General features: G+C 53.2%; 2 protein-coding genes across 7 annotated transcripts; one reads left to right on the forward strand and one right to left on the reverse strand.

The window, feature by feature from the left end:
* Positions 1–8001: 8001 nt before the first annotated feature.
* TDRP (testis development related protein) lies at positions 8002–63916 on the forward strand. 3 transcript variants are annotated; one of them, XM_062198867.1, is made up of 4 exons: positions 8002–8247; positions 41419–41559; positions 44669–44772; positions 61530–63916. In XM_062198867.1, the coding sequence occupies exons 1-4, from the start codon at positions 8143–8145 to the stop codon at positions 61630–61632; spliced, it is 453 nt and encodes a 150-aa protein (XP_062054851.1). In that variant the 5' UTR covers positions 8002–8142; the 3' UTR covers positions 61633–63916. The 3 variants fall into 3 exon arrangements, with proteins under 3 accessions (XP_062054851.1, XP_062054849.1, XP_062054850.1); XM_062198865.1 differs by lacking the exon at positions 61530–63916 and adding an exon at positions 45777–47875; XM_062198866.1 differs by lacking the exons at positions 41419–41559; positions 61530–63916 and adding an exon at positions 45777–47875.
* A 734-nt stretch (positions 63917–64650) lies between these two features.
* On the reverse strand, positions 64651–102596 carry FBXO25 (F-box protein 25). 4 transcript variants are annotated; one of them, XM_062198863.1, is made up of 10 exons: positions 102546–102596; positions 97329–97466; positions 89623–89726; positions 88303–88352; positions 85255–85347; positions 78181–78274; positions 77080–77264; positions 69080–69262; positions 67861–68004; positions 64651–64738 (listed from the first exon to the last, which is right to left on the reverse strand). In XM_062198863.1, the coding sequence occupies exons 2-10, from the start codon at positions 97460–97462 to the stop codon at positions 64712–64714; spliced, it is 1014 nt and encodes a 337-aa protein (XP_062054847.1). In that variant the 5' UTR covers positions 97463–97466; positions 102546–102596; the 3' UTR covers positions 64651–64711. The 4 variants fall into 4 exon arrangements, with proteins under 4 accessions (XP_062054847.1, XP_062054844.1, XP_062054845.1 ...); XM_062198860.1 differs by having other exon boundaries at positions 64712–64801; XM_062198861.1 differs by lacking the exon at positions 102546–102596 and adding an exon at positions 102457–102539 and having other exon boundaries at positions 64712–64801.
* Between the last annotated feature and the right edge of the window lie 38855 nt (positions 102597–141451).

Genomic DNA, 141451 nt, shown 5'->3' on the forward strand with positions numbered 1-141451 from the left:
CAACACAGGCTGAAGGGAGCCATGTCAGAGCAACACCGATTCTGCTAAGACTGGTGGGAGGACACATGTCAAGCTCACGGTGATGCTCGGGTGGGAGAGCGGTGAAGCCACCTACAGCCTGTGGGGACGGCACCCCAGAGGAGTCAGACGAGACAACGCACAGCAGTGTGTGAGGAGAGAGTGCCCGTGCTTGGGCCGTGGACACCGGGCACTGAAGCAGAGCCCACTGTCTGTTCCAAGGGCACCAACGAGGTTGCGCCCAGGCCAGCTGCACACTGGCGGTGCCTCCCCAAGATTCCCACAGGTCAGATCAGATCCCGAAGCATGTCCTCCAGGAGCTGGACGGGAAACATGGAACGTGGCTTTCCCAGCGCCACCCTGAGGACAAGGGTTCCAAGAGGGGGAGGAGGTGGCCCCGTCAGAGCAGCCGTCACGGTGTCCTTCAGGGACGCCTGCCTGCGATGTGTGTCTGTGGCGCGTGTCGGTCATCTTTTCTTACAACAGCAAAGCCCCAGGGGAAATGGATGTGAGAAAGGGTCAGCTTGCAGCTGGGGGCAGCCCCACTGGGCTGGCCTCTGAGAAGGGCAGTGGACGGCAGAGCAGAGCCCACGGAGGGGCTCACACGGGCCCAGCTGGGCCTGGGTCACGACCTTCTCTGGGCAACCCCCAGTGGACGAATTGGGGCTCACCCATGACGCTGCACGGGGCTTCTATGTCTCTAGTACATCCCCCCAACACAGAGCTCTCCACCCTCCCAGAACCACTGGACCACTATGGGGCTGGAAACCCTGCAGCACCCGGGCAGGCGGGAGCGCCAGGGGCCAGGGCTGCAGGCACCTCCTCCACCACCACTGCTCCCCGCACCCACTGCCTTCCCAGCCTTCAGCTCAGAAAGCAGCCAAGGCCACACGCCCAGGACTGTAGCTCTTCAGGGGTGGACACCCCGGATGCACAGCACGCTACAGCGTCTCAGCCTGACGGAGCTTGTGTTGAGAAAGGAAGTTTGCATTGTTCATTTCCACCTTGTTCTATTTTTCCATTAACTATTTAGTTTGTAAATTTGGTGCAGTGAGAGATTAACAGTAGCTAATAATACAATGAAATAATAATATTCAAATGAAATTATTCAAAACTTATGCATTGTTTGCCTTCAGATTTCCATTTAATAATATTTTCAGATATATTTATATATTATTGCATTATCATCTCTGGCAACTGGAACCTTGAGCAGTGGAACCACGGCTGAGGGGATGACTGTTTGTCTGTCACATAGCTTTCTAACTTGAAGACATACAGAAAACTAGCAGACAACACAAGCTTACTACGAATATATGGGTGACTGCTGGCGATACTTAGGGTGTATATTCCTTTAAATATGGCAATGTGAGCTTTATATATTCATTGTCATTACATATGCATTTGGAAATTGTCGCATCATAGTAGGGGTTTTTTGTTTTTTGTTTTTTTTGACAGGCAGAGTGGATAGTGAGAGAGAGAGACAGAGAGAAAGGTCTTCCTTTTTGCCGCGGGTTCACCCTCCAATGGCCGCAGCGGCCGGCGCATCGTGCTGATCCGAAGGCAGGAGCCAGGTGCTTCTCCTGGTCTCCCATGCAGGTGCAGGGCCCAAGGACTTGGGCCATCCTCCACTGCCTTCCCGGGCCATAGCAGAGAGCTGGCCTGGAAGAGGGGCAACCGGGATAGAATCTGGCGCCCCAACAGGGACTAGAACCCAGTGTGCCGGCACCGTAAGGCAGAGGATTAGCCTGTTAAGCCACAGCGCCAGCTATAGTAGAGTTTTTACATGAAAAATTAGAGCAATATTAGGAAAAAAAAATCACATTTAAATTTGTTGTGAATTCCCTATCTATGCAATGTGCAAATTGGTTGTACTTTGTAGAATACCAAATTTCTTAGAAATTCAAAATGGTAAATGCTTTTTAAACACATTTCTATGTATATTAAATAACTATTAAACTTATATGATTATATATAATTATGAGGCTTGTTTACAATGGGGTGTTTATATATATAAAATAGGGACCGGCACTGTGCTGTGGCAGGTAAAGCTGCCACCTGCAGTGCTGGCATCCCACATGGGTGCCGGTTCATGTCCCAGCTGCTCCACTTCTGATCCAGCTCTCTGCTATGGTCTGGGAAAGTAGTAGGAGTCCTTGGGCCTCTGCTCCAGTGGGGGAGAACCAGAAAGAAGCTCCTGGCTCCTGGCTTTGGACAGGCACAGCTCTGGCCATTGCTGCCAGTTGGGGAGTGAACCAGCAGATGGAAGATCTGTCTCTGTTTGCCTCTGCCTTTCTAACTTTGCCTTTCAAACAAATAAATAAATCTTAAAAAAAATCATTCACATGTATGCACACAGCTCTATAAAAATATACAGTTTGTTTATATGTATTATTCACACATAACTCTGTAATAGTGTGTATATATACACTATCACACACAGCTGTACAATACACAGTGTGTTCATGTATATTATCGCTCACACACACACAGCTCTGTATTACAGTGTGCATATATATACTATCACTCACACATAGCTATATAATACAAAGTTTTTACATACACTATCACACACACAGAGCTCTGTAATACACAGTGTTTATTTAACTATCACACACACAGTATACAGAGCTGTATATAGAATGTTTATATATACACTATGACACACACACAGCTCTGTATACACAGTGTTTATGTATACACTATCACACACACACAGCTCTGTATACACAGTGGTTATGTATACACTATCACACACACACTCTGTATACTCAGTGTTTATGTATACACTATCACACACACACTGCTCTGTAATACACAATGTTTATATATACACTATCACACACACACAGCTCTGTATACACAGTGGTTATGTATACACTATCACACACACACTCTGTATACTCAGTGTTTATGTATACACTATCACACACACACTGCTCTGTAATACACAATGTTTATATATACACTATCACACACACACTGCTCTGTATACACAGTGGTTATGTATACACTATCACACACACACAGCTCTGTATACACAGTGTTTATGTATACACTATCACACACACACTGCTCTGTATACACAGTGTTTATGTATACACTATCACACACACACAGCTCTGTATACACAGTGGTTATGTATACACTATCACACACACACTGCTCTGTAATACACAGTGTTTATGTATACACTATCACACACACACAGCTCTGTATACACAGTGGTTATGTATACACTATCACACACACACTCTGTATACTCAGTGTTTATGTATACACTATCACACACACACAGCTCTGTAATACACAATGTTTATATATACACTATCACACACACACAGCTCTGTATACACAGTATTTATGTATACACTATCACACACACACAGCTCTGTATACACAGTGTTTATGTATACACTATCACACACAGCTCTGTATACACAGTGTTTATGTATACACTATCACACACACACAGCTCTGTATACACAGTGTTTATGTATACACTATCACACACACAGCTCTGTATACACAGTGTTTATGTATACACTATCACACACACAGCTCTGTATACCCAGTGTTTTATATATACACTATCACATACACACTGCTCTGTATACACAGTGTTTATACACACTATGTCACACACACACAGCTCTGTAATACACAGTGTTTATATATACACTATCACACACACTGTTCTGTATACACAGTGTTTACACAGCGTGTCACACACACACAGCTCTGTATACACAATGTTTATATATACACTTTCTCACACACACACACAGCTGTGCAATACAGAGTGTTCTTTGGCCAGTCTCCCCAAGCCTACTCTCCACAGAGAACCAACATTACAGTTTGGGACAAACCATGTTCCGTTCTTCCATCAATTGCAGGTTGCATTTTTCTCTAAGTAGAGCCAGGACTGCAATCTAGGTCAATGCATGCAAAATTCTGTGTTCTTTCCAGTAAGTGAGATAACACACAGATTCACCAAATACCAGGGAGTCCATGGTGACCTCAGTCAACACCGGCTGTGGCTTCTGTCCTCACTTCCATATCATGGCTCAGTGGAGAGAATCTACTGACCATCAGTGACCGGCTAGGCGGCAGAACCTGTATGGCCAGGTGCGGAGAGGGCGGCTGTCCAGGGTGTTCCTGCCCTCAGTGCTGAGGGAGTTCAGGCCAGAATGGGTGCAGAATGGTCCAAAAGGGCGCTTTTTCAGATAGGGTGAATTGCCAGGCCTCAGGCGGGCACCATGGCTGCCAGAGGAAGAAGAAATAGCACAGAGACCTGTTTGCTCCTGACTGGGTGGGGCACCCCAGGGCCCCACAGGGTTTCAAGCCCCCATTGGACCAGGCCTGCAGGTGGGGGGCCCGCCTGGTCCTAACTTCCAAATCTGCACCTGAATAAAGCTGTCTTGGCTTTTAACCTGCCCTGGTCCTGTTGCTCTTAAAGTTTAGGGTTACCTCAGCTCTCTGATACGTGATCGCTCCCTGGACAGTGACGAGAACCCTCTGGGGACCAGGGCAGGTGCAGTTCTGGAGGGCGCCCCAGGGAAGGGCCTCACTCGCTGGACTCGGGCTGCAGAGTCGGGGAGGCCTGGCGGAACCCGCTGCCCCCTTCACAGGCAGCCTCCACTCACTGGCTTCGCTGTGTCCCGAGGCCGCTACAAAGGGTTCCTCGTGGAACTCGAACCCTCCTGTCCTCTAACCCTAACTGCCAGAGTAAACTCACAGAGCTGAGCCTCGTGCTGGCGCCGGCGCTTGTCACCGGGCAGAGGCAGGCTCTGCCGGGCGTGGGGGTGTTCCTGTGTCCCCTCAGCCAGGAAGACAGTCCACGCTGTAATTAGCTTCCTGGGCTGGATCTTGTTTTTGTTTTTAAAGACTTATTTATTTATGTGAAAGGATTACAGGGAGAGAGAAGGTGGGGGTGGGGGGGAGATCTTTCATCTGCTGTGGCTTCAATGGCCAGGGCTGGGTCAGGCCTCATCCAACAGCCAGGAGCTTCACCCGAGTCTCTTGTGTGGGTGCAGGGGCCTAAGGACTTGGGCCATCTTCACTTGTCTTTTCCAGGCCACTAGCAGAGAGCTCGATCAGAAGTGGAGCAACCAGGACACAAACTGGCACCCATACAGGATGCCGGTGTCACAGGCAGTGGCTTCACCCACTATGCCACAGCGCTGGCCCCCAGCTGGGTCTCTAACCATGACTTTCTAGATGCAGAAGTGGACTCATACTGACAGAGCTGTACTTTTGTAACTCTGGGTTGTGCAAAGTGCCCTTAGGAACTTAGCTGTGGAAGAATTCCAGGAAAGCCTGCAGGTGGCCCAGGTCGGCTGCTCCTCTCTCCTCTCTCCCTGGCCCTCTCTCCCCCCAGGGTGTTCAGGCCTGGCGAGCCTTGTCCTCCTCCTGATGGCCCTGGGCGGGCAGCAGCTTGCATTCCAGCCACAGTGGAGATCTTGGTGGGGTTGTGGGGAAGAGGGCAGAGAGACTGTGAGGAAGCCCCCGCTACCCCTCTTTTCCTCTGTGGTGTCTTGGGAGGGGCATCTGGTTTCTGGCTTTGTTGTTTGACCCCTGCCTATGGGTTTGACTTTTCTGCAGGTTGCTGCTGATAGCATGTCTGTTTGCATCCCATGTGACAAATCACCAGGCCCTTGCCCTCCAATCCCTGGAGTTTTCCTGGCCTGGAAATGGTACACAAGGGGCTGGCACCACGGTGCCATGGATGCAGCTAATGCTTGCCTCGTTTGAGACATGGCTGCTCCATCTGGGGAATGAATCAGCGGACGGAAGATCTCGATCTCTGACTCTCCATCTCTGTAATTCTGCCTTTCAAACAAATGAAATAATCATGAAACACACACTGTCCATCGGCACGCATATGCTCTCCATTTCGTCGGTGGAGTCGTCTCTGGCAGGCCCCCTTCGGGTTTCTGAGATGTTCAAGGTTCATGCCTGTTGGGTGCAGGAGTCACTGGGGGAGGGCACGGGCATGTCTGAACCTTTTGCCTCTGATTCCTGCTTCCGCCCGGGGAACCTGAGGGGGGTTGGCGTGATGGCTGCCACACTGCCTTGGTTTCCAGATGGCTGGTTGATGATTAATCTGTGGCTCCTGCCGCTTGGTTCTCGGACTGTTCCTGGACCCTCACCATAGCCTGCTGTGCACACCTGAGTCCACCGTGCCTTCCCACGCCTCGGGTGCCCTTGGGATACCCACTGCCCCCTCTCAGAGACACCGCAGAGCCCCCTTTCCCTGGGGAAGTATCACTGCTGTTCACTCTGGAAAGCCCAGAAGGGCTTGGAGAGTTTTTACAGAGCCCAGTGTTCTGGATTTCTAGATGCATGTGGATCTAGAATTGGTGATGCAGCCACGTGCCAGCTGGGAAGGTGCACAGCAGCCCTCGAGGCCACCAGCTCCAGGCAGCCTTCGAGGGCCCCCCCTCCACCCCCCGTCCAGGCCCTCCTGCCAGATGGCAGCAGGGCAGTCTGTGCATCTTACTGCTCGCTCCTGACTGTGCCGGGAGGCAGGAGTCCTCTGTGCTCTGGCTGCTGGGTGAGAGTCGGGACGGGTGCCTGGTGCTCACACACTCATTTCCATTCTGGAAAATACTCTCTGGGCAGCTGGGGTGGGCTGGGGCCACCTCGCTCCCTGTGAGTGAGATGGGGACCTGCCTTTGCCAGGGCAGACGCGTCCAGCGCCTGTGCACTGCACACTGCCCACCAGCCGCACCTTACTTGTGGCTACTCTCTGCCTGCATCTGAACACAGGACCTGCCCCCACCCAGTCTGGGACCCTGCCTCCTGTCCTCTGCCACCCTAGGAACTTCCTGCACACGCACAGCACCCCCCCCTTTCCCTGCCTCTGGTTTGTTTGGACACCCACTGTCCATCTGTCTGTCATCCATCCATCTATCCATGTGTACATCTACATATCCATCTGTCCATCCACCTCTCCGTCCGTCTGTCCAGTGGTCCATCTATCCATCTTCCATCTCTGTCCACCCATTTGTCTGTTTATTTGTGAGTCCATCCATCCATTCCTCTGCCCACCGTCCATCCATCTATCCATCCACCCATCGTCCATCTACCCATCCATCCAGCTCTATCCACCTGTTCGTCCATCTTTCTATCCATCTATCCGACCATCTGTCCATGTATCCATTCCTCTTTACACCCTTCCATCTTTCTGTCCGTCTGCCTATCTCTGCCCATCTGCTATGCGTCTGTCCATCTTTCCCCCTGTCTGTCCACCCATCCACCCAAACACCCTCCCACCACCGAGGCTGAGTCCAGGCCTTGGAGCCGCTGGCCCGGACCCCTCACCTGCCGCCCCACATGCCCAGGCCCTACACAGGCCGCGGGGTGGGAGCTCGGCCTTCTGGCCACGCCTCGCGGGGCCGCTCCGGCCACACCCCCACGCCCGGGGCCGCCCCCGCGCCCCAGGGGCCGCCGCAGGGCCGGGCATGCGCACTGAGCGGCTCCGGGACCGGAGGCGTTGCCATGGTAGCCAGGCGCCCGTGGCCACGCCCACCAGGCGGGGCGAGGTGGGGATGAGGGGTTCCTGGGGAGAGGCTACCGTGAGGCCTCCGGTCCTGAGGGCTGCGAGGGGCGGGGGGTCGCTCCGGAAAGGGGGCGGGTACTCCCTGGGTCACGGCGGGCGGGGCGGGGCGGGGCGGACCTGGTTCTGCAGAGGGGGAGGGCCGCGCGGGGGGCTGGAGAGAGGGGGTCTGGTCCGGGTGAGGAGCTGGGCCTGGCCGGGGGTGGGGCCGAGCCTGGTTGGGGGTCGGGCCTGGTCCGGGTGAGGGGCTGGGCCTGGCCGGGGGTGGGGCCGAGCCTGGTTGGGGGTCGGGCCTGGTCCGGGTGAGGGGCTGGGCCTGGTTGGGGGTCGGGCCTGGTCCGGGTGAGGGGCGGAGCCTGGTTGGGGGTCGGGCCTGGTCCGGGTGAGGGGCGGAGCCTGGTTGGGGGTGAGGGGCCGGCCGGGGGTGGGGCCTGGTGAGGGGTCAGGTGGGCGGGGCCGGCCGGGGAGAGGCGGCCCCGCCCAGCCGACTGGGCCCGCATCCCGCAGGAGCCGCAGCGCAGAGGAGCGCGGACGCGGGGACGCGCGGACGCCGGCGCTGCCCGAGCATGTGGAAGCTGAGCCGGGGTCGGGTGCTGCTGGACGAGCCCCCAGAGGAGGAGGACGGCCTGCCCGAGCTGCCGCCGCCCGCACTGGCCGCCGCCCCCGCGCAGGTGAGGGGCGGGCGCGGGGGGGGGTCCGGTCGGGTGAGGGGCACGCAGTGCGGGGCCGGGCAGGTGAGGGGCGCGCGGGTGGAGTCCGCGCAGGTGAGGGGGTGCTGGGGGTTCCGGGCAGGTGAGGGGGCGCTGGGGGTTCTGGTCAGGTGAGGGGCGCGCGGGTGGAGTCCGGTCAGGTGAAGGGGCGCTGGGGGGAGGGGCCGGGCAGGTGAGGGGGCTCTGGGGGTTCTGGTCAGGTGAGGGGCGCGCGGGTGGAGTCCGGTCAGGTGAGGGGGTGCTGGGGGTTCCGGGCAGGTGAGGGGGCGCTGGGGGTTCTGGTCAGGTGAGGGGCGCGCGGGTGGAGTCCGGTCAGGTGAAGGGGCGCTGGGGGGAGGGGCCGGGCAGGTGAGGGGCGCGCTGGGGGGGTCCGGACAGGTGAGGGGTGCGCGAGAGGGGGCCGGACAGGTGAGGGGGGCGCGCAGGCGGGTTGTTGGGGCGGCCGGCAGAGCGCAGGTGAGGCCACTCGGGCCGGAGGGCAGGGCGGGCGAGGGCGCAGGTGAGGTCAAGCTCCCGAGCGCAGGCTGAGTCCTTGACCCCGGGCAGCAGCGGGCTCCCCGCGGGTCTGTGCTCTCGGGGATGCGTGCCCTGGCTGCGCGCACCCCGACCCCCGCAGGGGAGTCCGGGACGGCGCGGTGAGGCGTGGAGCGGCGAAGCCCTCCTCCGCGGTCCCAGCGTTTCCTCCTGAGCCTCGGCTTTCGGGGGAGAAGCCCGGGCCCTCTGCGGAGAGCTGAGCGCCGGCCAGGTGCGGCCGGGCGTGGAATGGCCACAGCTTCTACCCCGGGGGCCCAAGTGGGCCCGTGCGCGCCGCCTCTTTCCCGGGCTGCCCCTTTTCACCTGCGCTGAAACGGAGGCCCCAGAGCCGTGCGAGGGTCCTGAGGTTTGCGGGTGCTGACGTCGGAGTCCGGCCGCACCCTGCCCCCAGCACTGTGGCGTCCCAGGCGGGGCCCCCTGGCTGCAGCCTCTTGTGCGGAGCCGGTGTTCCGGGTGCTGCCAGCTCGCGCGGGGCGCGGTCACCACCTGAACCTGCAGCCCTGGGTCGTGTGTGCAGCGTCCCCTGCGTTCTTCAGTCTCCTGTTTAGGGTCGTGCAGAGGCTGCGCCCCAGCTGTGGCAGGTGGAGGAGCCTGCAGCACCCTGTGGGGCCCTGCAGGCCCGGCCCGGGAAGTTGCCAGCAGAGGCCTCCATCAGAGCCACCTGCCCTAAGCTGTGATTGTAAAGTATTTCCAGCACGGAGGGAGTGGGAGACCCGTGCCCCTCCCCCAGCTCCTATGTAAGTGGCATCCCTCAGTCTCTGTTGACACAACTGTCAGCTATTTTTTGAAGATTCATTTTATTTGTTTGAAAGGCAAAAGGAGAGAGAGAGAGAGAGAGAGAGAGAGAAACTGTCCACTGGTTCACTCCCCAGATGGCTGCAGTGGTGGAGCCTGGAACTCCCATGAGTCTTCATGTGGGTGCAGGGGCCCAAGGACTTGGGCCATCTTCTTCTTCCTTCCCAGGCCATAGCAGAGAGCTGGATCGGAAGAGGAGCAGCCAAGACTTGAAGCGGCGCCTGTATGGGATGTGGGCACTGCAGGCAGAGGCTTAGCGCACTACACCACAGTGCCGGCCCCTGCTGCACTTCTGATCCAGCTCCCTGCTAATGGCCTGGGAAAGCAATGGAAGATGGCCCAAGAGCTTGGGCCCCTGAGCCCACACAGGAGACTCCGATGAAGCTCCCGGCTTCAGCCTGGCCCAGCACTGGCCATCGCAGCCATCTGGGGAGAGAACCAGCAGGTGGAAGATCTCTGTCTGTCTCTCCCTCTCTGTAACTCTTCCTAAATAAATAAATAAATCTGAAAAAGAAGGAAGTTGCAGACGGCCTTTGAGTGCAGGCGCCTGCGGGGTGCTTTGTGTCCCCGAGGGTGCGGCTGGATTTGCTGGCCATCTCTGTCCCCGTCCCTCTCCTGCCCCACTGTCAGGTTTGTTTTCCTGTGCTTGTAGTGGCTCTCTGTAACAACCTCTGTCACAGGCGCCTTGCCAGCTTCTCCTGGCAGAGTCTCCCGCTCGGGTGGCCTGTGTCTGAACAGTCGCCGCCTAGGCCCTCTCGGGTGGCCTGAGACTGAGTGGTCGCCACCCAGGCCCTCTTGGGTAGCCTGCGTCTGAGCAGTGCCTGATGTGTTGAAAGACACCGTGACACTTAGTCATGCTCTTAGTTTCTTCATGAGAGCTGATTTGTTTCTCAGAGCTAACTTCTGGAATTAGATTTTAACATTCAGGACAAGTCTACCATGAAAGGGGGAGAGGGGAGAGGGAGAGAGAGCGCCAGTGCCAGTGCGTCTGTCTGTCTGGGGAGTCACTCCTGAACCTGCCTGCAGCAGCCATCACCTGCTGCCTCCTAGGTGTTAGCAGGGAGCTGGATCTGAGGGCGTTGGCAGGACTGTGTCCCAGGCACACTGACACAGAATGTGGCTGTCCCCAGCAGTGGCGGAGAAAGCAGCCCACAGCTGGGTGCCCACTGTGCCACGTCTTGCTGTCTTCTAAGGAGGAACTGGCTCCTTGGGGTTCAGGGCCGCCCTCAGGAGACGAGGGGTAAGGCTGTGGAGTGGGATCGTGAGCTCACGCCCATCTGGCGTGAAGGCACAGCACTTGAGCAGAGAGCTCCTCTCATGAGTCTGATGGTTGCTGAAAGCAAAACCCAGTGCCGATGGCGAAGTGCTGCTCACTGCTGCTCATGTGTTAGGCTCTCGCCTGTCCCCTTGCCATTGGGGACGCTGTGTGTCATGTGTGTGCATGTGCCGTGTGCACCATGAGTATGTGTCATGTGTGCATGTGTTGTATGTCGTGTGTGTACCTCTGGTGTGTGTGTGCACGTGTTGTGTGTGCAAGTCATGCGTGTCATCTGTTGTGTGTGCAAGTCATGTGTCATCTGTGTACGGTGTGCCATGTACACACGTTGTGTATACGTCACATGCATGTATCATGTGCATGTCACATATGTGTCATGTGTATGCAAAGTGTGTCTCATGTGTGCCTTGTACGCATGTGTGTTGTGTGTGCATGTTGTGTGAGTGCTGTGTGTGCTTCTGCATGTCATGTGTGCATGTGTGTTGTGTGTGTGTCATCTGTGTGTGTCTCCTGTGCCTCTCCTGTGTTTGCACACTGGCTTCTGCTTTCGCATCCCCCACGTGGGGCCTAGAATTGTTCCTCTGTGAGGTGCTTCCTGTCTGAGCTTGGCCAGCTGAGGAGAAAAGATGGGTTTTGAGACCGCATGGCGTCCGTGCTGTTTCGTGGACGCACCAAAGGCTGTTGAGCTGGGCCTCTCCTCACGGGCCCTGGGGTTGTCCAGCCGTTTCCTCTGCCCTCCGTGTTCTGTGCAGACAGCGGGAGGGGCGGCACACTGACCGTGTGGACGGGTCGTCAGCCGGGCACCAGCCTCAGAGTATGGCCTTGAGCTGTTGGCCTGTGTTCCTGCTGAGAGGCTGGGACGTGTTCTCGGGGGCTTGCGGAAACAAGGAAGGAAGGAAGGAACTCGAGGACTATTTCAGGTGTTTTAAAGTCAGACTTGGTGCAGGGCAGGGTCCAGGGCGTGACCGTCCACGCTGGCCCCTGCTCTGTGCTCCCGAGTGCAGAAAACCAGTGTGCCACGTCCTGGCCTGCGTGATGGATGGTGCACAGGAAGAGCTGGGCCTCCGGACAGAGCGAGGCCTTTGTGCCTCCATCCTGTCTCCTACCCCCCCACCCCCGCCTCCAGAGCGGACATTCCGCTACTGTTCTCATTACTTCCCTCAAAAATAGAAGCCAGGGTACACGCTTACGCAGAAAGTGACGGTCGGACTTGGTTCCTGGAGCCAGCCTTGTGGAGGAGAGAGGCCTCTGGTCTCTTCCTCGTGCTTAGGGTCCTCAGCCCGGGCCTCCCCACGCCCCCTGCAGCCCCCACCACCTCATGCACCATCCCATTGGGGCAGGAGCAGGAGCAGGGACGCATTCTGTTTCCAAGGCTGGTCTCCCGGGGTGACCTTCAGGGGCTCGCATCTCTGGTTCTATTCCAGACCACGGCTGTGGCGTCAGGGGGGCGCCTGCAGGTAGAGGGGCAGCAGCGGGTGGGAGCCGTCTTTCCTCCGGTGTCTCGTGTGGTGCTTGAGGAAGGCTACCCCCAATGGGGAAGGTGGTGCCTTAGTGTGGCTCAGCCGTCTGTCACCATGTTATTGACTGTAGGATACAGCCATGGTCAGGCATCGGTGTGCTTCCATGGAAGTGCCTGGGCCTTGGTTTCTGCTGGCCTTGCTTGGCACAGCTGGCCCAGCCAGGCTTTGGGAGGGGAGAGCAGCCTGGCGCCCCTGGTGCCGCTGCAGCCCTGACTCTGGTCAGTGCCACTGCTTGCCGTGGGAGGGGACGAGTCACGAGGCAGGAGGGCAGCCGGGTGAGGCCTCGAGGTGATGGGTGGTCAGCGCCTTTGCCTGCCTAGCCCAGTCTTCACAGAAATCCTGCTGAGTTGGTTTGGTGAGAATCCTCTGACGCTGACCTGTGTCCCAGCCACTGACCTGCCTGTGGCAATATTGTGCTGGGCTTCTGGAGGAGCCTGGCTGTGGGCCCTCCCCCACCCCCTTGTGACTCCGCTGGGAGATGGGTTTAAAAAGTCTGCCAGCCCCCCCCCCGACACATAACAATGCAACACATGACACACATGCACACACGAGACATGCACATGACACATGTACACACAACATGCAAACACAACACGCACCCAGATGACATGCACACAGATGACACACTCACACACACAGCGTTTGCCAGCCCAGAACATTCCCCATGGAGCTTGGAGGGGAAGCAAGGGTCGGACTGTGGCCGAGCATCTCACAGGCACAGGTTGTCGCGGGATCACATGTGGTCATCCTGGCTGGAAGAGGAGTGGCATGTGGAGGGCCCTTCTTGTGGGCCAGGACAGAGTGACGGATAAAGCCAAGCCCCCTCCCCCGGCTTCCGCATGGCTATGTGGTGAGCGGCTCCGTCAGAGCTCTGGTCGGCTGCTTTACCCCCTGGGCCCTGGTGATGGCTGACGTCCCTGTGACGTGTGCGTAGAGTGCACCTGTCTCTCTGAGGTCTGGTCGACGACAGGTGAGAAAGGACTTGATCTGTGTCAGTGCGGGGCCCCTGGGCCCAGGCTGAGGCCTGCAGGTGCTCATTGGGCAGGCAGAGGAGGCCCAGGGGCCCAGGCTCCGCGTCACCTGGCGACAACCCCTGTGCTGGTGTGTGACATGTGGCTGAAGGGCCTGTGGCCACACCTGGGAGAGCAAGTGGCTCTGCAGCCGTGGCAGGTCTGGTTTGTGGCTACATTCAGATTTGTGGCTGGAGACACTACTCCTTTGTACCATGGTCTTCGAGACGCGCGTCACAGCCGAAGCAGATACTGAGTGAGCTCGGTCAAATCTGGGTGGTGAGTTCTGAGGAAAGGGACTGCAAGAGAGCAGGTGTGGGGCCTCTTCCCTCTGTCCAGCACACTGGGTGTGAGGCCTCCTCCCTCTGTCCTGCACACTGGGTGTGAGGCCTCCTCCCTCTGCAGCACACTGGGTGTGAGGCCTCCTTCCTCTGCAGCACACTGGATGTGAGGCCTCCTTCCTCTGTCCAGCTCTCTTGGTGCGGGGCCTCCTCCCTCTGTCCTGCACACAGGGTGTGAGGCCTCTTCCCTTTGTCCTGCACACTGGGTGTGAGGCCTCCTCCCTCTGTCCTGCACACTGGGTGTGAGGCCTCTTCCCTCTGTCCTGCACACTGGGTGTGAGGCCTCCTCCCTCTGTCTAGCTCCCTGGGTGTGAGGCCTCCTCCCTCTGTCTAGCTCCCTGGGTGTGAGGCCTCCTCCCTCTGTCTAGCTCTCTGGTGTGAGGCGTCCTCCCTCTGTTCAGCTCCCTGGGTGTGAGGCCTCCTCCCTCTGTCCAGCTCCCTGGATATGAAGCCTCCTCCCTCTGTCCAGCTCCCTGGGTGTGAGGCCTCCTCCCTCTGTCCAGCCCTCTGGGTGCAGGGCCTCCTCCCTCTGTCCAGCTCCCTGGGTATGAGGCCTCTTCCCTCTGTCCTGCACACTGGGTGTGAGGCCTCCTCCCTCTGTCCAGCTCTCTGGTGTGAGGCCTCCTCCCTCTGTCTAGCTCTCTGGTGTGAGGCGTCCTCCCTCTGTCCAGCTCCCTGGGTGTGAGGCCTCCTCCCTCTGTCCAGCTCTCTGGTGTGAGGCCTCCTCCCTCTGTCCAGCTCTCTGGTGTGAGGCCTCCTCCCTCTGTCCAGCTCTCTGGTGTGAGGCCTCCTCCCTCTGTCCAGCTCTCTGGTGTGAGGCCTCCTCCCTCTGTCTAGCTCTCTGGTGTGAGGCGTCCTCCCTCTGTCCAGCTCTCTGGGTGCGGGGCCTCCTCCCTCTGTCCAGCTCCCTGGGCCTAAGGAAGGTTGGGGAGCCCGGACAGGACAGCAGTGGACGTGTCATGGGTCATGCAGGGTTTCTAGGAGCTGTGCTGGAACGTCCACAGAGTTTAAGGTGGAACTGGTGATGTGACCTGCGTGGGGGAGCTCGCTGGGGCGTGCTCCGTGTGTGCCACCATCATGTTCCTGTGCTTGCGGGATCTTCCTCCGCAGTGCTTGGCCAGCGTTGGCTGGTGTGAGTTTGCAGTTGAGGAAGCAGACCGGTCCATCCCAGTTGCTCTGCGCACCGTGAGACGTTTCCCAGTGGCAGGAATTAGGGGTGCACTTGGACCCGGTGTGGGATGCCGTGTTCCGTGTCCCTGGTCCCCAGTTGCAGTCCCAGCTCTTCTGTGCCTCCAGCTTCCTGCCCGTGCACACCCTGGAGGGTGGCAGTGAGGGCTGACGTGGCCGGGTCCCTGGCACCCACCTGGTGCACCCACAGTTAAGTGACTGGCTTCAGCCTGGCCCGTCCTGGGCATTTGTGGAGTGAAAAACGTGTGCTGGGACATCTCTGTCTGTCTGTCCCCGCCTCTCACAAGACAGAAATAACACAAATATGAGAGTTTTCCAATAAACAAAATTGAGTATTTGTTTTTAAATTGAAAAATAACAGTTCAGTCCCACTGGCCCTGTTTCAGGTCTCCAGTGCCTTCTCCAGCCAAAGCGCAGAGCCCTAGAATCTCTCCCAGATCCTGAGCCCCTGGAGGAGTGGGCTGCGGGGATTCCAAGGCCATGCCATGTGCTGCTGTCGTGGCCGGTGAGGGCCTGGCGTGCTGCTGTGTCCTGCTCACCTGGAGTGTCAGCGTTAGACGCTGAAGTGAATTTAAGAAGAATGGCTGAGTCACCTGGGCGGTCCTCACTGGAGCTGCAGGTGCATGACCCAGAGTTGCTCCTCTTCCTCAGTCTGTGTCAGACCCTGTGGGTTCTACGTGTCACTCAGGCTGAACCCTGGCTCGCTGGGCTGGGGCCGGGGCTCCAACCTGTGCCTGTGAGGTGGGGCCCACAGTGAGGGGGAGGTCACAGCATTGCCCTCTGGTGGAATGGGGCCTGTGTTGGGGGCTCCAGGGGACCCACACTCCCACAGGAGCCGCCGTGCACAGTGGTCGTGGGTCTTGCTGTCTGCGCCGTGTGGAGCTGGGTGTGTCGGTGCTGTGCATCTGCTTTGGCTGTTTCTCACCTTGGCTTTGAGGGACTGCAGCCACTGCTAACACCAGGAAACAGCTTGGGTGTGGGCAGGGGGCTGGACAGCAGCGCGTGCAGGGCCCAGGGGGAGGCCCTGGACCAAGGTGGAGGAGGGGCCCCAGGGGTTCAAGATGTTAGCAGATGTTTACTGAAGAAAGTGAGCTGCAGTTTAGCTTTATAATCTTGTGGATGGGAGGCAATCTTTGCAAATGCTGCCTCAGTTCCAGCCTTGGAGACTGCGTGGAGCCCTTCTGACTGCTTCCTGTCTGCACAGTGGATGAAGGGTTTACCCAGCAGTTACTTTTGTATGACAGTGTTGTTTGAGAGGAAGAGCGGCTACCCCCACAGTCCACTGGCTCCCTCCCCAGCAGCCTGTAGGGGTGGTCCTGCTGCCTCCCGGGATCTGCGTTGTCAGGAAGTTAGAGTCTGGCTGGAGCCCAGGAGCTCAGCCGGTGTCTTGGGCACAAGATCGCGTGCCTGCCCTGAGCCGCTGCTGGTGACTGGCTGTGTGTTGGCTGGGGGGTGGCCGTGCAGCCAATGACCCTGCTGTGTGCTGAGAGCATGCTGTGGCAGACCCTCACTAGGGGTCTCCATTACTTGGGGGATCTGGATTTGCAGATTCAGCTACTTGCTTACCATTTAGGTACAGTCCTCCTGTGCTCTCACTGGAGAGCTGAGCCCTGGCCAGCTGCACTGAGCCACAGGTGGCAGCTCGTATCCTGTCTGTGACGGCTCAAGTGCTGTCTCCGTGCCCTCTTTTGGAGGTTCTGTGTTCCGAATGCTGGCTTGCTGTTGTCCTGTGTCTCCGAGCACAGGAGACCATGACTCACGTCAAACCTGTCCTGGCCGCTGGCCGTGAGTTCGGTATTAATGAATCGTGAGGCAAGGCCAGGAGGCCGTGGGTGAGAAGGCCTAGCTGGCGTTGCCCCTGTCACTGAGAGGGTTTGGGGCAGCTGCCATGCTTCTTACGCTTGGGGAGCGAGGGGCGGCTGGTGACTGTGATGTGACGTGGAGCCCAGCTATGGATCTGTGGTCTCTGCCGTATCATCATTGCCCTCACGGTACGAGTCATGGTCCGTGTAGGATGCTCTCTAAAACTGTTTCCAAATTCTTACTTTTTTATCTTCAGGAATTACTGAGGGCTTACAGGGTTGGTGTGTTCAGAGCATTGATAAAGGCACAGTGGGAAGTCTCCATTGCTAGGCCCAGAAGCAAGCAGCTTGGAGCTCATCCGCCTTCTTCCTGAGCTTCCATCTGGTTTTATTTACACTTTCCCATTTTTATTTGAAAGGCAGAAAGATGGAGAGAGAGACAAAGATCTATTGTCCGCTGGTTTACTCTCCAAATGCCTGCAGAAGCTGGGGCTGGGTGGGTCTGTGTCTTCACTTGGGTGCAGAAATCCAGTACTGAAGCCATCACCTGCTGCCAGGCGAGACGCCAGGCGATGCCCGGGTGTGTGTTCACAGGGAGCAAAGCAGGGCTTTGAACCCAGGCCTGCAGTGTCTGGTGCAGGTGTCTCACCCAGCATCTCCCCTGCTGCGCCACACCCACCTGTGAGCTTCCGTTTTGTTAACAAGTGTGCATTATAAGTGTAGCTCCAAGTGCTTGCACATAAATTGTCTCATCAGATCTGTTATCTCCTTCCGGGAGGAAATGAGTGACGACTGTGTATTGAGGAGCCGGCATTAAGAGCTGTGTGGTCGCATGTGTATCTCAACCCTGGCAGAGCAGAGAGGCCACAGGCACATGGGATTTGTTGTACCCCCATCCCCGCCATGGGGCCCTGCAGGTGCGTCTCTGTCACCCCCCACTGTGGGGCCTGCAGGTGCGTCTGTGTCACCCCTCCCTGGCACCATGGGGCCTGCTGGTGCGTCTGTCCCCCCTCCCTGGCACCATGGGGCCTGCTGGTGCGTCTGTCCCCCCTCCCTGGTGCCATGGGGCCTGCTGGTGCGTCTGTCCCCCCTCCCTGGTGCCATAGGGCCTGCTGGTGCATCTGTGTCACCACTTAGACCTCCTAGTCCCTTGCAGGGCTCTGCTGTGACTGAGCACAGACGTGTAACCCTTTCTGAAAACAAAGCTGTTTCATATTGGTGGTGGTTTTAAAAACAACTGCAGGCTTCCCCATAGTATAACTCAGACATGTATTGTCTCATGTAGTGAGGTGTTCCTAGAAACATAAAACTTCTCATTTTGTTACAGGGAAAACTGTGTGTCCCTATGTGTTTCTGATACCACCCAAACCCCAGTGCCAACCGGTGTCCTGCAGTTGAGCTCAGGTCTGGGCCCACTGCTGAGAATTAGCACAGACCCCACAGATTAAGGTCCCAGACCCACCAGATGCATGCACATCAGATGCCAGCTGCAGCCTGGTGCCCACGTCTTTGCCTGGGGCGTGAGATACGAGATGGTGGGAGGGGAGGCCCAGGCCTTGCTCCCACGTAGGCCGGGCAGAACAACAACTGTGAGTGCGGAGAACCAACCAGCTGAGAAGTCTGAGCACCCAGGCAAGCACGAGCCGGGGCAGACTGGGAGCTGGGGCCACGGTGGTGTCCTAGCCTTCTGGGCACTGCCTGATTGGCGGGGCTCTGCCTCTCCTGACCAGAGAAGGAGAATCAGAGCACCAGTGCCGTGGCGGCGCCCTAGGTGGAGGTAGGCACCACCAGGCTCATCAGGAGGAGCCCTCATCTCCTAACTCTTCCCTGAGGCTGGGCTGGGGCCTGGGGGCCCTGACAGAGATCTCAGCAGATTGTTGCAGTGCCAGACAACCTGCAGCATCACAGCAAATCCCAGAGCAGTCCCGAGATCACAAGCAACTGAGCAGACACCAGCCAGCCTGTGCGACTGCGAAGACAGAGAGCAGACACCGCCCCAGGGTCGCTCCCCAGACCCTGGACTCACGGGATTTCAAATGATCACCTTGGAGTTCAGGGTGACGCAGATGACAGACAGGTTGGCCAAGTGAAATCAGAAACAAGGTGCACCAACAGACAGAAACGGTGGAAAGAACCAAACACCATCTGGGGAAGGAAAAGCTCAGTAGAGGGAGAAGAGAGTGCGTGAAGTTCACAGGTTTGAAGTGGTCACGTCAGAGGAGGAGTACATACAAGGGAGAAAGCTTATGGACTCACAGTACACATGCAGTGGACCAATCCCGAGAGGAGGAGGGAGGAAGGACGAGCTTAGCCCCAAAGGAGCTGGGCACCATTCCAAGAAGTCCAGAGGGCTCCAGCAAGGATGAAGTCAAAAAGCCTACAGCCAGATAGGCTGTCACCCACCCAAGAGCTACAGCTGTCTCCCAGCAGAGGCGTGCACGTGCTGAGAGCAGCGGGGGCTGCAGGCCAGGACCCCGAGGTGGCAGAGAGAAGGACCTCCCAATGAAGGCAGAGGACGTCCGTGTGTACCACCTGCCTCGTGAGAAACACTGGGAGGATGTGGACAGCACCGTGGGCAAGACCAACCTGGAAAATTGCAATACAGGTGAACACAGGATTCTGTAATACCACCTGTGACACCAGTAAACCACTGTTAGTTCTAGTACAGCTCTTAGAAGGTGAAATATGCTGGGGCCGGTGCTGTGGCATAGCAGGTAAAGCTACCACCTGCAACATCGGTGTCCTATGGGTGCTGGTTTGAGTCCAGCCGCGCCACTTCTGATCCAGCTCCCTGCAAATGGCCTGGGAAGAGCTGCAGAAGGTCCAAGTGCTTGGGCCCCTGTACCCTCGTGGGAGAACAGGATAAAGCTCCCAGCTTCTGGCTTCAGCCTTGGACCCAGCAGCAAGCTGGGGAGTGAATCAGTGGATGGAAGAGCTCTTTCTCTCTGTGTCTCTCTTTCAAATAAATAGATAAATATTTTAAAAGGTGAAAGTAAAAGAGTGACTGTATTCAGGGATAAAATATATAATTTGTGACATCAACACAAAGGGTGGAATGTGAAGGCACGGAGTAAATTACTCATTTAAAACAGACAATTTTAAGTAGAAGGTGTTTTGTGTAGTCCCAGGGGTGACCACAAGGAAGATCTCTGGAGAAGATGCACAAAAGAAAATGAGAAAGGAGTTGAAATCTGTTAGAAAAAAGGAAACAACGATGAAACAGAGGAAGGGAGCAAAGGAGGAACAGAATCAGTACAAGACCAGACCACGGAGAGCGAGGCGGCAACATCCGAATGGGGGGGGGGGTGGGACTCCATAGTCGAAAGACACCATGGCGGATGGATTTCAGGAAGGAGCCCTGGGCAGGCGTCTGGCTCAGCGGCTAAGCTGGTGTTGCCAATGCCTGTGTCCCCCGTCGAGGGCTGGGGTCTGAGACCTGGCCCCTCTGCTGTGTCCGTCGTGCTGATGCACACCTGTAGATGCCGTAGTTGATATTTCAAGTACTCAGCTCTCTGCAACCTTCTCAGCTCCTGCATTTGTCCCGGCCCAGCCCCAGCTGTTGCAGGCATGTGGGGAATGAACTAGTGGATGGCTGATCTCTGTACCTGTCTCTGCCCTTCAAATAAGTGACATCAATAAAAATAAATTTGAAAAAATAAGATCCAATTATATGCTATACCTAAGCTACTTTAGATGAAAGGACACACATAGGATAAACATTAAAATATAGTAAAAGATAATTCATGAAACAGATGTCCCCTGCTCTCCGTCCAGAGAAAGCCTGGTGACTGCTGGCATCAGACAGAGGTGGAGAACTTTCATAAGACACGAAAAGACGCCTGATGTGCAAGGGTCGGTTCAGCGGGCAGAAGCAGCGGTGACAGACCTCCCAGCCGCACAGCACCCAGATGCCCGGGGCGGACACTGACAACTTGCAGGGAGAAACAGCCGCACAGGGATAATGGAGCCTGTGGTCTTAGAAAACCCCAAAGATGCCACGGAATAAAGTTGTGACAAATTCCATATAACAAATTCCACAAAACAAATTCCATAAAGTTCCAGAATACAAAAATCTCTGTGCCAAAATGTATTTCTGTGCACTAACAATGAACAATCTGAAAAGGAAATTAAAAAAACAGTTCCACTTACAACAGTGTCAAAAAGAATAAAATGCTTAGAAATAAGCTTAGCCAAGGAGGTGGAAGTCTTGTACACTGAAAACTCTAAATATTGCTGGAAGAAATTAAGACACAAATGGAAAGAAATCTCATGTACATGGATGGGAAGACTAAATAGAGCTAAGGTGACCATATCACCCAAAGCAACCGACAGATTGAATGCAATTCCTATAAAAAGCCCAATGCAGTTTTTTGCAGTAGTAGGAAAAAACACTCTAAAATGTATGTGGAACCTCCAAGGACTCCACAGCCGGAAAAATCTTGAGAAGGAAAAGCAAAAGTGGAGGCCTCCCACTTCCCAACTTGAAAACTTGAGAGAGCCACACAGGACTGACATAGAACCAGCCCTAGAGACTGGGGAGGGGCTCTCTGAGGAGGGGCCTGTCACACAGGAGGGGCAGTGGGTAGGGGGCTCTCTGAGGAGGGGCCTGTCACACAGGAGAGGCAGTGGGTAGGGGGATTCTCTGAGGAGGGGCCTGTCACACAGGAGGGGCAGTGGGTAGGGGGCTCTCTGGGAGGTGCCTGTCACATAGGGGCTGTGGGTAGGGGGGCTCTCTGAGGAGGGGCCTGTCACACAGGAGGGGCAGTGGGTAGGGGGTCTCTCTGAGGAGGCAGCAGTCACACAATAGGGGCAGTGGGTTGGGGGGCTCTCTGAGGAGGAGCCTGTCACACAGGAGGGGCAGTGGGTGGGGGGCTCTCTGAGGAGGGGCCTGTCACACAGTAGGGGCAGTGGGTAGGGGGGCTCTTTGAGGAGGGGCCTGTCACACAGGAGGGGCAGTGGGTGGGGGGCTCTCTGAGGAGGGGCCTGTCACACAGGAGGGGCAGTGGGTAGGGGGGCTCTCTGAGGAGGGGCCTGTCACACAGGAGGGGCAGTGGGTGGGGGCTCTCTGAGGAGGGGCCTGTCACACAGGCGAGGCAGTGGATGGGGGGCTCTCTGAGGAGGGGTCTGTCACACAGCGGCTTGGGTTGGGGGGCTCTCTGAGGAGGGGCCTGTCACACAGTAGGGGCAGTGGGTGGGGAGTTCTCTGAGGAGGGGCCTGTCATGCAGTAGCGATGGACAGTATCTCTAACCAGTGATATTGGGGAAACTGATCCCCAAGGAGCACAGGACAACATTGGGCCCGTGGCTTAGGGACTGAAGACCTGAAACCATAAAGCTAGAAGCCAGAGAAAGCTCAGGACTCTGGAGTTGGCAGTGACTTACTGGCTGTGACACGGAAGCCCAGGCAGTTGTGACGGTATCCCTGTTAGCTATTGCTGTGCAGCCGAGGAAGCTGGGAGCAGAGCACTGGGGTGCACACCCTCTGAGGCGGGGTAAGTCTCCCAGGTGTGTGCTGGAGGGAGCTCCCACCTGGCCACCTGGACGGAGGCACAGAACACTGTGGACAGAGGAAGAGGGAAAGAGGCCCAACTTCACCCTCCCCAGGGTGGCACACGTCCTCTCTCGTCCATGAGCAGGCCCACTAGCACAGCCCAGGAGACGACCAGCGTGGAAGAGGGTGTGGAAAGTAGGGACACTCTTGCACTGCTGGTGGGAGTGTAGCATGAGGCAGCCACAGTGGGAAATGTCAGCGGTCCCTCAGGAAATCTCATGGGATCCGTGTCCATGCGCTGGGCAGAGGGCCACAGAACTGAAGGCAGACCTCGGAGTCCTGCAGTGTGTTCATAACAGCCAAGAGGTGAGAGCAGTCTTCATGTCCATGGGTGCATCAGTAATGAGGGCATAGTGCATGGGGCATGTGCCGTGGTACAGTGGGTTAAGCTGCTGCCTGCCATACTGGCGTCCCATGCAGGTGCTGGTTTGGGTCTCGGCTGCTCCACTTCTGATCTGGGACCCTGCTAATGTGCCTGGGAAAGCAGTAGAGGAAAGTCCAAGTGCTTGGGCCCCTGCACCTACATGGGAGACCCATAGAGCTCCTGGCTTCAGCCTGGCCCAGCCCTGACTGTTGTGGCCATTCGAGGAGTGAACCAGCAGATGGAAGAGCTCTCCCCTCTCTCCTTCCTCTCCACTCTCTCCCCTCTCTCCCCTCCTCCATCCTTCCCTCCTCCTCTCCTTCTCTTTCTCCTTCCCTCTTTCTCTCCTTCCTTCCCTCTCCCTCTCCTCCTCCTATAACTCTTCCTTTTCAAATAAATCTTTATAAAAAGGTGGCACATGCATATAATATAATATTAATCGGCATTAAAAAGGCAGCCAGTCATCTCTTCATGTGGTTTCACCTGGGACACTGGGCCGAGTGAAATGAGCCACACTCACTTCAGTGAGATGAACAGACACAGCCTGATCCTCTTAGGTGAGGCTGTAACCTGGAACAGAAAGTGGAGTGGAGGTGCCCACCACGTCCTGAGCCTCGCCGTACAAGATGAGAACTCAGATCTGCACCATGCACTGAGATGTGGAATCCTTTTACCATAGCAACTGGTGGCCAGGTGCCATGATGCTTCTGTGTGGTTTCATTCCCTGGGCGCTGATGGGCCTGGACTCGCTTATTCCGGGGCTTGCTCATGGGTGCAGGGATCCAAGGACTTGGGCCATCTTCCACTGCTATCCCAGGCCATAGCAGAGCGCTGGATCAGAAGAGGAGCAGCCGGGACCAGATCCGGCGCCCACATGGGATGCCGGCGACTCAGGCCAGGGTGTTAACCCGCTGCACCACAGCGCTGGCCCCAAGGAAAATTTTATTTTAAAATTTTATTTACAAATTTCATGTCTTTCATGTATACGGATTTAGCAACACAGTGATATTCCTCACCCTACCCTCCCTCCAGCCCTCACTCCACCCTTTCTCTTCCCCCCTCCCATTCCCCCTCTTAATTTTTGCAGTGATTTCCTTTTCAGTTTACTTTATACTCATAAGATGAACTCTATACTCAGTAAAGAGTTCAACAAATAGTATGAAGAAAAAATCCCACTGTTGCTGAATAGTGAAGACAAGTGCTGTGAACATTAAACCTCAGAATGTCCATTTCACGCCTATAGATTTGATTACCTTTTAGGTTATCTGTTAGTTACTACAGATCAGGGGTCTGGCTTATTTCACTAAGTATAATGGTTTCCAGTTGCATCCATTTTGTTGCAAAAGACAGGATTTCATTTTTTTACAGCAGAGTAATACTCTCTAGTGTACATATCTCATAATTTATCTGGTCATTATTTGATGGACATCTGGGTTGATTCCATATCTTAGCTACTGTGAATTGAGCTGCAATAAACATGGGGTACAGATAATTTTCATATGCTGATTTCATTTCCCTTGGGTAAATTCCCAGGGTGGGATGGCTGGGTCATATGGTAGGTCTGTATTCAGATTTCTGAGGTATCTCTTACTGTCTTCCACAGTGGCTAAACCAGTTTACATTCCCACCACCAGTGGATTATGGTAACTTTTTCCCTGCATCCTCACCAGCACCTGTTGTTGATTTCTGTATGAGAGTCATTCTAACTGATGTGATGTGATGTGATGTGAAAACTCACTGTGGTTTTGACTTGAATTTCCCTGACAGCTATGATCCTGAACATTTTTTCATGTGTCTGTTGGCCATTTGGATTTCCTCTTTTGAAAAATGCCTGTACAAATCCTTTGCCCATTTCTTACTGGGTTGTTTTGTTGTTGAGTTTCTTGATCTCTTTGTGTATTCTGGTTTTTAGTCCTTTATGAATTGCATAGTTTGCAAATAATTTTTCTCATTATGTCTGTTGCCTCTTCATTTTGCTGGGTGCTTCTTTTGCAGTACAGAAACATCTCAGTTTGATGTAATCCCATTTGTCAACTTTCTTTTTTTTTTTTTTTGACAGGCAGAGTGGATAGTGAGAGAGAGAGAGAGAAAGGTCTTCCTTTTTGCCGTTGGTTCACCCTCCAATGGCCGCTGCAGCCAGCGCATCTCGCTGATCCGAAGCCAGGAGCCAGGTACTTCTCCTGGTCTCCCATGCGGGTGCAGGGCCCAAGCACTTGGGCCATCCTCCACTGCCTTCCTGGGCCAAGCAGAGAGCTGGCCTGGAAGAGGGGCATCCGGGATAGAATCCGGCGCCCTGACCGGGACTAGAACCCGGTGTGCCAGCGCCACAAGGTGGAGGATTAGCCTGTTAAGCCACGGCGCTGGCCCCATTTGTCAACTTTGACTTTGATTGCCTGTGCCTCTGGGGTCTTTTCCAAGAAGTCTTTTCCTGTGACAGTGTCTTGCAGAGTTTCCCCAATGTTCTCTTTTAGTAATTAATGGTATAATTTCAAAGATTTAGATTCTTGATCCATTTTGAGTTGATTTTTGCATAAGGTGTAAAGTAGGGGTCTTGCTTCATACTTCTGCATGTGGAGATCCAGTTTTCCCAGCACCATTTGTTGAAGAGACTGTCCTTGCTCCAGGGATTGATTTTAGCTCTTTGTCAAAGATAAGTTGGTTATAGATGTATGGATTGATTCCTGGAGTTTCTATTCTGTTCCATTGGTCTACATATCTATTGTTGTGCCAGTACAGGTTGTTTTGATAATAACTGCCCTGAAGTATGTCTTGAAATCTCAATTTGTGTTGCCTCAGGCTTTGGTCTTGTTGTATAAGATTACTTTAGCTATTCAAGGTCTCCTATGTTTCCATATGAATTTCAACATCGTTTTGTTTTTTTTTTTTTTCTAGATCTGAGAAGGATGCCTTTACTATTTTGATTGGGATCGTACTGGGTCTGTAAATTACTTTCAGTAGTATAGACGTTTTGATGATATGAGTCTTCCAATCCATGAACATGGAAGATTTTTCCGCTTTGTTGTCATCTTCTATTTCTTTCTTAATGGCTTATAATTTTAATAGTAGAGATCTTCCACCTTTTTGGTTAACTATATTCCAAGGTAATATTTTCTGTGGCTATCCTTGTCTGGTTCTAGATCTCAGTCTCAGTGGGAATACTTCCAACTTTTCCCCATTCAATAGGATGCTAGCTGTGGGTTTGTCATAAATTTCCTTGATTGTGTTGAGGAATGTTCCTTCTATATCCAATTTGTTTAAGGTTTCCATCGTGAACGGGTGTTGTATTTTATCAAATGCTCTTTCTGCATCTATTTTTTTGAGTTACACAGAGAGAGAGGAGGAGGCAGAGAAAGAGAGAGAGGGAGGGAGGGAGGGAGGCACCTTCCATCTGATGGTTCACTCCCCAGTTGGCCGTAATGGCCAGAGCTGCACCAATCCGAAGCCAGGAGCCCGGAGCTTCTTCCGGGTCTCGTATGCAGGTGCAGGGGCCCAAGGACTTGTGCCATCTTCTTCTGCTTTCCCAGGCCATAGTAGAGAGCTGGATCAGAAATGGAGCAGCTGAGACTTGAACTGGCACCAATATGGGATGTTGGCTCTTCAGGCCAGGGTGTTAACCCACTGCGCTACAGCGCTGCTCTCTCTTTCTGCATCTATTGAGATAATCATATGATTTCTATTCTTCAGTTTGCTAATGTGATGTGCCACATTGATTGATTCGCAAATATTGAACCATCCCTGCATACCAAGGATAAATTTGACTTGGTATGGGTGAATATTCTTTTTGATCTGTTGTTGGGTCAGTTGGCTAATATCTTGTTGAATTTTTGCATGTATATTCATCAGGGAAATTGGTCTGTAATTCTCTTTCTCTGTTGTATCTTTTTCAGGTTTAGGAATTAAGGAGATGCTGGCTTCATAGAAGGAGTTTGGGAGGATTCCCTCCCTTTGCATTGTTTGAACAGCTTGAGAAGAATTGGAGTTTTTATTTATTTTTTCCTTTAAAATTATATTTTATTTCTCTTTATGTTTGTGTGTTTTAGAAAAATTCTTCTTCATATGGCTAGTAGAATTCAGCAGTGAAGCCATCCAGTCCTGAGCTTTTCCTTGAAGCATCTTTTTTTAGTGATTCAGTCTCTGTATTGGTTATGGGTCTGTTTAGGTTTTCTTTTATGTCTTCATTACTCAATTTTGTAGATTGTGTCCAGGAATCTGTCAATTGCTTCTAGATTTTCCATTTTGTTGGCACATAGCTCTGTGTAGTAATTCATAATGATTCTACTTATTTCTGTGGTGTCATTAAATTTCCATTTTCATCTGTAATTTTATTGACTTGCTTTTTTTTGTTAGTTGAGCCAATTTTATTTTTCAAAAAACTAGATCTTCATTTCACTGATCTTTTGTATTACTTTTTTGGTTTCAGTTTTGTTTCTTCTCTAATTTTAAGTGTTTGTTTCCTCTTACTAATTTGGGGTTTGGTTTGTTGTTTTTCTAGTTCCTTGAGATTGATTTTAGATAATTTATTTGATGCTTTTCCAATTTGTTGATATAGGCACCAATTGCTATAAACTTCCCTCGTAACACTGTTTTTTCTGTATTCCATAAGTTTTGATATGTTGTATTGTCAGCTTCATTTATTTCCAGAAATTTTTTTATTTCCCTTTTTTTCCTATGACCCACTGTTCATTCAGGAGCATGTTGTTCAGTCTCCAGGTGTTTGCATATGTTCTAGAGATTTTTGAGTTGTTAATTTCCAGCTTCATTTCATTGTCAGAAAAGATACATGGTATGATTCCAATTTCTTCGAATTTGCTGAGACGTGCTTATAGCCTGGCATGTGGTGTATCATAGAGAATGTTCCATGCACTGGTGAGAAGAATGTGTATTCTGCAACTGTAAGATGAAGAGTTCTGTAGGTATCTGTTAGGTCCATTTGGTCTGTAGTGTTGATTAACTGTTGTTTCCTTGCCTTCTGTCTGGTTGATCTGTCCATTGATGAAAGTAGGGTATTGAATTCCCCCATTATTATTGTATTGCAGTCTATGTCTCCCTTTATGTCCAGTAACATCTGTTTTAAGTAGCCAGGCACCCCGGCATTGGGTGCATATACATTTATTATAGTCACATTTTCCTGTTGAAGTGATCCCTTAATCATTACATAGTGCCCTTCTTTGTTTTAGCAGTTTTTTTGTTAAAGTCTATTTGGTCTGTTATTAGGATGGCTACACCTGTTTGTTTTTGCTTTCTATTTGCATGCAATATCTTTTTCCATCATTTCACTTTCCGTCTGTGTCTATCATTGTTGGTGAGTTGAGTTTCTATTAGGCAGCAAATAGGTGGGTCTGTTTTTTAATCCATTCATTCAGTCTTTATCTTTTAATTGAAATTAATAATTGAAATTAATTTTTGATTTATCTTTTAATTAGGCCATTTACATTCAAGGTGACTATTGATAAGTAAAGACCTGGCCCTGCCATTTTTCCATAAACATTCCTATTGTATCCTTCAGATTTGCTTTCACTTTCACTGGGAGATTTTCTGCCTTCACCTTCTTTCATAATGATAACCATGTTTCTGTGTGTAGCACATCCTTAAGCATCTTTTGTAAGGCTGGATGAGTGATGACAAATTTATTCAATTTCTGTTTGTTATGGAGGGTCTTTATTTCACTTTCATTCCTAAATGAGAGCTCTGCAGGGTACAGCAATCTGGGTTGACAGATTTTTTTTTTCTCTAAAGACTTGGAATATATCTCGCCATTCTTGGCAGTAGAGTTTCTGATGAGAAGTCTGCTGTGAATCTAATCGGAGATCCTCTGAAAGTAATCTGGCTTTTCTCTCTTGTGCATTTTAGAATTTTTTCTTTATGTTTTACTGTGTTGAGTTTGATTACAATGTGTCATGGTGAAGATCTTTTCTAGTCATTTCTATTAGGAGTTCTATATGCTTCCTGTACTTGGATGTCCTTTTCTTTCTCCAAATTAGGGACATTTTCTGTAAATATTTCACTCTAAAGACCTTCTAATCCTTTCTCTCTTTCCATGCCTTCAGGAACTCTTAAGACCCAAATGGCAGGTTTTATCAAAGTATCCCATAAATTTCCAACACTGTTTTAAATTTTCCTTCTTTTTTTTTTTTGTCTGAACAAGAAACCTGCACAGATTTTCTTGTAGCTCAGATGTTCTTTTTCTGCCTGATCAAGTCTGTTAAGGCTTTCTACTGTATTTTTTTTATTTGACATTTTGAATTCTTCATTTCTAATATTTTAGTTTGATTTGTCTTCAAAATCTCAAATCTAATGGGAAGATTTTTCTTCCATGTCATCTATGGATTTCTTTAATTTGTGAATTTGCTTCTCATTAATTCTGAATAATCCTATGATTAATCTTTTGAATTCTGTTTATAGCATTTCTTCAGTCTCTTCATCTTCACATCTTCAATACTATTGAAATGTTGTTGTGTTCCTTTGAGGGGTCATATTGTCTGCCTTATTCTTGTTTCTTTACTTTTCTGCATTTATTTTTAGGCATTTGAGAATATACTTGGTTTTTTCCTCTGATGGCCTTTATCTTCAAACTGAGCCTCTGTGGCTTAGTGGAGTGTCTGCCCGTTCAGTGAATACCCTGAGGCAGGCACTGGGTATGGCCAGGGAGCTCCAGTTCATGCTCCAGGGTGAGGTTGAGTATCCTGGATGCCACTTACTTGGGCGTGGCAGATCGCCTCTGTTAACAGGAGGGTGTGATCACCTCTGTTGGCGTGATCGCACCCTCAGCGCCTCTCTTCCAAGGTGATCAGTGCCTGGATGTTAGCCCTCAGTAGGTGTAGTGCTCATCTTCACTGCTGTATGAACCACACAGAGGATCAGTGCAGTCCTGTGTGAGCACGGATCCCACTACCATGACCCAGCCCAGGCAGGTGGGGAGTTCTGAGTGTGTGGAGCTGCTCCCAGTGACTGCCCAGAGACCCAGCTGCACCTGTGCCCTACCATGTGTCACAGAGTTTTGCCGTCATGGGACTCTGAGAGGAAAGGCACCACAGAACACACCAAACACTGGAGTAAGGGAGGTTTCTGTCAGGTGGGGAACCCCGCAGGTTGCCTCCCCGTGCACGGAGACCAGCAGCCTGCACTGGGAGAACAGGTCTTACATGGCTTTGCAGAGGTAAGGAAGTGGGAGCCAAGAATCCCGTTAAGGTGGGGGTGGAGCTGACGCTTGTGATTGGGCCATTTGGTCACCTGACTTCTGGTAAGCCAGCTGGGCTTAGGAAGATGGTACATTTTACTAACAGGATGCAGAGTTCCCTCTCCACCCTGCTAGTCTGTCCCATCCACAGAGAGGCTGAGACAGCCCAGAGCTAGCTGCGTGTGGGTGCTCCACCTCAGCGGTCTGAGCCCTGGGTCCTGTGACAGGTTGGGAGGCTGAGGGCGCCTCACAGTCCTACATGGTGCCCAGCCCTTATCAGTCTTCCCAGCCAGACTCAGTCAGTGGGGAATGTGGATGTTTCCTCTGTAAAATCCCTGGATCACACACATGCCCAGGAGCCACTGCAGCTGCTACTCATGTCAAAATGGTGCCTTCTTGCCAGCTGCTGGGAGCATGGACAAGAGCCGCCTTAGCCACTGAGGTCACAGTGGCACCTTCTCCCCCGAGCCACTGGGCTCGGGCACACAAGCCGCCGCCGCTGCTGCTGGTGTCAAGATGGTGCCCTCTCCCAGCTGGTTGCTGGGTGCTGTTGTGGGAGCTGGGGAGGGAGAAATGGACTCTCTTTTTGCTGGGTTGGCCAGGTAGCCTGTCCCCCCATAGAGCTGCGCCAGGCCCTCCTCTGGCAGCATTGGCAGTGGCTTGTGCCGTGGCAATCTGCTCACCTCGCTCTCCGGAGCTGGCACTACTCCTGCTCTCACTGTGGGATCGGGTGTCGTGTCCTTGCTTGTTGCCGCGCGTCTGCAGCTTCCACACTGCTCCATGGCATCCCTCGTCCTTCTGCAGAATTTCCACAGCAGACTTCTCTCCAGTTCTCCTGAAAATGCACTTCCTCCACTTCCTTGCTACCATTTCCCCTTAGCCTAAAGCAGTGCTGCCGTCTTAGAATCCCCCCAGGCGGTCTTGATTCCTGTTGCTTGGTGGTAAGTTTGGCAGTGGGAAGTGTGAGTCCCCTTAACTATTTTTCAAAGTTGTTTTGGCTATGTGGAATCCCTTATTAGTTGATGTGAATTTTAGAGTCATTGATTTTTACAAAGAAGTCAGCTGCAGTTGCACCGAATCTGTTGATAGGTTTGGGGAGTATTGCCATCGTAACGGCGTATCTTCCATCCATGAAAATGGGAAGATTTTCTGTTCATTCTGATCTTTTAAACATTTATTTCAACAATTATTTGTAATTTTCAGAAAATTGAATGTTAATTGAATTTACTCCTATGTGTGAGTTTTGATGCAGTTAAAAGCGGAGTTGTTCCCTGAGTTTCTGGGTTCTTTGCTAAGGTGTTTGGGAACATGGCTGAGCTGTGTGTATTGATTGTGCGTCCTCTAACCTTGCTGCAGTCTTGTGTTCATCCTGATAGGTTTTTGGTGGACCACTAAGGTTTTTCTTTTCTTTTTTTCTTTTTTTGACAGAGTGGACAGTGAGAGAGAGAGACAGAAAGGTCTTCCTTTTTCCATTGGTTCACCCCCCAAATGGCCGTCACGGCTGGCGCACCGTGCTGATCTGAAGCCAGGAGCCAGGTCCTTCCTCCTGGTCTCCCATGCCGGTGCAGGGCCCAAGGACTAGGGCCATCCTCCACTGCCTTCCCGGGCCACAGCAGAGAGCTGGACTGGAAGAGGAGCAACCAGGACAGAATCTGGCACCCCGACCGGGACTAGAACCCGGTGTGCTGGCGCTGCAGGCGGAGGATTAGCCTGTTGAGCTGTGGCACTGGCCCCACTAAGGTTTTTCTATCTGAAAGATGATGTTACCACAAACTGTGATAGTTTTGCTCTTTCTCTTTCTGTCTGGAGACTTTCCATTTCTTTCTCCTGACTCACTGCCCTGGTTCTACCTCCTGCATAACCCACATGGGAGTGGCAAGAGTGGACTTCTAGCAGGTCCCTGTGGCCAGCAAGGAGGATAGCAGCTTTGGGTTTTCCATAGATGTCTTCATCAGGGAGAATTCTCTTCTTTTCTTACTTTCTTTGTTTTTATCAGGAAAGGATGTTGTGCTTTTAAATGCTATTTCTACTTGCATTGAGATGATTATATTTTTGTTTTTTATTCTCTTAATATATTACATGAATTGATTTTCACATACTGAACCAGCATTTTATTCCTGGAATAAATCATACCTGGCTAATGTGTATATAATTCTTTTTATTTTTTAATTCAATTTGCTATTATTTTGTCAGTCTATATTCATAAGATGTTAGTTTCCTTTTCTTGTGATGTGTTTATCTGGTTTTGGTTTCAGGTAATATTGCTCACATAGTTCTCATAGGAAGAGTTAAGAAGTGTTGCTTCATCTTCTGGTTTTTGGAAGAGGTTATGAAGAATTGATATTCTCCTTTAAATAATTTGTGGAATTCTGTTGGTGAGCACATTTGGATCCAAGCTTGGTAGCTTTTTGATTACTGATTCAGTCTTTCCTCTGTTACAGCTCTAGTCTGGTTTTTGTTTCCTCTTGAGTCAGTTTGATAGCTGTGTCTTGGGAGTTTGTCTTTCTCATCTGAGTTTTCTGATGCGTTGATGTCCACTTGTTTGTAGTGTTCCTTTATACCCTTTGTGTTTCTGTAGGGTCAACAGTGGTGTTCCTTCTTCTTCTTCTTCTTTTTTTTTTTTTTGACAGGCAGAGTTAGAGACAGAGAGAAAGGTCTTCCTTCTGTTGTTCACCCCCCAAATGGCTGCTACGGCCAGCACGCTGCACTGATCCGAAGCCAGGAGCCAGATGCCTCCCCCTGGTCTCCCATGCGGGTGTAGGCCCCAAGCTCTTGGGCCATCCTCCACTGCCTTCCTGTGCCACAGCAGAGAGCCGGACTGGAAGAGGGGCAACTGGGACAGAATCTGGCGCCCCAACCAGAACTAGAACCCGAGTGTTCCTTCTTCCATACTTCATCCTAGTAATTTGATTTTTCTCTTTTGTTGGTCAGTCTGCCTGAAGATTTGTCAAATTGTTGCTCTTTGGAAAGAACCACATTTTAGCGGTGTTGATTGTTACTCTCTGTTGACTCACGTCTGCTGCGATCCTTGTTTCTTTCTTCTGCCTGCTGTGGTGTTTGCTCTTCCTTTTCCCACGTCGGGTGGGTTACCGATGTGCAGCTGCTCGTCTTCCTAGATGTTTCAGTTGCATAGTTCTCTCCAGCCGTCCAGTTCACTGTGCCCCACGAGCTGTGGTCAGAGCTCACTTCAGGTCGCTGCAGAGTGTCTTCTGGCTTCCCTTTTGACAAAAGGCTCTGGAAATGCTGGATTGTCTGGTTCTCCCTTATTTCTCCATTTTTGCCTCTTGTATTTTATTACTCTGTTACTTGCATTTCTGTCTTTAGTAGTTTTATCTTCCTGATGGGTTAATTCATGTATCATTTTGAAATTATCTTTATATGCACTAACATTTAAAAATTTGCTGTTCCCATGACTTATATTTTCTCTTTCTTTTACTCTTAGTCACTTTTATCTCGGAATAGCTTTTATCTTGCCTGTCTCCTATAGACAGCTTTTAGTTGGATCAATTTTTAAAATGTCCAGTGTGGCAGTCTCTGCCTTTGTTTAGAGTTTTTAGTTCATTTACTTTTTTTTTTACAGGCAGAGTTAGTGAGAGAGAGAGAGAAAGGTCTTCCTTCCGTTGGTTCACCCCCCAAATGGCCGCCATGGCTGGTGCCGCTGTGCCAATCCAAAGCCAGGAGCCAGGTGCTTCCTCCTGGTCTCCCATGCGGGTGCAGGCCCCAAGCACCTGGGCCATCTTCCACTGCCTTCCTGGGCCACAGCAGAGAGCTGGACTGGAAGAGGAGCAACCAGGACAGAACCAGCACCCCAACCGGGACTAGAACCTGGGGTACCGGTGCCGCGGGTGGAGGATTAGCCTAGTGAGCTGCTGCGCTGGCCAGTTCGTTTACATTTAATATTACTTTTGTTTTCTGTAGTCTGTTTCTAACGAAGCATTTCAACTTTATTACTTACTGTCTGTGGTTGTTTCCTAGCCTCACACAATCGGCTCCTCCCAATCGCGGTGCTGTTGGCCAGGGTATCAACGTGCATTACTGGTAGATTCCTGAGGCTGAGGCTGTTTGCCGTCTGCACACACCGTTTCCCACAATTGCATTTGCACTGTGCCGTGTCATAGTGCCCTCTGCCTGGACTCTGGTCCCCCGTGGTTGTGCGTCACCGTGTGAGGCTCTGCCCCTGTCTCTGAAGGAGCTGCACTAGGGCTTCTTACAGGCACTCTGCTGGCACCCGGAGCCCTCGGGGTCTTCTGGAAGTCCTCCTCTCACCTTCTGTTTTGAATGCTCTGGCTGGGCATGGGGTCTTGTGGCGTGTCCTCTCCACGTGCTCTGTGGTGCCGTTGTCCCGCTGACTGCTGAGGTCAGCTTTCCCTCTGGGTCCCTGGGTCGGTGGCGGTTGCTCTCTCATTGCCCCCAGGAGTCTCTGCCTGTTTCTGTGTAGCATCGAGAAGGGCACGTCCAGTCTTCTCCCTGGTTCCCAGTCCCTCTGCTGAGTGGGAGAGTGTCTGTTGGGCTAATGAAGTGGCTGAGGGTGGGCCTGGCTGGCTGCCAGGTGGGCGCTGGTTACTGTGGAGACCAGGCACAGGCCTGGCTTGGGTAGCGGGAGGATTTCAGCCGCTGGACCTGCAGGGAGGGAGGGAGGGGAGCAGAGGCCAGTGACTTAGCAGTCACGCCTTCCCAATGAGATCCCTGTGAGAACTGCAAATATGTACTGGCGCACGTATGTGCTGGGCAAGGGAGCACCCGGACCCCGCGGGAACAGGGCCAGGAACTTGTGCCTCCACGAGACCTCTCCCTGTGTCTCCTGTGGTGCTTGTATGGGCAGCACATGCCTGAGTTACGGAAACTGTGGTCAGCAGAGAGGGCAGCCTAGGGCTGGTGAAGTGTGGGTGGCGGCTGACGGGCAGTCTTCTGGAGCTGTGTTGAGCTTGATTCTGAGGGTACCGCCTGATGGTTTTGCTCATGCTTTGGGTACAGTTGTCCTGGTCTCCCCTCCTAGTGGGGACTGTGGTTTCCAACAGGAATGCTGCAGGAGCTGCACACGGTGTGCGGATGGGGAGGCACAAGGCAGACTTGGGGGTCCCTGTGCTTTCCGTGACCTGGGCATGGGGAGGAAAGGGAGGGCACCGTGGGAGCCACGTGGGGAGCCTGTGGTCAGCCCCTCATCACTGCAGGCAGCTCAGTGCATCTAGCCCTGACCAGACTGCTCCTTCCTCACCTGCTCAGTTCTGAAATCATTTTATTTATTTATTTATTTGAGAGGCAGAGATACAGAGAGGAAGAGAGACAGAGAGGTCTTCCATCTGCTGGTTCACTCCCCAAACGGTTGCAATGGCCAGAGCTGGGCTAATCTGAAGCCAGGAGCCAGGAGCTTCTTCCGGGTCTCCCAGGTGGCTACAGGGCCAAGGACTTGGGTCATCCGCTGCTGCTTTCCCAGGCCATAGCAGAGAGCTGGCACCACAGGAGGAGGTTTAGCCCACTAGGCCACAGTGCTGGCCCCTAAATCATTTTTTTAAATCGAGTTTGAGATTAGCTCTGTTAGTGTGTGCACAGGTCCCAGCGATTACTAAGGGATGGTAACTCAAAACGCAATTCTGTCTCTGTTTATTCTTTCTTATGCTTGCTCATAGCGTGTGCAGCTTTTTTTTTTTTTTTTTTTTTTTGAGAGGAAGAGCAGCAGGGATAGAGATCTTCATCTGCTGGTTTACTCCCCCGAGTGCCTGCAGCAGCCAGGGCTGGTCCAGGTGGAAGCCAGGCGTTGGTACTGAATCCAGGCCTCCCATGTGGGAGGTGAGACCCATGTATTTGAGCCACCCCCCGCTGCCTCTCAGTCTGCGTTAGCAGGAGGCTGGCACTGGCAAGGAGGCACAGACTTCCCCACCACCTGGGCACCACGGTCTGCCCCGCCTCTGACCTGAGGTTCAAGCTGAGATCATGGCCAAGATGCTGCTATTGCCATGGACAGAAGCCACCTCTGCTCTGAATTTCAGATGTGTTTATTTTGGTGTCTTTACTCAATTTGGAAGTATTCTGTCTTGAAATTTCATATAATTTGGTTCTTATTACCAATTATTTTTATAGTGCGATTGCAAGTACTTAAAATTTAGGCTGACTTGTGACTGCTGCTTGTTCAGCTGTAGGAGCTGAGAGCAGAATCCCAAGCTGTTGACAGGACCGTGAGTTCTGTTCCTGATCAGCCTGCACAGCGCCTGCGAAGCGGGCAGAGGGGAGCCGTGACACCTCTGTTTTGCTGTTTTGCTGTAAGTGGTCATTTCTGTGTGTCTGCAGCTCCAAGTGCTGCTGGCTCCTCTGGGTTGGGCACGAGCTCAACCTTATGTGAACAGAAAGACTAGTGTGGCTGCAACAGCACACAGCCGGCGACAGGCTCTGCTCAGGTGTGTGGGTGCTCAGAACGCTGCAGACTGGAGTGGGAGCCTCAGACGTGGAGGGAGGAGCGGCCCAGGTGCCTGTGAGCAGGAGCCCGGCACATGCTGGTTCCAGGAGCATGCAGAAGGTGAAGGGGCGTTGCTGCCCCCGTGTGGATGGATGGACCATCTGCACCAGGGAGGTGGAGCTGCAAGCTTGGTAACAACTGCAGGAAGTCACAGGCAAGGGGAGGAAGCCTGGCACCCCATGGGCACAGGGCTGAACCTGGGCTGCTCGCGAGGCTGGAAGGGTGGTCAGCCCTTGGTCTGTGGAACCGAGGAGCCAGCAGCACTTAGAGCAAGGGTGGTGACACAGAAATGACCACTTGCAGCAAAAGGTGGTATGGCAAAAGTTACTGTTTTCATTATTCTATCAGAGAGAGAGATTGATTGATTTTCCATTCACTAATTCACTCCCCAGATATCCGCAACAGCTGGGGCTGGGCCAGGCTGGAGCCAGGAGCTCCCTCTGGGTCTCCTATGTTGGTGGCAGGGACCGAGTACTTGAGCCACCACCTGCTGCCTCCCGTGGTGCATTAGCAGGAGCTGGAATTGGAAGAGGGGAGCTGAGACTGGCACCAGGCTCCTGGGTGGGGTATGGGCGTCCCGAGCAGCGTCCTCAGTGCCGTAGGGGTGCCCTGTCTTCAGCTGTGCCCAGCCCTGCTCGTCCCAGCAGCACCTCCCAGTGGCCCCTGCACCCCCTTCTTCCTGTCTCCTACAGCACTTGCAGTTTGCTGTTGGAAGTCCCAGAAATCTGGGTGCTTTTCCCTGTCCAACGCCAGCCAGCTCTGTCCACAGCGCTCTGCCTGGGCCCCTGCCCCTGGAGTAGCACAGCTGGGCAGCTGTCCTGGGTCCGGGGAGGCTCAGGAGCCCAGGCTCCTTCCCCTTGCTGAAGGGGCAGAGGAAGTCATTGCCTGGTCCACTTCTTACTGCCTGCGGCTCCTCCTGAGGCCGCATGGCTGTGAGGGTGGCCAGGAGCACCGGCGGATCTGTGGTCCCAGAGAGGGGAAAGCTTGGCCCTAGCAGTGTGGACTCCGGCCTCTCGTGGTCGGCACCGGAAGGAGGGCCTGAGTGAGTCCCATGTGGCTCTGTGTGCCTCTTCAGGTGACCTTGGCTCCCCCGCCTGCCGCCTTCATTTGTGTGTCAATCGCTGGGGTTGTGGGCGACCTTGTTGAAAAAATGGCATTTGTCTGAAGTGGACCTGGGCCCAGGAGGGAGGCGTTTGTGCTGGGGGGGAAACAACATGAATGGGGGGGGGGGGGAGAGACAACAGCATCCAGCAGCTGCTGGCTCGGGACGCGATGCTCCCGTCCTGGGAGTGCCTGCAGCCACTCTGTGGCCCCTGGTGCTGACCTTGGGTCCTGACGTCTGTGCTGCTGTGCACAAGCCTGGACCGTGGAGCCATGATTTCCCACATTATCCTCACCCTGAGGCCGGTGCTGGACTGATTATCTGGAGCTCCTATTCCATGGCTGTGGCTGAGACTGCAGGAAGTGGCGGGGGTGGGGGGTGGAACTGAGGGTGGGCTCTGGCAGCGCGGCAGCAACTCCCTCCCCCACCTCTGCTTTTGATTTTGGTTGATGAAGGTAGTGGGTTGTACGTTTCTGTGGTGGGACTGCCTTTTCAGTTTCTTAAGAGCAGGAGAGAGATTTGAAGGGTGAGAGGCGATGATCATCCCTCAGAGAGACAGAGGGCGGTGTCATGATGCACCTGTCGTGAGAGCCGGTTGGTGCTCAGCGACGGCCCGTGTGGATGCATGCAGCGTGGGTCAGCACACTCCGGGAAGCCCTCTGCGTGCCTCACAGCCTCACGCCCGTCTGCAGGCCACGTGCTGAGGGGGACTCCCTGTGGCTTCGAGGCTGGGTTTCCTGAGCAGTTCCACATGTGTTGAGCGGTGCATGTTGGTTTTCCTCAGGCTTGCACGGTCTTGTGAAGCTTGTGTGTATTAGCTCTGTAAATTGAATATTAAGTAATCATTTATAGAAGGTTACTTTTTATTTCAGCAAGATCGCTTGTTAGAAAAGTTTGGCCTGGGGAGTGAAAGTTCCCTTTTCCCATTCCCCAACTCCTATTCCAAGTCAGTAATTACCATTGCTAATAAACAACAGACACTGAGTTGTCAAATACTAGAAATGTTTCATGATGAGAATGATGAACATGCAGCTTACAGGCTGTGAATTTATGAATTCTGGGTTCTGCACGAGTGCAAGGGAGAGCTCGGGGGCTGCCGTGTGCGTGAGGAGTTAAGTGGTGCGATGCTCTCGGGGGCGAGGCTGGTCTCTGGCTGTAGCCTGCAGTCCCTACAGGGAGCAGAGGGCACAGGTGGCCTCAGCGGGGACGTTTCTCTAAGCAGGGTCGGTGCGCGTCTGGGGTCTAAACTCTGATGCAGAAGGGACACCACGCTGTGGAAAGGGGCCCTCTGCCTCCCTTCACAGCTTGGGCTCAGGAACCCTCACTACGGCCTCCCCAGGTTGCATGGGAAAAAGAAAGGAGGAGAAAGTGCCCAGGAGTGGGAGCGTTGCTCAGAGTACGGGCACAGCCAGATGGGGCTGGTGGGGGTCTTTCTCGAGGACAACGCCTGCCTGGCTGGTGGAGACAGAAATCACAGGGGCAGAGTAACTCCCATGTTGCTTCACTGCTGCCGGCCTGGGAACCTCTGCCGGCTCCTCAGTCCTGGGCTGGCTGGCTCAGGGCAGCAGAGTCCGTGCACCTTGCCCGGCTCCTGGGCGCTGAGCCTGCCTGCACTCCTCCGCTCCTCTGCCTGGCCCAGGCGCGTCACGGAGGTGAAGGCCCTGCTCCTGGGCGCTGAGCCTGCCTGCAGTCCTCCGCTCGTCTGCCTGGCCCAGGTGCGTCACGGAGGTGAAGGCCCTGCTCCTGGGCGCTGAGCCTGCCTGCACTCCTCCGCTCCTCTGCCTGGCCCAGGCGCGTCACGGAGGTGAAGGCCCTGCTCCTGGGCGCTGAGCCTACCTGCACTCCTCCGCTCGTCTGCCTGGCCCAGGCGCGTCACGGAGGTGAAGGCCCTGCTCCTGGGTGCTGTGCCTGCCTGCACTCCTCCGCTCGTCTGCCTGGCCCAGGCGCGTCACGGAGGTGAAGGCCCTGCTCCTGGGCGCTGAGCCTGCCTGCAGTCCTCCGCTCGTCTGCCTGGCCCAGGCGCGTCACGGAGGTGAAGGCCCTGCTCCTGGGCGCTGAGCCTGCCTGCACTCCTCCGCTCGTCTGCCTGGCCCAGGCGCGTCACGGAGGTGAAGGCCTGGCCTAGGGCGGTGCCTGCCCACCTGCTCCTGCGGCCCGGAGGGAGGCTCCTGTGGTCACAGGCACTCTTGCTCGGCCCATTCTTCTACTTGGCTGTTTTTCTTCTTGTTTTGTAAAAACACTGCTCTCGATGAGAAGTTTAGATTTTTATCATTCTATATTGCAGTTTCCCTAGAATCATGCCCCATTTTGTTTTTCAAATTCAGAAAAATCATGGCATTTGTACTTTAAAAAGTAGTCATGTGGCCGGCGCCGCGACTCACTAGGCTAATCCTCCGCCTTGCAGCGCCGGCACACCGGGTTCTAGTCCCGGTCGGGGCACCGATCCTGTCCCGGTTGCCCCTCTTCCAGGCCAGCTCTCTGCTGTGGCCAGGGAGTGCAGTGGAGGATGGCCCTACTCCTTGGGCCCTGCACCCCATGGGAGACCGGGAGAAGCACCTGCCTTCGGATCAGCGCAGTGTGCCGGCTGCAGCGCACCAGCTGCAGCGGCCATTGAGGGGTGAACCAACAGCAAAGGAAGACCTTTCTCTCTGTTTCTCTCTCTCACTGTCCACTCTGCCTGTAAAAAAAAAAAAAAAAAAAAAAAAAAAAAACGCTGCAGCCTCCAACACAGGGAGCTCTGTGAAGTCCACAGTTACCCCTCGCGCCTGGAGGGGGCAGTCTTGCCCCCGGTGAGGACTGTGTCAGGCACACATTTTGCATTGTTCACACACTGCTCAAGCTGTGCAGGAGCGCCTAGGGATATCCAAGTGTTGGGCCAGTGTGGACTCCCGGGCCGTCTGGCTAGTACAAGCCCCTTGGTGGAACTGCTGGATGAAAGCTGGGGTTAGGGGCCCAGGGACTGCAGCTCGGCTGTCGTCAGACTTCCACCATCCACTGGGGATGTAACTTCCTTTTTTTTTTTTCATAAAACTTTATTTATTTGAAATGCAGAGTGAGAGAGTGATAGAGATATTTTCCAATTATTGGTTCACTCCCCAGATGGCTGTAATAGCCAGAACTGGGCCAGGCTGCAGCCAGGAGCCAGGAGCCCCATCTGGGTGTCCCACATGGATGCAGGGCCCCAAGCACTTGGACAGTCCTCTGCTGCTTTCCCAGGCACATTAGCAGGGAGCAGGACTGGCAGTGGAGCAGCTGGGACTTGAACCGGTACCCATATGGGATGCTGGCATCACAGGCAGTACCTAACCCATTATACCACAGAGCTGGCTTCTCACTTTGAGTTTTAAACCAAGCTGGCTCATGTTGGGAGTAGTTTGGGTCCCACTCTGCTAGGTGGATGGAGAACAAGGTCAGGGCGACCGGCTCTAGGATCGCTTGGTGGTGTGAGCTTGGCTTCCTGGTCAGTCTTTGGTTTCCCTGGGCCATTGGCCCTGGCATCCCCTAGGGGCCCCCACAGCGTCCAACAGCTGGAGGTTTTCTTTCCCCCTTTTCCACAGGAAGCCCGTGCCCGTGCAGAGTGGTGAGCGTGTCCTTGGGGGTCTGTGTACGAGTCGCCAGGAACTCCTGCTGCAGGTTGGCGGGCTCCGCCTTTGGTGCTGAAGCCGGCACAAGCAGGGGCTCAGCTTCTGTGGCTGAGCGTGAGGTTGCCTTGGGGCATCCTGCCAGGCGCTCCCCGTCTGAGGGAACTGTCGGGTCACCTGGGGGCTGGCCCGCTCAGTCCAGTTGGTTGGAGAACACCTCGTCTGTGACCTCTGGGCAGCCAGCGTCTGGCCCGGAGCTGCTGGGTTTAAGGTTTCTGCCACCTCCAGGTGAGTGTGCAGGCTTCACACAGCATCCTGTGACACTTGGCCACATGGGCCGTCGTCAGCCGGTACTGCCCTTTGTATTCCATTCGTGAGGACTGGGTGAGGCACCTGGAGTGTTAGCTCTTGCCCCGGAGTAAGTTTATCTCCTCCCATCCTAGGAGGGCTCGGAGACAGGGTGGCTAGCCTTAGAGACACCACTGGAAGAAACCAAGGCCCCAACACTGGAGACAGTTCTCTGCCCACGTGCTTACAGGAAGAAAGGCTTAGCTACGCCTGGGAGCCCCAGAGCTGGGGCGCTGGTGAGTGCCTGTCTGATCGAAGGCCCTTTCCCGTGCCTATTCCCCCACCAAAGGTTCCCTGTCTCCTCCCTTTGTGGCTTCACACACAGGCTATGCCAAAATAGAGACATTAGGTACCCAGATCCTGCAGAACCTGGTGTCGTGTTGAGGGGGGTTGGGAGGGGGCAGACCATCTGCGCTCTCTCTGGACCGAGTTGATGCTGTCCTCGGGACAGGTGGAAGCTGAGGTACGTTACCTCCATTTCCTTGGCAGAGTTGAGCCGTTTTCCTGGAGACCTTGTAGCCAGCCTCCCACAGGAGGGTGAGGAGCAGTCGTGTGCCCCCATGCAATCCTCCCCAACCTGCCCTTTTCACAGGAGGTCCACGTACCGGAGTAGCATGCAGAGGCCAGCACGGAACTAACATAGCTGGAGAGTTTTTGAATCCTTGTGCAGTCTAGGCCAAGTCAGCTGGCCCTTGTCACTGTTCCAGCGCAGGCACCTTCACGGGGCTCGTAGAGGCTACAAGACACCACTCTTCTCTCTGGGGAACTACGAGCCATGATTTTTGCTTCTGGCCTTCCCTGGCTGAGGGCTGCTTGGCCACGGGAGTTGAAAGTTCTCTGAGCCTGCAGTTTCCCTCATATCTTCACCCACGGAGGCCACTGGACAGGGAGAGAGAGGAATTTGTGTAACTTCATGGCCGCCTAAACCACATCGCCGTGGCAGAGAACAGGGTGATAGGCTTGGAGACCTGTGGCTCCCGTAGTAGAAGCCTCCTCTGTGCGAGGGGCCCACAGACAGGGTCACCACTGAGTGCTCTGCCCCTGTGCCCTCCATGAAGTCTGTGGGCCAGCCCCCTACAGTCATTCTGAGCATGGGCTCCTGGGGGCCCAGTCTGTCCTGCTCTTCCTTGTAGTTCTCCATGGTCCTGGGTGCACAGAGGCTCCCTCGTAGTTCTCCATGGCGGCTGGACCCACAGAGTCTTCCCCTGAGGTCTCGGGCGGTCACTGTCAGGGCTGGTAGTGCTAGGGAGTTGGGTGACATTTTCCCAACTGTTGTGGACGCTTGTTTTCCAGTGGCCTTCCTGGTGACAGTGGCACGTTGGTTCCATCCCAGTCTGGCCGAGCTCTCCCTGTCCTCACCATGCACCTGCTGGAGTGCCTCTTTGGGGGTGTCCTGACTGTTGCACTGAGCTGTGGCATTGAGCAAGTCAGCTTCCCGGCGGGCTTGCTGAAGCCCCCGACAAGCCCTCTGGTGACAACCTCCAGCAAAGCCCTCTCACTTGTGTCGCTTGGGTCTGATGTCTCCCTGGGCCTGGCCAACGAAGGCGGTGTCCACCAGCCATTGATTTTCTGCCGCTCCGGGCTTGAGGGCATGTGGACACGAAGCCTCACACGGCCTCTCAGAACGAGCTTGGGTTCGCTTCAGGCCCTTGCAGCACTTCTGAGGTTTTGTTCACACTCATGGTCTTTCCCGCCATTTAACAGCCTCTTGACAGCTCTCCAGCATTCGAAGCTCTGGGGCTTCATTTGTCTTCAGGGAAGTGGACGTTTACAGTCTCAGAGCATGTTCTTCCAGGTGTTTTGGCGCTGCCTGGGTAATTTGGCAATGTTCCTGGGTGTTAAACAGCTGGGCCAAGTAGGTCTGTGGGCCTGGATGATGGATTGCGTCAGACCTGTCCGAGCCCAAGGCTCCCTGTGAACGAGGAGGTGGGCGGTGGAGAGGGGCTGACACTTGAAGCCGTGTCGACCCCTTGCACCTGGCCACCATTGTCACAGCTGATGGTCCCTAGATTTCTCTCGGCTTCTGTTGGGAGGAGGTCATCAACAGGGTCCTCTTGGCTCTTTCCAGTTGGAGAACGCGGGTTGGGAATGGCAGCCCTGCGGTGACTGCAGTCCGAGGTGTCTCAGGTGGCTTCAGGGGTGCAGGCGGCTTCTGCTGAGGCTCTGGGCACGGAGTTCATCTCTCCCCTACTTGCGGGGAGTGCAGGTGGTAGCAGAGGGTCAAGCCTGCCCTGGCTGCTCGGCTGAGATGGACCCCTCAGGTTCTGGCCAGCACTGTGAAGGGGCCGCCGTGATGTGAGCTCTCTTCCAGACAAGACTTTAGCCAGCGTGGCTGAGACCTGTGACTTGCTGGCAGTCAGTATATGGGAACTGGTCGGGCAGCCTGGTTTTCAACAATGACCGATATGCTCTGTTGATTACCTCTTGTCCCGGGACCCTTAAGAGGGCCAGCATCTTTCCCAGAAGGTCTGAGTTTTCCAGGAGTCAGCACCATCGTCTCGTGATTACCCCTTTTTGAAATTTCTCACCGTATTTACTAACTCTTGGTTTGCTGTTTCCTTCTGCCCCCAGCTATGGATATGAATTCTCCTGGGGAACAGGGAGGCCATGGCTGGGTCTGGGGCTTCCACAGGGTCCCTGGGCCCCTCCCCTGCCCCTTCCAGGTGTGCACTGGCTTTTCAGGCGGGAGGGGTTGGTTTTATTGAAAGAGGACAGGGCAGGGTTTAAGGTAGGAGAGGACCTGGGATCCCTGGGGTGGGGGCCACTTGCTCTCCTTGGCTGGGGCCCCCTGTACCTTGGGGTCCCTAGTCCCCAGGTACATGTGACATTGAGACAGCCACTATCATAGGACAGAACTTGGTGACTGTCGCTGACATCTTGTTGTTTCCCAGCTGTGCTGAAGGTCACAAATAGAAGTTTTCTCTTATTTGTTTACAAAGAATCATTTCAGGTCACTCCTCAAATTTGGCAGGGTCCCAGCCATCACCTGCTGTCTCCCAGGGTGCAATAGCAGGAAGCTGGAACTGAGAGCAGAGAGATGGATCAGAAGTGGAGCAGCCAGGACTAGAACCGGCGCCCCTATGGGATGCCAGCATTGCCATTGGCGGCTTAACCTGCTGCACTACAGCGCCGGCCACTCACCCAGGTGCTTGATTGTGTCATGAGGCTGGCCTGGCCACATGGGTGTGTGTGCCATTGGGCAGGCACGTCTCAGGAGGTGTCCTTGTTAAGCAGTGCACAGATGTGAGTCTTCCAACGTTCCAGCGCCGTGGTTGCTGGGGTGGAAAATGTCTCTGGTTCTCACTCCGTGACGTGACTCTGACATCTCCCTCACCCTCTCATTAGGTTCAGGGAGCCAGCTTCCGAGGCTGGAAAGAGGTGACTTCTCTGTTCAACAAAGACGATGAACAGCACCTGCTCGAAAGCCGCAAACCTCCCAAGTCCAAAGGGTAAGTCGGCTGGGCTCACTGCGGACCGGGGCAGTGGTTTCCATGCAGGGAGGCACCCTGCCTGTCCCTGCTGGGCGTCCCAGCTGGGCGCCGTGTCGCCTTCTCCCTTTGAGTCAGTAGAAATGGGCTGCCTTGCGTGTCCCAGACAAAATAAAGCAGCCCTTCCTCTGGGGAGCGGCTTCTGCGAGGCCGAGCAGAGGCGAAGCGGCCTGAGCGCTGCCCGCTGGGCTTGCTGCAAAGCAGAGGGCGGAGGCACCGACCGTGAGAGATGTAAACCGGCACGTGGCTGCTAACTTTATTATAAACATTCCAGAATGTTAAGAAGGGTCCTTAAAGTTGAAAACAGATTCAGCAGCTACCTAGTGGTGTCACGGTCACCGGTGGGCGCCGCTGAGCCTGCGGTTCGGAGCCTGCCGCTCGAGCTGCCTGCCCCCAGGGCGTCCCTGCGCTGTTGTGCCCTGGCGCGGGTTCACGCGCCGTGTGCTCTGGCTGATCAAGGCTTCACCGCGTTCTGGGCCCCTCGTTGTCACGGCCCGCAGGGACAGCAGTGCCTGAGGCTCAGGCCCGGCTCCCACTTCCTTAAAACAGAGGGACGCCTGGACTCTGACAGTGCCTCACTCAGTGCTTGGGACCCATGTGCTGTCAACAACGCCACTGAACGCCCGTCTGATGCTGGGGCACGTCCTCCCCTTGTTCCTCCGTCTGGACCCTGGATGTGTGAGCGTTCTGTTTGCTCAGACGCTGGGGCTCTGCCCCCGCTCGGCCTCACCAAGGCCCCCACAGCCGAGTCTGGTCTGGGATGCAGCTGACCTCAGGTGTTGGCAGGTGCTCAGATACGGCCTCCACCAAGCATCCTAAGCAATGGGTGGAACTGATTTTCCTTATTGTCTGCAACAAATTTCACGTTCAGAAGTGTTCACATAGCTTTCTGCACACTGTAACACTCTAGAAGAGAACTTTGTACGTAGGACACTTTCCTGAGATCCCTCTTTCGTCTCCTGTAGAGCTAATTCACGGCTAAAAGAAGAGTTGAAGACAGAGAAGAAGTCTGGGTTTTGGGACAGCTTGGTCTTAAAACAGAACACGCAGTCCAAGAAGCCGGATGAGATTGAAGGCTGGGAGCCTCCCAGGCTTGCTCTGGAAGACGCAGCAGCCGACTCAGGGGACACCCCGGGCAGCTGCCCGCCCTGGCCAGAGTGGGAGGACGCCACCAAGGGCTCCACCAAGTACACCAGCCTGGCCAGCTCAGCGGGCAGCTCCCGGTGGAGCCTCAGGTCCGCGGGGAAGCTGGTCAGCATCCGCCGACAGAGCAAGGGGCACCTGCGGGACGGCTGGGAGGAGGCCGAGTGAGGCTGAGCCGTGGCCGCATCGGCGCCCTAGAGGAGGTAGAGAAGCCACTCCGTGCCTGACCTGACGCCCGAAGGTGACCTGACCTCCACACTGTGCCGCGGCGCCTGCGCGGGGCTCCGTCTGCTGCCTCACCGCAGCGACGCGTGTCTCCGCGGCGCCACCGTCTGCCGAGCCCGAGCTGAGGGTTTCTGAGCTGACCCCAGGGATGGCCGTGCCGCTGACCACAGCCGTCTGTCCCTCCTACCTCCTACCTGCTCCTGCATGCAACACGCGTGTCCCGTCTGTGACACGGGAATGTAGCAGCCATGCAGTTGCCAGAAAATTGCAGTCCAGGAAATGAGATGAATCTCCTGTGTAACTCAGCAAATTAAACTTTTCCCTCCTGAATTAAAAACCTGTAGACAAGTCACTGAAAAGCAAGGCTTACGTTTGCACACGCGTCTGCTGCTGAGGAGCGACGGCCTCCGTGCACCGGATGCAATGATGGCTCTTCTGGGAGTTTTATTTTTACGGCTCCTGAACTTTTAAATATTGATCTTTATTTTCTTTGAACAACTGGCTCTCTTTTTATTTGCATATTAGAGCAATGCCATAAAGTGTGGATACAGGTCCATCACTTTATGACCGAGTTTTGTTGGGAAGACGTTAAGCTGCTCACTGAGAATTAGAATTGTGTGTGCGCTGAAGTGCCTCTCTGTCATGCCCGAGTGAGCCGTCTGCGTGCCTGCTGTCAGCCATGGGGAGCTGTGTTTCTCCCACACAGCCGGCCCCGGGTCCTCAGCCCTGTGTCCCAGACGTCGGATGTACATGTGTGCTCCTGGTTGTTTTGGTTAAAAGCAAAGGCTCCCATTGCATGCTGGGGCCGAGCTCGGAGTCAGGGCCAGCGCTCCCGAGGGCCTGTGTTCTGGTAGAACGAGGTAGACCCTGCTGTTCATCACCAGTGTCTCATCCGTGGCTGCTTTCAGTCATCTCTGTCACAGCTGTGTCCCTGTTGTCTCATCTCATCCATGGGGTGGTGGAAAATGACCTCTCGCCCGCGGTCCGCATCTGTGTCCCTCTGTTGGGCTGCCATCTGAGGCTGATCTGTCAGTGACCTAACACTCACTCATGTCATCCGTCTGTCATTATCTTTGCTAGGACAAGAAGCTAACTTGGGAAGGGGACATGCTTTAAATGGTGTTCAGATAATTCCAGTTTGTGCTCGAATCTTGAAATGCTGCATTGTAGGTTTTCTCTGTTCCATAAGCAGAGGAAAGTTTTTGATTCTTAGGGTAACAGTGGATTGGAAAATCCTGTGAGCTCAGGTGAACGCTGGTGTGAATCCTGGGCAGCCCCGGCCAGAGCCGACTTGTGTGCGGGAACTTGAAGGCCCAGCCCCGCCGTAGGCGCGTGGGGACTCCGTGCCCTCATGCTGATGCTAAGTGCCTGCCGCCCGCCTCCCTGTGTGACTGACGTGCAGCTGGTCTCAACACTGGGACGGGCAGACTGGGGCAGCATGGGCACGCTCTCCACAGAGCCATGTGTCAGTGGCTGTCCTTCCTCTTCAACTAAAATAACTATTTTTCATACAAGTACTGGTTGGTGTGCTCTTTTCTTGAGAGAACCTGCCAAGTCGCTCTGGAGTCATTGAGCGAGCGGGGCTGTGGCCTGGGGTCTGCCTGTGGGTGGCCCTGTGCTGCCTCCTCCGTTTGTTCTACTGACTTTGGTGGTAACAGTGAGGTTTTTAAAAATAAAACTTGTTTCTGAACTCTCACAGTGAGTCTGCCTGGTTACTGGCCTCTGCTTACCGTGGCACTGATCAGTCACCGGAGCTGGTGGCACTTTTCCTGGCTTTTAACACCATTTTCAGATGCAGAGAGTGCATTGGAGCCTTCACAGAGCAGTGAATGGTTTCCAAGAGAGGTGTGGCCAGGCAGGGCCTGTGTGCCTCCCGCCCTCCCTCGAGGCGCGGGGGGCCTGGGGTTTTACCTCTCAGTGTCTGCTGGCCATTGCACGTTGGCACCGTGTCGTCTGTCTACAAACGGGACCCTCTCTAGAAGCAGTGGCTGGGCTGGGGCCGCAGACCCTGCCTGCCTGTGTGTGTCCAGGTTGCGGTCAGTGCGGGCCCTCCTCCCAGAGCCCTGTCCTGACTGGGGGGTTTCTGTGCACTCCTGGAAGCGACAGATGAGGGGACCACATGTGTTCTCTCCCAAGAGGCTGGTAGCCTCTTACTCCTGGGTTTCTGCGTGGGCAAGGGGGAGACCCAACGTACACATTTGGTTCCATGGACACGAATGCATCCACGAGCTGAGGGCCACAGAAATGAGCACAGGCCAACAGGAGCAAGGGCCGTGAGCGACGGCAGAGCGGCCGGTGCACCGCGCATTGCGCTCGAGGCTCGCAGGAGAGGGGCTGTGGGAGCCGCTGGAGGGCAGTGGGCACTGCCAGTTTGCCTTTCAGGTCCACTGCAGGCCCCAGCCAGCTCTGGTGGCCACGGCTGTGGTCGGGCTGTGGGGAGGCAGGGTGTGCGTGCCCGCTCTGTGCAGCTCTGCCAGCCCTGGCCCCCCAGAGCGTCAGGGCTGCTGACGAGGCCACACCTGGCCCGCAGCTGGTCTGTGCTGTGCTGAGCGTGACCCTGACCGCCCCTGGGCAGATGTGTGGCCTCTCCTGCCTCCCCTCTCTGAAGCCTCCTGGTGCTGCCCTCTGCCGCCTGGCCCCACTGTGCAGGTTTCAAGCTGAGTGGTTTCTTGTGTTCCTCTGTCTTCGTGTTCCCACCCCCCATGTTGTCCTCACCTCTGCTCTCAGAAGCTCTGCTGTCAGTCATGGCCTTGGGTTGGTGCTCTGGGGAGGGGTCCTTTGGGAATGACATGGTCTCAGCAAAGAGCGGCACATGCTGTGCCAGTTGCTGCTGGCAGCTGGCAGGGGTGAGGCGGGCCTCCCTGGGCCCTGTCAGGAGTGTGGTGCTTGCCCCAGCGTCCCAGCAGCGAGACCTGAGGCTTGGCCTTCTGTCAACAGATGCGGTGTTCTTGGGCTGAGGGAACCAGGGCCCCCTGAGCACCTGTGTCAACCCAGGGCTCCGTTGAGGATGCTGAAGGCGCGGCCGGAGTGTGGGGTGTCCTGGGGGCTGGGCAGCCACCAGCTGTGCTGTCAGCTATAGGCCTGGAATAAGCCTGTCAGCTGCAGGGTCCAGGGTGGGAGGGGAGGGGGCTGCAGGATCCAGGGGTGGGGAGGGGAGGGGGCTGCAGGGTCCAGGGGTGGGAAGGAAAGGTGGCTGTTTAAGTCCAGGGATGGGAAGGGGAGTGGGCTGCAGAGCCCAGTGTTTGAAGGGGAGGGGCTGCCGAATCCAGTGTTTGAAGGGGAGGGGGCGGCAGGGTACAGGGGTGAGAAGAGAGGGGCTGCAGGATCCAGGGGTGGGGAGGGGAGGGGGCTGTGTGGGTCCAGGGATGTGAAGGGAGGGGCTGCTGGGTCCAGGGTGGGAAGGGAGGGGCTGCAGGGTCCAAGGGTAGGAAGGGGAGGGGGCGGCAGGGTATAGGGGTGGGAAGGGAGGGGCTGCAGGGTACAGGAGTGAGAAGGGGAGAGGACCCTCTGCTTGCGCCATGGCCCAGTCCCAGTCCACACCTTCAGTGGGGCCACCTGTGAGCCGTTCAAGAAGAGCTGGGTACAGCCTTGCCATAGACCCTGTGCTGCTGCAAGGGGGTGGCCGTGTGTGTGGACGTGAGCTGCTCGTGCGCAGTGGTGACCGAGGCTTCCTCAGAATCTGTGGAGCCACCAGCCCTGTGCTGCTCTTGAGGTGGCCTCTGGTGTGGCCCTGACCACACCCTGGGTGGAGTGGACGGGACGTGGCCACGGCCACACAGGCAGCCTCCAGAAAGGAGATGGCAGCCATGGTGACTGTCTGGGGAGCCCCTCATTTCCCTCAGAAACAGCCAACTTGGAGGCAGGCATGCATTAACAATAATAATAAAGAATGAATGAATGAATGAATGAATGACAACTTAAGTGGGTGTGAGCCCCTCCTCAGCGTGGTGAGATCAGAAGACCCATGGGGGTCCTGAGTGGGCTGTGTCCTGGACCCCAGATGAGGTCACAAGGGAGGGGCAGGGCCAGGCCTTGTGAGGGTCAAGGTTGTGCTGTCCTTTGCCAGGTTCCCACACGGGGGCAGTCGGGGGCCAGGCCCCAGCTTCCTGTGAGAACCCGAGAGAGAGCCGCATGTCTGGGTGGGCACATAGCTGGCTACCAGAATAGGGCCTGCACAGCTTGGGTAAGGGGCTGGTTCTGCCCGCTGAGCCTGGGGAACAGTGCCCACTGCTGGTTGCCCACGTGGGGCCAGCTTCCAAGGCTGGCTGGTCCTCTCAGGTTGGTCACCGTGGCTCTGAGACCTGCTGTTGGTTTCCTGGTTATGTTGGGAAATGGTCAGAACCACGCAGGCAACCATCTCAAGAGGGTGATAGTGCACTGGGTGGTATTTTATAGGCACTGGTATGGCTCCCTGTGGGATTTCTTCTGTTTAACATAAATTGATTTTCTTACTAAGTCAGGAATTTTACTAGAGTTTTAGAAGTGTTTTTATGATTTAAAAATTACAAAGTTCAGATAATTTATCTTTTCAAGAAAGCCGAACAAACTTGAATGTGGTGAGTGGAAGATAAGGGAAACACTGTTTTCTTTATTTGTGTTTTAATTTTTGAGAAGTGATTTTTTTCCTTTAGTCCAGTGGTCAGGGAAGTCCAGCCCTACCAAAGCAACTGCAGACAAAACCCGAAATTCAATAAATCCACAACACGCTAATTTTTTTCTTTAAAGATTTATTTATTTATCTACTTATTGGAAGAGTTACACAGAGAGACAGGGAGACAGATCATGTGTTCACTGATTCATTTCCCAAATGGCTGCAACAGCCAGGGCAGGACCAGGCAGAAGCTAGGAGCTTGGAGCTTCCTCCAGGTACCTTCTGCTGCGTTCCCAGGCTCCTTAGCAGGGAGCTGAATCGGAAGTGGAACAGCCAGGACTGGCACCGGCACCCACAGGGATGCCAGCACTGCAGGTGACAGCTTTTCCCGCTACTTGACAGCACCAGCCCCAAGCAGCTGCTAATTTTTTCCCCTAGAAACCTTTTATTTAAGGAATACATGCTTCATGCATTTCATAAATACAACCTTAGAATCATAGTGATTCTTCCCATAGTACCTATACTCCCACCCCTCTTCCTCCTCCCTCTCCTATCCCTATTCTTATTTTTTTTTTTTACTAAGAGATATTTTCTTTTTTAATTTTTTAAAGTTTTTATTTAATGAATGTGTTTTTCATAGGCACAACCTTGGGAACATAGTGGTTCTTTCCCCAATACCCACCCTCCGATCCCGACTCCCATCCCCTTCTTCATTATGGTTCATTTTTTGATTTTACAGAGGACCAACTCCATGTTAAGCACAGATTTCTACAGTTTACAGCCCCACATATGCACAATATATAAAGTACAGTTTGAGAACAAGATTTGCAGTTACTACTCATAGCACAACTCATCAAGGACGGAGGTCCCATGTGGGGAGTAAGTGCACAGTGACTTCTGTTGTTCCTTTAACAGTCTTATTTATGACATCAGTGATCACCCAAGGCTCTTGCCATGGGCTGCCAAGGCTATGGAAGCCTTTTGTGAACACAGACTCCATTAGCATTTGGACAAGGCATAAGCAAAGTGGAAGTTCTCTCCTCCCTTCAGAGAAAAGTACATCTTTCTTTGATGGCCCCTTTTTTTCCACTGAGGTCTCAAAGAGATCCTCTGTGTAGGATATTTTTTGCCACAGAGTCTTGGCTTTCCATGCCTGAAATGTTCTTACAGACCTTTCAGCCAGACCAGGAAGCCTTAAGGGTTGATTCTGAGGTCAGAGTGTTATTTACAGTGAATGTCATTCTAAGAGACTAAGATCTATTTTCAGTTAAATTTATATCCATGAGATTAAGTAAAGAGTTCAACGAATTGTATGAAAAACAAAACAAAACAAAAAACCCTGTTCCTCAGCAGTTGGGCTGCTGCAAAGTCATTGCAACTCCAAGTGTCAGTTTCACTTCTATAGATTTCCTTTTAGTTAGTTCTCACAGATTTGTCCTTTTGGAACGAGCTAATTTCACTAACTATGATGCTTTCCAGTTTTATCTATTTTGCTTCAAACAACAGGATTTTTTTTTTTTTGCTGCTGTGTAGTGTTCCATGGTGTACACACCTCATAATTTCTTTATCCAGTCTTCAGTTGATGTACATTTGGGTTTATTCCATATCTTAGCTACTGTGAATTGAGTTCCAATAAACATGGGGGTACAGATAACTCTTTATTTTTCTTTCTTTCTTTCTTTTTTTTTTTTTGACAGGCAGAGTGGATAGTGAGAGAGAGAGACAGAGAGAAAGGTCTTCCTTTTTGCCGCTGGTTCACCCTCCAATGGCCACTGCGGCCGGCGCTTCGCACTGATCCGAAGCTTGGAGCCAGGTGCTTCTCCTGGTCTCCCATGCGGGTGCAGGGCCCAAGCACCTGGGCCATCCTCCACTGCCTTCCCGGGCCATAGCAGAAAGCTGGCCTGGAAGAGGGGCAACCAGGATAGAATCCGGTACCCCAACCGGGACTAGAACCCGGTGTGCTGGCGCCGCAAGGCGGAGGATTAGCCTGTTGAGCCACAGCGCCGGCCTTTTTTTTTTTTTTTTTTTTTTAAGATTTATTTATTTTACTTGAAGAGTTACACAGAGAGAAGGAGAGGCAGAGAGAGAGTGAGAGAGGTCTTCCATCCTCTGGTTTACTCCCCAGTTGGCTGCAATGGCTGGAACTGTGCCGACCCGAAGCTAGGAGCAAGGAGCTAGGAGATTTTTCCAGGTCTCCCACGTGGGTGCAGGGCCCCAAGGGCTTGGGCCATCTTCTGCTTTCCCAGGCCATAGCAGAAAGCTGGATAGGAATTGGAGCAGCCGGGACTCGAACCTGTACCCACATGAGATGCCGGCACTTCAGGCAGCAGCTTTTATCCTCTATGCCACAGTGCTGGCTCCAGTAACTCTTTCATATGCTGATTTCATTTCCCTTGGGTAAATTCCAAGGAGTGGGATGGCTGGGTCATGTGGTAGGTCTATATTCAGATTTCTGAGGTATCTCCATACTGTCTTCCATAGCAGCTTTACCAGTTTGCATTCCCGCTGACAGTGGATTAGGGTTAACTTTTCCCTACATCTTCAGCAGCATTGTTATTTGTTGATTTCTGTATGACAGCCATTCTAACTGGGGTGAGGTGAAACGTCATTGTGGTTTTGATTTGTATTTCCCTGACAGCTACTGATCCTGAGCATTTTTTCATGTGTCTTTTGGCCATTTGGATTTCCTCTTTTGAAAAATGCCTGTTTAAGTACTTTGCCCATTTCTTAAAAGGATTGTTTTGTTGTTGTTTTCTTGATCTCTTTGTATATTCTGGTTTTTAATCCATTATCAGTTGCATAGTTTGCAAGTATTTTTTCCCATCTGTCAGTTGCCTCTTCACTGAGTGTTCTTTTGCAGTACAGAAGCGTCTCAGTTTGATGTAATCCATTTGTTAATTTTGCCTTTGACGGCCTGTGCCTCTAGGGTCTTTTCCATAGGCTCTTTGCCTATGCCAATGTCTTTCAGAGTTTCCCCTATGTTTTCTAATAATTTGATGGCATCAGGTCGGAAATTTAGGTCTTTAATCTATTTTGAGTGGATTTTTGTGTAAGGTGTTAGGTGGGGTCTTGCTTCACACTTGTGCATGCAAAGATCCAGTTTCCCAGCACCATTTGTTGAACAGGATGTCCTTGCTTCAGGGATTAATTTTAGCTCATTTATCAAAGATAAGCTTATTGTAAATGTGTGGGTAGATTTCTGAAGTTTCTATTCAGTTCCATTGATCTATCAATCTTTTTATGTTAGTACTAGGCTGTTTTGATAATAACTGCCCTGTGGTATGTCTTAAAATCTGGTGTTGTGATGTCTCCAGCTTTGTTTTTGTTGTATAAGATTGCTTCAGCTATTCAAAGACTCCTGTGTTCCCATATGAATTTCTGTATCATTTTTTCTATATGAGAAGAATGTCCTTGGTATTTTGATTGGTATCACATTGAATCTGTAAATTGCTTTCAGTAGTATGGACATTTTGATGATACCAACTTTCCAATCCATGAATGTGGAAGATTTTTCCATTTTTGGGTGTCTTCTTCTATTTCTTTGTTTTGTAATTCTCATCATAGAGATCTTTGACATTCTTGGTTAAATTTATTCCAAGGTATTTAAATTTTTTGTAGCTATTGTGAATGGATTGATCTTAGCAGTTCTTTCTCAGCCATGGCCTTGTCTGTGTTTACAAAGGATATTGATTTTTTGTGTGTTGATTTTATATCCCGCCACTTTACCAAAATCTTCTATGAGTTCTAATAGTCTCTAAGTAGAGTCTTTTGGATACCATACGTATAGACTCATGTCATCTGCAAAGAGGGAGAGTTTGACTTCCTCCTTCCCAATTTGTATCCCTTTGATTTTTCTTGCCTGATGGCTCTGGATAAAACTTTCAGGACTATATTGAATAGCAATGGTGAGAGTGGGCATCCTTACCTGGTTCCGTATCTTAATGGGAATGCTTCCAACTTTTCCCCATTCAATAGGATGCTGGCCATTCATTTGTCATAAATTGCCTTGATTGTGTTGAGGAATGTTCCTTCTACACCAAATTTGCCTAAAGGTTTTCATTATGAAAGGGTCTTGTATTTTAGTAAATGCTTTTTCTGCATCTATTGAGATAATCATATGGTTTTTGTTCTTCAGTTTGCTAATGTGATGTACCACATTGATTGATTTGCAAATGTTGAAACATCCCTGCATACCAGGGATAAATCCCACTTGGTCTGGGTGAATGATCTTTCTGATGTGTTGTTGGATTCAATTGGCTAGTATTCTGTTGAGGATTGTTGCATCTATGTTCATTAGGGAAACACATCTATAGCTCCCTTCTCTGTTGTATCTTTTTCAGATTTAGGAATTAAGATTATGCTGGCTTCATAGAAGGAGTTTGGGTGGATTTCCCTCCCTTGCAGTTGTTTTGAATAGCTTGAGAATAATTGGATTTAGTTCTACTTTAAATATCTGGTAGAATTCAGCAATGAAGCCCTCTGGTCCTGGGATTTTCTTTGCTGTGAGGGTCTTTGTTACTGATTCAATTTCTGTCTTGGTAATGGGTCTGTTTAAGTTTTCTGTGTCTTCATGGCTCAATTTAGGTAGGTTGCATGTGTTCAGGAATCTGTCTATTTCTTCCAGGTTTCCTGATTTGTTGGCATACAGCTGAAATTTGTAGTAATTTCTGATGATTTTTATTTCTGTGGTATCTTGTTACATTTCTTTTTTCATATCTAATTTTATTGCTCTGCATCTTCTCCCTCTTTTTTTAGTTAGTTGGGCCAATGGTGTGTCAATTTGTTTATTTTTTCAAAAAAACAGCTTTTCATTTCACTGATCTTTTGTATTTTTGGTTTATTTTTGTTTTAATTCGATTTAATTATGTCTTTTCTCTTACTAGTTTTGGGTTTGGTTTGCTGTTGCTTTTCTAGTCCTGGAGATGCATTGATAGCTCATTTATTTCGTGCTTCTCCAATTTCTTGATGTAGGCTCCAACTGCTGTAAACTTTCCTCTTGATACTGCTTTTGCAGTATCCCATAGTTTTATGTTGTATTGTTCTCTTCCTTTGTTTCCAGAAATTTTTTGATTTCTCTATTGATTTCAATGACCCACTGTTCATTCAGGAGCATGTTGTTCAGTCTCCATGTGTTTATATGTGCTCTAGAGATTCCTGAGTTCTTGATTTCCAGCTTCATTGTGGTCAGAGAAGATGCATGGTATGACTTTTTTTTTTTTTAAATTTTCTTGAGAATTGCTTTATGGCCTGGCATGTGGTCTGTCCTAGAGAAAGTTCCATGTACTGGTGAGAAGAATTTGTATTCTGCAAATATAGGATAGAAAGTTCTGTAGGTATCTGTTAGTCCACTTGGTCTATAGTGCTGATTAAATCTGTTTCCTTGTTGATTTTCTGTCTGGTTGATCTGTCCATTGCCTAAAGTGGGGTGCTGAAACCCCCCATTACTATTGTGTTGGAGTCTGTGTCTCCCTTTAGATCCCTTAACATTTCTCTTAAATAATCTGACAACCTGTAATTAAGTGCATATATGTTTATAATAGTTACATCTCCCTGTTGAATTGATCCCTTTTTAACAGTTTTTGTGTTAAAGTCTATTTTGTCTGATATTAAGATGGCTACACTAGCTCTTATTTGGTTTCTGTTAGCATGTGTTAGCATCCTTTCACTTTTGGTCTGAGTGCGTCTTTGTTGGTGAAATGTGTTTCTTGTAAGCAGCAAATAGATGGATTTTGTTTTTTAATCCATTCAGCCAGTCTGTGCCTTTTAACTGGAGAATTGAGGACATTTACATTCAAGGTGACTATTGATAAGTAATGACTTGGCCCTGCCATTTTCTCATAAATATTCCTACTTTTTACTTTGGATTTCCTTTGTACTTTTACTGGGAGATTTTCTACCTTCACCTTCTTCCATAGTGATGACCGTGTTTCTGTGTTTCTGTGTGTAGCTCATCCTTAAGCATCTTCTGCAGGGCTGGACGGGTGGTGACAAAATTTTTCAATTTCTGTTGGTTATGGAAGGGTCTTTATTTCACCTTCACTGATAAATGAGAGCTTTGCAGGGTACAGTATTCTGGGTTGACAGTTTTTTCTCTTAAGATGAGGATTAAATCTCACCATTTTCTCCTACCCTGTGATGAGAAGTAAGCTGTGAGTCAAATTGGTGATCCAGTGAAAGTACTCTGGTGTTTCTCTTGTGCACATTAGAATCTTTGTTTTACTGGGGAGAGTTTGATTACAATGTGTCATGGTGAGGATCTTTTCTGGTCATGTCTATTAGGAGTTCTATGTGCTTTCTGTACTTGGATGTCCCTTTCTTTCTCCAAATTAGGGAAAATTTCTATAATTATTTCACTAAAAAGACCTTCTAATTCATTCTGTCTTCTCACACCTCAAGAACTCTTATGACCTGTATGTTGGGTTATTTGATAGTACTCCAATAATCTCCAACACAGTTTTTCAGTTTTCTAATTTTTTGGTCTGCCTATAAAATTTCCAGAGATTTGTCTTCTAACTCGGATGTTCTTTCTTCTGCCTCACGGAGTCCTTTCTTCAGGCTTTCCACCACATTTTTTATTCGTGCTATTGCATTCCTCACTTCCAATATTTCATTTTTATTTCTCCTTGAAATCTCAATTTTATGGGAAAAATTTTCATTCATATCATGGACAGATTTCTTTAGTTCATGAACTGGGTTCTGATTACATCTACATAGCCCTACAATCAATTTTTTGAATTCCATTTCTGGCTTTTCATCAATCTCTTTATCTTCACATTCCCAGGCTGGGCGTGGGATCTGCAGGTGGCAGAGCCGCGGGTGCACCCTGACCCTGCCCTCTGCAGGCCCCACCCTGCATCTGCACTGAGTGAGGCAAGAGAAAGGCGGCTGAGAGCAGAGCAGAGCTGCGTAGCCTGTTGAAGCCTTTGTTTGGGCCTTTTTAAAAAACTCTACAATGTACTGTTACTTTGGCCATCAAGAAACAGGAAGATGAGGACAGAAAAAGCAACATTGTTTGCCACGTGTGACTGGAAAATGCAAAAAGAGGAGGCAGCATCAATCACAGGTTGGCAGGCTGCAGCCACGTGTGGCCGTACCCACGGGGAAGGACGGCTTCTACCTTTCTCAGCAGTGAGAAGGTGAAGTGCTCTGTGGCAGATGGAAGTCTGTGAAACTCCAGCGTCAGCTGCTCGCAGTGTGGCAGGACATGGCCGTGCTCGCCTGTGTGTGGATGGCTGGGGCTGCTCCATGCTGCTTCAGCTCAGCTGAGACGGTTGCAAAGCCAAACCACATTTGGGTGCCTCAGCAGGAAACACGCGCCAACCCCAGGCCGCGCGCACTGCTTCCAGCCTCTCGTCAGCCACGGTTGTTTTCACCCCATCCCAGCGATGTCCAGACCTGTTACAATCTCACCTTCCATTGGCTCAAGTTTTAAAATTCTCCAGGAAAAGAAATACATTTGTACCAAACATCAGAGTTCCAAAATAAAGCAGACTGACAGCTGGGGCAGGAAACAGCTCTGCAGTGGCAGAAGGGCCAGCAGCTCCCCTGCTTGAGACTGGACAGCACCTGACCCAAGACAGTGCAGCCGGAGAGGGGCGACCGACGCCCACGGCAGCTCCAGCCACAGCTGCAGGCACACCCATGCGGGCCTTCTCCAGGGAAGATCATGTTCTTAGTCAACTTCAGAACACAAACAACACAAAGTTTCTGGGATGAAACTAGATATCAGCAGAAGGAAACATGAGCAGTCCACAGCATGTGGAGATTAAACAACTGAAGCATCAAAGAGGGGACCACGGGGCTGGTGCTGGGGACCTCTGCTGCTTTCCCAGGTGCATTAGCAGGGAGCTGGAGCAGCTGGGACTCGAACCCGTGCCCACTTGGGATGCTGGTGTCGCGGTGGGCGGCCGCTGTCCTCCCGTGGTTTTGTAGTTTCAGTGCCCCAGTCTTTCACCCCAGGCTGAGCTTCTGAGTAGTTCATTCTTTTTACCGTGTAAATGGATGTCCTTAAATCTTTGGGTTGCTCATTGTGAGTGTGTGGAAATACGCTGGTGAAGCAAGAAGGGCGTGGTTCCGCTCTGCCTGGGGTCTGCCTGGCCCCTGGCAGTGCCATGGGAGCTGTGCCCATGGAAGCCTCAGTGGTCAGGTGAGGAAAATCTGTGCTTTGCACCCCCCTCCCTGGCCACTGCTCCGGACACCTCTTCCTGCCGGTCACCACTCTGTGCCTTAGCATCAGTGACAGTGTCGCGAGCACAGTAACGGCACCGAGGCTGTGTTGGTTCCAATAAGGATTTTATTAAGAGTGGGAAAGGCACATGTTCTAATTCTCACAACACACTGGGCAAACTGACCACCCAAGGTTCCCGCAGTACCTCCGGTGCTCCTCACGTGTCGTAGCCACAGAGGGCGGATTCTCGCAGCATCCGCACGGGTGGTGCCTCTGGGCAGAAGGATGTGGGTCTCGAAGGGCGAGTGAGTGGAATCTCCACTTCAGGTGAGCAGAGCTTCAATGTAGGGTGAGCACAGGGCCTCGGCAGGCAAGCAGGCTCGGTGCTGGACGAGAGCAGAGCCTCGGCGTCAGGCGAGCAGGGCTGGCCGCGAGAACTCTCTCATGGGAAGGTCTGAGTGCAGTGGGTGGACCCGGAACTTCCACTCTGAGGCTCTCAGGAGAGTGTTCAGGGATTCTCCCTGGGCCTCGTCAGTCTGCAGCTGATACTCACTTTGGTAGTCAGTGTGGGGCTGATCAGGTCCCAGGAGGCTGTGGGGCCAATGTGGTTCTTACCAAGTCCGTGCTGATCTCTGCACTCAGCGTAGCTCTTGATATTTCTTGCTAATATTACGGTGGAGCTGTTTAATTTCTGCTCCCTACAGTGTGACAGGACTGAGGGAAGGGGATGGAGGGCACGGCTTTCCCAGGAACCCGAGTGGGCCTGTGCCACTGCAGGCCTCTGCACAGTCAGTGCAGTGGACTTTGTCACAGGGACATGCAGGAGGGGGTGAAAGGTGAAGGGGTCCCACCCTGCACCCCAGCTGCCTGCTGGGAGCCTGACGGGTGGACACCACAGCTCTGAGTCGTGTCCGAGCAGACCAGTTCAGTCAAAACTCGGTCTCAAGTCAAGGGTGTTTCCACCCCAGGGCAGTGGCAGGGACCGGCCAGGAGGGGGCGTGTGAGGGAAGCCCGAAGCGGCAATTGCCTTTAGACAGGCGAGGGTGCAACAAGCTGAGAACAGTGTGGAAATCGGACCTCCAGCCATGGGCATCGGGCGTCAGAGCCCTTGGGTGGTGTTGCTGGCCACCCAGGTCCTCAAGTTTCCTCCACACTTGCTTCAATCCTTTGCCCTTGTGGAGAGTAAAGGGAGGTGTGTATCTCATGCACTGGTTTTCAGAGGCGGCCCTGGACCTACTCTGGCCACAGAGCACAGCATCACGGCAAGGACTGTGCAAAAGGGAGTCTCCGCTGAGACAGCAGCAGGAGTGCTCCTCGGCTCTCGCTTCTTTGTGTAAGGGGGGAACGACAGGAAGTCGTCACCTCCCACAGGGTGGAAGGGGGCATTCTGGGCTCATCCTATCTGGTCCTTTTTCACCAAAACCAAAGACATCACAAGAAAAGAGGCTAAAGACCTACATCTCATAAAAACACAGATTCAAAAATCCTCAGTTAAATACCAGCATGCCACGTCCAACAGGTGGGTCTAAAGCCACACTGTGACCAAGTGGGTGTAACTGAGGAAGGCACAGTCGGCTCAACATCCAGAAACTGTGTGATTACACCTCACTGACAGAACGAGGGGGAGAACCCATCACCCTTGCATGATACACAACAAATTCACAATAGAAGCGGACTTCTTCAACCTGACACAGGCATCCACGGAGACCCCACAGCTGACCTCGCCGGCGAGGTTGAAGGCTGGAAGCATTCCGCTGGTTTCAGGAATAAGACAAGGATGTCAGCTCTTGTCATGTCTTCTCAGCGTTGGGCTAGAGGGTCTAGCCGGGCAAGAACAGGAAACAGAGCAGTTAGACTGAAAGGAAGAAGTGAAACCGTGTCTATCTGCAGATGACATCAGTCTGGATACAGCGCTACTACTCTTGGAGCTAATGCACTATTTTAACAAAGTTGCAGGATACAAGATCAGCAAAGATCCTGCATGAGGGTTTGATTCTGCAGTCAGCACGTAAGGCACTTGTGCCCATGTGTGCAGCCAGCACGCAGGTGCCCCTTGCCACTCTGCTGGCCGCTGTGATGTGCGCCTGCTCACAGAGGAAGTGAGAAACGCCTCAACCCACAAAGGGAAGTTGCGGTAGGAGGGCCACACGCCCTGGCTGGGAGGCGGGGTGGCACCTGGGTGAGCAGTGGGGGGATGGAGGATGAGTGCTGGGCAATACCAGTGGGAGAGGTCTGGGGCCGGGCTCTAGGTCCCTCTGCCGCCTCTGCACTGCAGACTCACGACTGAGTCTAATGCAATGACAAGCAGCGGCTGACAGGGTCTGCAGTCAGGATTCTGTGTGAATGCACACGTTTATGGCCGATTCTCATCTTTCTGTGTCTGACCTTCTGCAAGTAATCAGGGGCTCAAAACTTTCTTCATTCTGTGTTTGTCTGGCTCTTCTTAGTGGTATAGGCCTCCGCTTCCCAGCTGTGCTGGGGGCTGGCCTACCTGCATTCATAGTGTGGGCTGGCTTCCCCTCCCTGCACAGTTGCTTCTGAACAGGAAGTGCTCAGTTTACAAGCTCAAAGCATGTATGTACGACTCCACAGAACAGCCCAGCCCACAACATCACATCAAGCAGAGGAGTCCTGGCAAATTGGAGCTGAGACCTCCAGGGATTATCAGGCTCTGAAGAAGCAGCTAACATGGTAAGAACAGCCCACACGAACAACAGGCAGAGAACAGCTCCAACTCTTACCCAGCGCCGAGAGAAAAGGAAGTGCCCTTGCTTCTGAGACAGCAGCCACTGCGTCTGTCCTCACAAGCATCTGCACGGACAGGTAAGACCGTGACTGCCGGAATCACTACTGGATCCACTCCCTGCTGGCTCTCCATTCGCACAGTCGCACAGTGTAGACTGGAGTCAGAACAGCCCAACGCGGAGACGATAAGGGTTGCTCATCTGTTTGATGCTGTGTAGCCAACAGAGCCAGGTTTACAAATGACCATTAAGAAAGAGGTCGATAACTCAGGGGAAAAAAACTGGTCAAAAAATGAAGAGGAATGAAGGGTGTTTATTGGGCTGGTCATGAAATGAAATGCAGGGTACTTCTGGGATCAGAGTGAAGCAGAATGTGTAATATTCACCGGGCCAGTCTTACAATGAAGTATAACTTGCAGTGTTTCATGGAGCTGATCATAAAATGTAGACAAATACAGCATTGTCTTGGGGCTGCTCCCAAAATGCTGTGTATCACAGGGTGTTTCTGGGGCCACACACAGTACAAAGTGGAATGTTTGCCATCCATAGGGCCACACAGAGAATCAAGTGCAATGTTTGTTGTTCCTGGGGCTCACAGAGAATGAAGTAGAATGTTGGCCATTCATGGGGCCAGTCAAAAGTTAAGTTTAATGCAGGGTGTTCATGGAATATCAGTACGAGAGGTTTCAGGGATGTTTGTAAAATGAACATTGAATGCTCGTTATTTATGAGTCTGTTCAAAAAAAATAAAGGGAACTGGAGGTGTTCATTGGACCAGTCATTAAATGAAATGGAATACGGTGTTGACAGGGCCAGTGATAAAATTAATTTGAATGTAAGTTTGTTGATAGGTCTGTTGACAAAATGAAGTGAAATGTAGGGTGTTTGTGGTGCTGGTCATTAAATGAAATAGAATATAGGGTACTCCTGGGGCCACACTTTCAGTGAAGTGGAATTTAAGTTGTTCAAGGGGTCCATGACAAAACGAAGTACTGATTATTGGGTCTCAGGGGGCCAGGCAGCAAATGAAGTGAAACATACTGTCTTTGGAGCCATACTTTCAATAAAGTGGAATACAATTTTTTCATAGGGTTGGTCACAAAATGAAGAATTCAGGGTGTTCATGGTGTGGGTCAAAAAACCTAGAGGAATGCAGGGTGCTTACGAACCTGTTCATTAGAACTGGAATGTAGGATGTTTTGGTTTTGTTACTAAAATGCAGTGGAATGCAGGGTGCTCTTGGGGCTGATTATAAAATGAAGTGGGTGCAGGGTGTTCGTGGAGCCAGTCACACAGTGAAGCGTGATTCGGGCTGTTTATGGAATGTGGGTGAATGTGGTGTGTCCATGAACTTGGTCATGAAGTGAACTGTACAGTGCTGATGGGTCTGTTTATAAGCTGAAGTGGAAATTATGGTGCTCGTGGGCCTGGTCATGAGGTGAAGTGGCATGTGGTGTGCTCACAGAGCCAGCCATAAAATAAATTGGAATGTACATTTCTTGCAGCCATTCACAACATGAAGTAGAATACAGTATTCACAGAGCCAGTTACAAGCAGCAGCAGAATACAGGGTGGTGTGGTATGAACTGGAATTTAGGGTGTTTGCAGTTCTGTGCATAAAATGGAGAAAGGTGTTCTTGGGGATAGTCATAAATTGAACACGGGATATGTGGTGTCTCATGAGCCATCATAAAATGAATGCAGAACACAGGGTTTTTTAGACCTGGCCATAACATGAAGAACATAGGACGTTCATGGTCCCAGTCATGATGTGAAGTTGAATATACAGTGTTTGTTGTGTGGTCGTAGGGTGTTCACAGGCATGGTCATAAATTAATGTACAATGAAGGCTGTTTATGTGGGGGTGTTCATGGGGCCTGAATTAAACGAATTGGAACATAAATGTGTTGAAGGGTCTGTTGACCAAATGAAGCGGAACAGAGGACATCATGAAGATGAGGATGCAGCGTGCCCTGGGGGCAGCTACCATGAAGGGGACTGCTCTGTGGTCGCAGGGCAACCATGTGGTCAGTTGTCGAAGTGGAATGGCCAGTGTTCATGGATCAGCACGTGCAATTAAGTGGTTTGTAGGGTGTTCATGGTGCCCATGATAAAATGTGCATGGGCAATGTGAACACAGGGGTTTCGGGGTTCAGGAGAAAGTCCAACGTGTGCATCTGCAGGTGTCTGGTTGGAAACCTAAGTCACGAGTGCACTCCTTGGTGTCCGAGTGTTCAAGTCCAAATCTGTTGTCTTGTATTCATAAATGTGCCACATTACAAGTGTTTAAACTGGTTTGCTAGGCATCTCTGACCGTGCAAGATGAAAACAGACAAAATGTCTCCCGCAGTGTCTGATTACTTTTATTTTTAGACCAGTTTTAAAATAATACATGTCTATTTCAGAAAATTTTGAAAAGTCTTTGAAAGACTTAATGATATCAAAATCACTGTTTCTTTCAGCATGATGGAAAGCCACAATGCAGTCAGTACACACGATTTATTCTGTTTATAAAAGTAGTCGATGCAATAAAATCTGGTGATCACCAGCTGTTCCTGGCCATGGCTGCTGGTGGTCTGCACAGCTCACAGCCCCACGGACACTGACAGCTTCCATGTCCATTTGTATCCGGAGAGGCTCACGTGGACATGGCCAGTGAAAATACATTTTAAGAAAAAAATAAATATTCTGCACAATGTATTTACAAGGATCAACTGTTTTACCTCTATCCCCCATTACCAGAACATCGGGAAGCTGTAATTTGACATTTAAGAAGCATATTCTTGGCCATTTGTGTCAGTTCAGCACAGAATGTGGGGCTGAAACCCCTAATATTTTGGTCCATTCTTACAAAATATGTAAAATTACAAATTTCAGTATGCTTAGAAGTTTTAAGGAAAGAAATGAAATGACCCCCTCAAAGGTGGAAACCCCGCCCGCTATTTCCGGCGCTTTCTGAAAGTGCAGGCCTTGGGGGAGGACACAGCCAGTCCCCATCACTGCATCTGGTCACAGCGGGCGCCAGCAGTCTCAGTACTTGAAGAGGTCGATGAAGTGCTGGGGAGACACGGGCGTGAAGCAGCTGTCAGGGTCGGCCGCGGTGCAGGGGTGTCCAGAGTCCTGCAGGGGCAGGGCATGGGTCAGAAGCACTACCCAGCCATCAGCCCTGCTCCTGTGGCCACGTGGACCCCAGCCCCACCTCTAACAGAACTACAGCTTGCCTCGCGTGGTTGCCCCAGGCAGTCTCAGAACCAGGTCTCTGCCTCACTGCCCCCTTCCTGTCCTGCTGCCCCACCACTCCTCCCTCAACCCCAGGAGGCTCCTGTGCAGGCAGCGGGTGGAGCTGACAATTCCACTGCTGGGGCAAGTGGCAAAAGGACAATCCATTTTGTGGACCTCATCTCAGGGACGTGCGGGGCCTGCGTGTTTGTCAGTCCCCGACCCTCTCGGCCAGAGCTTCCCTTCAGGCTAAGCCCCGCTCACTCGGGTGCTCAGCTGCTGCAGGGCCTGACATTGCACGTGTGGACCACAGGGCAGTACCTTGAACAGTAAAGCAAGGTGGTAGTCCTTGGAAAACAGAAGAGTCGGCAAGGAGTGCAGCGAGGGGAGGAGAGAGAAAAGTCAGGATTAGAAACAGCCAGACCGTGGAGGGCAGTCAGGGTTAGTGCACGTCATTCACAAAAGCCGCTGGACGTCAGGCAAAGTGACTGAGAACAGCACACAGCACCCCATCAGACACCTCGAGTTATATCACAGTATTAGCACAGCATGCAGCACCCCATCAGACACCCGGAGTTCCCACAGGACTTGAAGGCACTCGAGAGAATTTTCTCGGAAAAGCATTTCTGTCTCAAGTCTCAGACGGGAGCCGTTCCCTGAGGAGTCAGCATGCTCGTCTCACATGTGGGCAGACTTGGGGGGCGCCCTGGATTCCTGTGCTTGTGCCCCATGTGCAGCAATATCAGCTTCTCTCTGCGGCCGCCCGAGCCAGCCCAACCTCCAGAACCCTGCTCTGTCCCGGTCTCACCTGCTCCATGGCAGCCCTGTCCCACTCAGCTCCAGCTACTGTTTTGCTCTGATGCCCACGGGGCCAGCCCTGGCTTCAGGGGAACAGAGGTGCCCAATCCTTGTCCCAGCTTCCCCTGCCCACCCTACAAGTTCAGTTTCTGATAGCTGGAGAAGCAGAGGGCACGACTCTGTCCAGCCTTGGAACCCAGCAGGGTCACCTCACTGGACCCTCCAGGAGTCACTGAGGTCAATCCTTAAAGGCCAGCACTGTGGTATAGTAGGTTAAGCATCCACCTGCAGTGCTGGCATCCCACATGGGCGCTGGTTCGTGTCCTGGCTGCCCCACTTCTCATCCAGCTCTCTGCCTAGGAAAGCAGCAGCAGATGGCCCAAGTGTTTGGGCCCCTGTACCCACATGGGAGTCTCAGAAGCACCTGGCTCCAGATGGGCCCAGCTCCGGCCATGGAGGCCACTGGGGGAGTGAATCAGCAGATGGAAGACCTCTAACTCTGCCTCCCAAGTAAATTACTTGCATCTTGAAAAAAAAAAAAAAAAAAAAAAGCAAGAAGGGAAGTCCACAGACAAAACCAGCTTCCCTTGCGTTCTGAGCCAGGGCACAGCCCCCGTCTGGCAGAGGCCCTACTAGGCACATAGCCATGGCCTGGCTGGTGGACGGTCTGGAGCCAGGGAAGAATACAGTGCTCCCTCCCCATTTGTTAGTAGGTCTGATGTTACTTGAGTTTCTCAGTCAACACAAGCAGCCAGGGAGATGCTACAGAACACCAACAGTTGTCTGGCCTGGGGACCTGCTGTGGCCACACTCAAGACAGCCCCAGGCCTGTGACTCCATGACTGCTCTGTGCCTGCACAGCTGCAGCAGGACAGGAGGTAATGTGATCCCAGCAGGAGCAATCGGGGAATGTGGCACTATTCCACACCTGCGCACCTGCACTCAGAACTGAGCGGCTGTGAGGTGACCACCACCCTCCAGGGCCTCAGAGAGGAGACCCAGTCTGATTCTCACCGCAGACAAATGCCTTTGTGAAGCTAGAAAATCAGTTCAAAAAAGGAAACTCTGGTAGTGCCCCGAGTTCTGCCTGACAGCCCAGAGCCAGAAGACAGACGGTGTCTCAGTCCATCACTCGCAAAGCTGGAACCGTCTGCTCCAGGAACAGTGCCCCACGAGCATGGGCCTGACACTTCCGCAGAGGGGCTGGGTGCTCAATGACACACAAGTCCCCGCACCTGAGAGCACACCCACACACCTGTGCACATCTCAATTTTGCAAAGAGGGCAGGTACACCAACATACAGAACAAGCAGTCTCTTAACACTCTCTCTCCAGCTGCCCACGCACGGAGCCATCTGCAGCTGGCTGTGGGGCCACTCACCTTGGAGACAAAACCCCTGAAATGGCACAGGGGACCTCAGCCCTTCACATCCCTGCCAGCCACGGCTCAGAGCAGTGAAAAGCACCGATGAGGATGTGATTTGACAGGACAGTGGGAGCGGTTTAGAGCCTGAGACCCTCTGACAGCCGAGATACACACACACAGGGTCCCCCGCAGACCGCAAGCAGAGGCAGACACGCCCATTCCTGACACCTGAGCAGGGAAAGCTCCAGGCAAACGCTGAGAACACACTCAAGGGTACTGCAGCAGTGGGGGCTGGTTGGGACAGTGCAGGGTGACTGGGAGGGCTCCCTGTTCACTCTGTGGACATGGACATGCTGGAGGAATGACGTGGTGGCATGCAGCAACTGTCCTGTCAGGTTACCATGCCAGTGGCTTCCTCTGGGCCCACTGCTCTGACAAGTGCGGGTGTCGGACAGGAAGCCCTAGACCACTCCTGGCCACCTGCAGACCTTGGCAGGCCTGCCCATGTAGAGGGCGGGCTCTAGGCACCGGGGTTGCAGGCGAAGGCCAGGTGTGGAGAAAGCAGGGAAAACCTGACTCTCATGCCCCGGCTGGGGCAGGGGCCAGAGCCCTGTCCTGGACAGCCACACATGCCCACAGGATGAGGCCACCCTGTGGGTCTGGTTCAAAGCCATAGTTTTACCCTGTGACCCTGCCCTGTGTCATCACAAACAGTATTTTTCTTTTTCAAGAAAAAGCCTTTACACTTCAAATGTGAGTGCGTGGCTGCACAGGTAAAAGCCGCTTCCAGCGAGTACCTTCCAGAAGAGAATGCTGCAGTGCCGGCAGAAGTGCAGGGTGTCCCCGTACTGCTCCTTGGTTGGGTAGTGCTTCTCCAGGGCAAAATACATCAGCTTCCACTCGACGTGGCCCTTCTCGGAGAGGATCAAGTGTCTACAGAACTGAACACAGAGATCCCGCTCAGAACCAGACACGCTCCGAGCTCAGCATCGAACATCAGGGCGAGCTGTCCCTACAACGCCGGGTGGGCTGTGGCTCGTTTCGTTACTTGCATCAAGCTCGAGTGGCTGAGGTCACTAAGGAGAGATCACACCAGCAGGCCCGTGTCTGAGGGGCACCAGGCAGCTGCTGGAGACGCAGGGTTCAGATCTGGAAGGACACCCACAGTGCATCGAGTCTGCATTACACACATCGCAAACTGAGAGCACTCGCAACTCAGAAGAAAGACGAACAACTCAGTTTAAAAACAGGCAAAGGACTCAAAATGCCTTCATCCTAAGGAAGAACACACCCACCAGGGTGGCCTGAGAATCTCAGCAGCCCGGGCTTGGGGTGTGGACAGCTGGAACCTCACCTGCCATAGGGGATGCAAAGCAGCACACCCCTTTGAAAACCCTGCTTGTCCCTCAAAAGATTGAGCCCAGAGCTGCCACCTGACCCAGCAGCCACAGCCAGGACCTGTCACCTGTGCGTGAGCCAGTAAGGGCCACAACAGCCACAGGTGCACACAGGCAGGAAAGCAGGAACCCAGCCTCATGACCACAGAGTGGACGTCAGGCAGCCTTGGAAGGAAACGAGGCTCTGCTTCCCGCTGAAGCTCAGAGCCTTGAAGACACTGCTCAGAGTGGTCATAAGGGGCACCCAGCATCCCCAGCGCCAGGGACGGCGTGATTGGTGGGGACCCCAGGCAGATGACGGGTGGCGGCTGAAGGACATGGGCAGCTCTGCACCTCCTGCACCCACGGAAGCGGTACAAAGGTGCACACCAGGGAGCGTGCCGAGGGTCAGTGGCTGCCGTGGTGGGGGTGGGGAGTCCACACTCTCTTACCTGTAATTCGTGGCACGGACTGGAGCATGTGAGCAGGTTTTACTTTGTAGAACGGAAACAAACACTGGTACAAATCTCATACGAAGGGCATGACTTGCGAGGGGGTGCTGACAGCGGGTCACGGTAACATCTATGCACTCCGTGCCTGTCACCGTCTCAGAGGACGGGGCCTGCCGCGTGGCACTCACCTGCTTCTCGGCAAAGTGGTACTGGCACAGTTTCTTCCACAGCTGCCTGTCTTCACTGAGCACGTGCAGCGTGGGGGTCACCTGGCCCAGAGTCACGATGTCCCACCCGTCCGAGAAGCGGTACAAGATGTTGCTCAGCATGTGTAGAGGGAGGTCCACCAGTGTGAGCCCTGTGTCCACTTGCTGAAAGCACAGCACGGGGCAGCGACTGAGCCACAGCCAGGAGGAGCAAGCACGCCCAAGCCGCAGCAGCACCTCACTCCCGCAGGGCGCTCAGTCCCACACTCACCGACCTCGGGAGCTGGAGCCTGGGTGGCTGGTAGGGCCAGGGTTACCCTAACAGAGGCCCTTCCAGCCACCCAGGCACCAAGTCTACCCCGAACACCTGGAGGTGGGTTCCCCACTGGCACACCTGGAACAGCCTTGAGGGACCCAAAGCTGTGGACACGATGAACCCTAGACTTTGCCACTGCAGTGACCGTTTCTTCCTGGATGTGGACCTGGAGACCACAGGAGCCTGTGCTGGGGCCACTACTGGGAAGGGTGCACAGTGGCCCTGGGAGCTGCAGCCTCGACGCTGGGGTCCACCTGCTCTGGGGCTGAGCTGGGGGCCCTGGAAGCAGCCCTGGTGCCCACGTCCTGGCTGTCCCAGTGTGGTCTGTGCTTCACCAGGCCTTGTCCCTAGCCGTGGGGACAGCTGGCTCTGCTGCCTTGTCTGGACACTTCTGACCTGCCCTTGCCTAGCGCGATTAACTTGTCATGGTGTGGGCCGCAGGGGAGGCTGCGAGGGCTCCATCCCAGCTGTCTTTCTCTGCTCCCCTCCTGTATCCTGCCAGGAACACTTCCTCAGGACTTCAACAGTGTCAGCCACTCAGGGTCCTTCCTGTGCATCCTAGGGGAAGCACGGGGGCATGAGTCCTGCTCCCATGTCAGCACACTCAGAGTCCGCCAGACAAGCCTGAGACCCCGTGCGGCAGACACGGCATACGGGTTGGGGTGAGAGGTTGAGCTTAGGGTTACTGCGTGCAGCAGTGACATCTTGGCTATGTCATGAGGTTTTTGCAGGCCATAAAGTGCCGTTTTGCCCCGAGTTCCCCCCACCACTCGGTCTCTGCCATCGGCACTGTCCTGGGCTGTGGAGCAGCAAGGCCCCTGCACACGCTGGGCAAATACTCTGCATGTGCAGGACTGGAGGTGCAATACTGCACCTGGCAGACCAGGCACTGCTGGTGTGCACCCTCGTGACACCTGGTGACCCCGTGTGGAAGGCAGAGGCCCCAAGCTGAATCTCCACACCTTCCTCCAGGAGCCCAGGTGCCCTAAGAGCAGAAACTCCCTCGCTTCCGGCCTGCTCACAGCAGACCTCCTGTGGTAGCTACAACCTGGGCACTTCTATCCCCAGCGCATCTGCAGGGCCCTGACCAGAACACTCACCCCCAACAATCCTGCTTTTGTGTTCCCTGAGGTGCACACTGAGCAGGTGGGCTAGGAAGTGCTGACTGAGTGAGGTAACCATGGGGACAGCACCAGGAGACGGAACCTGCCAGGACCACCCAAGCCTTACAGGAGAGAGGAAGAAGCTGTCCATGTCCCTCAGCGGCTGTGTCTGCAAGACACTGTCCTAGACAGAGCGTGTGTGTGCAGCACTGGCATCCACATGCACACAGGGCAGTGCCTGGCCCCCAGCCCCTCAACCCCGTGCTGCGTTCCTGGGTGCAGAGAGGAGCTGATGCTTGTTCTGAGGATGGAAACGAGCCTTTTTAAACAGCGAGTCTTAAAACTAAGGCACCAGGTTAGGAACACAAAAGAGCCCACATTGTTTTCAGTTCTCTTTTGCCTCCCTCTCATGTGCACACTCACAGCTGACCACCACCTACACGCTGCCTCTCGACTCCAGGCAGCCTTTGTATTCTCTACCAGGACACTGACCACTGCCAGTCGTGACTGAGACCCTGGGCCGCCATGTGGCCAGGAGCTGTTCCCAACACAGAACACAAGGTAGCAGAACTTAGGAAAAACTTCACTTTTAAACCTAGTAAATTGTACTTTTACTTCTAACAAGCAATCAATAAATTAGAAAAGTTGGGGCCAGTGCTGTGGCATAGCAGGTAAAGTTGCACCTGTAGTGCCAGCATCCCATAGGGGCGCCGGTTTGCGTCCCGACTACTCCACTTCCAATCCAGCTCTCTGCTATGGCCTGGGAAAGCAGCAGAAGATGGCTCAAGTCCTTGGGCCCCTGCACCCACGAGGGAGACTTGGCTCCTGATAGGCACAGCTCTAGCTGTTGTGACCAATTGGAGAGTGAACCAGTGGATGAAGACTCTCTCTCTCTGCCTCTCCTCCTCTCTCTGTGTAACTCTGACTTTCAAATTAATGAATAATCTTAAAAAAAACTCATTAATTTTAGAAGAAAATTTTTTAAAAGGAAACCAGGAGCTTGAGAACAAGGGCACGTGGTGTGTGTCTATGCAGTGCTCCCTCAGGGCCCATGGGTGGACAGAATCAGTCTTGCTGAGCTGTCAGAGCGGGTGAACTTGGAGCAGGACCAGAAGGTTCTGGTGTTCTTAGAAACTCAGCGCTGCTGAAATGTGTTCAGCTTCCGCTTACTTCTGGGGTCTGAGAATTCAGACTGTAGAAGGAAAAAGACTCAGCTTGCAGAGGCTGAGCTGCCTGCCCCCAGGTCCCTGGAAGCTATTGGCCCTGCTGCCCAATTGACAGTAAAAGAGCAGGTGGCCATCAGCCTGTGGGCACCAGCCAGGCTCAGAGCAGGCTGGCGGCCTGTCTACACACAGTGGAGTTAGCTAATCCTGGAAAGAGCTCTTTCTGGTTTCCACTGTTCCCAGGAAGGCCAAATGCCCAAGCAGCTCAGACGGTCCAAGGTGCATGCCCAAGCTCAGCCCCAAACCACTGCCTCCTCTGCAGAGACCATGGCACAGCTCATGAGGGTGTCTTGGGAGCACAGTGGGCAAGAAGCAAGACCCAGAGGGCCAAGCCAGGTCTGGGGGCACCCAGGATGCCGTGAGACTGTACTTGTGTGCTGTCCTCACTGCTCCACTGCAGAATGGCCGACCTCACCACGCTGTGCCCTTCCTCCATCTGTCCAGTGAGCGTGAACAGTCAGCCAACGACAGGGACCCCTGTTCTGAGACGAAGACTCCCCTCCATGATCTGCACAGGTCTCTCTTGGGGCCCAGGCTGTCCTTCACCCACAGTTCTCTCCCAGGACTGCACATGGCCAAGTCCCACCTGGAACTTCCTGGCCAGGCCAGGGAGGCTGCCTTCCCATGGACACCCCACTGTGGGCAAGGGTCACCCCCTGAGGGCTGAGTGGGACCTGGTGGCAGGTCCTTGCTTCTTGGTATGACCGACTGTGCATGCACAGGCAGAGCTGCTGGGCTACTGGGAATATCCTGGGGGGGGGGGGGGGGGCAGGTGCACTTCCTCTGCTCCCAGTGCTGCTGACTGCTGGATTTTTGGTGTGTGTTTCAGAGTCATAACTAGGAGTCACCTCTCCCTCTATGGGGAACCAGGGTGCAGTGTGAGGGCAGCACAGTTTGCAGCAGCATCATTCACACCACTGCAGCCACACAGCCTGTGCCTCCAGCACACACAGCGCTGGGTTCCACTAACCGTGAGCTGACAACACAGGGGGAATGTGTCTCTGCTGAGCACATGCAGGTTATCTTCCTTGTCATCATGACAAACACTGTGCCTAGCACTGTGTGAGTTACTGTCAGTCGCCCACACATTCTCCTAAGTGTGCAGGAAAGAGGAAGAGCAACTCCCCCATCTCCAAGAGACACCAGTGCTGAACAGCTGTTCACACCCAGTCCAGCTCTGTAAGAGCCGGGAAGCCAGGTGAGATGCTCAGTGCCTGGTCTTATCACACCAAGAGAAGTCAGATCGTGCCCCAGCTCCCAACAGCACAGCCAGACACACATCACACCTGGGAGTGGGAAAGGGAGCTCTCCAGACCTAGACCCGAACTTAGTGCCACGCAGACAACACAGCCCCTGCCCCCAGGCCAGTACCCAGGGACTGAGTCTCTGGGATCCTCAGGCAGCAGCACCCACTGGGAGCTGGGCAGCAAAGAGCACAGGGCTGGACACTGCAGAGCAAGCAGACACACAGAGAGGCCTTGTGACCAGGGGACTAAGCCCACAGCATCTGCTCCTGCCTCTCCTGAGATGCGCCCTGGACCATGTGGGCCTTTGCTCAGTGGGAGGAGGGTGAGCAGCAGGCCCCTGGCAGGCCCCACTCACACCACTGGACAGCCCTGAGCGGCTGGATTAGGACAGCTCCACACTGTCATGGAGAGCGAGCCCAGCGCACGCTGCCCCATCCCTGCCCACGCTGCCCGCTCCTTGCCCAGGCTGCCCCCTCCCAGTCCACACTGCCTCCTCCCTACCCACGCTGCCCCTTACCTGCCCCTTCTCTGCCCACACTGTACCCACCTCCTTCCTACCCATGCTGTCCTCTCCCTGCCCTCACCGCCCCCTCCCTGCCCTTGCTGCCCCTGTCACACTGGCCCCTCCCTGGCCCCAGGCACCTGCTATAGGAACCATCTTCAAGTCTCACCACCTGTGGGGCAGCTGCTCCCAGCAGTTCTGCAGAACCTACCCTGTGAGCCAGGAGCACACGCTCCCCCTCCCATAGCCTGGGAAGAAGCCAGACAGCACCCTGGACAGCTCATCCAGCAGGGAGCCCAGCAAACAGCTGGGCAGCCCTGTTTTGCTGCTGCCCCAGTAGCAGCCGGACAGCCCCACCTTCCTTACTGGGAAGCAAATGGAAAATCGGCTCTGAGAAACCGGGCCCTTCCCTACAACCCTGCCTCACCAGACGTCACCAGCCCTGACTACAGCTGGGCAATTGGCACCGACACAGCACCAAGGCACCAATGCAGCCCCACTTCAGTGTCCCCAAGGAAAAACCTGTCACAACAATGCCACACCCAGCAAAGCTAGCCTTCAGAAATGAAGGGGAAATGTGGACTTTCCATGACAAAGCGAAGCAGAAGGACGTCTTCACTACCAGAACACCACACTACACGCCTGAGGTGTTCCCCCGGAAGCAGGAGCCACAAGAACACAGAGAAGAGAAAGAAACATCTTAAGATGGGAATTCTACTGTCACTTATCTCTGGCTGGGGTTTGCTGCATATGTAGTTTCGGGACTGCAGTTCTGTAAACGCTTTTGTTGTGCTCATGAGGTTCCGATATCTGGATTGGACTGGTCTCTGAATATCAGCTGGAAAGCACGGCTCCTTGTCTGCTCTCCCAAAGAGCCTATTATTGTGCTACTTTTTCTTTTTTTTTTTTTTTTAAAGACTTTTTATTTTATTTGAGAGGTACAGTTATGGACAGTGAGAGAGACAGAAAGGTCTTCCGTCCGTTGGTTCACTCCCCAAATGGCCACAATGGCCAGAGCTGCGCTGATCCAAAGCCAGGAGCCAGGAGCTTCTTCCAGGTCTCCCAAGCAGGTGCAGGGGCCCAAGAACTTGGGCCATCTTCTGCTGCTTTCCCATGCCATAGCAGAGAGCTGGATTGGAAGAGGAGCAGCCGGGACTAGAACCGGTGCCCATCTGGGATGCCAGTGCTGCAGGCAGAGGATTAACTTACTGTGCCACAGCGCTGGCCCAACTGTTTCTTTAAATGTTTAGAAGAGCAGCCGGCACTGTGGTGTAGCAGGTTAAACCATTGCCTGCAGTGCCAGCATGCCATATGGGTTCTGGTTCTAGTCCCAGCTGCTCCACTTCCCATCCAGCTTCAGCAAATGCGCCTGGGAAAGCAGTAGAAGGCCCAGATACGTGGGGCCCTGCACCACGTACAAGACCCAGAAGAAGCTCCTGGCTTCAGCCTGGCCCTGTCCTGCCTTAGGCAGCCATTTGGGCAGTGAACCAGCAGATGGATCATCTCTGTCTCTCCATCTCTGTCTGTAGCTCTGCCTTTCAAATAAATCTATAAATGTTCAGAATTATTCACCAGAGAAACAATTTAGGCCTTTAGTTACATCTCTGGAGTAAAACCTTTAAACATGAATTAAATTTCTTTCTTTTTTTTTTTTTTGACAGGCAGAGTGGATAGTGAGAGAGAGACAGAGAGAAAGGTCTTCCTTTTTGCCGTTGGTTCACCCTCCAATGGCCACTGCAGCCGGTGCATCTCACTGATCCGAAGCCAGGAGCCAGGTGCTTCTCCTAGTCTCCCATGCAGGTGCAGGGCCCAAGCACTTGGGCTATCCTCCACTGCCTTCCCGGGCCATAGCAGAGAGCTGGCCTGGAAGAGGGGCAACCGGGATAGAATCCGGCACCCCGACCGGGACTAGAACCCAGTGTGCCAGCGCCGCAAGGCGGAGGATTAGCCTGTTAAGCCACGGCGCCAGCCATGAATTAAATTTCTTAAACACATATGGAACTATTTAAAATTTCTTTTCATTCCATATCAGTTTTCTGAATTGGGGTTAAGGAAATATGTGTGTTTTACCTAAGTTATCAAAACTGTTAGCATAAAATTGTTTAACCTCCTTACAAAGCTTATAAGCAGAGCTGTCCTGGATGCTACAGTCCCATGCCTGAGTAAAAACCCGAGGTCACTGCTGTGAGCAATGCATCACCTGTGCCTACCACTGAGCGTGGACGGGGAAGCATGCCCACACACAGGATGGGTCACTACCAGATCCTGTGCCCATCACTGAGGCTACACACAGGATGGGTCACTACCAGACCCTGTGTCCACCACTGAGGCCACTACAGGATGGGTCACTACCTAGACCCTGTGTCCACCACTGAGGCCACACACAGGATGGGTCACTACCTAGACCCCACACCCAACACTGAGGCCACTACAGGATGGGTCACTACCAGACCCTGTGTCCACCACTTAGGCCACACACAGGATGGGTCACTACCAGACCCTGTGTCCACCACTGAGGCCACACACCGGATGGGTCACTACCCAGCCACAGAGAAGCTGAGATTCTGTCACTGAGTGACTCAGATAAATCTAGAGGGCATCACATCATGTGACATGAGCCAGGTCAGAGGCCAGTACATATGTGAGAAGCTGGGAGCATAGCAGTGGTCAGCAGAGGCTGCACAGGGGAGGTCGCGGGCAACACAGAGTCCCAGGCAGGAGGCACGGGCCACCACACTCACAGCATAGCAGTGGACTCTCTGAAGTAGTCAGGAGAAGGTTTTTGAAACGTCTGAGGTGACAGATAAGCCACTTCTCTAGCCCAATCACACATCACACTGTGCCCGTGAATATGTGTAATTATGTTGTCCAAGAACAGACACCCACATAGATCAAACTGAAAAATAAACACACAGTACAAAGGAGGCCATGTTACCAAGGACTTGAGCACCTGTGGATTTCGTGTTTGTGGACGTCTGAGATTCAGTACAGAAATAAACAAGAAGCCAACTTAAAGACTTCAGTTGGTTCTACTAACATTTTTCTTGTTGAAATGATTTCTAGCATTAAAGAAGATCAATACCAACAATAGGAGCTGCACTTTCTTTCCCTTGCTCACTCTTCCCAAAGAGCTGCAGGCACCCAGCAAAGGACAGCAAGAGGAGCCAGGCAGCACCTAGACTGACAGCTGCTTGGACAGCTTGACCTTCCCTGACTGGGTGCCTGTTCAGCCTGAAGCAGTGTCCTCTGAAGATGAGCGTTTGCCACCTCAGTACCCTGAGTATCAGCCTGGTCAACGCTTCCCACCCTCGCTGCCTTCCCAATACACCTGTGAGCCATGAATGCCATCTCTTGGTCCTACTATATTTTACAACTTAATAAATACATTTGAAATGACTGCAACAGTTGTTCATGTTTGCTTAGAAGGGATCATGACTTTGTCTACACAGCTGGGTGCAGTGAGTTCTGGCTCAGGAAACCCTCACCTTCGTCATCCTCATCTGGAGGTGACTTTGTCTACACAGCAGGCACAGACCCTCACCTTCGTCATCTGGAGGTGACTTTGTCTACACAGCAGGCACAGACCCTCACCTTTGCCATCTGGAGGTTCTGCAGCTGCTGCTGCCAGGACAGAATGGTCTCCAGCCGGCAAATCCAGATGTTGATGTTCCCCACCAAGACGGACTTGCCAACCCCTCTGATGAGAACGCAGAGGGTGGAGCTCAGGTCCTGCAGGAGGTTTTTGATGAGGCGAGGATTGTGGTGGTCCCTGAGAACTGGATGCACAAAACAGAGCCAGGGATAGCACAGCTCCTTACACAAACCGTGAGTGTGGCCACCCAAACATGCAGCCAGATACCCGTGAGACAGCACCACGTGGCCCATCTACAATGGGACGTTACTCAGCCTCACAAAGGTCAGGAGCTCTGGTGCTGCTCCAATGTCAGGGACCCCAAGAACATCACCCTCTGTGAACCGCACCAGTCACAGGGGCCCAGAGGCACCGAATCCACACACAGGAAGCAGAGCAAGGCCAGGGCTCGGGCGAGGGGGACAGGGGAGTTGCCATTCAATGGAACCCGGATTCCGTCTGGGAAGAGAAACTGCTCTGGGGAGGGAGGCTGGTGGGCCACACCACAAGGTGAGTGTGCCAGCTGCTGCCCAAGGGCTGCGAACAGTGGGAAACCAGGATCACACTTCAGTGCGACCCACAAGTGATGTCCCTTTTAAGATATCACCAGTATGTCTGATAGTGGAGTCTATAATTTTGCCATTAAATGGTTTATAGTTCATTTTGCATTTATCATAAAGAGGATTAATAATGATTGTGGACATGTGGTGTGGAATCTGAAAGTTCAATGTACTAACAACCACTAATTAATCAAGCAAGCTTGTTAACTTAAAAGGAAAATTGCTGGCTTATTGGATGCCTAAATGCTAAGTCACAACCTTGCTGACCATGGAGACTCAGAGCTGCATGGTCTGAGTGGCTGGCAGTGAACATGGAGCAGTCTCCCTGGCTCTGCGAGCAGGCACCTTCCCATCACACTCATGGCTCAATCTCAAGAGCAACTTTAACAGCTGTGACCAGCCAGCCAGCCAGCCAGCCAGCACACGGAATGCCCCTGGGGCACGGCAGGCACACACAGTTCTAGTTAGGATTTAGATTAAAAATACCAGTGGTCATCTTACCCTTTTGAACAATTTTATCCAAAATGTTGAAGTAGTTCTTTTGTGCCACACCACTCAATGACGTTAGCTGGGATTTTGCAATGAGCTCCAGCAGCTGAAAGGCAAGAGTGGAAGAGCTGAGCAACACAGAATCCATGGCAAAATGCATCGCACATCAGTGAGGAGACTTCTACAAGAGGTGCCGGCAGAGGATGCTCACCCTCAGTGCTAACCTGGGCAGAAGGATGCCTGTCAGGTGTGGAGTTACCAGCCTAAGTCCCTGGCTGCAGGGGAGCCTCAGATGCATTTTTTAGTTTTCCAACCTCCCTTGTGCAGGGCACCCAGGAGGAGGCTGAGGGATGCTTGGCCACTGACAGGCATCTGTCCAGGACTAGGCCAGAATCACTGTTCTCTGAGGAGCAGAAACCAGAAAATTAAAATGCCCTTCCATTTGGAATTTAAAAGCAAAACCAGACTAAAACTTAATGCAGCACTTTGGTCAGGCAAGAAAATGAAGCCTATCTAGAAAACAAGGACCACAAACCAAGGAAACAGAGCTCAAAAGGCCAGGTCGGCTGTCACGGGAGGGAAGTACCCCGGAGTTCACTGCACACGCACACCTGCACCTTGGGCACTGCAGCCACACTGCCCCTCCTCCAACGCTTTTGCTGCCCTGCATTTCTGCACACCAGCCCCCCTGCCTGCGTGAGTCGCTGGCTCCCAGGTGTGCTCTCACACAAGCGCGGGGGGTGGTGGTGGGGGTGGTTTGCTTCTTGATCCAATCTGAAAACCTTCAGCAGCCACTGACATGCACATTTACTGATACACACAGTTGGTCTTAATTCATGGCTCCTGTTTTTGTAGCTTTAAAAAATGCCGTTTCTCTCTCTGTGGGCTGACACTTAGCAAAGGTATGCACGACTCTGCCTGCAGTCACCACTGTGGCTGCAAACACAACGCCCAGCACACTGGGTCACGTGAAGCAGCCCTCCCCGCGCTCCTCCCCCCCCCCCCCCCCCCGCACCGTGCAGACTAGCTCGGCACACAGGTGCGGCCTCCTCTGTCACCACTGTCCTGCCCTCGGGCCTGTTTCTCCAGCCATCTCCAGACGGGGAAGTCAGCTTCTTCAGAAACACGTGAGAACAACACCCCAAGTTCTCATGCTGTGGCCTGGCAGCAGAACGGGGGCTGGTCATGACCTCAGGAGCACCCTTGGACAACCCTGGTGGCTTTCCCCAGGAGAGACTCGGTCCCCTCCAGAGGTAAAGGACCCCCTGGGCAGGGCTCCCTCTGTAGGCACAGACCCAAGTCTATTTCATACCACGAGAAGTTTTCTAGAACATTCGTCCCAGTGGTACCTGTGCCCCACCCCCTCACAGTCCTGGATGCCGTGACCCTCTGACCCTTCAAGCTTGGTGTCACTGCCGGTTCTTGGTGTCACTGCCATCATCTCCATCACTCTGTGAATCCTGGGCCCTCCCTCTCCCTTACAGCACTTCGGCCCCGGGACCCTCTGTACAACCGTGCCCTGTGCTCCTGTGCCCAGCCTGCTGCCCGACAGCTGTCTGGGCACTCCTCCTGCCTGCAGGCTCTGCACTCTGCCCCAAGGGTAGCATCAGGGCTACAGCTGACTCCCCTGGGCATGGCAGCCTTCCTGTAGGAGGTCAGAGCCGGGCCAGGGCGGCTCCAGGCCGCTGTCTCAGTGGCTCCTGCCCCATTGTTACTTCTCCCGTGTGGATCCCACGAGCAGCCACACAGCCCATCTCTCAGAGTACATCTTGGCCTGGGCAGCCCTTTGCTGCCAGCCCTCGTCCTCGCAGTCTTGCTCCTCCCACTGAGCAGGGGCTCAGCACAGTGGCCTCTGCCTTCTGCTAACAAGGTGTGAGCACCGCCAAGCCTGGCCCACTCTCATCCGTGCCTCAGCTGCCTCTGCTAAGCCTGGCACACATCAGAGTCCCATTCTTTTCCACCCTCCAGCAGGAGGAAGTTCCAGCACTCTCCTGCAACAGCCCCAGGTAACACCAGGCTGCTTACAGCAAGCCCTCCAGACACACGGAGCAGATGGCACTGAGCTCACAGAGAACCACTCAGGCCTCACGCCTGTCCCAGGGCTTCTCTGCTTAGCCGAGCGCTCTTGGAACCCCCTGCTGGCACCACCAGCTGGGCAGGTGCCTGCTTACAGCAGCTCACACCAGGGCTCGACAGCCAGGCTGCCTCAGTGCCCTGCAGTAGAGGTGGACGTGGTGAGGCCGGAAGTGCAGCCCAGGGGATGTCAGGAGGGATCTCCTGCGTGACACACCCCCTTCTCCACCCTGAATTCCCCAAACTGCCCAAGAAGGCATCTTCCCACGGGCTGAGGGCACGAGAGAAACAGACCAGAAAATACAAAATCGCTTACTCCTGAGGGAAGACAGGAGACAGACAACATGAGCTCTATTCCACTCCCAGCACAGAAGTGAGGGCAGAGGCAGCGGGCAGGCTCCTGAGCCCCACGTCCGTCCCACTCACACGTGGCTGCTCCCGTGGTCTTCTGAGATGCCGCCCCCAGCCCATTCTCCCATTCAGAGGCCACGTGGCACCTGCGCCACAGACTGAAGTCAGAAACAGACCAGAGGCATGTGAGGGAGGCCAAGCCACTCTTAAGGAGGAACACCCGGACCTAATGACGGGCCCTACAGTCCATCCCTGAATCCACACTCAACATGCAAGACTGAAACATAAAGACGTGTTTTCTGTACAAACTGGTTTTTTTTTTAAAGATTTATTTATTTGAAAGAGTTAGAGAGGTAAAGAGAGACAGAGAGGAGAGAGAGGAGAGGAGAGAGGAGAGAGGAGAGAGGGAGAGGGGAGAGGGGAGAGAGGAGAGAGAGGAGAGAGAGGAGAGAGAGAGAGGAGAGAGAGGAGAGAGGGAGAGAGGGAGAGAGGGAGAGAGAGGTCTCCCATTCGCTAGTTCACTCCCTAAATGGTCACAATGACTGGAGCTGGCCAATCAGGAGGCAGGAGCTTCTTCCAGGTCTCCCACATGGGTACGGGGGCCCAAGCACTTGAACCATCTTCTACTGCTTTCCCAGGCCATCAGCAGGGAGCTGGATTAGAAGAGGAGCAGCCAGGACTCGAACTGGCACCCACATGGGATGCCAGCACTACAGGCCAGGGCTTTAACCCACTGCACTACAGCGCCAAACCCAAGAAGCCAAGCTTTCTTGAAGAGAGGTGGCACCTGTACCCAGCCAGAGCCAAGCACCCAGGGCATCCAGCCACTGCTCACGCTACTGCTGGGACTTGGGGGGTCATTTGAGTCTGTGTGAATTTATGGAAGATACCCAACAGTGGTAAAAATAATTGAAAAAAATCCATGTGAACATAGTTTGTTCACTCATTCAGCCTAGGAATACAAATACCTACTATTTGCCAAGTGCATGGGATGCGAAGTTAGCATTTGATTTTCCCTTGAGATGCGGTTCAGCAAAGCAGGAAAGGCTTGATTAGCAGTGTGACCAGTCCTGCGTGGCCGCTCCTGCTGTGCCTATGACAGCCCCAGTGCCCATCAGAGAGGCCACAGAGCAGGGGTGACGCTCGTCAGGATGGAGCATGTGGGCCCTGTCCTTGCTCTCCTCCCACTAGGGCAACGGGTCTGCACACCCGCTAACGCTTTGCCTGAACCATCCTCAAAGATGACCAACGCAGCAGCCGACAGTCGGCTCCAAGAGCTTCACAACACGATCGCACCTCCACGAAGGCCAAGCTAGGAAAGCAGTGCTGTGCCGCCCTGAGGGGAGGGGACAGAGTAGGGCACCTCAGGGCTACAGTGCGGACTCCAGATGCACTCATCTCAGCAAACACCACACAGTGAACACACCTAAGAGGTCAGCTGTCACACAGAGCAGTTCTCAGAATGTCCGCACCACACCTGGGCTGCTTCTGCAGCTGTGTTCCCCAGCCCCCAGTGGGCAACCTGTGGTCAGAGCTGCCCAAGTGGGGTGCGGCTGGCTGCTCTCAGTGCTACAGGAAAAGACCACAAAGGGCTAAATAAAGATGCAGCCACTGGGGCTGGCACTGTGGCTTAGTGGGTAAAGCCACTGCCTGCAGAGCCAGCATCCCATATGGGCACTGGTTCGAGTCCTGGCTGCTCCACTTCCAATCCAGCTCTCTGCTGTGGCCTGAGAAAGCAGAAGAAGATGGCCCAAGTACTTGGGCCCCTGCACCCACGCTGGAAAGCCAGAAGAAGCTCCTGGCTCCGGATTGGCGCAGCTATGACCATTGCGGCCACCTGGAGAGTGAACCAGCGAATGGAAGACTTCTCTCTGCCTCTGCCTCTTTGTAACTCTGCCTTTCAAATAAATAAATAAATCTTTAAATAAAAGATGCAGCCACACTAGCCCACAGCCTAACAGATGGACACAGCTCACCCACCTGTGCTGCCGGAAAAGGAGGCAGCTGTGTAGACAGAGCCACCCACTCTGATGGGCTCACCTGAGAGCAGACCACATCCCTGCTCCCCTGGGCTCCTCACGTGAGGTGGTCGGCAGCACAGTCTGGAGGGTAGAGGGTCGGGCCCCGGCCACTCAGGCCCCAGCCAGATCACTGTGATCATCTGGCTAGACACCATGCCTGGTGAGTTTAGCTGGCCTCACTGGCACATGTGCCAAGAGATGCTAATGCTACAGGGAACCCGACACAGGACTCCAGAGGCATGGCATACCAGTGCTCAACACAGAAGGTGCTGGACATGACTTATCCACAGGCCAAATGGGCAGAGTGCTCGAAGATGGGTCAGCAGCTGAGAATCACCTGCTTCCAGGATCAGAACTACACTACACTGGATCTGACACTCTCTTCCAGTAACAAAGCTTCTCAGGCGTGTTGTGAAGAAATAACCAAGTCCCACACCAAGTGTGGCTGGCTCAAAGAGCCACATGGCCCCCTGGAGACACGGCAGTGTGTGGAGTGCAGAGCTGAGAGCAGAAGACAACTTGGGGGCCCCGGGAGCAACGGTGGAGGAGCGGGCAATGTCCCAGAGGCCAGGCCCAGGGGAAGTACCAGCTGTATCATGGAGGTCATGGCAGGAGGGTTTGGTCTGGTTTTCAGCAGAAGGCAGCGTGATCACATCAATTTGGGAAAACTCGGCAGGACGTGGGCAGAAAGGCTCTGAAGCCAGCAGTCCCCAGCATCCTCCTAAACTCACCAGCTCCCCCTCCCACCACCGGAAGGTGGTCCCGAGGGACAGAGCTTCCCATGCTGCAAGCAGGGACTCAGGTGCACAGCACAACTTCTGGATCCCGGTTAGGTATTCATCTCACATGGACAGGTATAATCTGTAGGATCAAGCTAAGTAGGTGAACCTGAAGAAAAGTTACCTGATAAAGGACAGCAGCGTATGATACGTGGACACAGTAAAATCACCAAGGGGTTCACAGGACAGAATGGACAAGAGACCCAGCCCTGGCCTGCAAAGGGCCCCTGCACAACATGGGGCACTCAACCTTCCCCCGGTTAACCCTGAGATGCCAAGCCACATCTTCTCCCCACAGTGGCCAATGACTGCTTCTAAACCCACTTCAGCAGGGCTGCATGTAGAAACGCTCCCTGTCAGGCCTCTCTGCTGACCTGATTCCTGAACGTTTCCACAGCTGAGACAAGCCTCGGTCTCCCCACCTGCAACAGGCATGTGAGGGGCGGTACGGCTCATCAGGGTGGAGCCATCACCCGAGAACCCAGGAGGGAACAGCCTAGACACGTGCATGGCAGCTGGGCATCCATCAGGGGCCATGGCCGTGCCCTGGAATATTCTGCCTGGGACTAAAAACTGAGGGGATCAACGCCCTGGGGTTTCCCTTCACTCACCCCTTTTGTTTGCCTCCCAGGAACACTTTAAGAAGTTGTGGGAGTAGGCTGGTGCCGCGGCTCACTAGGCTAATCCTCTGCCTTGCGGCGCCGGCACACAGGGTTCTAGTCCCGGTTGGGGCACCGGATTCTGTCCCGGTTGCCCCTCTTCCAGGCCAGCTCTCTGCTGTGGCCAGGGAGTACAGTGGAGGATGGCCTAAGTGCTTGGGCCCTGCACCCCATGGGAGACCAGGAGAAGCACCTGGCTCCTGCCATCAGATCAGCGCGGTGTGCCGGCCGCAGCGCGCCGGCCGCGGCGGCCATTGAAGGGTGAACCAATGACAAAGGAAGACCTTTCTCTCTGTCTCTCTCTCACTATCCACTCTGCCTGTCAAAAAAGAAAAAAAAAAAAAAAAAAAGAAGTTGTGGGAGAAACTTTCCCAAGGTCTCACAGCCACACTGAAGCCCAGAACTGATGATCCCACACACCCTAACTCACACTTCACCTCCAACAAAAGGAGAGCGAGCTGCACAGTAATCAGCCTCCAGACAAACACAGCAAATGACAAATGCCAACAGGCTCAAGCATGCAACCTCTCAAATGCAGCCCATGATAAAAATTTCAGGTAACTATCATTAATGCAGTAAAACTTCTAAATAAAAAGCTGTCTTAAGGGGTCAGCATTGTGGTGTAATAGGCTAAGCCTCAGCCTGTGGCACCAGTATCCCATATGGGCACCAATTCATGTCCTGGCTGCTCCTCTTCTGATCCAACTCTCTGCTCTGGCCTAGGAAAGCAGTGGAAGATGGCCCAAGTGTTTGGGTCCCTACACCCTGTGGGAGACCTGGAAGAACTTTTGGCTCCTGATCGGCTCAGTTCCAGCCATTGTGGCCATTTGAGGACTGAACCAGTGGATGGAAGACCTTTCTGTTGCTGCCTTTTGTATAAAATCCTTTTTGTCTATTAGTTCTTCCTCTATGAAACAAGGCTCTTTTTGTGAACAACGCTGAGTGGAGAATGCAGGCGGAATCAAGCTCACGTGCGACCCCGCTCCCTGGCACCGTGAGAGGGCCTCTGGCCGCGTCAGCCCCATGGAACCAACCAAGTCTCCGGGCACCAACATCAGGATCTTCAGTTCCCACTGTTCCTCCTGAACCCACTCCAGTTTTTGTCCAACACAGCAAACAGCACAGCTCTGTGAAGTTACCAAAGGCATCTGAAACCCTCACATATATAAACTTCAAAGCATAGTTCCTGTGAGGAACACTTACCTTCACCACGTAGTTGAACCTCCGGGTGTCCTGGATGGCGCTCGAGAAGTCCAGCCGGTTGAAGGCTTCTCCCAGGGTGCAGTAGCCGTGCCTCTGGGAAGCAGCACAGGGGAGCTAGGTCAGTCGACTGTCCGAACAAGCCAACAGGCAATGGCAACTAAAATGCACACATGTGTTTCAACAAACTGGCAAGGGACATTTGTTTTTATTCTGAAGATTTACCCTAGGTTTAGAGGAGAGTAAAATCATAGCAGTGCTAAATTTAAGCTACTTATGCATAAGCAAGATGTGATACCTCAATTGACTTTTTCAGACCACTGATGAGACAATAACACAGCAAACATTTATTAAACATTGTTGGTTTATTTTGCTGGAGACAGACTGAGGCAGACTCCATTAAGCCTAAGACCATAAAAACCTGGTGACATCCTCTGCTAAGACAGATGACCTGCACAGCCCTAGTGTAAGGTGTGGGTGCTGGGAGCGTGTGTGGACACCAGGATTCTTGGAGAGGCCCCTGGGTGGCCAGCAGCCACGTGGAAGGCACGGCCATGCAAGGCTGGCACCACGGGTGCTGAGCACCAAAAACCCAAAGAAGCGAAAATCAGCCCCAAGAATAGAAAAAGCAAGTGTGATGTCACTCTTTAGTACTACAAAGTGCTCTTCTGGTCTGGGATTTTCCTTTTCTACAGATTTGCATGTTAGGCTTAGGAGTCACTCTACACTGCAACTTCTCTATCTGAAATACTAAAGGCAGAGATTTTCAGTTCAGAGTTGCGACAGCATGAACTGGGAAAAACGTGATCCTCAGATCTCTGCACGGCTGGGACACGGGCAACAGCTCATCCCAGAATTCGTCAGCAGGGACGCGGGGGCGAGACGAGGCCATCCTCAGCCTCAGTCACAGGTGTACTGTAGTAGTCAACAGCAGTCCTACCATGTGCGTGTCCGTGAAACGCATCCACATATGACAGCACACGTGTTTACTCCATGTCCTCCCAAGAACACAGAACCATGGCCGAGGGTGCACAGACCCGGAGGAGGCAGCCTCCTCACAGAGTGGATCCCAGCGAGCAGTCTGCCCCTGCAGGGGCCCAGAACCGGGACACCACACCATGTCCGTGGGGGCCCATGGGGCAGCCGTGTGGGCACAGCAGGTGAGAGAAGCGGAGCTGCACCCTGACCTCCAGACCTGTGGGCTCCTGGTCAGATCCCTGTTCCCAGGACTCATGGAACATCCCTGCCTCAGCTGCTGCACCAGTGGGGACTCTGTCCTGTGGTCAGGCATGGACACACGTCACAGAATGTCTTGGCACTCAGCTTTGTGGTACAAACGAGGTTAGCCTGTCAGACAACCTTCCCCCGCAGGTTAGAAGTGACCATCACCAAGCAGACTTGCTAGGATGGAGAGCTAGTTTCAGAATAGCTTGGCTTTCCCTAGCATGACGCAACGTGACGGACACCTGCTCCCACAGGATAAAGCCAACGCAGAGTTTCCAGGACTGTGAAAGGGACCAAGCTTGCCCAATACGGGCGAGCAGAAAGCAGCAGAAATAAACTAGTTTGCTTCACGGATCATAAAAAAGTTAGCCAGCTCGGCAAGAGACAGGCAGAGTTCAAACTGCACAGCAGGCTCCCTGCAGAGGGAGGACCAGGCACCCTCACCCGGAAGCGAGCTCTGGGGGCTCCACAAGAAGGGACTCATGGCCACAGGACCAGGTGCTGCACACATGTGAATGCACTTCCCACACGCTCACACCCTGCGCACCACAGAAACTCGCCACACTCAACACAATTCGCACTCAGAATCACACCCAACACACACCCTACATGCTCATACCACACACACCAAAACCCCACACCCTTTGCACACTACAGATCTCTAACATGTCACACTCACAGCCTGCACACTATACCCAACACATATATTCACCACATACTCATACCCACACATCAGACACCTGACACACACACCCATGAATGCACATCCCACATATACCCAACACACCTCACACCTGACACACACCTCACACTCACATCCAATACAATCTGACATACACACTGCACATTCAAGCCTGACACACACCTCACATTCTCACACCTGTCATACCCTACACACACCACACACCCAAGACAAGCGTCCCATGCCCAACATGCTACACACTCCTCACACCTCACACTCACCCAATACTATATCCCGTATTCACACCAAAACATACTACACACACCTGATGCTATACAACCCATACCAAGACACACTCAAGGCACAAACACACCCAACACACACACCCAATACCTGGTACACATTATATACATACCCCACACAGATATCCAGCACACATTCATATACCCCTTCACAGACACATCACACATACCAGACACACTACACACCACATATCCCACACTCACACCCAACACACTATACCTACCCTATACCCCACATTCACACCTGACTCACATATACCAAGTTCACACACTTGACACACACTACCACTTCCCATACTGCACACCCCTCACACTTGACACACCCCAGTCATGTGACACATAGCACACACACACTCCACACTCCCACACTGTACACCCAACCCTCACCCTACACACACTACACACTGCACAGCCCCATGAACACTCTAAACACACCCTATACACACTTGTACTTGACATACTATACACATACTTGTACCTGACATACAAACACATACATTCAACACACACCCATCACACCACATAAGCACACCCCCAACATACATGCACAGCCAGTACATCACGATCACTGCACTCACATACCCCACACGGAATGCACCCTGTTCACCCACCATATGCTGAATACAATCACACACACATGAACCACACATACCACACACTGACACATGTACGCATTACACATAAACCACTACCCCTCCCCATATAATGTGCTTTAAAAGTTCTGGTATGCATTCAACAGTTGGAAAGGGAGCACAGATTTGACACTGCTGAGGAATTTACTTAATGTGATGTTACATACTCATCAGAAACGACAGAAGATGTATGCTGTGACACAGTACTTACTTCTTTTGTGCTTTCTTTATGGACATAGATCCATTTTTCACGATAAAAACCTAGAATAAAAATTAACTTTTTTATATCTGGCAAATCACTTCAAAATGAGGATTTAAAAAATTTCAATAACTGTCAAAGTCTTATGACTGACTATATTAGTAGGTGGTTTTACTCAGTAAATGTAAATGGTATTGCTTAGTTTGCTGGCATTATTTTCAAAAGTACTGATGCACTCTTATGTGGAAAATAATTTAAAGGAGCATCAAGATCTAGCACCTGAGAAGAAAATTGGTGTCAATAATGACTGTAGTCAAATAGAAACATTATATTTTTATACAAATGCAATTAAATTATTCATAAGTTATTATGTACCTTAAGAAGAGTTCTATTCTTCTTTCACCCTAGAAACACAATTCTCATATAACTCAAGTTCCAAAGGGTCAAGTGATGTGAGGCAGTGCATGTGGCAGTATGGTGAGTTAGAGTGATGGGAGGCAATGTGGTGACATTACCAGTGATGTGAGGCTGTGCAGGAGGCAGTCACAGTGATGTCAGGCGGTGTGCAATGACAGCTGCAGCAATGTGAGGCGATGCGTGAGGCAGTGTGGCGACAGTCCCAGGGATGTGAGGAAGTGCAGTGACAATCACGATATGAGACAATGAGGTGACAGTCACAGTAATGTGAGCCAGTGTGGTGGCAGCTGTGTGATATGAGGCAGGGTGGTAACAGTTCCTGGGATGTCAGGCTGTATGTATGACACAGTGATATGAGGCAATGCGTGAGCTAGTGTAGTGACAGTCCCAGGGATGTGCAGGCAGTGTGGTGACAGTCCCAGTGATGTGAAGAAGTGTGGACTTCAGGCTGTGTACTAGCACAGTGGTAGTTGTGCTGATGTGAGACAGTGCGTGTGGTCACACTCCCAAGGACCTCAGGCAGTGTGTAAAGCAGACAGTTGTGATGATGCATAGCTGTGTGGTGATGGAGGACCTCTGCCTTCCTGGCTCCTCCATCCCACATTAAATGCAGTGCCTCCAATCCCTGCTCCAACCACACTGCTCCCAATATCCAGTGACCCTATACACATCAAGACTGCTAGATTTTGCCTTACTGCTCAGGAATGAACTGAACTCACGGCCATAATGGGGCCATTTGCACACCTTCCAACTTCGGCAAGTGGGCTGCAGTCACACATCAGTGGCCACATGGACTCAGAGCTGCCACTGACACACCTACCTCCCCTTACCTTTATCAGTCAGCCCTGCCAAAACAACTCAGAACATCAATCTGTTTAAGGAAAATGTCAAAAGTTGTTAATGAAATCATCTTACTTTGAGAATTTGCATCATTTCTAAAATGGTCCTTTTTCCTTTTCTTGGATGCATATTCATGCTCTTCATTACTGAAAACGTCTCCATTCTCACTATTCAGGATACTGAAATAAAGGTGCACTTTATTAAAATATTTTTTTCAGAGAGATCTTCCTTTGGTTTCTCTTTTTAAGAGAATGCTATAAATATTTGATTTACAATGCAGGAACCCAAAACAAAAACATGACATTAAGTTCTGACGGTACTGGTTAACAACAATCATGCGCTCAAAATTACAAAGGCAATGTGGAATACAGGGTTTTCACTTAGAGAAACCTCAGATGTTTCCTGTTCCTGGGGAGGGTTACCCAGAACATGCCAGGAACACTTGAGAATTTCCCAAGCATTCTGTTATTGTTGCCAGGCTGCTTCAGACATCAAAATGATCAAAAATAACAGAGATGGTAAGCAAAACTCTGAAATTCCGGGAGTGAGTGACACCTGCACGGATGCGTGTGCACGTCTGGGCAGCACGTCTGCCCTCATCTGTGCTCTGGGCATCCTCTCACCAGCATCACCGAGAAGCATGCAGCCTCACCATGTAAGTGCTTGAATTTAAACTTTCCCACCATTTCTTTTTATGGAACAAGGAAATAAGAGCAGAAAGCAATAACTAAACAATGTGAAAAGCTCTTCTTTCAAGTTTCTTCTTGGGGCCAGCATTGTGGCATAGCAGGTTAAGACTCTGACTGCAATGGCAGTGTGGGTGCCAGGTCCACGCTCGGCTGTTCCACTTCTAGCCAAGCTTCCTGCTACTACACCTGGGAAAGAGCAGAAGATGGTCCAAGTCTTTGGGCCTCTGCACCCATGTTAGAGACCTGGAAAAAGCCTGGCTCTTAGCTTCCACGTGGCCCTGCCCTGGCCACTGCAACCCTTTGGGGAATTAACCCGGGGAAGAAAATAGGTACCCCTCCACGCCACTACCCACCCTCGCCCTGTAACTTAAAAAAAAAAATACCTTTTTTTAAAAAAAGGAAACTGGATGGAGCTGAAACTCTTTAAAAAAAAAAGTTTCTTGTTCATAGTAAAAAACAAGGACATAACAACTGTAAATAGCAGTCCACACCGTCAAGACTGAAGACGCATGCTGTTTTCACTTTTTACACCTGGTGACTGGGGTGGTGTCCAGTGAGCAGCTGCGGAAGCAGACATTGCTGAGCCCAGCTGGCTGGCAGAGGATGTGGGGCCGGCACTCAAACCAGGACACTGAAGTTGTCTATCTCTTCATCACCACGTTTTAACATAAAAATCATACACAAGCCCCTTTCTCCTCACCAGTGTTCACTTCAGCAGGAGAGTTGAGATTGCCAAGTAACTCTATCACTGTCAACAAAAGCAACCAGCACCGGCACTGGCTGTCACCATGGAGACAAGCAGGGTGCACTTGGAAACACACACACCACTCCTAGGCTAGTTTGCTGTCACTGATTTAGATCATGAATGCGACGCTTTGGATCAGAATGCCTTTTCTCATGGATATAACAAACACACTGAAGGAGACCCAGAGTGCCTTTGGTACCCAAAATGAAAACCTGGAAGGAGAAGGGAGGCTGCCCCTGGTCTCACGAAGTGGAGCAGGCACCAGGTAAACACAGGGAGCCTGTTCTCTGACTTGACTCTGCCCACAGGGAGGGAAGAGCCTCAGGCTGCTGTCATGGTGTCTTAGAGATCTGCTCCCAGACCCCTTGGCAGGCTCCACACACCAACAGGCTCTGCAGGGGAGCCAACTCAGTTCTACCAGGCATTGCCTGGGGCAGGTGGGGGCAGCTGCTGGGCTCCAAAGATCTCAGGTCAGGCTTCTAGGGAATCTGCAAGCCCCAAGCCTGGGTCCAAAAGTGGTAATTGCAGGAAAACTGCTCCTTTAGAGAAACTATTAACTTAGTTATTATTTTTACAGTCTTTTAAACAGGGGGAGAAACATTTTTGGTGGTGGTTTTATACTACTGGGTAAATAAAAATCAAAAATAGGGAAGAAAAATACATGCTTCCAAAGTTACAATATATACATGAATTTTGTACAAATCTTTCTACATTACATGTATGTAAACAACAGATCCAAGACATTTCAAAGCAAACCCTTCCTCTTTCATGCCTAAGATAAATTTCATCTACCCTGAGTTAAGAAACAATGGAACCTTGGCTGGCGCCAAGGCTCACCAGGCTAATCCTCTGCCTGTGGTGCTGGCACCCCGGGGTTCTAGTCCCGGTTGGGGCACCGGATTCTGTCCCGGTTGCTCCTCTTCCAGTCCAGCTCTCTGCTGTGGCCTGGGAAGGCAGTGGAGGATGGGCCAGGTATTTGGGCCCTGCACCCGTGTGGGAGACCAGGAGGAAGCACCTGGCTCCTGGCTTTGGATCAGCGCAGCGCACCAGCTGTGGCAACCATTTGGGGGGGGGGGTGAACCAACAGAAGGAAGACCCTTCTCTCTGTCAAAACTCTGTCAAAAAGAAAAAAAAAAAAAATGGAACCTTGAACAACAAACACAACCCAATCTAAAAATGCACAAAGGACTTCAGTAGATATTCCTGTAAGATACACAAATAGACGAGTACGGGAACAGATGCTCAACACCACTAATCATTAGGGAAATGCGAATTAACTTAGCAAATCAAAACAATGAGTTCATATTGAAGGAGGCAGCAAGCACAGAAGAGAGGAGTTAAGCCACACGGCCCTGCAGCCCTGCCTGCACTGCTCAAACTCTTCTTCTGTGTACCACCCAAGCCCTCCACTCCCTCCCCTGCGCTGCCCAAGCCCCTGCTTCCATGCACCACCAATCACCCTCCTTCCGTGTAGTGGAAAACTGCAACTTCCACCGTTCCGCCACTTAGAACTAGTGCCAACTAAAAATATCCATTATGGCTGCAAGTGCATCCCTGGGATGACCTTCAGCTCATTACAATGTCATTATAATAAAATTTCCATGACTGGTACTCCCCCACCCATGATGCATCCAATGTATTACACTTCAAAGATTTCCAAAAAAGCACAAGGAAATGGGTGGCACTCTGTCCAGCCCTGAACTCCACCTTCTTTGAATATTCAATAAGTCTCCTCCCAAACACCACCCTGTACGCCTCTCAGCACACACAAAGGGATGGCCCCAAAGCCTGCTGAGCTGCTGCCCTGAAAGCTTGCTTGCTTTCTCTCTTGAGTACACACTTGCCCTCACCATGTAAATAAATCTTGCTTCTCTGCTGACCTGGATCTGCACCTATCCTTCAACTCCCTCTTGGAATTAAGAAAAGCACCTAGACCCATCCACCTCACAACATCAGCGGTGAGCCAGCCAGGAACATGCAGCAGGAGTTGGAAGCTGACCCAGACACTGACCAATGAGTTCTTCTACCAAATCTCACCTCGCTTTGAGCTTGAGGGTCTTCGTTTCTTTTTGCCTTTCTCTCCTCCTTCACTTCGTTCTGATCCTCTCGGACCAACTCCTCTTAACCCAACCAGGTCAGAGCCCTTCAGGAACTGGCCAGGAGCCCTCGCTGTGCAAATCTGGTCCTTCATGAAGGTTTATGAGAGTGGCTGGGACTCATTCCCAAGCAGTACAGTGCCCAGAGGGTCTTCTTTTTTTCCTATCGCTATCTGGCATGGACTTCCTACATTGCCTAGCTTCTCTTTTGCTTATGCCTCTAAACCTCCAGCCTTTTTGGTCCTTAAGGAAGATTTCCCCAGCCATATTCTGTCACCTTTTCCAATGAAATATTTGGTTCCTGAGCACTTAGCATCTTCCTATGTATGGAAAATAAATCCTGTCATCCACTGACCCCTAAGCACACTTGGAAACACTCATGTTCCAAGCTCCAATATCTACATGACCTGACACCGACTGCTCCCTCCCCCACTTTTATCCTGGGGATCTATTTACTTCACTGTTTATTACAATGTTGTCATCCCCCACGGTACAGCCCAGAACAAGGGATCTGGATGTGGTCCTGGGATATGACTGACAAGTGCTCTAAGGAACACTCCACTCAAAAACTGCTCTCCCTTCAACTGACACCTTTCAGAAATACTTCAACACGTCTGAAGCAACAAGCAGGTCATCGCCTTGCTGAGACAGTACAACCAAGGCCCAAAGTCTCCCACAACCTACTCTGTAAACTACCCTCCTCAAAGAAAGCCCAGGGGCCACCTATTTGAGATCTGGGAGACCAGGTCCAAATTAGCCCACATGGGGGCACCCAGAAATGCCTGAGGTGCCAAAGGACATGACTGAGATCCTGCAGATCTAACTTAGTCCATGGGCTCACAGAGAGCCTCAGGGACCATGGGTGCTTGAGCAAAACAGGGACCATGACCCACTCCTTCCCCATCTAGCCCCATGGACTCACCCCTTAAGAATTAGGAAACTGGGGCTGGCATCATGGCACAGTGGGTAAAGTTGCCTCCTATGATACCAGCATCCCCTATAGGCACTAGTTTATATCCTGGCTGCTCCACTTCCAATCCAGTTCCCTGATAACAGCCAGGGAAAAGCAGGGAAAGATGGCTAAAGTGTTTGGGCCCCTGTCACCATGTGAGAGATCCAGATCAAGCTCCTGGCTCTGGCCTTGCCCAGCCAGGAGAGGCCACCTGGGGAGTAAACCAGTGGATGGAAGATCGATCAATCTTGATTCTCTCTCTTCCCCCTCATAACTGTCACTTTCAAAATAAATAAATCTTTAAAAAAATTGGAAAACTTTAGACTAGATGCTATAAACAAGAAAAAAATTTTCTTTTTCAACACTGGACACAATACTAAGCTAGAGAATGGAGAATCTGGCCCTCGATTTTAATACTATCTGCCAACTTGGCATCTTCTGTAAAGGACCAGTAAGAGTGGTCATAAATCTGTACACCCATGCCTGCATGTGAGTCAACCCTGGGTCCCCACTTTTCAAGGAGATGTGTACAGCCTGTGCTATGCCCCTGTCCTAGAGACACAAGACACACAGGAACAGGTACATAGGGTGATGACTTACTATTGAGTGATTCACCATCAGGGTCCAACTACCTTGAACTCAGCTCGTCCCAGTACCAGACCATCCCCAGGGGTGCAGGCTCCCCACTCAGACCTCAGTTCTCTTTCCCCTACCTGCCCACAGCCTGTACCCTACAACTTAACCTTTCCCCCTCTACTACAGGAAAGCCCAGCTGGAATCACTCATAATGGGACCTGGTAGCACCCAGGCCAATTTTGATGCTGGAAAATTGGAGTACATGTCCTTCTCTCCATGATTGGTTTAAATCAGTGTCAACAAAATGAGGGGAGGTTTTTAGAAAATCCTACCACATATACTGAGGAATCTGGGGTGACCTGCTTGCTGTACCCTGGAGGACAAATGGCAAATCTGGGATGAGGCCCATGCCCATGGTGTCTCCCCAGGGGCCCAACCAACATGCTGCAGGAGCCAGACGGTTCTACCAACAGATCCTCAATGGTATTAGCAAAGAGGTCATGAGGATTTAGGGTGCTGAGACCTTATGGTTTAGGGGCTGGGATGAAAACAATGTATTATCAAGCAAATAAATCATACAAAGTCAGTGGGGTGACACAGCTAAGGAAGAGAATCCAGCCTTATTCCAGAAATGGCTGGTAGAGGCCTTAAAGAGATAACACAGGGGCCGGTGCTATGGCATAGTGGGTAGGGCCACCACCTGCAGTGCCAGCATCCCCTGTGGGCGCCAGTTCTAGTCCTGGCTGCTCCATTTCCGATACATCTCTGCTATGGTCTGGGAAGGCAGCAGAGGATGGCCTAGGTTCTTGGGCCCCTGCACCCGTGTAGGGGACCAGGAGGAGGCTCCTGGCTCTTGGCTTCAGAATGGCACAGCTCTGCCACTGCGGCCATCTGGGACTCCTATCCTGAGAGTTGTGTTATCACAGGAGCGATGCCATTTCTGACAACTTACTATGCCTCTGGTTTGCTAGATAGATGTCCTCATCTCCCACCAGCTTCTGGTGATGCCAGAATGTCCAATTACATCACTTGACAGGAACTTGCTATCCTCCCTAGGCACTTCTTCCTGACTCATTACCCCTAAACATAAATATTTTATTATGGTATCAATGAGAACCAAGATCAGATCCAACTTGGATGATCTCCCTGTTGAAATCCAAAATAGAACAGATCCTCATCCCTGGGATTAGGGCACACTGGACAGGCTACCCTTGCTGTCCTCCAAAAGATAGGCAAGGCTTCCTCTGTGAGAACAGCACCCCTTAAAACCAGAAGCCAAGAGGGGACTCCCACCTTTCACTGATGAATTTCTTAGTCACCCTGTAACACCCACATTCTGCTGGTTTTAAAACCAACTGGAGGGGCTGGCGCCGTGGTTCACTTGGTTAGTCCTCCGCCTGCGGCGCCGGCATCACATATGGGCGCCAGGTTCTAGTCCCGGCTGCTCCTCTTCCAGTCCAGTGCTCTGCTGTGGCCTGGGAAGGCAGTGGAGGATGGCCCAAGTGCTTGGGCCCCTGCACCCGCATGGGAGACCAGGAAGAAGCACCTGGCTCCTGGCTTTGGATCAGCGCAGCACCAGCCGTAGCAGCCATTTGGGGAGTGAACCAACGGAAGGAAGACCTTTCTCTCTGTCTCTCTCACTGTCTATAACTCTACCTGTAAAAAACAAACAAAAAAACTATATATATATATATAGATACTATATAGATAGATAGATACTATATATATATATATATATATATATATACAGTATCTAATGGTTCAGTATCCCAGGGCTACAAATGAAGACAGTCATGATTTGAGAAATGCTCAACTACTCAAAGTAGACAAAGACATCCAGAGAACCAAGGTACTGCATTACATAAACTAAATTCCAAGGAGAGAAAGACTTTAAGCTACCTGTGACCTGGCTAGGCAAATTCTCAACTGTGGCCTCATACCCGTGTCCAGATGGGCAAAATCTCATGGGTCTCCTCACATCTGCCTCCCCAGTGAGAAAACTCTCAGCTATCTCCTTTCACCTGTGTCCTTGCTGGAAAAAATCCCAGCCATCTCCTCACACCTACCTCCTGGGTATGCAAGTATTCAACCATCTCGTTACACCTGCCTCCTGGTGGACACACTCTCACCCACCTCCTCACACCTCCATCTGGGTGGGCAAACTCTCACCCACCTCCTCACACCTCCATCTGGGTGGGCAAACTCTCACCCACCTCCTCACACCTCCATCTGGGTGGGCAAACTCTCATCCACCTCACACCTCCATCTGGGTGGGCAAACTCTCACCCACCTCCTCACACCTCCACCTGGGTGGGCAAACTCTCACCCACCTCCTCACACCTCCATCTGGGTGGGCAAACTCTCACCCACCTCCTCACACCTCCACCTGGGTGGACAAACTCTCACCCACCTCCTCACACCTCCATCTGGGTGGGCAAACTCTCACCCACCTCCTCACACCTCCACCTGGGTGGGAAAACTCTCACCCACCTCCTCACACCTCCACCTGGGTGGGCAAACTCTCACCCACCTCCTCACACCTCCATCTGGGTGGGCAAACTCTCACCCACCTCCTCACACCTCCATCTGGGTGGACAAACTAATTTGTCTCCTCACATTTACCCCCTGGGTGAGCAAACTTTCTGCCATCTTCTCACACCCGTGTCCAGGAAATTTGTGAGCACTGTGTGTGGTGCCCTAAGTAACAGGCAAGGCTGACTTACATGTTGTGGCTGAGGCCGCACTGGTCAGTCTCTCTTTCAAGTTCCTGACTACAGGAGTCACACCTTTTCCAGCCATCTTCTGTTTTAATCCAGCTCCATCCAGGAGACCTCCAGTCCTGACCCAAAAATGGCATAGTTCTAAAAAAAAAAAAGTGTATGTACATCAAAAGTTTATTTTCATTTCAAGCAGTTTTTCATTGATCTTAACCACTAAAATCCTTACTTAACATTTATATGTCTGCTTATCAGTCAACATCAGCCAGATAGCAGTGACAAAATAAATAAAAATAGTGCCAACAATGTGGCACTAGAGTCACCCTGAAGTGATAAGCACATCTGAATTGTAGAAGCTCACAGAAAATATTACCAAAAAACTGCAGATTTCACTTTTTTTGCACCAAGATAAACATCTTTTATTTCTATTTCCAACAAATTTTTGAAGTGCCCTAATGCAGGTCAATTTACCAGCCAAATCAATATTACATCTGTTGTGAAAAGGTGACCAAAGGTGACATCACAGCTCAGCCCTGAAGAACACGCAGGGATCTAGGTGTGGGAAAGCCAACAGAATATTACTGCAAACAGAGTGCCCTACGGCCTGGAGTTATGCATAGTACAGCATGGAGTGGATCTGTGGGAGAAGCTAGACTACAACAGAGGTGAGGGAGGGGCTAGAAGCCAGAATGGAGAAGCCACTATCAGCCAGGTCAGGTCTGAGGGGCAACAAGAGCCCAAGAAAGGGACTCACACAGGCAAGAGAGCTGCCCAGACCTGAGGTTTGCCAAGAACTCAGATTAAGCTGTGGGGAGTGGCTGACTCCAGGAGGAAAGACTGTAAGGACTGGCAGCTAACGAAGATGGCCATCACCAGGCAAGTATGGCGCCAAAGGACTGCCCAGGAGCAGAGTCCACAGCCCTGGAAGGCAGGCTGGATGCGCGAGGAAGAAATCACGTCGGAGTCTTTCAGCCCCTGCCTCTGCGGTGAGGAACACAAGATGCAAGGACCCGCTGCCTCTGCTCTCGGCCTTCCTGCTGGGGTCCGACGGCCTGGCTTCCAGGTGAAGACTGTAATTTTCAAAATGTCTTAAACGACACATTATTACTTCACAGACCTTACAATCTGACAAGCCCAAAACCTAAACTGAGGTCTCCCCACTGACTGGGATTCCCTTTCTCTTGGCCAGTGGTTTTCAACTAGCAGGAGGCATTAAAATCAGTCTGGGAAATCTTTAAAAAACAGAACTGCTTAGCCCCACCTCAGACCACTTCCAAATTTTTTGCTTTAAAGACATCCCTTATACCCCTGCACTACATTGCTGGACCTAATCTTCCAAACCTGCCTCACAGCTACCACCACGCCAGGCAGCCCAGACTGTGTGACCCACCTCCAGAGTGCATGCCTGGCCCACATGAACACCAGCCACAGGCCGGGAACACTCCACAGAAGAGGCCAGGGGCTGGGAGGCAGCAATGACTACTTCAGTTTCAAGAACACAGCAGAAAAAAGGGCTGCTAGGACCCTAATAACTGCCCAAGTATTTCTCAATACACATCAAAACTGTAGACTCAGAAATCTCTTCTCAAAAAAATTAAGTGGTAACCCTGAAAACCCCCTGCCCTCAAGGTGTAAAGGTATACCATCGGGTCAAGGAACTTACAAAAAAAAAAAAAAAAAAAAAAAAAAAAAAAAAAGCCACAGCACATACACATACACTCCACCCACAGTTAATAAAATTAACCTGTAATAAAACAAAGTACAATACACACAAATGGGGCTGACGCTGTAGCATAGAGGGTAAAGGCCATCCCCTCAGTGCTGCCATCCCATATGGGTGTCAGGTTTGAGACCCAGCTGCTCTACTTCTGATCCAGCTCTCTGCTATGGCCTGGGAAAGCAGAAGACAACAGCCCAAGTGCTTGGGACCTTGCACCCAGGTGGGAGACCTGAAAGAAGCTCCTGGCTCCTGGCTTAAGACTGGCCCAACTCCAGCCATTTGGGGAGTGAACCAGTGGATGGAAGATCTCTCTGCCTCCACCTCTAACTCTGCCTTTCAAAAAAATAAATCTTTAAAAAAAAACAAAAACAAAAACAAACCAAACCAAACACAGCACTGGTCCCCTGGACAAAAACAAACAAAAAAACAATGTGGCATAGCAAGTAAAGCCAACCCCTGCAGTGCAGGCATCCCATTTGGGCACCAGTTCGAGACCCGGCTGCTCCACTTCCGATCTAGCTCTCTGCTATGGCCTGGGAAAGCAGAAGATGGTTCAAATTCTTGGGCTCCTGTACCCAAGTTGGGGACCCAGAAGAAGCTCCTGGCTCCTGGCTTCATATCGGTGTAGCTCCTACCATTGCTGCCAACTGGAGACTGAACCAGTGGATGGAAGACCTCTCTCTCTCTCTCTGCCTTTCCTTCTCTATGTAACTCTTTCAAATAAATAAATAAATCTTAAAAAAATACATGCAGATACATATACTGCATATATAAATGGATAATTAACATACTGTGATAAAACAAAAGTACAATGGCCGGCGCCGTGGCTCAACAGGCTAATCCTCCACCTTGCGGCGCCGGCACACCGGGTTCTAGTCCCGGTCGGGGCACCGATCCTGTCCCGGTTGCCCCTCTTCCAGGCCAGCTCTCTGCTGTGGCCAGGGAGTGCAGTGGAGGATGGCCCAAGTATTTGGGCTCTGCACCCCATGGGAGACCAGGATAAGCACCTGGCTCCTGCCATCGGAACAGCGCGGTGCACCGGCCGCAGCGCGCTACCGCGGCGGCCATTAGAGGGTGAACCAACGGCAAAAGGAAGACCTTTCTCTCTGTCTCTCTCTCTCTCTCACTGTCCATTCTGCCTGTCAAAAAAAAAAAAAAAAAAAAGTACAAGACACACATATGCCATATACAGGCGATATCATTAACATACTGTAACAACACAAAGTATAAAACACACACATAAGCAATCTTCCAACATGACTACCCAATGAGTAGTAAAGACAGAAAAATTAAAATCAGAGACAGGGCCGGCGCCGCGGCTCACTAGGCTAATCCTCCGCCTTGCGGCGCCGGCACACCGGGTTCTAGTCCCGGTCGGGGCACCGATCCTGTCCCGGTTGCCCCTCTTCCAGGCCAGCTCTCTGCTGTGGCCAGGGAGTGCAGTGGAGGATGGCCCAAGTGTTTGGGCCCTGCACCCCATGGGAGACCAGGAGAAGCACCTGGCTCCTGCCATCGGATCAGCGTGGTGCGCCAGCCGCAGCGCGCTACCGCGGCGGCCATTGGGGGGTGAACCAACGGCAAAAGGAAGACCTTTCTCTCTGTCTCTCTCTCACTGTCCACTCTGCCTGTCAAAAATAAAAAAAAATAAAATAAAAAAAATAAAAGAAAATAATGTTACTAAATAAATGTGAATGTATTAGGGCTTTACAAATTTATTTTAATTCAAAGTACCTTTGTTTTGAAAATCTGCAAATGCAAAAATAAAAAACTAGTATCACGCCTTGGAGTGGGTGTTTGGCATAACTCCCACATCCTACATCAGAGTGCCTGGGTCCAAATCAGCTCTGCTCCCAAGTCCACCTTCCTGCTAATGCCTCCCTGGGAGGCAGCAAGTGATGGCTCAGGCACTTGGGTCCCTGCCACCCACAAAGGAGATCTGGACCGAGGTCTCGGCTCCTGGCAGGCACTTGCGCTGTGAATCAGTGGATGAGAAGGCTCTCTCTCTGCCTTGAAAATAAGTAAACACAATAGAAATTACTTCTTACACCACTCAGTTGTGATGTACCTCATTCATTAAGCACATTTCACACCGATGCATGTGGGCAAGTACCTGGGGCTGAGCCACTTAAATTCTTCCCGACCCTTGGGCTGGGAACTGAAGGAGAATGGACTTCACCAAGCCCGTGTGCTGTGGAAACTCTGGGCAGGAGTCAGAACTGACCAAAGATCTCTTCCTCCACCAGCAGCTTTTTCTTAGCTAATGGTACTAACAAGAACCAGCACCTGCCGGGGCTTGGTGCTGGCTGGGTCGACTCTCAACAGCCTACAACCACCACCTCACGTCGGCCCTCGCTCTCACTGCAGCCTACAAGGCAGGAAGCTTCAATTATCCTCGTTTTTCAGGCTTAATTCTCTACTCTATTGATGCCGACACTCAGCTGGGAATCAAAATGAGACTCCAAGATCCCTGCTGTAGTAGTCAGTAGCAGCAACACCCGGACAACCCACCATGTAAAATTACAAGGTTAGGTGCGTTTGTTACATTAACGTGCATCTCCTACATCACCAACATGACCTAACCCGGGATGGCTCTGAACAAGAAAACAAGGAGAACAAGACAGGAAAGCCCACGAGGGGCTCTGTGTCTTCGCGCTCCGCAGGACGGAAGGAAAATGCAGCAACGGGAACAGCCAGCGCTGGCGGCGGTCACCCTGATCCGCACAGCACAGAAGTGTGAAACAATGGCAAGACATCGCGTACTCGGCGGAAAGCAGCTGGCAAAGGGAGCTGCCCCTCTCACTTTTCATTATGACAGACTAAGCTGCACTGCGCTGGGGTAAGGGAAAAGGCCTTCACTTCATACGCGTCTGCCTCTCCTCTTGCTCTCGGCAGGGAGGGCCTGGGTGTGACGAGGAAGCGTCTGCTCTGCTCAGACCAGACGCGCTGACCCGCAGGCGGCGTCGCGGGCAAAAGCCTCTCACCAGGAGCGGCTCGGACCTCTCCCTCCGCCGGCGGGAGAAGCGGGCGGCGAGGGCAACTGACCGGAAGCCAGGAGAGCAGGCGCCCAGGGCGGTTACCCACAGGCCGGGCTGGGCGGCCGGCATCACGGGGCCCGGGGGGCTGGGGCGCAGGGGCGCGCGGAGGATGCGCCGGAGCGGCCAGGCCCAGGCGTGGGCCGGGGGGCCGGGGCCACCGAGCCGGCAGACCCTGGGAGGGCGGCGTCCACCGAGCAGCGGCTGCGAGGTGCACCAACCTCCGTCCCACCGACCGCACCACCCTCGGCCCCATGGGCACCCGCACTGCCCGTGGCTTCGTCCTCACCCGGCCCCGCCCGGCCCGGCCCATCCACGCCCCGACCCCACCTCGCCCACCACGGCCCCGTCCCCGCCCGGCCCGTCACGGCCGCGCACCCACCCGGCACGTCCGCCAGACCGTCCCAGTGCCCAACAAGAACGCCAAGCCCCATCCGCCCGCGGCGCGGCGCGCCGCGCCTCAGTCCGCACCTGCAGCCGACGCGTCTGGGATTATTGCCGGAAGTCACCCGCCGCGTCCAGGGCGTGCGGCAAGCCCCGCCCCCGGCCGCTGATTGGCCGCAGCGGCTCCGCGTGGCCTTGTTGCTACCCGGTCCCCGAGGCCCGTGGCGCGCGTGCGCAATGGGTTCGGCCGGCGGGTGCCGGGGGCGGGCCTTGGCGGGCCAGGGCGCGGAGGGCGGGGCCGCCCTTTGACCCGCCCGCAGGCCGGCCCCTGTGGGCACCCGGACGCGGCGCTTAGCCGGGCCAGGCGGACACGACGAAGCCTGGCAGCCGCGTGCGCTCGGTGCGCGGTGCGGCCGCCACGCTCTGTGGCCCGGCTGCTGTCCGGCTGCGGGCCTCGGGTGCCGGGGGAAGCGGAGGCGGCCCCGAGGCCCCGCGGTCCGAGTTCGGGGCGTTTGGCTGTAGGGTTTCTGCGGGGACGAGCGAGTGGGCGCGCTCGAAGCGGCTGCAAGTGCAGTGCACGAGCACGAACGTGCGTGTTTCGCGCGGGACGTGCTTCCGCCTCCGGAGCGCGCGCGGGAAGTGCGTGACCCGTGCGGGCGGTGCGGGGCTGTGCGGAGCCGCCTGGTCGCCGCGTCGGCCCAGTGGCTCTCGAGCCTTCGGCCTCCCAGCGCTCCGCGCTGTCCTCCGGCGGCCTCGCCCCTGCCTCCCCCTCCTTTCCAGACCTGCCCTGGTTTAGTCAGAGCCTCAGCCTGGGTGGACGCTGCCGGCCCTCAGCCCGCCGAGCCTCCCTGGTGGTCAACGCACCGGAGCCCACCGCCTGGCGAAATCATCCAACTCAAGGCCCAGTGACACTGATTGGTTTCCGTGCCAGAAGTGGGGAGCAGAAGGGTTCTAGGGGTACCGCATTCACAGCCTTCGAAGTAAAAAAAAAAACAAAAAAAAAACTGTTGAACAATCCTGTGTCAAGGACCATCCGGACCAATTGTAGCCTAGCTGTCCAGCACGAACACAGTTCCCAATGAAGGAATTCCGCAGGTTGCGTGTTGAGGAGACAAAATAATTGAAGGAACTCAAGGATGGAAAAAAGTCTGCAGTGTAAAAGTAGAACCCAGAGAGAAACAGCAGTTCACAGAGTAACAGGAGGAGCCCACAGCAAGAGCAGGAGATCAGAGTATCAGAGGGATCCACAGAGGAACAGCGGGAGCCCAGGGCAACATAGAGCTCACAGAGTAGCAGGACTCCAGAGTCACAATAGGAGTCCACAGAGCATCAGAGGAGCCCACAGAGTAACAGGGAGTCCACAGAGCAACAGGGAGTCCACAGAGTAACAGGGAGTCCACAGAGCAACAAGGAGTCCACAGAGCATCAGAGGAGTCCACAGAGCAACAAGGAGCCCACAGAGCATCAGAGGAGTCCACAGAGTAACAGGGAGTCCACAGAGCAACAAGGAGTCCACAGAGCATCAGAGGAGCCCACAGAGTAACACAGTACCCACAGAGTAACAAGGAGTCCACAGGGCATCAGAGGAGTCCACAGAGTAACAAGGAGTCCACAGAGCATCAGAGGAGCCCACAGAGCAACAAGGAGTCCACAGAGCAACAAGGAGTCCACAGAGTAACAAGGAGTCCACAGAGCAACAGGGAGTCCACAGAGCATCAGAGGAGTGCACAGAGTAACAAGGAGTCCACAGAGCATCAGAGGAGTCCACAGAGTAACAGGGAGTCCACAGAGCAACAAGGAGTCCACAGAGCAACAAGGAGCCCACAGAGCATCAGAGGAGCCCACAGAGTAACAAGGAGTCCACAGGGCATCAGAGGAGTCCACAGAGTAACAAGGAGTCCACAGAGCAACAAGGAGCCCACAGAGCAACAAGGAGTCCACAGAGCATCAGAGGAGCCCACAGAGTAACAAGGAGTCCACAGAGCATCAGAGGAGTCCACAGAGCAACAGGGAGTCCACAGAGCATCAGAGGAGTCCACAGAGTAACAAGGAGTCCACAGAGCAACAGGGAGTCCACAGAGCATCAGAGGAGTCCACAGAGTAACAAGGAGTCCACAGAGCATCAGAGGAGTCCACAGAGCAACAGGGAGTCCACAGAGCATCAGAGGAGTCCACAGAGCAACAAGGAGCCCACAGAGCATCAGAGGAGTCCACAGAGTAACAGGGAGTCCACAGAGCAACAAGGAGTCCACAGAGCATCAGAGGAGCCCACAGAGTAACACAGTACCCACAGAGTAACAAGGAGTCCACAGGGCATCAGAGGAGTCCACAGAGTAACAAGGAGTCCACAGAGCATCAGAGGAGCCCACAGAGCAACAAGGAGTCCACAGAGCAACAAGGAGTCCACAGAGTAACAAGGAGTCCACAGAGCAACAGGGAGTCCACAGAGCATCAGAGGAGTGCACAGAGTAACAAGGAGTCCACAGAGCAACAGGGAGCCCACAGAGCATCAGAGGAGCCCACAGAGTAACACAGTACCCACAGAGTAACAAGGAGTCCACAGGGCATCAGAGGAGTCCACAGAGTAACAAGGAGTCCACAGAATAACACAGTAGTCCACAGAGCATCAGAGGAGTCCACAGAGTAACAAGGAGCCCACAGAGCAACACAGTACCCACAGAGTAACAGAGGAGTCCACAGAGCATCAGAGGAGTTCACAGAGTAACAAGGAGCCCACAGAGTAACAGGGAGTCCGCAGAGTGTTGGAGTCCACAGAACATCAGAGGGGTCTACAGAGTAACGAGGATCTTACAGAGTAACAAGGAGCCCACAGAGCATCAGAGGAGCCCACAGAGTAACAGGGAGTCCACAGAGTAACAAGGAGTCCACAGGGCATCAGAGGAGTCCACAGAGTAACAAGGAGCCCACAGAGCAACAGAGGAGTCCACAGAGCAACAGGGAGTCCACAGAGCATCAGAGGAGTCCACAGAGTAACAGGGAGTCCACAGGGCATCAGAGGAGTCCACAGAGTAACAAGGAGTCCACAGGGCATCAGAGGAGTCCACAGAGCATCAGAGGAGTCCACAGAGCAACAGGGAGTCCACAGAGCATCAGAGGAGTGCACAGAGTAACAAGGAGTCCACAGAGCAACAGGGAGCCCACAGAGCAACAGGGAGCCCACAGAGCATCAGAGGAGCCCACAGAGTAACACAGTACCCACAGAGTAACAAGGAGTCCACAGGGCATCAGAGGAGTCCACAGAGTAACAAGGAGTCCACAGAGTAACACAGTAGTCCACAGAGCATCAGAGGAGTCCACAGAGTAACAAGGAGCCCACAGAGCAACACAGTACCCACAGAGTAACAGAGGAGTCCACAGAGCATCAGAGGAGTTCACAGAGTAACAAGGAGCCCACAGAGTAACAAGGAGTCCGCAGAGTGTTGGAGTCCACAGAGCATCAGAGGGGTCTACAGAGTAACGAGGATCTTACAGAGTAACAAGGAGCCCACAGAGCATCAGAGGAGCCCACAGAGTAACAGGGAGTCCACAGAGTAACAAGGAGTCCACAGAGCAACAAGGAGCCCACAGAGCATCAGAGGAGCCCACAGAGTAACAAGGAGTCCACAGAGCATCAGAGGAGTGCACAGAGTAACAAGGAGTCCACAGAATAACACAGTAGTCCACAGAGCAACAAGGAGTCCACAGAGCATCAGAGGAGCCCACAGAGTAACAAGGAGTCCACAGAGCAACAAGGAGCCCACAGAGCATCAGAGGAGCCCACAGAGTAACACAGTACCCACAGAGTAACAAGGAGTCCACAGGGCATCAGAGGAGTCCACAGAGTAACAAGGAGTCCACAGAATAACACAGTAGTCCACAGAGTAACAGGAGTCCACAGAGCATCAGAGGAGCCCACAGAGTAACACAGTACCCACAGAGTAACAAGGAGTCCACAGGGCATTAGAGAAGTCCACAGAGTAACACAGTAGTCCACAAAGTAACAGGAGTCCACAGAGCATCAGAGGAGTCCACAAAGTAACACAGTACCCACAGAGTAACAGAGGAGTCCACAGAGCATCAGAGGAGTCCACAGAGTAACAAGGAGCCCACAGAGTAACAAGGAGTCCGCAGAGTGTTGGCGTCCACAGAGCATCAGAGGGGTCTACAGAGTAACGAGGATCTTACAGAGTAACAAGGAGTCCACAGAGCATCAGAGGAGCCCACAGAGTAACAGTACCCACAGAGTAACAGAGGAGTCCACAGAGCATCAGAGGAGTCCACAGAGTAACAAGGAGCCCACAGAGTAACAAGGAGTCCACAGAGTAACAGGGAGTCCACAGAGCATCAGAGGAGTCCACTGAGCAACAAGGAGTCCACAGAGCATCAGAGGAGTCCACAGAGTAACAAGGAGTCCGCAGAGTGTTGGAGTCCACAGAGCATCAGAGGGGTCTACAGAGTAACAAGGAGCCCACAGAGTAACAAGGAGTCCACAGAGCAACAAGGAGCCCACAGAGCAACAGAGGAGTCCACAGAGTAACAAGGAGTCTGCAGAGTGTTGGAGTCCACAGAGCATCAGAGGGGTACACAGAGTAACAAGGAGTCCACAGAGCAACAAGGAGTCCGCAGAGCGTCAGAGGAGTCCACAGAGTAACAAAGAGCCCACAGAGTAACAAGGAGTCTGCAGAGTGACAAGGAGTCCACAGAGCATCAGAGGAGTCCACAGAGTAACAAGGAGTCCACAGAGTAAGAGGATCCCACAGAGTAACACAGTAACCCACAGAGTAACAGCTGCAGCCCAGGAGTCACCCAGGTCTCTACACATCCCCACCTCTCACCGAGCCTGTGTTTTGCCCCTTTCACACACAGCTCTCTCCTGTGAATGTTAACTGGTGTAGTGCCCTCTGCAATCTCACCAAGAACCAGGGCAGACGCTCATACATCAGGGAAAAGTTTCTCAAACAGGTGGAGCGGCTGGGGATTGTGGCGCAGTGGTGACCACAAATGTTTGAGCATTCAGATGTCTTTTTGCAAGCTCATACTCTCGGGGAGGAAAATACCATGTGTTTTCATTTTCTTCAAAGCAAAACAGACCTGTTGGCAGCCAAGGGGTTGGGGAAGTTTAAGCTCATTTTTGTTGCTGCTTCTAGCATTGGTCCCTTGTAGCATGAACAAGATGGCCACTGGTCCCTGGCACCATGAGAGACACTACAGGTACCAAGCAGAAATCCCAGATTTTCAGGAGCCTACCCTGTGATGTGGACCTAGGATGCCAAATGTGCAGTGAAAGAACAGGGTGAGGAGTGCTGAGCATGTGCCAAATATTTCGGGAACCTGGCACAAAAGCAGCCCTCTGAGTTTGCTTGCTGGGAGGTCAAGGGCTGTGGGTGTCAGGTGTGAGCAGGAAGCAGGGAGTCCAGGACAGGACACAGGGCCAGGAGAGCTCTCGTTTGCCATTCGAATCTCTTGGTCCTGGGCTCCTTATCGTTCAGATAAGGTTTCTGCACAGGATCTCAGGGCCGTGCACTTAGGCACTTGTGATGTCAGAATGGGCGGGCCATAGTGTTGACCCTGCCACCACACCTTGACCCACGCTCCTGAAACTGCCTGCCACGAACCTCAGCAGGACCCGTGCTGACAGTGGCTGGTCGTCACCAGACCTCACAGGCACCGAGTCCTCTGCTTCAGCCTTGCACAAGGCCCAGCCACTGTCCACAGGTAGAAGCATGGTGTGGGCAGGGTCACAGGCTGGGGCTGTCCTCCTAATTCTGGGCATGCAGCCTGGGGCAACTAACTGACCTTTGCTGAGCCTCAGTTCTCCCGGGAGACGGGCAGGCATGCACAGCTCACCTGAGACAAGAAAAATATCACACAGCTTCTCACCTGAGAGAGGAAAAAAAACCCACACAAGTTCACACCTTAGGAGGACAGGTACACACAGGGTCCCACCTGGGGGGGGGCAGATACACACAGGGTCTCACCTGAGAGAGGGGCTGATACACACAGGGTCTCACCTGAGAGAGGGGCTGATACACACAGGGTCTCACCTGAGAGAGGGGGCAGATACACACAGGGTCTCACCTGAGAGAGGGGGCAGATACACACAGGGTCTCACCTGAGAGAGGGGGCAGATACACACAGGGTCTCACCTGAGAGGGGGGGCAGATACACACAGGGTCTCACCTGAGAGAGGGGGCAGATACACACAGGGTCCCACCTGAGAGAGGAGGGCAGATACACACAGGGTCTCACCTGAGGGGGGGCAGATACACACAGGGACTCACCTGAGGGGGGCAGATAGAGGGTCTCACCTGAGAGGGGGGGGTGGATACACACAGGGTCTCACCTGAGGGGGGCAGATACACATAGGGTCTCACCTGAGAGAGGGGGGCAGATACACACAGGATCTCACCTGAGAGAGGGGGGCATACACACAGGGTCTCACCTGAGAGAGGGGGGCAGATACACACAGGGTCTCACCTGAGAGAGGGGGCAGATACACACAGGGTCTCACCTGAGGGGGGCAGATACACACAGGGTCTCACCTGAGAGAGGGGGGCAGATACACACAGGGTCTCACCTGAGGGGGGAGGGGCAGATACACACAGGGTCTCACCTGAGGGGGGCAGATACACACAGGGTCTCACCTGAGAGAGGGGGGCAGATACACACAGGGTCTCACCTGAGAGAGGGGGGCAGATACACACAGGGTCTCACCTGAGAGAGGGGGCAGATACACACAGGGTCTCACCTGAGAGAGGGGGGCAGATACACACAGGGTCTCACCTGAGAGAGGGGGGCAGATACACACAGGGTCTCACCTGAGAGAGGGGGCAGATACACACAGGGTCTCACCTGAGAGAGGGGGCAGATACACACAGGGTCTCACCTGAGGGGGGAGGGGCAGATACACACAGGGTCTCACCTGAGAGAGGGGGGCAGATACACACAGGGTCTCACCTGAGAGAGGGGGCAGATACACACAGGGTCTCACCTGAGAGAGGGGGGCAGATACACACAGGGTCTCACCTGAGAGAGGGGGGCAGATACACACAGGGTCTCACCTGAGAGAGGGGGCAGATACACACAGGGTCTCACCTGAGAGAGGGGGCAGATACACACAGGGTCTCACCTGAGAGAGGGGGGCAGATACACACAGGGTCTCACCTGAGAGAGGGGGCAGATACACACAGGGTCTCACCTGAGAGAGGGGGGCAGATACACACAGGGTCTCACCCGAGGGGGGAGGGGCAGATACACAGGGTCTCACCTGAGAGAGGGGGGCAGATACACACAGGGTCTCACCTGAGAGAGGGGGCAGGTACACACAGGGTCTCACCTGAGAGAGGGGGCAGATACACACAGGGTCTCACCTGAGAGAGGGGGGCAGATACACACAGGGTCTCACCTGAGAGAGGGGGCAGATACACACAGGGTCTCACCTGAGAGAGGGGGGCAGATACACACAGGGTCTCACCCGAGGGGGGAGGGGCAGATACACAGGGTCTCACCTGAGAGAGGGGGGCAGATACACACAGGGTCTCACCTGAGGGGGCACAGGTGTCCAGTGGTGGCCTGTGCGATATTTTCAGTGAATGGCCCTGCCTCAGTGTCCTAGGCTGCTTTCACATCCCTCACTGGTCAGTCTGCCCCAAGGGTTGTTGAGACTTCAGCCTAGCCCTGCCTATGCTGTGAGGGGTCCCAGTTCCCCAGGGAGAGTACAGGCAGACCTACAAGTCTGTCAGCTTTGGAGCCCTTTAGTTTCCTGCTGAGGCAGGAAATGCTGCATGGGAAGCAGCATCCAAGGCAGCCCTTCCTGTTTGGAGCATTACCATGGCGACGCAGGCATCGCGCTGAGGGGACATTTGTGGGAGCCTGGCCCTGCCTCTCTACAAGGCCGCTCCCCTGCCCCCAGAGCTGCACTCCTTTATCCAGCAGGTAATGCCTGGCCACAGGGCAGGCCTGGGCCAGGGTGTGTCCAGTCTCATCAGGCTTGAGAGAGAGGCTGCGGTGGCCCTGGTGGAGCTGCTGTCTGAGAGAACCTGGACTACAAAAAGCCTCGGTCCGTGACTTGGTCATTTCTGTGATCCACTTCTCCAACCTTGGCCAGTTTCCAGCTGCTCAGTTGCCATCACTGAATGGCCATAGCTTGGCCAGCACAGCTTGTGGCTGGTACATGCTGCAAACTGTGAACAGTGTCCTCTGCCGGGTCCAGATCAGAGCTTCCTGGGGCGAGACCGTCGGGCACAGGAGCCTCCCCGGCCCTGCCTCAGGTGCTCGTTGTGCAGAGGGGGTAGCCTGGGCAGATGCTGCGTCTCTGCGAGGCACTCAGGAATACTCTAGCATGGACATTAGTTGGGCGTGAAGCTTCCCCACAGGCCTGGCCCCCAGGGTGAGACGTGAGGAGCCATTGGGACCTGCAGGAGTGGGCCTCATGGGGACCCTTAGTTCACTGGGTGTTCCTCTCGGAAGGACATCCTCACGGGAGCGTCATTGGACACTCTGTGTCCCAGCTCACTAAATGATGCTTCCAGGACCAGCGCTGTGGCACAGTGGATTAACGCCCTGGCCTAAAGTGCCGGCATCCCATATGGGCGCCGGTTCGAAACCCGGCTGCTCCTCTTCCTGTCCAGCTCTCTGCTATGGTCCAGGAAAGCAGTAGAACATGGCCCAAGTCCTTGGGCCCCTGCACCAGTGTGGGAGACCCAGAGGAAGCTCCTGGCTCCTGGCTTTGGATTGGCACAGCTCCGGCCGTTGCGGCCATCTGGGGAGTGAACCATCAGATGGAAGACCTCTCTCTATCTGCCTCTCCTCTCTTTGTGTGACTCTTACTTTCAAATAAATAAATAAATATTAAAAAAATCCTGGACTGTTATATATAAATGTTTAAAATAAATGATGCTTTCAAAACATGGGGCCACCCAATCTTGAACTTGAACTTGAATTTCCTTGAGTGTCCACTCTGGCCACCAAATACTGACTAATCCAGAACCAAATGGATTGAAGATGGCAGAACTGCTTGCCAGACAAATGGGTTGTGAAAGCTACTTTGACAGAGTTTCTTGCTTTTTGATTTAATTTAGAAATTCGAAGACTATGGAATGTATTTTTAAAGCATCTGGGTTGTAGTAAATCATTATGTTGATGTACTACATAATTTTGGAAAATTAATTCTGGTTTGGTCAAGAGCAATAAAATAAAGAAATGGCTAATGTGCATTGGCGATAAGTCGAAGCACATTCAACTAGCAGGGACCCTTTGTAAATCAGAAAAGAAATAGAAGCGAATGGGTGAAAATGTCGACACGAATGGTGCTGACCTTTTAGAAAAAAATGCCTCATGCCCCATGGAAAAGGCAAAATCGAAATACGGAAATCCATTCTGTCTGGGTGCAAAACTCAGCTGCACCTGAAGATGGCAAGGCAGGGAGGGGCTGGATTCATGACTGGGCTCAGATCTCCAGAACCACGTTGGTGACAGCCACAGTGGCCTGGGGACTAAGGACAGGCCCAGCAAGGCGTTACAGGGAGGGAGGCACTTCCTGACCGGGTAGCGCCTGCACTTCTCCACCAGTCCCTGGAGCCCACCATCCAGGGGGCTTCTGCAGGGAGCTGAAGAGCAGCAAACACGTTTCCATGTGTTTCTGCTTCTTTTGTTTGGCTGCAGTGACATAAGAGCGGTTGCACTGTGCATGACGTGAGCCAGAAGTGAGTTGTGGCATCAGCAGAAGCCTGTGTTTCAGGCCCATGTGCAGAGGTGCAGGAGCTTGTAGCTTCTGGAAAAGTCCTTCTGAGAAGCACTTCCCCATGGTGCCTCAGTGGACTGCAGTAGAGAGGCCATTGCCAATGCTAAGAGCACCAGGCAGGGATCCAAGTCAGTTACACAAAGAGGGAGAGATACAGAGTGAGAGAATCTTCCACCCACTGGTTCACTCCCCAGATGGCCACAACAGGCAGGGATGAGCCAGGCCAAAGCCAGGAGTCAGGAACTTCTTCCAGGTCTCCCACCTGGGTGGCAGGCACCCAAGCACTTGACCCTCTTCAGCTGCTTTCTTAGGCCTTTAACAGGGAGCTGGATGAGAAATGGAGCAGCCAGGACAGGAACCCCGATGTGGGATGCCGGTGTTGCAGGCGGCAGCTTTACCTGCTGCGCCACCACGTCGCCCCCAGGCTGATGTGTTTCATAGACAGAGCCAAGCACGGGAAGGGGTCTGAGGAAGACAACCAAAGCCACAGCATCAGAAAGGGCAACCAGGCAGAGCTCACTCAGCAGCAGCTCTGGGCCAGCATCAGCCCTGTTGGTGGGGACACCCTGTGCTAGGGCAAAGGAATACGTGGGAGCAATAGTCCTAAATTACTAAGATTTGGGGACCCCATAAGACAATATTGAAAACAAGTGAGGCCATAGCTTCCTGAGAGAAGGCTAGGTAGCATAACTTCCAATGTTTGTAAGTAAGTAGGTACATCACATCATCTCTGGGGGAGAAACTGGAAGCAACTTATTATACCTATTAATTTCAGGTCGCTGAAAAAAAACCATAAATCGTAAGTTTTACAACCTGGTGGTGTCTCATTTGTATGACTTTAGAGAGTTTTATTGCTTGCATGATACATGGGTTAGGAACAGATTTCATTGTCTATCCCAGAAAATCCAAAATAAGAACAGCTTAACCCAGGTATAAGTTTACTTCTCTGGCACACAGAAGAAATCTAGAAATACATCTGTATATTGACAAGCCCAGAGCATGGCAGCTGCCTTCCCTTCCAGCGCTCTGACACATGAGGTCTCCATCCTTGGGCTTAGGATATTTGTGGCAGCTCTAGTTGTTGCATCCACATTCCAAACCTCAGAAAGGAAGAAGGGCATGTCTCCGCTCCAAGGAGCATTTCTGATAGTCTCTTCCTGCGCTTCCACTTACATCTCAACCGCAGGCCAGATGTAGCTGCAAAATAGAAAGGAAGATGAAGAAAGAGGAGCACTGACTGAGACCGGCAAGGCCCACGAAATTCCCCAGCAGAGGCATTGCTGGGGCCCGAGCAGGCGAGGACAGAGAGAAGAGAGCACAAGGTGTATCTGAAGATGCAGTGGTCTGCCTTCTGCAGCTCCATGGAAAGTGATCATCTACACATCCAAGAGCCTCCACGCTTCCAAGTTTACTCCCTCGTGGGATAAACCCAGAGATTCACACCTGGACCCATCATCACTGTCCAAAGGAGAAGCAGAGCCTTGAGAGCAGTAGAGCGCAGTTGTAAGAGGTTCTGGGATGAGATTGACAGCTGAATTCTTACCAGAACCACGCAGGCCAGAGGTCATGGAGTGGAAAACTCGGATTGCACAAGCACTAGAGCAGGGCTCTATAGCAAAATCAGTCTGAAAATGAGGCAGTGAAGATGTTTCAAAATAAGCCAAACCACAGAACTTAGAACTAGCAGAAATGCTCTGTACAAAATACTGGGGAATGCTTCAAGAAAAGGGGGATTAGTAAGGGGAATGACTGAGGAATGCAGGAGATGGCATTTACCAGTGTGGTTATAACTATTGTATGCCCAGTTCTCAAAGACCTGAGAAAATCTAGGGAATGTGTCAGGAACCACATTACTCTGGGAAGATGAAAATACTCACAAAGCAAGGGTACGTATAAGAGGTGTACTTGAGCCCTGGCTGTACACAGTGGTGGTGTGTGGAGTGTGTACTCTGTACCCTGGCTGTGCACATGGTGGTGTGTGGAGTGTGCACTCTGCACCCTGGCTGTGCACAGTGGTGGTGTGTGGAGGGTGCACTCAGCAACATGGCTACACACGTGGTGGTGTGTGGAGTGTGCACTCTGAGCCTGGCTGTGCACACGGTGGAGTGTGGAGTGTGCACTCTGAGCCTGGCTGTGCACATGGTGGTGTGTGGAGTGTGCACTCTGAGCCTGGCTGTGCACATGGTGGTGTGTGGAGTGTGCACTCTGAGCCTGGCTGTGCACAGTGGTGGTGTGTGGAGTGTACACTCAGCCCTGGCTGTAAACATTGGTGGTGTGTGGAGTGTGCACCCAGCCATGGCTGTGCACATGGTGGTGTGTGGAGTTTTCACTCTGAGCCCTGGCTGTGCACAGTGGTGGTGTGTGGAGTGTGCACTCTGAGCCTGGCTGTGCACATGGTGGTGTGTGGAGTGTGCACTCTGAGCCTGGCTGTGCACATGGTGGTGTGTGGAGTGTGCACTCTGACACCTGGCTGTGCACACGGTGGTGTGTGGAGTGTGCACTCTGTGCCTGGCTGTGCACATGGTGGTGTGTGGAGTGTGCACTCTGCACCCTGGCTGTGCACATGGTGGAGTGTGGAGTGTGCACTCTGAGCCTGGCCGTGCACATGGTGGTGTGTGGAGTGTGCACTCTAAGCCCTGGCTGTGCACAGTGGTGGTGTGTGGAGGGTGCACTCAGCAACATGGCTACACACGTGGTGGTGTGTGGAGTGTGCACTCAGCCTGGCTGTGCACATGGTGGAGTGTGGAGTGTGCACTCTGAGCCTGGCCGTGCACATGGTGGTGTGTGGAGTGTGCACTCTGAGCCTGGCCGTGCACATGGTGGTGTGTGGAGTGTGCATTCTGAGCCTGGCCGTGTACATGGTGGTGTGTGGAGTGTGCACTCTGAGCCTGGCTGTGCACATGGTGGTGTGTGGAGTGTGCACTCTGAGCCTGGCTGTGCACATGGTGGTGTGTGGAGTGTGCACTCTGAGCCTGGCCGTGCACATGGTGGTGTGTGGAGTGTGCACTCTGAGCCTGGCCGTGCACATGGTGGTGTGTGGAGTGTGCACTCTGAGCCTGGCCGTGCACATGGTGGAGTGTGGAGTGTGCACTCTGAGCCTGGCTGTGCACATGGTGGAGTGTGGAGTGTACACTCTGAGCCTGGCTGTGCACATGGTGGTGTGTGGAGTGTGCACTCTGAGCCTGGCTGTGTACATGGTGGAGTGTGGAATGTGCACTCTGAGCCTGGCTGTGCACATGGTGGAGTGTGGAGTGTGCACTCTGAGCCTGGCTGTGCACATGGTGGTGTGTGGAGTGTGCACTCTGAGCCTGGCTGTGTACATGGTGGAGTGTGGAATGTGCACTCTGAGCCTGGCTGTGCACATGGTGGTGTGTGGAGTGTGCACTCTGAGACCTGGCTGTGCACATGGTGGAGTGTGGAGTGTGCACTCTGAGACCTGGCTGTGCACATGGTGGAGTGTGGAGTGTACACTCTGAGACCTGGCCGTGCACATGGTGGAGTGTGGAGTGTGCACTCTGAGCCTGGCCGTGCACACGGTGGTGTGTGGAGTGTGCACTCTGAGACCTGGCTGTGCACATGGTGGAGTGTGGAGTGTGCACTCTGAGCCTGGCTGTGCACATGGTGGAGTGTGGAGTGTGCACTCTGAGACCTGGCCGTGCACACGGTGGAGTGTGGAGTGTACACTCTGAGCCTGGCCGTGCACACGGTGGAGTGTGGAGTGTGCACTCTGAGCCTGGCTGTGCACATGGTGGAGTGTGGAGTGTGCACTCTGAGCCTGGCTGTGCACATGGTGGTGTGTGGAGTGTGCACTCTGAGCCTGGCTGTAAACATTGGTGGTGTGTGGAGTGTGCACCCAGCCATGGCTGTGCACATGGTGGTGTGTGGAGTGTGCACTCTGAGCCTGGCTGTGCACACGGTGGAGTGTGGAGTGTGCACTCTGAGCCTGGCTGTGCACATGGTGGAGTGTGGAGTGTGCACTCTGAGCCTGGCTGTGCACATGGTGGTGTGTGGAGTGTGCACTCTGAGCCTGGCTGTGCACATGGTGGTGTGTGGAGTGTACACTCTGAGCCTGGCTGTGCACATGGTGGTGTGTGGAGTGTACACTCTGAGCCTGGCCGTGCACATGGTGGTGTGTGGAGTGTGCACTCTGAGCCTGGCTGTGCACATGGTGGAGTGTGGAGTGTGCACTCTGAGCCTGGCTGTGCACATGGTGGTGTGTGGAGTGTACACTCTGAGCCTGGCTGTGCACATGGTGGTGTGTGGAGTGTGCACTCTGAGCCTGGCTGTGCACACGGTGGAGTGTGGAGTGTGCACTCTGAGACCTGGCTGTGCACATGGTGGAGTGTGGAATGTGCACTCTGAGCCTGGCTGTGCACATGGTGGTGTGTGGAGTGTGCACTCTGAGCCTGGCTGTGCACACGGTGGAGTGTGGAGTGTGCACTCTGAGACCTGGCTGTGCACATGGTGGAGTGTGGAATGTGCACTCTGAGCCTGGCTGTGCACATGGTGGAGTGTGGAGTGTGCACTCTGAGCCTGGCTGTACACAGTGGTGGAGTGTGGAGTGTGCACTCTGAGCCTGGCTGTGCACATGGTGGAGTGTGGAGTGTGCACTCAGCAACATGGCTACACACGTGGTGGAGTGTGGAGTGTGCACTCTGAGCCTGGCTGTGCACATGGTGGAGTGTGGAGTGTACACTCTGAGCCTGGCCGTGCACACGGTGGAGTGTGGAGTGTACACTCTGAGCCTGGCCGTGCACACGGTGGAGTGTGGAGTGTGCACTCTGAGCCTGGCTGTGCACATGGTGGAGTGTGGAGTGTGCACTCTGAGCCTGGCTGTGCACATGGTGGAGTGTGGAGTGTGCACTCTGAGCCTGGCTGTGCACATGGTGGTGTGTGGAGTGTGCACTCTGAGCCTGGCTGTGTACATGGCGGTGTGTGGAGTGTGCACTCTGAGCCTGGCTGTGTACATGGTGGAGTGTGGAGTGTGCACTCTGAGCCTGGCTGTGTACATGGTGGTGTGTGGAGTGTGCACTCTGAGCCTGGCTGTGCACATGGTGGAGTGTGGAGTGTGCACTCTGAGCCTGGCTGTGCACATGGTGGAGTGTGGAATGTGCACTCTGAGCCTGGCTGTGCACATGGTGGAGTGTGGAGTGTGCACTCTGAGCCTGGCTGTGTACATGGTGGAGTGTGGAGTGTGCACTCTGAGCCTGGCTGTGCACATGGTGGAGTGTGGAGTGTGCACTCTGAGCCTGGCTGTGTACATGGTGGTGTGTGGAATGTGCACTCTGAGCCTGGCTGTGTACATGGTGGAGTGTGGAGTGTGCACTCTGAGCCTGGCTGTGCACATGGTGGTGTGTGGAGTGTACACTCTGAGCCTGGCTGTGCACATGGTGGAGTGTGGAATGTGCACTCTGAGCCTGGCTGTGTACATGGTGGAGTGTGGAGTGTGCACTCTGAGCCTGGCTGTGCACATGGTGGAGTGTGGAGTGTGCACTCTGAGCCTGGCTGTGCACACGGTGGAGTGTGGAGTGTGCACTCTGAGCCTGGCTGTGCACATGGTGGAGTGTGGAGTGTGCACTCTGAGCCTGGCTATGCACACGGTGGAGTGTGGAGTGTGCACTCTGAGCCTGGCTGTGCACATGGTGGAGTGTGGAGTGTGCACTCTGAGCCTGGCTGTGTACATGGTGGTGTGTGGAGTGTACACTCTGAGCCTGGCTGTGCACATGGTGGTGTGTGGAGTGTACACTCTGAGCCTGGCTGTACACATGGTGGAGTGTGGAGTGTGCACTCTGAGACCTGGCTGTGCACATGGTGGTGTGTGGAGTGTGCACTCTGAGACCTGGCTGTACACAGTGGTGGTGTGTGGAGTGTGCACTCTGAGCCTGGCTGTGCACATGGTGGAGTGTGGAATGTGCACTCTGAGCCTGGCTGTGCACAGTGGTGGAGTGTGGAGTGTGCACTCTGAGACCTGGCTGTGCACATGGTGGTGTGTGGACTGTGCACTCTGAGCCTGGCTGTGCACATGGTGGAGTGTGGAGTGTGCACTCTGAGCCTGGCTGTGTACATGGTGGTGTGTGGAGTGTACACTCTGAGCCTGGCTGTGCACATGGTGGTGTGTGGAGTGTACACTCTGAGCCTGGCTGTACACATGGTGGAGTGTGGAGTGTGCACTCTGAGACCTGGCTGTGCACATGGTGGTGTGTGGAGTGTGCACTCTGAGACCTGGCTGTACACAGTGGTGGTGTGTGGAGTGTGCACTCTGAGCCTGGCTGTGCACATGGTGGAGTGTGGAGTGTGCACTCTGAGCCTGGCTGTGTACATGGTGGTGTGTGGAGTGTACACTCTGAGCCTGGCTGTGCACATGGTGGTGTGTGGAGTGTACACTCTGAGCCTGGCTGTACACATGGTGGAGTGTGGAGTGTGCACTCTGAGACCTGGCTGTGCACATGGTGGTGTGTGGAGTGTGCACTCTGAGACCTGGCTGTACACAGTGGTGGTGTGTGGAGTGTGCACTCTGAGCCAGGCTGTGCACATGGTGGTGTGTGGACTGTGCACTCTGAGCCTGGCTGTGCACATGGTGGAGTGTGGAGTGTGCACTCTGAGCCTGGCTGTGCACATGGTGGTGTGTGGAGTGTACACTCTGAGCCTGGCTGTGCACACGGTGGAGTGTGGAGTGTGCACTCTGAGCCTGGCTGTGCACATGGTGGAGTGTGGAGTGTGCACTCTGAGACCTGGCTGTGCACATGGTGGAGTGTGGAGTGTACACTCTGAGCCTGGCTGTGCACATGGTGGTGTGTGGAATGTGCACTCTGAGCCTGGCTGTGCACATGGTGGAGTGTGGAGTGTGCACTCTGAGACCTGGCTGTGCACATGGTGGAGTGTGGAGTGTGCACTCTGAACCTGGCTGTGCACACGGTGGAGTGTGGAGTGTACACTCTGAGCCTGGCCGTGCACATGGTGGAGTGTGGAGTGTGCACTCTGAGCCCTGGCTGTGCACATGGTGGTGTGTGGAGTGTGCACTCTGAGCCTGGCTGTGTACATGGTGGAGTGTGGAATGTGCACTCTGAGCCTGGCCGTGCACACGGTGGTGTGTGGAGTGTGCACTCTGAGCCTGGCTGTGCACATGGTGGTGTGTGGAGTGTGCACTCTGAGCCTGGCCGTGCACATGGTGGAGTGTGGAGTGTGCACTCTGAGCCTGGCCGTGCACATGGTGGTGTGTGGAATGTGCACTCTGAGCCTGGCTGTGCACATGGTGGTGTGTGGAGTGTGCACTCTGAGCCTGGCTGTGCACATGGTGGTGTGTGGAGTGTGCACTCAGCAACATGGCTACACACGTGGTGGTGTGTGGAGTGTGCACTCTGAGCCTGGCTGTGCACATGGTGGTGTGTGGAGTGTGCACTCTGAGCCTGGCTGTGTACATGGTGGAGTGTGGAGTGTGCACTCTGAGCCTGGCTGTGCACATGGTGGAGTGTGGAGTGTGCACTCTGAGGTTCCCCTGTCCATAGCTGTTTTCCTGGCCCATTGTTGAGTTTGCAGGCAGAGAAATGTGGACCCAACCCAGCCTTCCCTTGCTGCACTGCAGCCCGCACTCCCAGGGCCAGGAACTGCCTCACCTCTTCCCAGACCCACCCATGGACAGGTGGACTCTTGGGCTTCGTTACAGGAGGGAAGCTGGCCTGCGGCAGCCTCCCAGGGACAAAGTCCGAGCCTGCGTGCTGGTTTCGCTTCCTGGAGCTGAGTTGCTCTTATATGGGAGCTGGTGAAGCCACACCCTTTCTGCAGTTCCACTTCCTTTCAAGGCAATGCGGCCACTCTGCCACCTCAGAGGGCAAAGTCTCACAGAAGGGCGTGGAGAGAGGACCGCTTTGTCCAGGAAGCCAGAGAGGGAAGTCATCGCGAACTCTGGACAGAGGCCTCTCCTTTGACCCTGGGCCAGCTATGCTCCCTGTAGTGCTCGTTAGGGCTGTGAGAAGCAGATGCAGACTTTGTCCTGCAGGTGCCGGAGAAGTGCCTCCTGCTCCAACCCTTGCTCTCCTGGGATGGAAGGGAAATTGCCCGTAGGCAGCCTCTGCGCCCTATCTTGCACAGGCCAGATGCTGTGTGTGGGAAAGCTGGCTGGAGAGCAGGCCCTTCCCAGCCTCAGCTGGCAGGTGCACCTGCCACGGACACTTCCTCCCCTCATCAGACCCACCCTTCCCATGTCAGCTGGAGCCACAGCCTCCTCCCACACTCAGGGACCTGGTGCTGCTCCTGAGTGCGCAGGTGCTGGGAACACACAGGGGACCAGCAGGGAGAGGGGAGGGGAGGGAGCCGCTTCTCAGAGACTGCCTCACAGCTTCGTTCCGGAGAGCCTGTTCCTGGCCGGCACATGGACTGGAGGAGGGCAGCAGGTGGACAGGCCAGTGCTGCCTCTTGCCTGGCGTCCTCACCGCCCCTCTGCTCAGCACAGAGACACCAGGTCCCTGTGTTAGGGACAGGGTCAAGGCAGGGAGTCGGTGGGAAGAAGAGAGCAGTGAGTGAGCAGGAAGAGGAGGCAGAGAATAAAAAGACAACAGGGGAGGAAGGTCAAGAGGAAGAGGAAGGGAGAGAGCCCAGGGGCAGCCCAGGGGGCAGGGGCCACACTGGCTTGCCAGTAACCCAGAGGTGTATATGATGTGATTTCTATGAAACAGGTGGCCAAGAACCAAAGTACTAAAAATTAGACAAAAAAACACCTCCCTAAAATTGCTGCCTAGAAGGCAGAGAGAGTTCTCAGCTGTATGCCTATCAGTCATCAGATTCCTTCACCAACTGTGTTTCTGTTGCTAAAGTGGAATAGTAGGTGGCTCATGCTGTGTGTCAGCCTCCCCACTGCCAGTGTCGCCTGGCTTAGGGCCCTGCTGCTCTTGTGGGTCCTGCTGTTCCCCTTGCTCTGTTCCAGTGACTGGGCTCTGAGTTGGAAATCTGGGACCCACAGGCTCCTGCTCCCTGCCACCCTGTCCTCATTCAGAGGATTCCAGGTAAAGGTGGGGCCTGTGGGGCCTCCCTGCTGACCCTGGGCCCGCCTGGGGCTGAGCTGTGCCCTCTGAAGATGGCCCCAGGCAGTCCTCATCCATGGTCACCCAGGGCACACGCCAGAGGGGCCAGGGTGTGGCATCGAGGGGGCAGGGCAGAGTCACGCCATGGCACCAGAACACGGTGGGCTCTGCCTTGAGCATGGAAACTGTGTGGCTTCCTCTTAGCAATGCTGGTTTCCAGGAGCAAGAACATCTCCCAGCAGGTGCCGTAAATGCCACAGTGGCCAGTTCCTGAGACAAACTGAAGATTAATTATTCCTGTGTGTTTACTGCCAAGAGCACTTTTCATGATGGTGACAGAGTGGCAGGGTATCTTGGGCGGTGTCAGGTTGGGGACAGGGACAAGAAACAGTCTTTCTGTGGCAGCACTGGGCCAGGACACAGGAACCAGGCCATTGCACCCTGCAGCTCTGGAACCCTCTGGGCACCGGCTTCTCCCAAGCAGAGGCAAAGAGAGCCCAGGGCTGCTCTAGCCCAGACAGAGCCGGGAATCTGGTCAGAACAGCAGCCAAGGAGAGGGAAGAGGCTTGCATCTCTTCCTTATTCTCTGCCCTTCCAGGTGTGCTGGGTCCTGGAGGACCAGGGCGGCACACTCCTGTCTGGATGACGAAGAGCACTGCAGGTGGCTGGGAGAATCGGTCAGGATGAGGCAGCACCCAGGGCTGGCTATGGGGAGGACCGAGCTCCATGTGGCAGCCTCCCCGTCTCTCCCTGTCTCTCCCCCTCTCTCTCTGTCCCTCTGCCCTGTCTCTCTCTCCCCATAGTCCCCATCTCTCCCTCCCTTTCTCTCCCTTTCTCTGTCCCTCTGCCCCATCTCTCTCTCTCTCTTCCTCTCTGTCTCTCTGTCTCTCTCTCTCTCTCTGTGTCCCTCTGCCCTGTCACTCTCTCCCCCAGTCCCCATCTCTCTCTCTCTCTCTCTCTCCCTCCCTCTCTCTCTCTCCGTGTCCCTCTGCCCAGTCTGACTCTCTGTCTCTGTCTCCTTCCCTCTGTGTCTCTTTCTCCTCTCTCTGTCTCTCTCCCTCACTCCCACTCACCTCTGCCTCTGTGCTCCCCTCACCCACCCCTCGCTGGTGCGAGGACCACGTTTTTACCTTGGATCCACCTGAGAGTGCCAGAATGATCTTCTGACTCGAGTGCCTGCAAGGTTCCTTTCCATGTCTGTATTTGTGAATGCCCTTCACATGCATGTGCATACACTGCCACATATGTGTTCATACGAACCTGCTTGTGTGTTCATATATGTGAGTGTGTGCACACATTTACATCCATAGACACACACACGGGTGCACAGATATTACCAGTCACACACACACACACACGCACACATACACCTTGCACTATTACTGAAATTCACACACAGTCACACACACACACACACACAGGACAGGGCTGGAGTGCAAACTGCAGACACGCAGGCATGCTGCATGCTCTCAGGGAAGTTGGTGTGGAGCTGGCTGAGGGAGGGGAGAGCTGGCGAGGGCTGGGGGCCAGAGATGCTGTGTCCTGCACATTCTGGGCCCACACTGGCCTTCCCCTGTCTCGTTTTTGGAGTCAGAATGTGTGATGGTGTCCCCGTGGATGTGGTTTCTTCCTGGGTCTGCAAATGCCACAGAGGGTCTGACCATCAAGGCAAGCGGGAGCCAGGGCTGCAGTGGGGACCGGGTCCAACACCCCAGCAGCGGGGTCTCTACACACCGTAGGGATTCCATGGTGGTGCCCTTGTGTTTTCCTGAGCATAATTTCATGTTCAAAGACCTTGACAAAGCAGTGGTTATGAAGGGCTGTCACTGGGAACAGACGCAGCTGCAGCAGCAAGAAGGGCCCCACAGAGGGGCAGGCCTCCAGGCCAGGCCGGAGCCTCATGGTCTCTGCATCCATTCAGGTGGCTGGCGCTCTGCCCACTCCTGAGTTTATTATTTATTTGAAATGCAGAGTGACACAGAGAGAGAGGGAGAGACACACACAGAGAGGTATCTTCCATCTGCTGGTTCACTCCCCAGATGGTCGCAGTGCCTGGCAGAAACCAGGAGCCAGGAACTCCATCTAAGTCTCCCATGTGGGTCCAGGGGCCCAAGCACTTGGACCATCTTCTGCTGCTTTGTCAGGTCATAGTAGGGAGCTGGACTGGAAGTGGAGCAGTTGGGACTTATATGGGATGCCAGCACCCCGCACTGTGCCACAGCATCAGCCCTATACTCCCATATATAAAACAGCAAATATCGGTATCTCCCGTGGTTTTGACAATTTTGAGAATATCCCATGGAAAAAAAGAAGAAACATAAAATGAGATGCTAAATCCTATATATCTTTGTTCCAATTTCTAGAGACAAGAAATTGTACATGTTAATATTTCTGTAACTATCAATTTTGTAAAATGGAATCCTATAAACGCCGTGAGGGGCTTGATTCAGAAGTGCTCTCAGGGCAGGAGTGTGGCACCGTGGCTTAGCTGCTGCGTGAGACGTCTGAGTGCCTGGTTCAGGTCCCGGCTCCCAGCTTCTGATCCAGCTTCCAGCCAGTGGGCACCCTGGGAGGCAGCAGGTGATGGTCCATGTGGTTAAGTCCCTGCCACCCATGTGGGAGAGCTGGATGGGATTCCTGGCTTCTGCCCAGTCTTGGCTGCTATGGGAATTTCAGGAGTAAACCAGCAGATGGGAACTCTCTGTCCATCTGTCTGTCTTTCAAATTTAAAAAGACAAGAAAAGAGAAATGTGCCCAGATTCCACCATCTGGAGGGTTGGGCGGTGTCAGCCTGATGTTCAGAGCTGCAGATCAGTGGGAAAGGAGGAGCTGTATCCATTTCCTGTGGCTGCTGTGGAAACTCACATTGACCTAACAGCTCAATGCACAGTGTTCCCTGCCGGCCCTGTGTTCCCTGGTCCAGGGAGAGTCTGCGTCCCACCCTTCCAGCTTCCAGAGCCGCCCTGTCCATGGCCTGGGCCCTTCCCCCCAGTATAGTCCTGCTTGTTGATAATTGTCAGTATTAATACTCCTGTGTATTCTTGCCACTCGTTAAGAGAAGAATTCTGAATGCTGGCTCACATAGACCAGACGACATGGTGAGTTTTTAAGGATTTATTCAGTGAGAGAAATGCATAAGAGAGTGAGGGTTTTAATTAGGGGAGAGAAGTCTGGAAGCTAAGTTGGATCCATCCCAGGCAGAGAGCAGGCGGAGAGCATGCAGGCAGGAAAGCAGAGAGCGGGCAGCCCAAATGCCACAAGGCAACCAGGGCACAACCAAAAAACAGCAGCCACTGTGCTCCAGACCTTTAATCTTCTCCCAAAGGGGCGTGGTTACATAGTCTGATTGGCAGGTGGGCTTCCAGGCGAGACCGGGTAGGGACATGAGATCACACAGGGGGCGTGGTCTCCAGCTTACACATCTAATCAGTTTCATCCTATCTGCCAGCCTGCTGCACCCCCACAGCTGCTGACGCTGGCCAGACTCCCCCAGGGTCCCGCCTGGACTTCCCCTTGCCTTCCACTAGAGGGAGCTGTGTGAACGCCGTGGTGCACAGCGCTGGCAACCACACTGCCCACCACATCCCCTCCCCAGACACCCACAGGTGCTGTGTGCTCAGGAGACCAGAGGGACCTTGGGCATGCTGCTGGCCTTGCTGCTGCGGGTCCTGCCCCCACCTGCTGCAGGTCCCACTTCACTCCAGGCCCCCCAATGCTTCCTCTGCCTCCTCCCCCCAGCTCCCGGTGCCTCTGGGCCTCCTGGTCTTCAAGGAGGCCGTGCGGAGCAGGTGAGGGGTCACCTCCCAGCTCCTGGTGCTTTACCCTTTAGCCATGACCTCACTTGCCCTGTTGTCCCATCGCCTCCTTCCTCAGTGGGCAGTGAGCTCTGTGGGGAAGTGAATGGTGCTTTGTTTGCTGCTGAAGTTCAGGACTCACCCAGCTTGGAGATGCTTTGCGACCTCCCTAAGGAAGTGCCCACGGGAAGGCCTGGGGCTGTCGGCAATGGGGCGCGTGCAGGCCCTCGGCCAGCTGCAGGCCAGGACCCACCTCCCATAGCGGCCTCAGTTCCCTCTTTGGCTAATGGGGCTGGTGGCCACTGTCTCTCGCAGCAGCTTTTGTCCCTGGACTCCGCGCGGGGCCTGGGTGTTGGGGTCGTGTTAGCAAAGATGGGTGTGGTGAGTTCTTGTCTTCGCACAAGAAAGAGTTCAGACTTGAGACAGAGAGCAGTGGGAAGCAAAGTAGCAGGGTTTATTGGGGTAGGGCGTCCATCAGCACGGATGTGACAGAATCCAGGAGTGTGCCCGGTCACTCAGACTGGGGAGAGCAAGGTCGCATGGTTAAATGGAGAGCGTGCACCATGCAGGCCAGGTGGGCGGCTCAGCAGAGAGCTGAGTGCTGAGTGTGCAGTCCGTATTCAGACTGGGGCTTCTAAGGGAAAGAGGTCCAGTTCTTCCCCTCTTCCTCCTCCTCCCCCCGCCCCAGGACGAAGGGCCTGCTGGGTGTGAGTTAGGTGGAATTCCTCCCAAGGCTTCGCCGCTCAGTGCTGTCAGACTGGGGAGCCCACCGGGCCCAGGGCAGAGGAGCCTCCCCTGGGCGCCTGCCTTGGAGGAAGGCTGTGAAGGTTTTATTGCTCCAGGTAACCCGTGTGGAGCTGAGCAGAGAGGATTCTCCTGGGGAGCTCTCCTTGGGGGGAGGGCTGGGACCGCATGAAAAGTTATCAGGGTCTGGGCAGGACTAGGAAGTATAAAATCCAGGGCTGCTTCCCAGGTGAGCCTCTGCGGGTGCTTTGCATGTCTTAGGCCCTGCTCACATGCAGGCTGATTGCTAACTTCCTACCTAACACTAGGACACTCAAAGCTGTGCCTGTGTGAATCAGAGTGGCCTCACGAGCTTGGGGCCAAGGACCCAGTGCGGCCCCCACCTCGCGCAGTCAGGAGGATGCTGGCCCTGCAGAGTGGCAGCCCTGCACAACAGGGCTGCTGCCGGTTCTGCTGGGTGCTGGCGTCCTCGTCGGTGTAGGCGAGGTCCAGTTGTGGGCAATACTTGTTCCGTGGCAGGGACACCATGGACACTATGTGATAGAGGTGCCGAGGGAGGGCGTTTGAATGCAGCCTAGTGTTTTACAACTGTTCCCTGAGCGTGGTCAGGGGCCATGGAATCCATGGGGAAGGAGGTTCCCTAGCGGAGGGCAGAGGACTTGGGTTGAGGACACAGGCAGGGGTGAGCTTGGTGTCCTGCGGAGGTGCTGCTGTCGCTCCCCTGAGAAGTGGGGAAGGAGGCCCCCTGCCTGGCGACAGCCAGGGCCTGGTGGGGAGGGCAGTGAGAGTGTCAGGTGCTCGCGGCTCCAGGGCAGACTCATGGGTGCACAGCCATGCCCTGCCCTCTTACGGTGGGCCCTGGCAGACTTCCCACGGGAGGAGACCCGGGCCATCTGATGTTCCCCACAGTGAAGATCCCTTTGCTACAGACTCATGTTCAGCCCTGGGGAAGAGCTCTCTTGGCCAGCGAAGCTGTGGCTCATGGAGTCTCCCCTTCATGACCACGTTCGTGTGATCCACAGTGCTTGCTTGTGCTGCCAGCCTCCTCACAGGCTTCTAGAACCTTCTGAAAGTGCACGTGAGGAACAGAAATGTTGGTACCGATGCTGCCCTCCAGGGAGCAGAGCAGGAGCCCTCAGGCCAGTTCAGGCACAGCTCAGCTCCAAGAGAAAAATCATCTCTGGGTCTTGCCACAGGCACGCTGAGCGTGGCCCGGAGAACTCTGCTGCGAGGGCCTCCCGCGTGGACCCCCACAGCCCTTGCAGCTCAGTGAGATGGGCAGTGGGCATCCATCCAGTCGCCACCAGCCCAGGAGGCTTTGTTCTTCTAAGCCACAGAGAACTTTTGCAGTTGTGTGTTGCGTGGCAGAACTTCGGCCGTCCTGATGCACACACTTGTCAAGGGAGGCCAGTGGCCGAGCTGCCCCGGGTGGAGTAGCCAGTGCCTGCGCTGGTCTACCTGGCACCTTTGAGAGAACCTGGGAAGAGACAGATGCGGTGTGAGTCTTGCCTTGAAGGCCTTGGAGCGCAGAGGACAGAGCAAACTGCAGGATTACTAAGAACAGTCGCTGTCAGTGCCTGACAGCAGGGGTGAGCCCTGTTTTTTTTTTTTTTTTTTAAGTTTAAAAAATTTTTTTTTTGACAGGCAGAGTGGACAGTGAGAGAGAGAGGCAGAGAAAAAGGTCTTCCTTTTTCCGTTGGTTCACCCCACAATGGCCGCTACGGCCAGCACGCTGCGGCCGGCACACCGCGCCGATCCGAAGCCAGGAGCCAGGCGCTTCTCCTGGTCTCCCATGTGGGTGCAAGGCCCAAGGACCTGGGCCATCCTCCACTGCCCTTCCCGGGCCACGCAGAGAGCTGGACTGGAAGAGGAGCAACAGGGACAGAATCCGGCGCCCCAACCAGGACTAGAACCCAGGGTGCCAGTGCCACAGGCGGAGGATTAGCCTATTGAGCCGTGTTGCCGGCCAAGCCTTGGGGTTTTGAAACAATTCCCGAGGAGACCCTGGAGTGATGCATTGGCCAGTCCTCTTCTCTTCCTGTCATGTCCAAGGCACAGGACGAGTGTGTGTTTCAGAAGAGAAGCCTCAATGAGGCAGCCTGTTTCTGCTGGCATTTTATGACTATAACAAAATACCTGAAGCCAGGTAATCTGGGCAGGTGTTCAGTATGGGGTGCCGGAGGCTGCAAAGTGCAAGACGGCTCTGGTATCTGCTGGAGTCGGGCGACAGCCTTTGGGTTGCATCGCACATGGTGTGGGGAGTGGCCATTGCCCAGCAAGCCGCCTCCTTGGTCTCTCCCCCTCTTCTTACGAAGCTGCCAGCACCAAGACAGGGTTCCCACCCTCAGACCCCACGTAATCCCCATCGCCTCCCTCCCACTCACTGGTTCACTCGAAAATGGCCCCAACAGCCAGGGCTGGTCCAGGCCAAAGCCTGGAGCCCAGAGCCTAGAGCTCCATCCAGGACGCCCACGTGGGTGTGGGGCCCAGATACTTGGGCCATCCTCTGCTTCCCTCTCAAGCACATTGGCAGGGAGCTGGATCAGACCTGGAGCAGCTGGAACCCAAACTGATGCTCCGATACGGATGCTGGCGTCGCAGGGGCACCTTAGCTCACTGCGCCACAACGCCGGCCTCAACCGTCTGATATTGCGGCAGCAACACTTCATAGAAAGAGCAAACGGAGTAAGATACTCAGGAAAATGAGACGCACAACAAGGAGGTGAACATCACAGCAGAAACACTGCAGGCAGCCTGCGACAAGTCCGGGCAGCTTTTCCCACAGACGCGTTTCGAGGATGCTGCTGCTCCAGCTCATTTCAGACAACAGATCCATGAGAGGCATCAGCATAGGTGTAGCTGTGAAGATGGAGGGTGTAGGGACAAAATAGATGAGTATTTAGGAAAGCCGACACAGCACGTGCTGGCTGCTGGCGCTACAGTAAGGAGACGGAGGACACCGAGACCGCTGAGCGCACCGTCAGTTAACCATCAGACATGATTATGCTTATTCTCAGGTTGTGGTGTGCAGGAAGTGTGACAGTCCTGGCGTTGCTGCCATTCCTGTGTGGGGGATGGGCTGTGGGGCTGGACTGCGGAGCAGAGTGTGAGCTCAGGCCAGGTTCTCCCCGGCTGGGTCTCGACATGATGAAGCACCCGGAGAGTGAGCACTCTGGTGTCCACATCTGAGGCTTTGAGAGCCAGACCACCTGGAGCGGCTGTGTCACACAGCCAGGAAGGGGAAGAGGCCATCTGAAGTCACACAAGGGTGGGCAACTTTGTTCTGCCAGGCCATGTGAATCGTGGCCACACAACATTGTCAACTTAAACACCAGCCTGCTATGCAGGGGTTGAATTCTGAGTCTCGCCTGTGGCTGTCCTGGCAGGCCAGACAAAATTACTTCACAGACCTCATACAGCCAGCTGGAGCCAGGACCAAAACTTAAGAGGTTTCCACTGGTCCAGATGGTACCATTAAGGTTCCAAACTGATGGGGCCAGCGCTGTGGCGTAGCAGGTAAAGCCACCGCTTGCGGTGCCAGCATCCTATGTGGGCACCGGTTCAAGTCCTAGCTGCTCTACTTCCAATCCAGCTCTCTGCTATGGCCTGGGAAAGCAGTGGATGATGGTCCAAGTCCTTGGGCCCCTGCACCTGTTTGGGGGACCTGGAGGAAGCTCCTGGTTCTTGGCTTTGGTTTGGCGCAGCTCTGGCCTTTGCAGCCATCTAGGGAGTGAACCAGCAGATGGCTCACTCTCTGCCTCTCTGTAGCTCTGCCTTTCAAATAAATAAATAAATAAATAAATAAATAAATAAATAAATAAATCGTTTTAAAAAAGGAAAAAGAAAACAGTGAAGAAAAATTTATTTAAAAAACTCCAAACTGATAATAATTGTAATTGATTAAAACCCTAATTATGCTTAAACCCATGGCTTCAAAATGAGATTAAAATGTGCCACTGGGCATTTTTCTAGAATGACAAGGAAGCAATTTCCTATGTAGAAAACTCATAAAGAAAAGAATCAGCACTTATCCTCTCTTTCCTAAATGTACTTTACCGCTGGGTAATCAAATTGTTGATAAGGAAAAGTATCTCTTTAAAAGTATTCTAACAAATTCAAAAGTAGAATTTGAGCATTTTAATTGAACTAATGGATCTAGAAATTGAGAATTAATAGCAACTAAATTAAAAAAAATCAGCAACCATGGCTCCTGTGCCTCATGATAAGCACACCACCAGCTCCAATCTGACAGAGTACACCACTGGCTCCAGTCTGATGATGGAGGTCACCTTCTGTGTCCAGTCAGATGATGGAGGCCACCCTCTGTGTCCAGTCTAATGATGGAGTAATCCTCTATGTCCAGTCTGACGATGGAGGTCACCCCCTGTGTCCAGTCTGACAATGGAGGTCACCCTCTATGTCCAGTGTGATGACAGAGTAACCCTCTGTGTCCATTCAGATGATGGAGGCCACCCTCTGTGTCCAGTCTAATGATGGAAGTCACCCTCTTTGTCCAGTCTGATGATGGAGGTTATCCTCTATGTCCAGTGTGATGACTGAGTAACCCTCTGTGTCCAGTCTGATGATGGAGGTCACCCTCTGTGTCCAGTCTGATGATGGAGGTCACCCTCTGTGTCCAGTCTGATGATTGAAGTCACCCTCTTTGTCCAGTCTGATGATGGAGGTCACCCTCTGTGTCCAGTGTGATGAAGGAGGTCACCCCCTGTGTCCAGTCAGATGATGGAGGTCACCCTCTGTGTTCAGTCTGCAAAGAGGCCCTGTCTGATGCAGCCACTGGACCCAGCTGCTGATCTGACCACATCTGAGTATGCTGTTGGCTAACCAGGACCTGAGAAATTCTGCAGGTCAAATTGTTTGTGCTCCCCCCCAGATAAATAGGTAGACAAGAAAAAGAAGAGAGGGGACATGGTAACTGTAAAGGAAGAGAAACTTTATAAAAAGTGATGATCAGGGGGCTGGCACTATGGTATAGAGGGTAAAGCCGCCGCCTGCAGTATTGGCATCCCATATGGGCACTAGTTCGAGTCCCAGCTGCTCCACTTCTGATCCAGCTCTGCTATGGCCTGGGAAAGCAGTGGAGGATGGCCCAAGTCCTTGGGGTCCTGCACCCGCATGGGAGACTGGGAAGAAGCTCCTGGCTTCAGATCAGCTCAGCTTTGGCCACTGTGGCCAATTGGGAAGTGAACCAGTGGATCGAAGACCTCTCTCTCTCTCTCTCTCTCTCTGCCTCTGCCTCTGCCTCTCTGTAACTCTTTCAAGTAAATAAATCTTAGAAAATAAACAAATTTTTAAAAAGTGACAAACAGGGAGAGGTGGAATTAAATTATAGGGCCTGGGCTAAGTGCTGAGCAGTCAGTCTGCCAGAGCCACAGGAGTGCAGACAACGCAGCAGGATTCATCCTCAGAAAGGAAGGCAGTGCTGCCACCTGCTGCCGCATGGGCGGCCTTGAGACCATCAGCCAAAGTCCAGTCTGCTGCTTGCACTTCCAGGAGGCCTGGGCTTGTCAGGTCACAGAGACAGGAGGCGGAATGGGGTGGCAGGTGCCGGACAGGACAATGGACAGTGAGTGTTCAGTGGGGGCAGGATTTCAGTCTTAAAAGATTTCTGCAGATGGATTTGTCTGTTCTGTGTGGGCTGTTTTGTTTTACTTGTGATTTATTTAAAACAAAAGGGTCGGGATAGCACTGTGGCATAGCGGGTAAAGCCGCTGTCTATGAGGCTAGCATCCCATATGGGTGCCGGTTTGAGTCCCGGCCACTCCACTTCTGATCCAGCTCTCTGCTATGGCCTGGGAAAGCAGTAGAAGAGAGCCCAAGTCCTTGGGCCTCTGCACCCATGTGGGAGACCTGGAAGAAGCTCTTGGCTCCTGATTGGCCCAGCTCTGGCCGTTGCAGCCATCTGGGGAATAAACCAGTAGATTGAATATATATATATATATATATATATATATATATATATATATATATATCTCGCCTCTCCCTCTGCCTCTCTGTAACTCTGCATTTCAAATAAATAAATAAATCTTTAAAAAATATAGAAATACAAAAGAGTCAGGCTGGTGATGCAGCATAGCAAGTGAAGCTGCCTGTAACCCTGTTATCCCATATGGGTGCTGGTCCGACACCAAGCTGATTCACTTTTGATCCAGCTCCCTGCTAATGCACCTGGAAAAGCAGTAGAAGATGGCCCAAGTGCTTGGGCCCCTGCACCCACCTAGGGGACCCAGGTGAAGCTCCTGGCTCCTGGCTTTGGCCTGACCTAGCTCTGGCTGTTTTGTTGTTTGGGGAGTGACCCAGTGGATGAAAGACCTCTCTCTCTGCCCCCCTACCCCCACCCCATTAACTCCGGCTTTCAAATAAAGAAAATAAATGTTTTTAAAGCAAGAAAATAAATAAAATGAAAGGATTATAAATGGTCAAAATGGTCAAATCTAATACTATGGATGCTGCAGTGAATCTGTGCTGGACCAGAGGGAAGGAAGGGTGTCTGGGCTCCACAGCCTTGCAGCTGAGTCACCTTGGACTGGTTACTCAGTTTCTCCAGGCTTTGTCTGTCGGTGTTGAAACACATTTTTCTTGAAGTTCATTTTCACTTTGAAAAGTGGATGTGTCCCTCTCTGTGGGTTAGAACTTGGCTGAAACACAGGTTCTGGTGGTGTGAGCAGGGGCGCAGGGCAGAAAGCAGTGGGCACCAAGAGGACGGAGGGCACAGCTGGGACAGCTGGAGCAAAACAGGGAAGGAGAGGGTGCAAGCCAGGGGCTCCCCTTGCCTGCTTCTCTTGGGAGCAGCCACAAGGAGCCCCTGCTCCCCGACTTGCAGGGACTCTCCTGAGATCCTCAAAGCTAGAATGCGTCCAAGGGCTTTCCCTCAGTTGGCGTGTGGCTTTGTGTGTCACACTACCAAGTGGTGGCTGCGGTTTGCTGTGCAGTAGAACCTCCTGCCCCCAGGGACCTTCCATTGTTGCTGAGCGGCCTGGAGCTTCCCTGTGCTCAGCAGGCCGAGTGCCTGTGCTGACAGGGATTCTGTCCTTGAATCTGGGCTGTAGCCGAGACTGCTTATAAGGGCCCCAGGGCCTCCCAAAGCTGGGCAACGATAGTGGTCCTTCCTGGGACCTCCAGCGCCCGATGCCAAGGAGCCATGTGCAGGTGCACGAGAGTAGTTGCTGGCGAAAAGGAGCTGGCCCAGCAGCAAGCTCGCCCCCGGCTGGGAGGGACCCATCCTCTGGGGACAGAGCTGAAGCCCCTCACCTGCCTCCTGAGCGCTCAGTTTGTGGTTTTCTGGAGCTCCTGGATAGCTCCTTTCACTGATCCAGTTAGGAGCTAGGCTTGCTCCTTCTGGCCACGCCCCGCCAGTCACGGAGGCCTGGGCTCTGTACCTGGGTGTGTGAAGAGGGAGAGTCAGTGGTGCTGAGGTCGGCCAGGACTGGCATAAGTGAATAATTCGCAGCATTTGTCAGTTCCCTATCTGAACAGTGACTCACACTTCCTATGCATTTCTTACTTATTTTTTATTTTTATTTTTTGACAGGCAGAGTGGACAGTGAGAGAGAGACAGAGAGAAAGGTCTTCCTTTGCCGTTGGTTCACCCTCCAATGGCCGCCATAGCCGGCGCACTGCGGCCCATGCATCGTGCTGATCCGAAGGCAGGAGCCAGGTGCTTCTCCTGGTCTCCCATGTGGGTACAGGGCCCAAGCACTTGGGCCATCCTCCCCTGCACTCCCAGGCCATAGCAGAGAGCTGGCCTGGAAGAGGGGCAACCAGGACAGAATCCAGTGTCCCGACCAGGACTAGAACTCGGTGTGCTGGCGCCGCAGGTGGAGGATTAGCCTATTGAGCTGCGGCGCCGGCCTTCCTATGCATTTCTAACTAGGATGAATTACACCGATAGTAAGTACCTTGTGTCAGGGGGTGGTCCAGGCTTGGAAATGGCAGCTTTTCAAAGTCAGCCTCTGCTTCACCAAAAGTAGCAATGCCACTGGCAGTGGCAAGGAGGGTGACTCTCCCACTGTGAGCTTGGGGAGCAGCTGGGCCCCACCGGAGCGGCTGAAGCGTGGGCTCTGTGGAGTCCCCAGGGCTTTGCGTCCTGACTGTACACACCATAATGAGGGTTCCCAGGACTGAGTGGGTGGTGGTTATTAGCTCTGGGTGCATGGAGGAGCCTATGGCGGTGTCCCAACTACCTCTAATGATAACGAAGCAGGAGAGTGAAAATTTCTCAGCAAGTCCAACCTGTGCCCTGATCGAAATGTTCAAGTACAGAGTGACCACACAGATTCACCTGGCCAAGGAGGTGTCCCAGAGCAGGGCCTGTTATCCGGAGAAGCCTTGCTGAAGGCACTGACTCTGAAAAAATGAAACCGTCCTTCCTCTGTGGCCCAGATCCCAGGACCACACAGAGTAGTGTCTTCCAGACACGCAGGTCCCAGCTCTACCCTGGACTGGCTGGGCCAGTGGCAGGAGGGCTGACGCTGAGGTTGCCAGAGTGCTGAGATCATGTGGGCAGATCCCTGCCATGTGTGGGAAAAATAAGTTCCTGGATTGCCCTCCGAGTGGGGGGTCCCACACCTGGGCCAGTGGGCACAGAGCAGGAAGCACTGGCCCAATGGGAGCCATGGCCCTGCAAGATGAGCTGCACAGTTCTGTTTTCCAGATCTGGTCATTGAAACTCAGATGTGAAATAGGTTGATTTAGTGAGGCCAGTGTCTGCTAATAATAATTGATAGAATTTAAAAGGAGGGAATGATCCAACATGGGAAGTGGGATACACAGCAGACTTATGGAATGACAAATGCCCCAAACAGCACTCTAGCCTCAGAATCAGCCCTTAAGGCATTCAGATCTAGCTAAAAAGCCCATGAGAATATATCAGGCATGGAAAACCAAGACACTGTGGCAAAAAATGAACTAAATGAAAGATCTCTGTGAGTGAGATCCCAGCAGGAAGAACGGGCCATTAAAGAAGGAGGTACCTTTCTCTGAAGGGAGGAGAGAACTTCTACTTTGATTATGGCGTTGTCTAAGTAAGGTTGGAGTTTGTGAACTCAAGAGGCTTCCATAGCCTTGGCAGCTCATGACAAGAGCCTCAGGTGATTACTGACATCATCAATAAGAGTGTCAATTGTTAAATCAACAACAGGAGTCACTGTGCACTTACTCCCCATGTAGGACCTCTGTCCTTAATGTGTTGTACTATGAGAATTAATGGTATAACTAGTCTTCAAACAGTACTTTATACTTTGTGTGTCTGTGTGGGTGCAAACTGTTGAAATCTTTACTTAGTATAGAGTTGATCTTCTGTATATAAAGATAATTAAAAATGAATCTTGATGAAGAATGGGATGGGAGAGGGAGTAGGAGATGGATGGTTTGCAGGTGGTTATGGGGGGAAGAACCGCTATAATCCAAAAGTTGTACTTTTGAAATTTATATTTATTAAATAAAAGTTTTCTGTTAAAAAAATCGGTTGATTTAGTGAGATGCAAGCCCAGGCACACTTGGCTGAAGAGCCGCCCGGTGCATAGTGTTTGGAAGCTCACGCTGCATCAGTGCCTCCGTATTTCACAGCACCAGCTGCATTCCCCAGGCCCTGTTACAGACACTCCGGGGCTCTACTGCTCCTCACGCCTCTCATCCTGCTACATGGAAGTGTCTTCCTCCCAGACCAGTGGGTGCCTTCCTCAAAGCCTAGAACTGGACCTGTTTATTTGGCTTCTTTAGTGCCTGGCGCTAAGTAAAGACTTAAAATATTTGTGGCAGGGGCCGGCGCCGTGACATAGTAGGTTAATCCTCTGTTTGTGGCACCGGCATCCCATATGGGCACTGGTTCTTATCCTGGCTGCTCCTCTTCCAATCCAGCTCTCTGCTGTGGACTGGGAAAGCTGTAGAAGATGCCAAGACCTGGGGCCCCTGAACCCACATGGGAGATGGGAAAAAGCATCTGGCTCCTGGCTTTGGATCCACGCAGCTCTGGCCACTGCAGCCATTTGGGGAGTGAACCAATGGACAGAAGACCTTTCTCTCTCTCTCCCTCCCACTGTCTATAACCATACCTCTCAAATAAATAAATGAGATCTTAAAAAATTTGTTTCAACTTAATATTTGATTTATTAATTTTGAGATAGCATATTTTTGAAACATTTATTTATTCATTCGAAATCAGAGTTACAGAGAGGTACAGAGAGAGAGAGAGAGAGAGAGAGAGAGAGAGAAGTCGTCCATTCGCTGGTTCACTCCCAAGTGGCTGCAACAGCTGGAACTGCACCAATCTAAAGCCAGTAGCCAGGAGCTTCTTCCTGGTCTCCCATGCAGGTGCAGGGGCCCAAGGACTTGGACCATCTTCATTGATTTCCCAGGCCAGAGCAGAAAGCTGGATTTGAAGAGGAGCAGCCAGGACTCGAACCAGTGCCCATATGGGATGCCTGAACTGCAGGCTGCAGCTTTACCCACTATGTCACAGTGCCAGCTCCAGAGATAACATATTTTTAATTAACTTTGTAGTCAAAGCTTAAATGCTGCACCAAGTAAAGAGATCAGCAAATGAAAAGTTAAAAGGCCATAGCTGAGCAGAAAAATAGGCAGGGGCTACAAAGTATAATCCAGTGAAAGATGTTCAGCTTCACTCATATGAGGTAAGTTTTAAAATAGTCACAGAACCTGGGGCCGGCGCTGTGGTGCAGCGGTTAACACCCTGCCTGAAGCGCCGGCATCCCATAAGGGCACTGGTTCTAGTCCCGGCTGCTCCTCTTCTGATCCAGCTCTCTGCTATGGCCTGGAATAGCAGCGGAAGATGGCCCAAGCCCTTGGGCCTCTGCACCCGCGTGGGGGACCCGGAAGAAGCTCCTGGCTCCTGGCTTTGGACCGGTGGAGCTCCGGCTGTTGTGGCCATCTGGGGAGTGAACCGTCGGATGGAAGAATTCTCTCTCTCTCTCTCTCTCTCTCTGTACCTCTCTCTCTGTAACTGTCTTTCAAATAAATAAAATAAATCTTTAAAAAAAAAAAACAGTCACAGAGCCTTGAAGACTATAGCAGGAACTAACTCTGACTTAAAGTGCTTCTGAAACTCAGTCTAATTCTCCGTTCCACTCGAGCCCAGCACATGTGCCGCAGCTGATGGTGTCCTCCTGGTCGAACCTCATTTCTATGCCCAGGCGCTGATCCACTCACGTGGTTTCACTAAATACCACCGGTGATGGCAAAGCATGCGTTGTTGCCTAGAAATTTTATTTTCTTCCCAATTTGTCTTTATTTTTCCTAGTTCTTATGTATTTAACTGGCAGATAAAAATGGCACAAACGTGGTAGACAACATAGCATTTTGCTAAAGGCACACATTACAGAATGATTAAATCAAGCGAGTCCACACATCCTGTGCTGAGAGCATTTGCCATCTGCTCCCAGCTCCGTCCTGGTATGCGGCATGCTGTGCAACCGACCTCCAGACCTAGAGATCTGCGTTTTCATTACTGACAGCCCAGATTCTAGAAGGCTCCATCTCCAAAGAGCCACGAACTTGTGAGCACAGAGTCGCAGCAGCCTGGCGCCATGAAGGAGACTCACGCTTGCAAGAAGAGGTAGGAACAGCCGAGACCAAGATGAGGACAGTCCTGAACCAGCCAGAAGCTAGAAATAAGATGGCTCGGCAGGGGCTAGGCCAACCTTCCTGGAACACATTTGAGGTGTGTAGAAGAAACGCAGGAGGCAGAGGGGTTGGCAAAGAGGGGAGAGGACAGAATTCACGCTGCAGCTGTGGTGGCACAGCAGTCACTGCGCCAGCACCACAGGAGCTGGTCACAGGCAGGAGAGAGGCCCTCCAGACGGACCGGGCTGTTTGGTCTGTGAGTGTGTGGGAGTGGAGCGAGAAGGCTTCACAGCAGCAGCATGTGAAAGCGATGACTTCTGCCCAGGCTGGTACCTGCTCAGGTGGTGTGCACCTGCTCAGGTAGCACACCGCTGCACAGCAGTGCATGCAGCCTGCAGAGCGGGACTGCACAGGTGAGAGCAACTCACTTCACAACACACACGAGGGCAGCACTTTCCACATCTGCAGCCTTTGTCGGCACGGAGTCCTTGGGCAGCCAGAGTGTGACACAAGGCGAAGCCCACCTTGATTGGAGAGATGGGGTTTCCAGAGGAGCGAGGGCCAAAGTTCAGTGCAGAATATGGCGCTTCCCAGACGTGGAAGAAGGGAGCTGCACCTGCTGCACACAGGTGCTGCTTCTGCATGCGGAGACACCCCATCAGAGCACTCTGGGTGTGACGTGGGCATGGCGGAAGGCATCCCTTCCTGAGACAGCTGATGTCACTGGGAACAAGACTGTCAGCCGGAGCAACCAGGCAGCACTCGCCCAAGCCTTAGCTGCACAGTAGTCAGAGGGTTCTGCCCACCGCCCTCGTCCTCTACCACCCCCAGCCCCAGGCGCAGCCCAGAGAGGAGCCACTTACCCAGAAAACCGAATTCTGGCAGGTGTCAATACCACATACTCTGTATCAGAGCAGGGGTTTCAGAAATTTGAAATAAAGATGACTGAGCAAAAGCCCTGGACTGACAGAGTGCTCCTACAGGTCTTCACTTAGGGCCATGAGGATGAGGGCCTGGGTGTCAGCTGCCAACACAGTTTTCCCAGCCTAACCCTAACCCTAGCCCTAGCCCTAGCCCTAATGCTAAACCTAAACCTAGCCCTAACCCTAACCCTAGCCCTAACCCTAACCCTAACCCTAGCCCTAGCCCTAATCCTAACCCTAGCCCTAGCCCTAGCCCTAACCCTAACCCTAACCCTAGCCCTAGCCCTAGCCCTAACCCTAACTCTCACCCTAACCCTCACCCTCATCCTAACCCTCACCCTCACCAGGCACTAAGACACAGGAGCCATGGGCTTTTAGGATTGCTGGGAAAATGAGAGGAGCAGACCCAGCCCAGACTTACACCTGTGTGGAAATGATCCACAGTGGGTTGGTCTAAACACTTTGGCATCCGGCCTCTCCCTCCCCAACCACGCCCACTCAGCAGCAGGTGTTTTTGCAAGAGAACAGGAAAGCTCCACCTTGGCTATTGTAGAATAACCTGCTCCATCTGGTTATTGTGTGAGTAACAGGTGTTTATTTTCTTTTATTGCTCTCTCTTTTTAAATATTTTTAGTTATTTGAAAGAGTTAGAGAGAAAGAGAGAGAGAGGTCTTCCATTCACTGGTTCACTCCCCAGATGGCCACAATGGCCAGAGCTGGGCCAGGCCAAAGCCAGGAGACTGGAAGTCCATCCAGGTCTCCCATATGGGTGCAGGGGCCCAAGCACATCAGGACATTAGCAAGGGATTGTTGTGTGGAATCTCCAAGATCTGAGACGAGGACAGAATGAAGCTCATTGTCCTAATCAGTCAGGAGCCAGCCAGGTAAACCACACACTTTCTAAGGGACACTTGCTCCCTGCCTTCTACTTGCTGTCACTGTGCTTGTGCACTGGGGCTTGGTGATTCGGCAGCTGGGGACCATGTTCTACGTGGCGTTGAGTCACTGTCTGGGGTCAACTTGCAGTGTCAGCTTCTGCCACCCACGTGGGAGACCTGGATGAGCCTGACCCAGCCCTGGCCATTGCGGCCCATCTCAGGGCTGTGGGAGGCCAAGTCCCCATCAGAGACTCCCGGGGACAGGAACACACTGCCAGCTGTGCGAGAAAACCTAGGGAAAGGCGACACGTGTTGGTGTCCCCGTTTTTGGAAAGGTGAATCTGCTAACTTGCTGCTGGCACATCAGGTATCCAGACAGAGTGTGAGTGGCTCTGGCTGCACAAGGAAGCCTTTGTTTCTCCGAACTCAGTGTGTTCCCAAGCCCTGACCTGCTCAGTGGTGCAGCCTCGGCCGGGCACAGGCTCACCCACACTGTCCCTGGATGCCCAGGCACACATGGCATCAGTGCTGGCCTGCTCTGTACCCTGCCAGGAGTGCAGTTGCCAAGTGTCCATCATTCTCATCAGAGGCCTTTGATCTATACACTCAGGCAATGAGGATGTGTCCCTGTGGTCAGTGCCCCTGGGTGTGGAGGGAGGCCGTGTCCCTGTGGTCAGAGCCTCTGGGTGCAAAGACTTCTCCTTACCTCTCCGGAACCCTCTCGGCTCCTGAGCCCCCAGGTCTGTAGAGTGACACGTGGGCTCTGTGAGTTCTGCTGAGCTCAGCCTCCTGCTGTGTTCCTTCCAGCCTCCGTGTTTTCTCCCCATGTGGTGGCTCACACTCTCCTGATCTGGGGCCCGGTGGGAACATGGGAAGCCCAGCCCCCAGGTCTTTGGCCAAGTGTGTTCCTGTGCTTGGGACCCTGTCTGTTCTGCCGGCTCCTGGATTCTGACCTGCATTCTCTCTCGACAGCTGTTAGGGCAGCAGGCCTGGCAGCAGGGAAGGAATGGTGCGAAGGGTCAGGAGCTGGGCCCCAAGCCAGCAGGGGAGACACTGGTGAATATCAAAACATGATTCCACCACATTATGATACATACTTCCATGCTTGTGTGCAAGTGTCACTGCTGTTTAAGTGATGTGTTCGGGGCCATCTTCCAGGGAGGAGCTGTAGGGTGAGCCCAGCATTCTGACATCAGACACCTCCTTGGGGTGTCCCTCAGGGACTGCAGGGGGACACAGAGAATGGAAGCCACTGGCCAGGAATGTGCCAGCCCCACGGGACACCTCCTGCAAGCTCCCAAGACCTGGAGGGAAGTGCGATCCCCACCTGCACAAGAGGCAGTCGGGCTTGGGAGACGGGCAGCTGGGTTCTGGCCAGGAGCCTCCCCTCTGGGCTGCCCCTTCACACAGCTCTTCCCTCCCCACTCCTGGTGCAGGCAGGGGTGGCAGACTGATGGCTGTGGCTCAGCCAGGGAGGGTGAGGAGGGACTCGGTCCAGGACAGTGGCTGCACTGACGCCGATGTCACTGCTCTGCTGCCGTTGACATTGGCCTTGGCCACCGTCCCTGGACTCCCGGGGAGGAGGCGCTGACAGCTGTCATTATTCCTGCTGTCCCGGGGATGGAAACACCACAGGCACCCTGTGGATGGGCTGCAGCCATGGATTTTACATTGCTGTGGAAACTTGGTCAGCAACAGGAATGGGTGGTGCCAGCTTGCCCACCCAGCTCTCTTGCTGCTGTTGGGCAGGGAGTGGCACCGTGGTGACCAGCAGACTCCAGAGTTGCTGTGCTCAGGGCATGCCGTGTGGGCCTGGATGTCCACATCACCCACATTCACAGCTGAGACCCCAACCCCCACGGTGGTGGGGCCTCACGAGGGGGTTCCTGACCTTTCAGAAGAGGCCTGGACGGCTGCCGAGGCCCTTGCACTGAGGACACAGAGAAGGTGGCCTGTGGACTAGGGAGCCTCACTGGACATTGGCTGGGCACCGGAGCTAGGGCTGGCAGCCTCCAGAACTGAGAAACACGTTACTGAGGTCACAGCCCCATGTGCCAATAGCAGCACCGGACTAAGAAGCCAGTGTGCCACTGACCATTGCTGAATTCTCCTGAGCTTTCTCCCTAGGGGCTGTCACCTGCATTGGCCTGGGGTGGAGCAGAGGAACCTGCTGAGGTTTCCAGGGGGGTGGGCAGCCATGGGCAGAGCAAAGTCCAGTGTGGCTGTTCCCACCCACTCTCCCAGGGGGTGACCAGAACACCCCTGACCCCAGGCTGAGCTCCAGCTTCTGCACCCTA

Source organism: Lepus europaeus, chromosome 8 (assembly GCF_033115175.1).
Source record: "Lepus europaeus isolate LE1 chromosome 8, mLepTim1.pri, whole genome shotgun sequence".
Classification (NCBI taxonomy): Eukaryota; Metazoa; Chordata; class Mammalia; order Lagomorpha; family Leporidae; genus Lepus; species Lepus europaeus.

Excerpts from the sequence above, each read along its gene's own strand:
- TDRP (XM_062198865.1), top strand. The coding sequence starts at position 8,143 with ATGTGGAAGCTGAGCCGGGGTCGGGTGCTGCTGGACGAGCCCCCAGAG. Across the intron at positions 8,248-41,418 it reads TGGCCGCCGCCCCCGCGCAG|GAGGGCTCGGAGACAGGGTG; the intron begins GTGAGGGGCGGG and ends CTCCCATCCTAG. Across the intron at positions 41,560-44,668 it reads GCCCCAGAGCTGGGGCGCTG|GTTCAGGGAGCCAGCTTCCG; the intron begins GTGAGTGCCTGT and ends CCCTCTCATTAG.
- FBXO25 (XM_062198860.1), bottom strand. The coding sequence starts at position 97,462 with ATGCCATTTTTGGGTCAGGACTGGAGGTCTCCTGGATGGAGCTGGATT. Across the intron at positions 78,275-85,254 it reads GGTTCAACTACGTGGTGAAG|CTGCTGGAGCTCATTGCAAA; the intron begins GTAAGTGTTCCT and ends CTTGCCTTTCAG. Across the intron at positions 64,802-67,860 it reads GCAGCATTCTCTTCTGGAAG|GACTCTGGACACCCCTGCAC; the intron begins GTACTCGCTGGA and ends CTGCCCCTGCAG.